Source organism: Lithobates pipiens, unplaced genomic scaffold (genome assembly GCF_037356315.1).
Source record: "Lithobates pipiens isolate NorthernLeopardFrog02 unplaced genomic scaffold, aLitPip1_a1.2 Scaffold_19, whole genome shotgun sequence".
Taxonomy (NCBI): domain Eukaryota; kingdom Metazoa; phylum Chordata; class Amphibia; order Anura; family Ranidae; genus Lithobates; species Lithobates pipiens.
The window spans coordinates 550,337,301-550,481,479 of NW_027507764.1; the positions used below are offsets into that span (position 1 = coordinate 550,337,301).

The 144,179-nt window shown below is 42.7% G+C and overlaps 1 protein-coding gene across 1 annotated transcript; it reads left to right on the plus strand.

Moving 5' to 3' along the window:
- The first annotated feature begins 68,168 nt into the window (after window positions 1-68,168).
- Window positions 68,169-108,277, plus strand: HAS2 (hyaluronan synthase 2). The gene is made up of 4 exons (XM_077493277.1): window positions 68,169-68,680; window positions 89,825-90,451; window positions 102,973-103,074; window positions 106,547-108,277. Exons 2-4 carry the CDS (start codon window positions 89,825-89,827, stop codon window positions 107,474-107,476), a joined length of 1,659 nt encoding a protein of 552 aa, XP_077349403.1. The 5' UTR covers window positions 68,169-68,680; the 3' UTR covers window positions 107,477-108,277.
- The last annotated feature ends 35,902 nt before the right edge of the window (window positions 108,278-144,179 follow it).

Consider the following 144,179-nt stretch of genomic DNA (forward strand, 5'->3'; position numbering starts at 1 on the left):
GCATGCAGCGTCTCTGGACGGAGTGTTCCCCCCCATGAGATCGTGTTAGCATAAGAGGTGAGGCGCGGCAACAGGGTCTCTGCAAAGGTCTTATAGTAAAAGGCCGTCAGGCCATCCGGTCCAGGGGCCTTGCCGCTTGCCATCGCCTTCAGTGCTACTTTGAACTCCTGGACAGAAAACTCTCCGTCCAATGAAGCGAGGGCCTCAGAGTTCAGTTTGGGCAAGTTGGCCTGCTCTAGATACTCTTGGATCAGAGTTCTTCTAACCACCAAGTCCGGCACAGCGTGAGGGACATGGTATAGGCGTTGATAAAAAGCATGAAATTCCTTGGCTATAGTTGAGGTCTCATGAGTGAGTGTCAGAGGCTGTCTTAATTTTATCAATGAAAGCCCTGGTTTTTGCTTGCTGTAGGGAACGAGCCAAAAGCCTTCCCGGTTTATTACCCCATTCATGGAATTTTTGTGAGACCCTACGGGCTTCCCGCTTCCATTGCTCATGGTACATGGCCCTCAACTCCTCCCTCTTCGTTGTTAGGTTATGTAGTGTGGCTTGAGCGAGACTGGCCTTATGTTGTGACTCAAGGGAGCTAATTTCTAACAATAGTTTAGATTGTTGCTGCGCAAATTCCTTTTTCCTTCTGGAGCCCAACTCCATGAATTTACCTCTCATATGGGCCTTATGTGCTTCCCACAGTACTCCTGGGGAAATGTCCGGGTGGGTATTATCTATGAAATATTGATTTAGTTCTTCATGCATGTGTATTTTGTCTGCCTCCTCACTAATAAGGTTCTCATTTAACTTCCAGTTGGCTGGTTTACGGGGCAACGAGGAGATATTAATGGTGAGCAAAATGGGGGCATGATCAGATATAGTTGATGAAGCAATTTCTGAATTTGTTAACAGGGAAAGGTGGTGGTGATCCAGAAAAAAAAAAAATCAATCCTAGAATAGGATTGGTGGGCGCTCGAGTAATGCGTATAGTCTCTTGCTCGCGGATGCATTATCCTCCATACGTCCATTAACTGGGCGTCACACAAGCGTTTACGAATGTACGCAAGACGCTTACGAGGAACCGAAGACCTGCCCATGGACGTATCAAACACTGGTTCCAAAGGGACATTAAAGTCTCCAGCCAGGATAACAGATCCACCAGCAAAGTCCCTCAGCTTCCCAAGCGTAGTGGCAATAAAAGTGGCCTGATCTCTATTAGGAGCATATAGGGTCGCCAACGTGCATGGCATCCCACCCAGGTTGCCCCTGAGGAACAGAAAGCGTCCGTGAGGGTCACTCAACATCTCCACCATATTAAAAGAGGTACCCCTACGGAAACCCAATGGCCACACCCTTAGCCTTATGCACATCAGAGAGACTATAATACCAGGTTGGGTATTGCGGGGAGAATAATTTCACCGAAGTGGTGTGGGTAAGGTGGGTCTCCTGCAAGAAGACAACGTCCCCCCGCAGGCGACCCAGTTCCCGGTATAGGTTATGACGTTTACCAGGGGCATGGAGGCCCCTCACTTTTAACGATAGCAATTCCACCGCGGCCATGGAGATCCGTCAGAGAACTCAAAATACAGCCCGTTGCCAGGGAACAGGACCTGAGGCAGGGGAAGTAGAGGGCAGGGGGATGAAAGAAAGAATATGAAAAGAAGAGGAAAGAGAAGGAGAGCAAGAAGAAGGTAAGTATTACAAGTTATGGCCTGCAATCCCTGCAGCACACACAGCCCAGACCCAATTGGGGATACCGCGGCATGCGCACACAGCAGATCGCAGTGCAAAAAGGGAGCAATTGACCAGGGCCCCCCCCCCCCGGAGCCCCAGCCATCGAAACGGCCGAAGCCCGGGGGCCAAGACCCGCCCAACGCCCCCCGGAGGGAAAACACATGTGGCCAGGCAGCAGCAACCCGCAACCGTCCAAAACAGAAGTCGCAGGTCGCAGCTCCGGCTCCAACCCCAAATTACAAAGTATATAATAACACATAAACGAAAGAAATAGCACAGAGATCATGTACACTTATGCAAACACAAGAACCGAGAACACCAGTCACCAATGTTCACAATAGGGGGTCCAAGCGTCTTGAGGCAGAGACAGTCAGAGGCATGTCCCAAGTGTCCCGGTGCAGGGCCACCCGTAGGCACTACAACATTTCGTTCCCATTAAATCAGGCACCCCGTAGGCAGCTGAGGGAGTATGGCAGTAAACACCAAAACAGAAGTAAAAATGAAAGATAACATAAACAACTCGTTATACTTGCGGGACTGGGAAGTCACGTCAACAGAGTGGAATATTGGACAGAAGAGCATCATCAAACGTGCCATCTATGCTTGCAAATTAGCTGGGCTAGAGGAAGGGACGCGTTGTTTGCGGGACACTCTCTGCCACGGCTCCTCAGGATTATTCGGTAAGGGTGGGATGCCTTCCTGCCAACCTGGTAAATCCGGCGGGGATATGCTCACATCCATGCAGAATTTGTCCAGATCTTCTGGGAACTGGTCACTAACACTTATATTTGACTGGTTCACAAGGAAAGATTCTTGGGGAATTTATTGAAAATTACAGCAAACTCTAAATTAATAGGATTTGACACAATGAAAAGGAAATACTTATTATTGCACTTACTCATGTAAAAATGGAGGTAGTCCGTGCAGTGGACTTTCACATTCTCTGTATCCAACTTGTCAATTCTAAAAGAGCGCTGACCTTTTCCCAGTATTGATTAATATCAGTGACAGGTATCTAGACACATCTGTTCATATGAATTCTGAATGACAGATCTGGAAAGACCCCCTGCCGCTGTATGATGGAGCGAGGAGGCCTACACCAGTCGGAAAAAGACAGAAACGATGTCTATCAGTGTGTCGAGTCCCACAGGAGGGAAACTAATACAAAGTGTCAGCAAGGCTGGCGGGGGTGGTCAGTGCTGTAACTCAACCTCTGAAGGTCATATGTGTATTGATGTCACTTCTCATTACAATGGATAAGGCTTCTCAGGCTGCTGGTCAGTCATAGAACCATTTCACTACATAATACATTTATTCCGGGGTAGAATATGGAACAGGGCAGTTCTTTCAGCAAAGAATAGAGAGAATTTATATTATTTTTATTTTTTATTATTGTTGAAATTATACTTTTTTTTTTCCAGAGAAGAGCATGGCTCTTGCAAAGACATTATTAAAATATGAAATCGAACCTATCATTATAACATCTCTCCCACTTCTGATGGACCATTCCACTTGTTTTCTACCACTGTGCCTGGTCATGTGATTTTACGGCTAGGCATTTGATCACATGATGCCTCAGCATTCAATCACATGATCTCTGCTCAAGAGACTTGAGAAGTGGCCTTTAGGCAAAGCTTGCCTATCTGCTTGTATGCAGAGCACTGATCCTCCCCTTCGGCAGATATTTTTGATTAAATATTTAGGCATGGTGCCTGGAAAATCACTTTATTTAGAGACATCATTATACTAGAGCAGTCTTTCTTAACCTTCTTAATGTGGAGGAACCCTTAAAATAATGTTCAGGTCTCGGGGAACCCTTACTAATAATTACACAAATATCTAAGGCAGTCGTCTAAGTTGAGACCTAAGACTAAATAAAAGAATATGGGATGCCATGTATTTCAGAGAGAGGGTTGCCTTATACAACAAAGTTATTTGCTGTTGGTGGTCAGGGAATTGCTCCATTAGATTGGGGGTCAGTGGGAACAATGCCCTTACAATAGTGGTCAATGGGAAGAATGCTCCTTACATTGGTGGTCAGTGGAAAGAATGTCCTTAGAATAGAGGTCAATGAGAAGAATGTTCTTTATGTTAATGGTCAGTGGGAAGAATGCCCTTAGAATAGTGGTCAGTGGAGAGAAGGCCCCCCTACATTGGTGGTCAGTGGGAAGAATGCCCTTAGAATAGAGATCAATGAAAAGAATGTTTCTTACATTGGTGGTCAATGAGAAAAATGTTCCTTACATTGGTAGTCAGTGGGAAGAATGCTCCTTGCATGGGTGGTCAGTGGGAATAATGTCCTTATAATAGAGGTCAATGAGAAGAATGCTCTTTACCTTGATGGGCAATGGGAAGAATGTTCCTTAAATTGGTGGTCAGTGAGAAAAAAGTTCCTTGCATTGGTGTTCAGTATGAAAAATTCCCTTAGAATAGTGGTCAGTGAGAAGAATGTTCTTTATATTGGTAGTCAATGAGAAGAATATTTTTTATATTGGTGGTCAGTGGCAAGAATGTCCTTAGAATAGAGGTCAGTGAGAAGAATGTTCCTTAAGCCGCGTACACACGTGGCGGACTGTCTGGCCAACTTAGTCCGTCAGACAATCCGACGGACAATCCGTCATACTTTCGAATGAATGGACTTGCCCACACACGGCACTTTTTGAGCGGACTAATACGGCGGACTAAGTCCGCCATACTATCCGCCCTACTTTTGAAATGAACGGACTCGCCCACATACGCGGAGGAAAGTCCGCTCATTTTGAGCGCGTCTCCAGGTAGGCGGGGCCCGCGAAGGAGATGTCGCTGACCCCGCCGTCTGGTATGGACTTAAAGGGGAACCCCAACGCCGAAAAAAATCGGCGTGGGGGTACCCCCAAGTCCACAACAGACCCTTGCCCGAGCACGCTACCCGGCCGGCCAGGAAAGGGGGGCGAGCGAGCGCCCCCCCTCCTGAGCCGTACCAGGCCGCGTGCCCTCAACATGGGGGGGTGCCTTGTCTCCAGGAGATGTTGCCTCGACGATCTCTCCGGCCGGAATGCCAGGGACGCACAGCGCGGCCACTTATATAGGGACAATGGGGCGGTGTCACATGGCTTTATGTCACATGGGTTGGTCACATGGTGACCCCGCCCCCTTACGATGTCATAGACCCCATGTAACATCAACCCATGTGACATAAAGCCATGTGACACCGCCTCATTGTCCCTATATAAGTGGCCGCGCAGTGCGTCCCTTGCATTCCGGCCGGAGAGATCTTCGAGGCAACATCTCCTGGAGAAGAAGAAGAAGAAGAAGAAGAATGGAAGGCGGCGGCGACGGCAGTGACAGAAGACCAGGCCACCGCCTGTAAAAGAGCTATAAGAAGGCGCGGTGGCCCGGCAGATGAACCGAAGAGGGGGACAAGACCACCGAAGTCGGGAGAAGAGGCCGGCGGCGAGGAAGAAAGCCGGACTCCTCCGCTAGCAAAAGAGCTACAAGAAGATAGCGGAGGAGTCCGGCGAGAAGACCCCCGAAGACGGAAGACCCCCGGAGCTGTGCAATAAAATATTTTAACCCTGTGTTGTGTTTTTTTTGTACTTTTTTTCACAGGTGAATGGGTAGGTTGTACCCCATACTCATTCACATAGGGTGGGGGGCCGGTATCCGGGGGCCCCCTTATTAAAGGGGGCTCCCAGATTCCGATAAGCCCCCCGCCCGCAGACCCCGACAACCAACGGCCAGGGTTGTCGGGAAGAGGCCCTTGTCCTCATCAACATGGGGACAAGGTGCTTTGGGGTGGGGGGGGCGCGCGGCCCCCCCTTCCCCAAGGCACCCCCCATGTTGAGGGCACGCGGCCTGGTACGGCTCAGGAGGGGGGCGCTCGCTCGCCCCCCTTTCCTGGCCGGCCGGGTAGCGTGCTCGGACAAGGGTCTGTTGTGTACTTGGGCTGACCCCCACACCGATTTTTTTCGGGCGTTGGGGTTCCCCTTTGAGTCCATACCAGGCGGCGGGGCCAGCGACGTCTCCTTCATGGGCCCCGCCTACCTGGAGACCCGCTCTAAATGAGCGGACTTTTCTCCGGGCGGGAAAAGTCCGCTCATTTCAAAAGTAGGGCGGACTGGCATACACACGGGCGGATTGTCCGCTGAAATGCGAGTCCAGCGGACAGTATTTCCAACATTTCGAAATACTTAGTCCGCCAGACTGCACGCTGAAAAAGTCTGCTGAAGCCCACACACGAGCGGACTGTCAGCTGAAATGTGTTTCGGCGGACTAAGTAGGCCAGACAGTCCGCCCGTGTGTACGCGGCTTTACATTGATGGTCAATGAGAAGAATATTCCTTCCATTGGTGTTCAGTAGGAAGAATGCTCCTTACATTGGTGGTCAGTGTGAAGAATGTCCTTAGAATAGAGATCAATGAAAAGAATGTTTCTTACATTGGTGGTCAATGAGAAAAATGTTCCTTACATTGGTAGTCAGTGGGAAGAATGCTCCTTGCATTGGTGGTCAATGGGAATAATGTCCTTATAATAGAGGTCAATGAGAAGAATGCTCCTTACATTGATGATCAATGGGAAGAATGTTCCTTAAATTGGTGGTCAGTGAGAAAAAAAGTTCCTTGCATATATTGGTGGTCAGTGGCAAGAATGTCCTTAGAATAGAGGTCAATGAGAAGAATGTTCCTTACATTGGTGGTCAATGAGAAGAATATTCCTTCCATTGGTGTTCAGTAGGAAGAATGCTCCTTACATTGGTGGTCAGTGAGAAGAATGTTCCTTACATTGGTGTTCAGTGGGAAGATTGTTCCTTAAATTAGTGATTAGTGGGAAGAATACCCCACTTACACATACTTAAAAAAAACATAATTGGTGTCAGTGGTTACTTATTTCAGAGGCAGAATTTTTTTCTATGCCTAAGGAACCCATAGCAAACTTGGATCTTAGGGTTCCATGGAACCCTGGTCAAGAAAGGCTGTTCTAGTGTTTTCTTTACATCTTTTACTATAGCAAGGAAGTTGACTATATGAAGTGGGTTAAATATAGGTCTACTATCTTACCACTTACATGGCTGTGTTGATTTATCATAGGAGTAGAGCATATGCACTTTGCAAAATGAATTAGGTGAGTTAAGCCTGGTACACGCTTCTATTTTAATTTTTTTGAATCCAGCTGGCCAGGGCAGTCTTTAATTCCGGGCAAATGGGGCACCTGCCCAGGGCCCTGCCATCATTGGGGGCCCAAAGCCGCTGCCTCTGGAGCCCGTGCTGCCCGTTGGCTTTTTTTCAACCGAGTTCTTTCCACTTCCGAGATCTGGCTCTGGCTGTTGAGCTGCCCACTACAGTCACTTGTAAATACCGAAGCGCTGCTTTGGTATCTACAAGTGACAGTGCTCTCCTTCTGGCTAGCGCTACACTATTTGTTACTTTATCTCCTTCTGGCTGCCATTTAGAATCCTCTCTCTGCTCTACAAAACACATCGTCTATGTGAGAGCAAAGGGGGGAGGGGGCGGAGGATGTACACAGGCAGAAACTGCTCCACGGACATGCGGTGAGTTACAGATTCTCTTCTGCAGGCCCTCTCTGATACTCAGTATTGAAAGGGGGGTTGATGCCAGAGGAATGCTCTGTATTAATGGGGTGAGCTCCAAACTGGAATCTAGGGGGAGGAGAGCTCTGTACTTGGGAGGTGGGTGACTTGGATGTACACAGCTCACCCTTCAATCCTGCACCCCGTACACAACACACTCCTAAATTCTGCACCCCATACACAGATCACCCCTCAATCCTGCACCCCATACACAGCTCACCCCTCAATCCTGCACCCCGTACACAGCTCAACCCTCAATCCCGTACCTCGTACACAGCTCAACCCTCAATCCCATACCTCGTACACAGCTCAACCCTCAATCCTGCACCCCATACACACCTCAACCCTCAATCTTGCACCCCGTACACAGCTCATCCCTCAATCCTGCACCTCATACACAGCACACCCCTAAATGCTGCACCCCGTACACAGCTCACCCCTCAATCCTGCACCCCATATACAGCTCACCCCCCAATATTGCTCTCCAAAACACAGCTCACCCTTCAATCCTGCACCCCGTACACAGCTCACCTCTCAATCCTGCACCCCATACACAGCTCACCCCTCAGTCCTGCACCCTGTAAACAGCTCACCCCTCAATCCTGCACCCTATACGCAGCTCAATCCTGCACTCCATACATAGCTCACCCCTCAATCCTGCACCCCGTACACAGCACATCCCTCAATCCTGCACCTGGTACACAGCTCACCCCTCAGGCCTGCACTCCTTACACAGCTCACCCCTCAATCCTGCACCTCGTATGCATTTCACCCATCAATCCTGCACTCCATACACAGCTCACCCCTCAATCCTGCACTCCATAAACAGGTCACCCCTCAATCCTGCATTCCGTACACAGCTCACCCCTCAATCCTGTACCCTGTACACAGCTCACACCTCAATCCTGCACCCTGTGCATAGCTCACCCCTTAATACTGCACTCTGTACACAACTCACCCCTTAATCCTGCACCCCATACACAGCTCACCCCTCAGTCCTGCACTTTATACACAGCTCACCCTTCAATCCTGCGCTTCATACACAGCTCACCCCTCAATCCTGCGGTTCATACACAGCTCATCCCTCAATCCTGCACTCTGTACACATCTCACCTCTCAATCCTGCACCCCGTACACAGATTACCCCTCAATCCTGCACCCCGTACACAGCTCACCCCTAAACCCTGCACTCCATACACAGCTGACCCCTCAATCCTGCACTTCATACACAGCTCACCCCTAAACTGAGCGGTAATAATGTGCAGTAACCTCTAGCAACCAATCAGTGAGCTGTAAGCATGTAACCTCTAGCAACCAGGGAGAGGTAAGCATTTAACCTCTAGCAACCAATGAGTGAGCAGTAAGCATTTAACCTCTAGCAACTGAGGGTGTGCAGTAACCTCTAAAAAAACAACCGGTTAGCAGAAATGGTGTGCTGTAACCTCTAGCAACTAATTGATGAGTCGTAATGTGTGCTGTAACCTCTAGCATCCAGTCAATGAGCAGTAATGATATGCTGTAACCTCTGGCAACCAATGGCAATAGCTGCCTGACCTGATTTTGAGTCTAACTTCTAGAGTGGGGGGGGGGGGGGGCCCAAAGGAAATGTTAACCCAGGGTCCAATCAATATTAAAGATGGCCCTGCAGCTGGCTGAACAAAAAAAAAACTGACCACTCAGAAGGAGCTGCTGTACTAGTGCTCTCAGCTGGATGCCAATTGGCAGACTTTTTTTGGTCCATTTTCGGCCATGCCCTGTTCGGCTTCTTTTGGACTGGCTGCTGTACACACAGGCCGAATGTCGGCTGGTTTCTATTGAACCAGCCGATGCCACCCAACATTCAGCCCATGTGTACTAGGCTTAAGGCGGAGTTGTTCAGAATTCAATCCTGTATTTTTTATTTAAGTTTTCTTTGGATATTGTTTGCAAAGTGTATTTAATTGCACCTTATTCACTAAGTTAAGTCAATTATGTGTATATCAAAACATTTGCATTCAGACTGTTTTACTCTATGGCTAGCATCTCTAACAGTGGCTACTGAAGTACAGAAGTGCTAATGAAGGCCTTTTAATTGGGATCATTGTGCTCCAACTGTGGGACTGAGTTTTTTAACTTGCATAAAACCCTAATCCTATTAACCTACAATTTCTAAAGAGTTACCAAAATATTTGAGGTGAGGCCCTGATTTTCACACCTACACTTTTGACCAGGCTTTTAAAAGGAAACAATATATATGATAACGACTTGGAAGGCTTGGAGGTTCAAGTGATTACCCAATAAACATCCTACAGGACTGATAAACATATACAGTGTGTTCTTAAAAATACATATATGTTTAAATTCATATCTTGTTTTGATTTGTTCTTTTTTTTTGTGTCTAGCATTTAAAGTATAAACTAAAGGGACTTTTTTTATTTATTTTTTTTAGTTTTAGATAGAATGGATTAACACTCTCTATTTGTCCTGTTTACCATTTTCATCGAAAATAAAAGTAAAGACAGTCACAAATTTTGGGTTGTCCCCGAAAAGGTAATAAAGGGGAAATTTTCCAATGTGGACACTAGTTCTGGTGACCTGGGGGTCCCCAAGGGATTCCCTTAATTTTCATGGATCTCCTCTCACTTCCTGTTGGGCTTTGGGACAGGACGAAATAGGACATAGGTGGCAAAAAAAAACATTGCTCTGCTCAAAATGAAATTAAAAAAATGCCTATAGTTCTACTTTAATACACATTCACCATTTGTAGCTGCAGATAAATTTGTGGTATAATGATTATGTAAAATTAGCTACAGAATCACTACTGGGTTCAGAAACATCTGTGGTTATAAGCCAAAGAAAGCAGACATGGAAGTTACTTGATACCAGGGCAAAGAGACACTGGATGAGTTACAACTGGTCCTTTTTACTATGCCGATCCAAATTTTTAACCTCCCTGGCGGTATGAATATGTCGGATTTTAGGTGCTGAAAGCGGTACATTGTTTTGCATGGATATTTCACATTTTATATTGTAGGCCTGTAATTCTTAAGAATAACACACTTGAATCCACCAAGCTCCTTATTCACTCCGTTGTTATCTCCTGCCTTGACTATTGCAACTCCCTTCTCATTGACCTGCCTCTCCATAGGCTATCCCCTCTTCAGCCTATCATGAATGCTGCTGCCAGACTTATCCACCTTACCAACCGCTCAGTGTCTGCCACCCCTCTCCTCCAATCCCTACACTGGCTCCCAATCACTCAGTGAATTAAATGCAAAATACTAACCACAACATACAAAGCCATTCACAACTCTTCCCCGAGCTACATCACCAATCTTGTCTCCAAATATCACCCAAACTGTCCTCTCCGCTCTTCTCAAGACCTCCTACTCTCAAGCTCTCTCGTCTCCTCCTCCCATGCTCGTCTCCAGGATTTCTCCAGAGCCTCTCCCATCCTCTGGAACTCGCTTCCTCAACCTGTCCAGCTATCCCCTACCTTCAGGGGATCACTGAAAACTCATCTCTTCAGGGAAGCCTATCACATCTCCAACTAATCTTTTACTACTTCCATCAGCTCATTCCCCACAGTTACAACCTTTTGTACCACCTGCCCCACCCTATTAGATTGTAAGCTCTTTTGAGCAGGGCCCTCTTAATCCTCTTGTATTTTATTGTATTATAACTGTATTGTCTCCCTTTTAAATTGTAAAGCGCTGTGTAAACTGATGGCGCTATAAATCCTGTATAATAATAATAAATCTGTCCAAACAGGAGTCTAGTAGACATCCCGGGTATGATAAATTTTGAAACACAAAATCAGAAATTATAATATAATAAATAACTATAAATATTTATAAAAAATAATAATAATATATTTTATTTAATAATGTAATCAAATCAAAAACACTGAAATTTGCTCAGTTGCAGAATCGTCACTGTCGCTGTCACTGTGTTTGATGACGAATTTCCCCGCAAATCGCTATCGCTCAATTCTGCAAGTGTTATAATTTACTATCGCGGTTTTCTAGCTGGTCTAAATCCGGTTTTCTAGCTGGTCTAAATCCTCTTTTGACATAAAGTGAAACTTTTTGTTTGCTATGGACAATGTGAAGTTTCCAGGCAGAAAGAACAGTATTTCTAATATAAAACTGTATGCAGGGCACTGGACAAAGCACTAGGGACAAAAGGGAGGTGAAATGATTTGATACAGTAATGTAATCTTACAGATTACATTACTGCATGTGTTATGTTTTTTCATTATTTTGAATTTGTCGTCATGCTCCGTCCCCCGTGTGTCATGACGCTTGCAGGGAACGGAGTCTGACATATCGATGAATCGAGTGGAGTACACAGCCCCTCGCAGGATCCTGGGGACAAAGTGAGTAACTTTCCCTGGATCCTGCAATGCAATCCCAAGTGGGGCTCGGGGGTTACTACTTTTGGTAGTAAAAATTCACCCCGAGCCACACTCCGGATTACCGCCAGGTACAAACCTCTTTTCTACAAACTTTCCTTTTGGTTCCAGTGACCCGCTCCATTCAGGATTAGCCAAATGGCAGTGTTTGAATCTCTAAAATTTAATTCAACAATTGGTGACATTTCAGCAATTTTTGGTGAAATACGCTGTAGCCAATGGGGAGAGTAAATTTAGAATGGTGGTGCTTTTTTCAAGGGAAGCATGGCCAAAGCTTTTATGACCAAGGATGCTACAGCTGACTGTCCGCTGACATCACAGAGCTGCTCCAGGCTCTCAAAGGATCCCAAAAATAATGTCAGCATCAGCAGCTGGCTCAGCCTCTCAGCATGCCGCTGAGACCCTGGAAGGTAATCAAAAGATATCCAATACCTCTCCCCAAAAAGCTCATGAGAATCCATTGTGAATAATAGTGCACAAAAAAGCAAAAGGGGTGCTCTTAAATAATAATACAAAAAAATTGTGCAGAAGTCACCACATGGCTAATGGCCATTACCCTACACTATCTCACAAAAGTGAGTACACCCCTCACATTTTTGTAAATATTTCTATCTTTTCATGTGACAACACTGAAGAAATGACACTTTGCTACAATGTAAAGTAGTAGTGAATATACAGCTTGTATAACAGTGTAAATTTGCTGTCCCCTCAAAATAACTCAACACACAGTCATTAAAGAGGAAGTAAACCCTGATGGGTTTACTTCCTCTTTTTTTCCCTGCAAAGGTAAAGCATAATGGACTACTATGCATCGCATAGTAGCTCATTATGTGTCACTTACCTGACACAGGAGCCAGCGAAGTCGCCGCTGTCCCCTGTAGTCCGCCGCATCCATGTTGCTTGTGGCGTCTCGCAGCTCCGACGAATCACAGCGGCGCAACCGCGATGACGTCACTCCCGCGCATGCGCACGGGAGTCGCGTCTCGCAGCTCCGCCGCTGCCATACGGCGAAGCCGCGATGACGTCACTCCCGCGCATGCGCACGGGAGTCGACAAATTTGGCAAATCCATTCTTGGATTTGCCGCATTTAGTGCGCCTGCGCGCCGCTGTCTACGGCGCATGCGCCGTAGACAGCGGTGCCCATTTTCGGGCAAATATCTCCTAAACCATATAGGTTTAGGAGATATTGCTTGGACCTACAGGTAAGCCTTAATCTAGGCTTACCTATAGGTCCAAGTTGTTTGGAAGGGTTTACTTCCTCTTTAATGTGTTAAAGTGAAGTGTTACAAGGTCTCAGGTGTGACTGTGGAGCAGGTGTGTTAAATTTGTTGTTATTGCTCTCACTCTCTCATAGTGAAAGTTCAACATGGCACCTCATGGGAAAGAATTCTCTGAGGATATAAAAAAAAAATTATTGCTGTATATAAAGATGGCCTAGGCTATAAGAAGATTGCTAAGACCCTGAAACTGAGCTTCAGCACGGTGGACAAGACCAGCAGTTTAACAGGACAGGTTCCACTCAAAATAAGCCCCATCATGGTCCACCAAAGAGGTTAAGTGCACATGCAGAGCGTCATATGCAGAGATTGTCTTTGTGAAATAGACGTATGAGTGCTGCCAGCATTGCTGCAGAGGTTCAAGGGGTGGGGGGTCAGCCTGTCTGTGCTCAGACCATATGCAGCACACTGCATCACATTGATATGCATGGCTGTCATCTCAGAAAGAAGCCTCTTCTAAAGATGACACACAAGAAAGCCTGAAAACTCTTTGCTGAAGACAAGCAGACTAAGGACATGGATTACTGGGACCATGTCCTGTGGTCTGATTACACCAAGATAAACGTATTGTTCAGATGGTGTCAAGCGTGTGTGGGGGCAACCAGGTGAGGAGTACAAAGACAAGTGTGTCTTGTCTACAGTCAGGCATGGTGGTGACACACTGCAGCAGAGCATGATCCCCCTCCTTTCAGAGACTGGGCCTCAGGACAGTATTCCAACATGACAAAAACCCCAAACACACCTCCAAGATGACCACTGCCTTGTTAAAGAAGCTGAGGGTAAAGGTGATGGACTGGCCAAGCATGTCTCCAGACCTAAACCCTATTGAGCATCTGTGGGGCATCCTCAAACAGAAGGTGTGGGGGAGCGCAAGGTCTCTAACATCCACCAGCTCTGTGATGTCATCATGGAGGAGTGGAAGAGGACTCCAGTGGCAACCTGTGAAGCTCTGGTGAACTCCATGCACGAGAGGGTTAAGGCAGCGCTGGAAAATAATGATGGCCACACAAAATATTGACACTTTGGGCCCAATTTGGACATTTTCACTTAGGGGTGTACTCACTTTTGTTGCCAGCGGTTTAGACATTAATAGCTGTGTGTTGAGTTATTTTGAGGGGACAGCAAATTGACACTGTTATACAAGCTGTACACTCACTACTTTACATTGTAGCAAAGTGTCATTTCTTCAGTGTTGTCACATGAAAAGATCTAATAAGACATTTACAAAAATGTGAGGGGTGTACTCACTTTTGTGAGATACTGTATGTGCTTGATTGATATTCCGAGTTATTTTTTTCCTGATCAGTGTTAGGACTGTGAATATGCTTGTTCTTCTTCTGGATGGCTATTAATCACTTCTGTGTGAGGTCTTGGCTGAATGTGGGTATTATATGGGCATGGAGCACCTTTTGTCCCTGAAGATAGAATGTGTGGATGTTACAGGGTTTTAGTGCTCTTTTGACTTCTTAGCCTCTGTAATAAGCCATTTTTGCAAGATTTGCTCATGTATGAATTTGGAGGTTATTTGGGAATTTTGTACCTATAAGCGAAAAGAGTACATACAATAATCACTTTATTTAATAAAGTCCTGACATATTTAGGCCCCGTCCCCTAGGCTTTGATGTGTGGTTATGCCCATCCCCATAAGTAGAGATTTGTTTACTTGCCGGAAGGAGGGACATAAACTTTTGGATTAGATAAAAAAAGGCCATTTTTTCTTCACTTAGCATAGGGATTGGTTAAAAAAATCCTCAGGTTTGTTTTATATATTTTTATTTGTTTTCTATGTTCCATAGGGGAAGTTTCCTTTAGCTTCCTGTCCTGGAGACTTACCAGAAAGTGAAAGTAAAGCTGGCCATATACTAGATTAGTGGATTAGTAGATTAGTGGAGTGAAATCGACAATCGTTTTTGACTGTAGTGATGAGAACATTGAAGATACAGGATGGAAAGTTTTTCTTGAATGAAAATGTTTTTATTTGTTATTGTGCTTTTCATTCTGATAAAAATGTACATATTGAGGGAGATCTACTAAAACTGGTCTAGTGCAGCTGTGCATAGTAACCAATCAGCTTCCAAGTTTTTTTTTGTCATAGTTTAATTGGATAACATTTTAACATTTTAGAAACACAATGAGAGGACTCAATGCTGACAAGATCGAAAGTTCTGACAAAAGATTTTTCTTAATTTCTGTACGAATGTTTGAATGGAATTCTGATGGTGTCCCCTGATAAAGTCACATGTAATGACGTAACGCGTAAGGCGTGGCTGGAAGTTAAAAAAAACGGAAGTGAAGCAAGGACCGTGTTTTACACGTGCTGTACACAGATAAGCCTGTTTTTAACTACTTTTATGTAAGAGGCCATTTCGTATTTTAATAAATTGCATATACCTTTACATATTACACTATGGGAGGGCTGTTTTCTTTTTCCCTTTTTAAAGATGAATGCTGAACGCTAACCACAGCACCACAGAACCTGGAGGCTGATTCAGTTCATAACAGAGAGAAGATTTGCCTAATAGATCGTGACCCATATCCAAAACCCCCTACACGGACATCGCCTGGAAGTACGGACATCATACATCTGGTCCCACCATATGACATCGTTCTGAGGCTTATTTTTCTCCTTTTGGAGGTAAGAGCTTTGTGAGCATTACATGTCTGCCAAGTCACGAAGAGCCCCATTCTATAACATTGATGACAATTTAGAAGATTTACCACTTTTATGGACACTTAAGATTGTTGTCACTAATTGACAGTCTTGCTCTGGACTTGTCATATATATTTATATCTATATATATATATATATATATCTATATATATATCTATATCTATATATATATATATATATATATATATATATATATATATATATATATATATATATATAGATATATATAGATATATCTATATATATATATATATATATATATATATATATATATATATATATGGATATATAGATATATATATCTACATATATATATCTATATATATATCTATATCTATATCTATATATATATATATATATATATATATATATATATATATATATATATATATATATATATATATATATATATATATATCAGATTATATTAATTGTGTTTATATCACATACATATTTGGACTTATTTTTTCACTGTATTATTCACTTGTTAGAGCTCACTCTGAAACCTGCGCTGATCATTACCATTATTATTTATTGTTTTTGTGTTTAGTGTACACTTTAGATCTAGCAGCGGTTTCATTCATTTCACTTGTATTTTTATTTTTGATTGTTCATCACTTATTTAGTAGCGCGAGGGACCACACTTTAACAACTCTTCTGGTGTATGACCAACTTTAATCTCTCCAAAGTAATGGAAAATCCCCTTCCAAGTAGTTGCTGAACAAATGTCCCTATTGGAACCCCCCCCCCCCCCCCCCTTATTCCCATGTCACTAAAAACTGCAAAATTCTCATCATTTACTATTCCAATAACAAAAGTCTACAGGACTAGAAGAGGGAATGAGTCTTCCCAGCAAGGACAAAGACAACGAAAAAAAATCTATGCACTATCCACATACAAAATTGGGGTTATAGGTACACTTTATTGTCAGGGATTAGATGCAATTCTTGCCTATGACATAGAGCAGTGCTCTCCAAACTGAAGCCCATGGGCTAAATGTGGCCCTTTGCTTGCCTTTATCTGGACCTTGGGGCACTATTCCACCAGTTGATACCAATGGGACACCATTGATGGCACCATTCTTCCAATTGATACCAACAATCGTGTCTTCTTCCTCCCAATGATGGGACTATGTTTATGCCCAGGCATGTTACATAGTTACATAGTTAGTCAGGTTGAAAAAAGACACAAATCCATCCAGTTCAACCACAAAAAAATAAATAATAATAATAATATCATACAATCCCATATACCTAATTCTATACCCACAGTTGATCCAGAGAAAGGCAAAAAACCCCAGCAGAGCATGATCCAATTTGCTAAAGCAGGGGAAAGAATTCCTTCCTGATCCCCCGAGAGGCAATCAGATTTTCCCCGGATCAACTTTACCTATAAATGTTAGTACCCAGTTATATTATGTACACTTAGGAAATAATCCAGGCCTTTCTTAAAGCAATCCACTGAGCTGGCCATAACCACCTCTGCAGGGAGTCTATTCCACATTTTCACAGCTCTTACTGTGAAGAAACCTTTCCGTATTTGGAGATGAAATCTCTTTTCCTCTAGACGTAAAGAGTGCCCCCTTGTCCTCTTTGTTCTACTCCCACTGGCAACAGCCCGGCCCCTCAAAGCTTGAAGGACAGTAAATTGACCCTTTGCTTAGAAAGTTTGGAGACCCCTGACAAAGAATATAGATATTGATTCATACTGCACTCTGTTCCCTAAACCTAAGGACACGGACAGTGTAATTGGATAGATCATAAGAGTTCCCTAAGGACTCGTCCACACGGGCAGTCAGGGAGTGATAAAAAGCAGATGGTTGAGCTGCATCCTGTCAAAGCTGAACACATGCCGCGGATGCTTCCCTGTAGCTGCAAAAATTAAACATCAGCCGCATTTGGTGGGCAGTGCTGTCACATATTCACCTGAATGGGTATGAGCTATACCTATATAATATTAAATGGGGATTTAGCGCAGCATCCTCAATTTAAAAAAAAAGTCCAAAAAAGATTCTTTAGTCCATAAATCATGCTTCCAACCACCAATATGTATAGTATAAACATATATCTCATCACATACCACCTGTGCTCTGCATGCTTCACCCAATGTGAAAAGTGAATGTTCCCCTCCAATATTTGACCTTCATGTTTATTTAAGGTTCAAATGTTCTTTTTGTCTCATCCTGGGCTACGTTCAGAGCTATTTCTAGGCCATCTTCATACATCCATCAATAAAAACGCACACTAAGTGCTATGGAAATCGCATTGCTTTACTACCTAATCTGCAATATCCACCTCTCACCATAGACTCGCCTTAGAAGATGACCGCAGTGTGACATCACTGGTGTGGCTCCACCCCTATACGCATTACACCTGTGAACAAGCTTTCTCAGTGGTCTTGCGTTTTACCTGACCTGCAGCCTCATGCATTGCAGCATTTTGGGTTGCTTTTTTGAGGATTAAAACAGATGGTGGGGAGGAAACATTTTGCCTATGTACTTCCTGGCAATCACCTTCCTAAAAGCGATCCACTGCAGATTGCTTTTTAGAGGGGTAGCAATAATTGTTACACGAACTGTAAGTGATAAAGATGTGAACAGACTGCCGCAAATAGCGCCTGTTGACTCGCAGCACAAGGATTTGTGCATTTATCTTGGTGCACTAGGCTAGCATGAATTTGAAATAAGAATTTATTCAGTAAATAGAAAGTATTTTTATTCTAAAACAACTACTGTACGTGATAAAGATATTAATATTTTAGAACCATGAAATCCTTAAGAAGTAAAAGAAATCCATTGAATCTAATTGCTACTTGCCTTCGCCCCCTAGTGGACATTTTCTGCTCCCCTGCACGTCTCAGTCACCAAGCTAGCTATGAATTTACATGACTTGCTAAATGATTGCCGAATAAAAGACACAATCCCAACAATCAGTAAACAAAATTTAAACAACATAGAAAAAAATGCATTTTTTCACTTTCCTACGTTTGATATCAGAGAGCCAAGGCATCAGTGATACGGGAACTGATCACGGTGAGGCTTCAGTTGTAAAAATTGGAATGGATTTCAGCTGTTATTCCGGCTGACAGATAAATATATAAATGAAAACATTTTCTATGCTGCAGCTTCACTTTCACTTTTTAAGAATATCATTGGTTGCTATTGGGTAAGTTTTTATATCAAACATGACTATAGTATAACAGATGCCACATCCCTACTGCTTTACCCAGCCGACCCAACTCCATACCTTTTACCCCCTTTCCCATTAAAGTAGACCACACCATTTTGGAGCAAATTATTGGCCATAGCAGCCCCTTTATTAACAAATCAATTAAATTAACATATTATAAACAACATCTGTTAAAGTGGTTGTAAACCCTTACAACACACTTTGACCTACAGGTAAGCCTGGATTAAGGCTTACCTGTAGGTCCAAGAAATATCTCCTAAACCTACACGGTTTAGGAGATATTTGCCGAAAGACAGGCACTGCTGTCTACGGCGCATGCGCCGTAGACAGCGGCGTGCAGGCGCACTGAGCATGCCGCTGCTAGCAGCAATATGCCGTTAGTGGTGGCTCCCATGTGCATGCGCGGGAGTGATGCCATCCCTGCTCCGGCCACTCTCAGCTCCGGAGCAGAGATACCCAGAAGAAGATGGACGCTCCATGCTACAGGGGACATCGGTGACATCGCTGTCTTCTCTGTCAGGTAAGTGACACATAATGGGCTACTATGCGATGCATAGTAGCCCATTATGCTTTACCTTTGCAGGGAGACAAAGAGGAAGTAAACCCATCAGGGTTTACTTCCTCTTTAAAGCACTGCGTAAAGTGACAGCACTGTATAAATACCTTAAATAATAATATATGTAGCGCTGGTTCCTGATGAGCAGGCGCTATGGTTTTTGAAAAGTGGCGTGGCGGCTCCCGTGCGCATGCGTGGGAGTGACGTCATCGCGGCTTCGCCGAATGACAGCGGCGGAGCAGCGAGACCCAACGAGAAGATGGATGCGCCTGGACTACTATGCGATGCTTTACCTTTGCAGAGAATGAAAGAGGAAGTAAACTCATCAGGGTTTACTTCCTCTTTAAATCTCAACTGGTCACGTTGGTCTTTGCAGGACACCCCCCCCCCCCCCAGCATTAACATAAGGATCCTCACCATGCACTGGGGTACCTTTAACTGAAAATAGGCCTCCAGGTGACATGCTAGCTCGGAGACAACCAAACCACTGACCGCAGTGCACCCTTTCACCAAATTCCAGCTAAACCAACGTTAGCTGGAATACCACCAACGGGCCCATACCACACATTCACCTTATCTGGGGGGGGGGGGGTTTCTTCCTTCACCTGCAACCACCAACACCCGCCAACTGCCAGGACATCCTAGAAACAGACTTCTGTAAAGGAAAAGCAGGTTAGAAATATACAACCCAAACCTATTCCAGGGAGGGAAGATGAAAAACTGTCTCCTCCGTCTCACACTGACGCTGGGGAGGGACCTCTTTCCTTTCCTTCCTGCCGACTCCTCCTATTCCTCCCTTACCACCAATCAGATACCCTCTTAGCCCTTGTACACACGGTCGGACATTCCAACAACAAAATCCGTCAGATTTTTTCAGACGGATTTTGTCCGAAACTGGTGTTGCATACACACGGTTGGACAAAGTTGTCAGAAAATCCGATCATTCGGAACTTGATGACGTTCGTTGCGTACGTCAGGACTATGTTCAGGCTAGTAGCCAATAGCTTTGGTCTCGTAATTTGATCTGAGCATGCGTGGCACTTTGTCCGATCTGAATTCTCTACAAACGATCGGACAAAGTCCGATCGGATCATGTTGTCGGAAAATTTTATATCCAGCTCTCAAACTTTGTTGGTCGGACATTCCGACGGAAAAAGTCCGAAGTAGCCCACACACGGTCGGATTATCCGACAACACGGTCCGATTGGACCTTTTCCGTCAGAATTTCTGACTGTGTGTACAAGGGCTTACACGTATTCCCTGTACCCCTGTTCATCCAGTCAAGTAAGCCCTACGTCTATTTTCCTTTAGGCATTACTCCAGGCTTCTCATTCTGCACAATCCACCTGCCAAATGGTAGCAGCAGCAGACTGATGAGGTCATCCTTCTGCTCAAGTAAATCATTTTATTACAATTGTCAAGAGGTTTAACACAAGATAAAATGTTTTTACACAAACACTGATAAATAGGAGTTCATTTACCAAAGACAAATAGACTTTGCAGGAGCAGTTTTTCCAGAGCTTAGTAAATGAGGGGAAACGCTGCTGATTTCTATCATCCAATCATGTGCAAGCAAAAATTCAGTTTTTTTTTTCTTGCATGTGATTGGCTAGTCTTTGCAAAGCAAAGCTTCATCTCATTTATTAAGATTTGGAGCAACTGAACCTGCAAAGTGCACAGTCTATTCTCTTTTAGTAAATCAAGCCCATAGGGCCTCCATTATACAATTGCCCACAGAAACAACAATCCCCTGTATTATGAACACCTAATGTGGTATTAACCACTTAAGGACCGGACCTATTTTTTAGACTCTCTGTTTACAAGTTAAAACCAACCCCCAAACATTATATTTCTAACACCCTAGAGAATAAAATGGTGGTCAATTGCAATACTTTCTGTCATACCGTATTTGCGCAGCGGACTTACAAGTGCACTTTTTTGGGAAAATTATTATTTTTTTCATTAAAAAATAAAACAACAGTAAAGTTAGCCCATTTTTTTTTTATATTGTGAAAGATAATGTTACGCCAAGTAAATTGATATCCAACAGGTCACACTTCAAAATTGCGCCCGCTCGTGGAATGGCAACAAATTTTTACCCTTAAAAATCTCCATAGGTGACATTTAAAAATTACTACAGGTTACCAGTTTTGAGTTACAGAGGAAGTCTAGGGCTATAATTATTGCTCTCATTCTAACAATCTTGGTGATACCTACATGTGTGGTTTAAACACCGTTTTCATATGCAGGCGCTACTTACATGTGCGTTTGCTTCTCCGCGCGAGCTCGGTGGGATGGGGCAATTTTAAAAAAAGTATCTCTTATTTATTTTACTTTTTATTTATTTTCTTTACACTGTCCTTTTAAAAAAATGTGGGTTACTTTTATTCCTATTACAAGTAATGTAAACATCCCTTGTAATAGAAAAAAAAAAAAAATTACAGGACCTCTTTAATGTGAGATCTGGGGTCAAAAAGACATCAAATCTCATATTTACACTAGAATGCAAAAAAAATGTCATAAAAAATAAAAGAAATTAAAATAAAAATCTCCTTTAAAGTGTAAGTAAACCCCCCCCCTATAGTTTTCAGCGAAGGAAGCCACCATCTTTGCCTAATCTTCAACTGCCATAATGCTGCACATGTGATCCGTTATGAAAACAGCCATTGGATGGTTTGACACTTTGGTTGAGAGCACAACCAATGGGAGTGTTACATTTCCAGCACGTGCCAGAAATGAAACTGTTTTATGGATAGGTTTACTTCCATTTTAAGAGCATTGGGTCAATGCTATGGAGCCGATTGGGGGCCATCTTCCCCTCACTCGGCAGCCAGCCAAGCAGGAGAAAGGATCTGATCGTCTTTGCCACTACCGGCAGCTGTGGTAATTGGCGGAGACTACGGAAGCGCTGTGGGGGGGGGCCTCTCCCGCCCCCAATAAAAGTGATCTTGCTGTGAATCCGCAGCAGAGACCACTTTTATCTGAAAGCGGACCGCAGGCTGCAGAAGAGGATACCGGGGTTATGGCAGCTATCTGCTGCAATACCAGCGGTATTCCTCTTCAAACAGCCGACGTATATCGGCGTGCGCCGGTCCGGAAGTGGTTAAAGCCCGAACTATTTTTTACCTTCATACATTGTATGCATGAAGGTAAAAAACCTTCAATATGCAGCTCCCCCCCAATACTTACCTGAGCCCAGCGTTGGACCCAAGAAGAGGATCTGGGCTGCTCTGTGCAAAACCATTACACAGAGCAGATAGATTCAACATGTTTGGTATTTAACTACTTCCTGCCCGGCCTAGAGCAAAATGACAGCCGGGCGGTGGTTCCTTTATCCCGACTGGATGTCATATGATGTCTTTCAGGATAATAGTTGGCGTTCGCCCGCCGGGGCACACAGCGCAGCGATCATTGGTGCTGCGTGTCAGTCTGACACACCGCAACACCGAACTCGGTAAAGAGTCTCTGACGAAGACTCTTTAACACATGATCAGCTGTGTCCAATCACAGCTGATTACAGTGTAAACAGGAAGAGCAGTGTATCAGCTTTTCCTCGTTCGCGTCTGACAGACTTGCCACCCATATGTACCCATCAGTGCTGCCTTTCAGTACCCATCAGTGTCGCCTATCAGTTCCCATCAATGCCACCTATGAGTGCCCAGTTCATCAGTGCCGCCTATCAGTGCTGCATATCAGTGCCCATCAGTGCTGCATATTAGTGCCCATCAGTGATGCCACTTCATCAGTGCTGATTAGTGCTGCTTTATCAGTACTCGTCAGTGCAGCCCCATCAGTCCCTATCAGTGAAGGAGAAAACATACTTATTTACAAAATTTTACAACAGTAACAAAGAAAAACAACTTTTTTCTAAAAAAATTTAAAAGCTCTATTTGTGAGAACAAAATAATAAAAATTTGGTTTGGGTACAGTGCTGCATGACCACGCAATTGTCTTTTAAATTGCTATATCGCTGAAAGCTTAAAATTGGCTTGGGCAGGAAGTGGGGGAAGGGCCTGGTATTGAAGTGGTTAAATAAAAAACAACAATCTTTAATATCACTTTAAATGTTTCCATTGAGTCAGATGGCTTCCAACATCTGTCTGGGGTGTCTTCAACATGGGTAGAGTCACAACACGTTTCAAGGGGAAACCTCGCTTCTTCAGGTAGTGTGGGGAGCGCGATTACAACTAGAATTCAAGAAACATGCGCGCAGAATTTATTAAAAATTACAAATACGGGTACAGTATATATCAAGCTCACTAGACCATCAGCAGGTCCACAACCACAATGGGGAGATGAGGCGGCCAAGACAAGCAAAAACATCCCCTGGGGCCAGTGTTATGTGGCCTATGGGATATACATGTAGGGTTGCAATACATTAGTTATGTTATTGTTGTTTTTTCAAATAAAGGTACTGCCTTTTTTGCTTTGCTTGAAATGTATATTTTCCATAGTAAAACCTGCACAGCTCTCAGGCCTGCTAGATATCTAATTCAAATCAATGACAGCAAACGAGTTCAAGTGATTTAACCAGCATGAAACAGCCTATTAATTAGTACAGTAGATGGCCACTAATGCAGTGTGAATTACTCAATGAATTTGAAGCAGCCTTGTCAGAAGCCTGTCCCAGGAAACATTTTACTTAACAGCTTTTAATTAACACAACCAATCTTAGCTGCTAACCCCCCTTCAAAGGGTGTTTCTGTCTACTTTTTTTTTAATAGTCTTTTTATTTTATTTTTTATTTGCTATATATGGGAATAGAACCATCTTAGCAATGCATGTTAATGTAAAAAGAAAAACTTTTTTCCTGTATATAATTTCAATTATACATTTATATGAGTGTAGCTGTATTTTCTTGCCACCTATGCATGGTGATAGAACTTCAATGCTCCTTTCTTTCAGTGCAAGTCTATAGCCCCGTACACACGATCAGACTTTCCAAAGGGGAAATGTTCGATGACAGGCTACTGACGGTAAATCCGACCGTGTGTACGCTCCATCGGACAATTGTTGTCGGACTTTCCGGCAACAAATGTTGGCTAGCAGGTCTCAAATTTTCCGCAGACAAATGTCTGTTGCTGGATTTTCTGAGCGTGTGTACACAAGTCCGTCGGGCAAAAGTCCAAAGTACAAACACGCATGCTCGGAAGCAGAAATGGTCGGTCTTGTAATGTTTGTAATGGAGAATTAACATTTGTGACGTGCCAAATTATGCAAATGCAGAAATTCTCTTCTTCTTTAATGGGATAATAATGAAGCTGCTTTTCTGGTGATACTGATGGAGTTATTGCAAACAAATATTCAAAGGCTTTTTTTTTTCTAGTGATATCAAGAATAATATTATTATGCTTTTTTTTTTTATTTGTGCAAGTTACCACAACACCATTATCCCGTAGTTTTTAAGATCAAAGATACAACTATGTTGGTGTCCCTTGTTAATTTTACATTGTATTTTTTAAAATGTAACTGCCTACTCCCAAACTGTCATTTGAAGTAAAACACACAGCCAAGTATTAGTCTACACAATTTTTTTATTGTGCATTAAAAAAAGAAAACAAATAAAATTAGACATGCTATCTGCCAATAGAACTTAACCAAAGCGTGCATTCTATGCATCCAAAAATATAGAAAATATACCAAATCAAATCATTATTCAACCAAAAAAAATTATGTCAAAGCAATAACTCCAAGGCCAGTAATAAATAACACGTTATCTCCTCCGATTCCGCAACATGTCTGGTTGACAAACAGCCGTTCAGAAACAAACTGAAAAGCACAAAATTAAAAGCTCTAAATGAAAAGCGCAAAAAGAAAAGCACGAATAAACACTCACCAAACTTCTACTAGCACAAAATTAGCAGAAGGAGCCCAAAGGTTGGCGCTAAAGAGCTGAAAAACCACGTAGTACGTCTAGTACGCCATTACGTTCGTAATTGTTGACCAACAATTGTGTGACCGTGTGTATGCAAAACAAGTTTGAGCCAACGCCCTCCGGACAAAATTACACGGTTTTGTTGGCCAACAATCTGACGGATTTTGGCCGAAACTTGTGTTGTATACACACAGTCGCACAAAGTTGTAAAAAAATCAGATGGTTCAGAATGAGGTGACGTACAAAACGTACAACGGGACTATGTAGAGGCAAGTAGCCAATAGCTTTCGTCCCCAAATTTATTCTGAACATGCGTGGCACTTTGTGCGGCGGAATTCTATACACATGATCAGAAAAAGTCAGATCGGATTTTGTTGTCGAAAAATTTTAGGTCCTGCTCTCAAATTTTTCCGTCGGAAATTCAGACGGAAAAAGCTTGCTAGAGCCCACACACGATCAGATTTTCCGACAACATAATCCGATCGGACTTTTTACGGCGGAATTTCCGTCAGTGTGTACAAGGCATAAGGGTCAGGAACAACTTGAATGAAAACAACAAAATGCTTCTCTGCTTAAAGTGGTTGTAAGCTTCAGATATGAAATATGAACAAAGCATATCCCTCTATAGCAGCCTTTTTCAACCAGGGTGCCTTGAGGTTTCACTAGGGGTGCCTTAACAAAATGCCGAAAAATTGCCCAAAAATTGTATATAAGGCGACGGGTGGATGAAGCCTACCTTTTAGACACAAAGCCACAGATTTTAATTGTGCACCATTATGACCTTCTAGCTTCCAACCTGTTAACGTAAAATAATACCATCAGTGGATAAGGATGTCAGCCACCTGCATAGTATGCTTGTTTGACCCTCCCCTGCCCCTCTCCATACGTTTTGGGGTCACATTAGCTGAGTGATGAAAAAAAACTGAGGAAGAAGAGAAACATTGGAATACTAACTAGTACCAACTTGCACCTCTAAAGTTGGGTCTCCTACTTGTGTGGATGTTGCTGCATCATGCAAAACTATTAGAATAGATTTTACAATTTAGGATGGGGTGCCCCAAGGCTGTCCATTATTTTTAAAGGGTGCCTCGAGACTGTCCATAATTTGGGAGGGTGCCCCCAGATTGTCCATAATTTTCAGGGTGCCTTGACTGAAAAAATTTTGAGAACAGTGGCACCCCCCACCCCCCGTTTACCCAGTGGAAACCCCCCCCCCACACCCCCTCCGGTGCTCCTGCACGGTCAGGTTACCCGCAACGCAACCCCCTCTACTGTTCAGTTGGGTAAACCGCAGGACCCCCAGGTTCTCGCGGTCGGTCAGTGATCCAGCCCTGCACTTACCCCATCCAGGTTGAGGGCGGGCAGCGCATCACTGTGGCTTCTGCCGTGCGTCTCCTTCCTCCTCCTCCTCCTAGGCATCTTGTCAGCCAATCGAGTGGCGGGTCTCATGAATAGTGTGAAAATTGTAAATATTCCTTCACTATTGTCACACAACTGGGTAGGCACAGAGCGCAGTGCTCTGCGCACCAAGCCCACCCTTTTTGAAAACCTATTATAGCCTCTAATCATGTGCTTAAAAAAAAAACAGGTATGTAGATCAGGGTGCCGGAAACATGGATAGGGAGGCGGCGCCCTTGCGCCCCTAATGGATGGGCTGCCACTGGTTGAGAAACACTGCTCTATAGTGTATACTTGTTTCAATCCAGCGCACTTAGTGTAATTTCTGTCTGCTGCCTCGTTCCTCTGCTATCAGCATGAGTCACTTCTAGTTTTGCTGACATCAACAGATTAAAAGCTAACAGGGGAGTTGGCTGCAGCACACCGCATGTGATTGGTATCCTCAGCTCTGTTCCTGTGTGCTGTGTGAAGGAGGTGTGTCCCTTCCCTCCAATCAGCTCTCTCTGAGCTCTGCAGGATATAACTTCAGATCCCCATCCCCTGCTTTCTCTAAGCTTAGACAAGCTGTATACATTTTGGATTTTGAACAAATGCAAAGGAGAGAGTGAAGTAGATAAACAGGTACAACTTGTGTAGGAGGATTTGTTTCATCTCTGTGTATCATCTGAGGCCAGTCACTTCACTGGGTATATGTGAGAGTCCCGGGCCTGGTATGATTCGGGGGGGCGCTCGCTCATCCCCTCTCTTTCCTGACCTGCCCTGCTCCATGTTCGGATAAGAGTCTGGTATGGACTTTTGGGGGACCCCACAACATATTTTTTTTATTTTGCCGTTCGGGTGCCCACCAAATCCATACCAGACCCAATTTTTGTGCCTGGACTTTTTTTTTTACATTCAGCTGTCAGCAGGGAACCCGACTCATCGGTTGTTAAGGACGCAGTGGCCGGCTTCCCAGCCTGTTCCTTAGCAACCCACTATATACATTGTGTTTACAGTGTGTTTAAAGAGAAAAAAAAAAGCAAAATGCATGAAAACTGCTTGCAAAAACACATAAAAAACAAGGGTTTAAAAAAAAAAACGCACTGGAAAACATGCATGAAACGCACATCAAGCACAGGCCACATAGATGTGAACCTAGACTTAGGAGGTAAAAAATAATAATAGTACAACAATAATAAAAATAAATCAAAAGCACTAGTACGTCGCTGCCTGCTTCCAGGTTTAGGGTGCGTGCATGCGTGCCCCCCCCTCCCCGCTGGCACCCGCTGTGATTGTACCCAGCAGGAGTTTGTCAACAGGTCTCGGCCAATGACTCATGGCTTGGGACCTGCTGATCTGCTGTTTCCAATCACAATTCACACCCAGTGCAAGCTAGTGTCAGATTGTCCGCCACACTATCACAGTCCCACTATAAGTCGCCGATCATCACCATTGTTTTTGTTCAGACGTTTAGTCGTTTAGTCATATCAAACTCTTCGTGACCTCATGGACCATAGCACTCCAGGCTGTTCTGTCCGCCACTGCCTCCCAGAGCGTGCTTAACTTCATGTTCATTGTTTCGATTATGCTATCTATCCATCTTGTTTTCTTTCATCCTCTTCTCCTTTTTTCTTCCATGTTTCCCAGCATCAGGGTCTTTTCCAATCAGTCCTCTCTTTGGATTAGGTGGCCAAAGTATTTGAGTTTCATCTTCAGGATCTGTCCTTCCAGTGAATATTCAGGGTTGATTTCCTTCAAGATTGACTGGTTTGATCTTCTTGCCATCCAAGGGACTTTCAAGAGTCTTCTCCAACTTCATAGTTCAAAAGCATAAATTCTTTGGTATTCAGCCTTTCTTATGGTCAAGCTTTTACAGCCATAGGTTACTACTGAGAATACCATAGCTTTGACTATATGGCACTTTGTCGGTAGGGTGATGTCTCTGCTTTATATAATGTTATCTAGGTTTGCCATTGCTTTCCTCCCAAGAAGCAAGTGTCTCTTAATTTCATGGCTACAGTCACCGTCTGCCTTGATCTTGGAGCCTAGGAAGATAAAATCTGTCACTGTTTCCATTTTTTTTCCTTCTATTTGCCAAGGAGTGATGGGACCAGCTGCCATGATCTTAGTTTTCTTATTGTTCAAATTCAGACTCGCTTTTGTGCTCTCCTCTTTCACCTTCATTAACCTCCCTGGCGGTATGATTATTTCAGATTTTAGGTGCTGAAAGCGGTACAATTATTTTGCATGAAAATTTGGCGTTTTATATTGTAGTCCTACTTAATCGGATTGTAGCCGTATTAGTGCAATTGTGACAGAGAAAATTGAGTACTGTCCGTGATACTTTTTTTATTTGCACTAACATACAATTTTTCAGGACAATATTGTAGTCCTGTAATTCTTAGGAATAACTCACTTAAATCTGTCCAAACCAGAGTCTAGCAGACATCCCAGGTATGATAAAGTTTGAAAAATGAAATCATAAATTATAATATAATAAATAACTATAAATAATTATACCAAATAATAATATAACAATAATAAAAATTATTCAATAATGTAATCAAATCAAAAACACTGAAATTTGCTCAGTTGCAGAATTGTCGCTGTCATTACTTTTCAATATTTGATGACGGATCTCCCCACAAATCGCTGTCGCTCAATTCTGTGAGTGATTCTAATTTATTATCGCAGTTTTTTTCTAGCTGGTCTAAAATAATTTTTGATGTAAAGGGACAGTTTTGGTTGCTATGGACAATCTAGAGTTTCCAGGCATAAAGAACAGTTTTTATAATATAAAACTGCATGCAGGACACTGGGCAGACCACTAGGGACAAAGGGGATGTGAAATAATTACATACAGCAATGTAATCTGTAAGATTACATTATACTGTATGTAATGTGTGTGTTTCACTTTTTGAATTTGGTGCCGTTCTCCGTCTCCGTGCGTCGCAAAGCTCGCAGGGAAAGGAGCACGGCTCAGTGATAGATCGAGCAGAGCACAGCTCGCTCGTACAGCGGGGGGACATCGCAGGATCCATGGGACAAGGTAAGTAAAGTCTCCCTGCATTTTTAGATGCAGTCCTGAGTCTGGCTCGGGGTTACCGCTTTTAGAATAAAATCTCCACCCCGAGCCAGACTCGGGAATACCACCAGGGGGGTTAAGAGACTCTTTAGTTCTTCTTCACTTTCTGCCATTAGTGTGGTATTGTCTGCATATCTCAGGTTGTTGATATTTCCCCCGGCGATCTTAATTCCGACGTATGGTTCATCGCATTGATGTACTTTGCAAATTAAGTTAAGTACCGGTAAGTAGGGTGACAATATACATCCTTGCTGCACTCTTTTCTCGAATTCGAACCAGTCAGTTGTTCCATGTCCTGTTCTAACTGTTGCTTCTTGACTTGCATACAGGTTTTTCAGAAGACAGGTGAGGTTGTCTGGTGTTTCCATTTCTTTCAGAATTTGCCACATCTTGTTGTGATCCACACAATCGAAGGCTTTACTGTAGTCAGGAAAGCAGAAGTAGACATTTTTTTCTGGAACTCCCTTGCTTTCTCCATGATCCAGCAAATGTTGGCAATTTGATCTCTAGTTCCTCTGCCTATTTGCAATCCAGCTTATACTTGTGGTAGCTCTCGGTTGACTAGTAAATGTCTACTTCTGCTGAAGCCTAGCTTGTTTTCAGCATAACCTCGCTAGCATGTGAGATGAGTGCGATCCTACGGAAGTTTGAACATTCTTAGCTTGTTATTAGCAATGCTTTATAAGGCCCACTTGACTTCACTTTCCAGGATATGCGGTTCAAGGTCAGTGACTGCAACATCTGGGTTATATGGGACATTCAGATCTTTTTTGTATAGTTTTTCTGTGGTTTCTTGTCATCACTTCTTTATCTCTTCTGCTTCTGTCAGGTCCTTGCCATTTTTGTCTCTTATCGTGCCCATCTTTGCACAAAACGTTTCCTTGATATCGTCAATTTTTTTTGAAAAGCTCTCTTTCCCATTCTGTTGTTTTCCTCAAATTCTTTGCATTGATTGTTTAAGAATGTATTTTTGTCTCTTCTTGCTATCTTCTGGAAGGCTGCATTCAGTTGGGCATATTTTCCCCTTTCTCCATTGCCTTTTGCCTTCCTTTTTTGTACAGATATTTGTATCGGCCTCATCAGATAGCCACTTTGCTTTCTTGCATTTCTTCTTTTTTGGGATGGTTTTTATTTCTGTGTCTTGTACAATGTTACAAACATCCTCCCATAGTTCCTCGGGCACTCTGTCTATCAGATCTAACCCCTAAATCTGTTTGTCACCTTCATTAGTAGTACAGTGGAACGTTGGATTACTAGCATAATCCGTTCCAGGAGAATGCTTGTAATCCAAAGCACTCGCATATCAAAGTGAGTTTCCCCATAGAAGTCAATGGAAACAAAGATAATTTGTTCCGCATTGACTTCTATTGCATGCAATACCGCATGTGGCCAGAGGTGGGGGGGCTCCGGAGAGAGCTTCATAAATACTCAAGGACAGCTCGGCTGAACTTGGAAACTCTCGGAAAGGCTCAGAAACACTCGGGAACTGAGTATTTCCGAGCGTTTCCAAGTATTTCCGAGTGATTCCCAGTGTCAGCGGCGCCCCCGCACCTCTGGCCAAATGGGATACTGCACACCACATTAGCTTGAATTCTGCTTGTTTTACGAGGCAACACTCACAAACCGTGTTAGGATTTTTTTTTAAAGTTGCTCTTCTTTCAAAATGCTTTTTAACTGCGTAACTTGTTAACCAAGGTTCCACGGTGTACAAAAAAGAAAATTCCAGTATATATATATATATACCATAGTTTGTAGATGGTATAACTTTCACACAAACCAGTCAATAAACACTTATTGCAATTTTTTTTTTTTACCAAAAGCATGTAGCAGAATACATTTTGGACTAAATTGACTAAATTGATGAAGAATTTAGCTTTTTTCATTATTATTGAATATGTTTTATAACAGAAAGTAAAAAAACATTGTTTTTTTTCTAAACATTTTTGTCCTTTTTTCGTTTATATAATAAAAAATTAAAAACCCAGTGGGGATCAAATAGCACCAAAAAAAAATCTATTTGTGTGAAAAACATGATATAAATTTAGTTTGGGTACAGTGTTGCATGACTGCACAATGACCAGTTAAAATAGCGCAGTGTTGAATAGCAAACAAATGGCCTGTCATGAAGGGGGTAAAACCTTCCGGAGCTGAGGTGGTTAAATACAAACTGAATGGAATGTTGATATTTGTCTTTATTATACATAGTTTTGGTAAGGTAAAGATGAACTCTAGGCTTGGACCAATGTACAGTATCTCACAAAAGTGAGTATACCCCTCACATTTTTGTAAATATTTTATTATATCTTTTCATGTGAAAACAGTACACCCCTAAGTGAAAATGTCTAAATTGGGCCCAATTAGCCATTTTACCTCCCCAGTGTCATGTGACTCATTAGTGTTACAAGAAACCCTGGCCCTCCCACACCCAATTCTCAACCCCAAAATTGTCTGTCTACCTCCTCCAACAGTAGTCATAACTCCCACCTTCTCATCCCAATTCCCCTGATTCCACAAATCGGACCCCCTCTTTCATGTGCCCTCTGGAATGCCCTCAGTCTTCGACAAACTAGCTTCTGTCAATGACCTTTTCCTCTCCAAATCCCTTAATCTATTTGCTATCATCTAAAATTCACTCCAGGAATTCAACACTACCACTCCAGCTGCCCTGTCCCACAATGGCCTCCTCTGGACTCACTCCACCACACCCAGTGGACGAAAAAAGGTGGCGTTGGACTTCTCCTCTCCCCTCAATGCACCTTTCAAGTCCTTCCCATACCTCCCTTTCTTTCCCCCGACTCTTTCGAAGTGCTTGTCTGAGGGTTGCAGTCTCCTGGACCAGTGTTGCGCTTTCTGGATGACTTCTCTGCATGGCTACCCTACCTTCTCTCCTCTGAAGTACCTGCCATTATCCTAGGTGACTTTAACATTACAATCAATGTTAATACTGCAACCACTTCTCAACTATTCGACCTAACCTCCTCTTTTAACCTAACACAATGGACACAAACCACCACTCACTCCAAGGGCAATGCTCTTGATCTCGTATTCTCCCATTGCTGCACTCCCTGCAACCTCTCTAATACCCCCTTTTCTCTCTCTGATCGCAAACCTTATCTGTTTCACATTCTCCTTGTCTCCTACCTTCCATGCTGCCAACCCACAAACCACTATCAGCAGAAACCTTCGCAACCTCAACCCTTCCCTTCTTCATTCTGCTACTGATGGCCTTTACGACAAAATCACACCCTTGCCCTGCCCAGACCTAACCACTTCCATCTACAACAACACGCTGTCATCCTCTGTAGATGTACTTGCTCCTCTTTCTACACGCAGAACCAGGCCCCATCTGCCACAACCCTGGCAAACAGACAACACCAAAAATCTCAAGAGACGCAGCCATGCGAGCATGGCTTCAATCTAAATCCCTGCAAGACTTTACCCTCTACAAATCTGTCCTTCTCAAATACAACTCCTGCCTCCACACTGCTAAACAAACCTACTACAACACTCTCATTAAAACCCTCTCATTCAAACCTCATCAACTCTTTTCTACCCTTAATTCCTTACTTCACCCTCCACTGCCCCCACCCACCAACTTGCTTACCGCTCAACAGATTGCCAACCATTTCAAAACCAAAATCGGCACAATTTGCAAGGAGATATCCAGCATTCAACTTCCTCCCCTACACAACACATCAGGTCCAACAACACACTCAATACTCTCCTCCTTCTGCCCAGTTACCACCGATGAAGTTGATAAACACCTCTCCATGACCCACCTCACCACCTGTTCCCTCACAATTACTGTGACCACCTTCCTAAACTTCCTAACCCACATCTTCAACCTCTCCTCCAGCACGTTTCCTCCCCTGCTCAAACATGCACTGGTACATAAAAAACCCTCACTAGAACCCACCTGTTTGAATAACTTAAGACCCATCTCCCTGCCTTGTCCATGAGTCGCTACCTCGTGGACAACAACCTTCTTGACCCCCTACAGTTCAGCTTCCATCCACAACATTCCACTGAAACTGCCCTACTAAAACTCACCAATGGCCTACTAACTACTAAAAACCAATGGCCATTACTCCATATTCATACTCTTAGACCTCTCTGCTGCCTTCGATACAATTGACCACCTGCTCCTCCTCAGCAAACAACACTTCCTTGTCCTCTGAGCTTCTGCTTTATCCTGGTTCTCCTCCTACCTATCTCAGCGCACTTTCAGTGTCTCTTACAACTCTATCTTCTCCGCTCCTCTTCCTCTTTCTGTTGGGGTGCCCCAAGAATCCCTCCTTGGGCCCCTCCTATTCTAGCTCTATACCTCTTCCCTGGACCAGTTGATAACCTCCCATGGCTTCCAATACCACCTCAACGACGATGACACCCAAAGCTATCTCTCCACTTCTCAACTCACCCTCTCGATCTCACGTATCTCAAACTTACTGAATGACATATCGGTATGGATGTCACTCCACTTTCTCAAACTCAATTTTTCTAAAACTAAGCTCGTTATGTTGCCTCCTTCCTGCCCCCCCCCCCCCCCCCCCATGATTTTACCATTATAATCAACAGCACAACAGCACAACCATTGGTCCCTCCACACAGGCCAGGGTCATGGGTGTAATCCTTGACTCCGACCTCTCCTTCAGCTCCCACATCCAATCACTGGCTAAATCCTGCCGCCTTCACCTCTGCAACATCTGCAGAATTTGACCCTTCCTTACTAATGACACCACAAAGCAAATTATTCCCTCCTTGATTATTTCCTGCTTTGACTACTGCAACTCTCTCCTTAATGGTATACCCTTACGCAGGCTATCCCCCCTTAAGTCTATTGTGAATGCTGCTGCTAGATAAATACACCTCACTAACTAATCCGTGACTGCTGCCCCTCTCTGCCAATCCCTTCACTGGTTTCCCCTACCCCACCTTCTTCAATTTTGCCCCCAGCTACATCACCAACCTCATCTACAGATGTCACCCAAATTGCCCCCTCCGCTCCTCCCAGGACCTCCTGCTCTCTAGCTCCCTTGTTACCTCCTCCCATGCTCGCCTTCAGGACTTCTCCAGAGCCTCTCCCATCCTCTGGAACTCCCTGCCCCGGTATGTCTGATCAGCCCTTAACCTGTCCGCCTTTAGGAGATCCCTGAAAACTCACTTATTCAGGGAAGCCTATCCCACACCCACCTAACAACTGTCACCGAGCCATCCCCATCAAATCATTCCCTGCATCTATTACCTTTTGTACCACCACCCCCTCCCTTTAGAATGTAAGCTCTACGAGCAGGGCCCTCCTGTACCTACTATATTGAACTGTACTGTAATTGTGCTGTCCCCCCTCTACATTGTAAAGTGCTGCATAAACTGTTGGCGCTATATGAATCGTGTACAATAATAATAATAATAATAATAATAATCTCAGGTGTGAACGGGGAGCAGATGTGTTATCGTTCTCACTCACTCATACTGGTCACTGAAAGTTCAACATGGCACCTCAAGGCAAATAACTCTCTGAGGATCTGAAAAAAAGAATTGTTGCTCTACATAAAAATGGCCTAGTGTCAGGTCACCTAGAGCCCAGGTGACAGATGCACACCGTAGGGTTAGGGGTGCACCGCAAGGCTGTGGACCCTACGGCTGACTGCTGCAGACGGGGGACAGATCCCACTGGGGTAAGAGCGTAAGATTCCCCGGGGCGCGGAGTCTAAGAGCCAGCTGGTGTTCACCAGAGCCTCGAGTGGTGAGGATGGTCTTGGCTGCAACTGGCTCCAGGTCGCGACCCCCAGGGTCCCCCAGCTCACACCCACAGTAGGCAACAGGAGGATAGGGATGGTGAGGGACAAAGCCAAGGTCGGGGCCACAAGCAGAACAGAATAGTCGGGTACACGCCAAAAGGTAAGGGTCACAGGCAAGCAGGGATAGTCAGAACACGCCAAAGTCGGTAACGGAAATCAGTAGCAGAGCACACGACAGGAAACAGGAAGCTAATACACAAAGGTTGATCAGCAGGATAGGCTAGCAGTGCAAAGGTTAATATAGTGTTGTCTGATAGGGGCTAGGGTGGAGCCATTCCAGAGGAAGGAAATAAAAGCAGTCAGGTGAAGCTCGGCTGGTCTCTAGAAATGAACACATGCAGACAGGTAAGCAGAACAACTCTATTGCATAACCATGACACCTAGGCTATAAGAAGATTGCCAAGGCCCTGAAACTGAGCTAGAGTACAGTGGCCAAGACCATACAACGATTTAACAGGACAGGTTTTACTCAGAACAGGCCTCGCCATGGTCAACCAAAGAAGTTGAGTACACATGCTCAGTGTCAGGTGATGTCACGACGCATACAGTACAAGCACCTGGGACAGACGGGAGGGAAGGCGGGGCCAGCGGGGAGCAGCGCCATAAGCAGTATTATAATCGGCAGGTAATACAGCCGCTTCAAGTGGCCTCTCGTGGTCGAGTCCAGGCCTCTAATGGCCTTGGGCCCTCAGGCAGCATCCGAGTGCCCGACTGCTCAGTCCGCCCCTGTGACAACTGTAGGACTTCTGGCACAGTGTATCTCATAACTTGTGAGAGTGGATGCTACTATGTTGGGAAAACAATAAATTATTTTTGGAAACTTATTTACCAGCGCCTGGCCAGTATACATAAACGTGATCCTGATGTGCCCATTGGCCGACACATGGCATTAGTCCATGCAAAATCTATTCCCAAGTTGCACTTTCTGGCACTGGATCGTATACATTTTAGCCCTAGGGGTGGTGACCACAACAAGCGCCTATTGCAATGTGAACTTAGATGGATCTTTGACCTTCAGGCCACTTCACCACCTGGCCTCAATGAGGCATTACATTTTACGCCTTTTTTCCAGGATTTGCATCAGGGGGATGTGAATTGAACCTGTAACCTCCTATTTAAAATGATTATTTTTGGTGGTATTGGTGATGATAGCTACCATAAGGCCATTATGGTTGCATTTTAACTATTGAACATATGGTTGCTCTTATGTATGTATGGATGTGCACCTTATCATATACTGTTGTCTTTGTTGATTGATTATTCATGTTTCACAGTTCCCCTACACACTTTTATTCCCCTTTTGTTTTTTACTTGGTCCACTACGTGGCATTGCATGTGGTCCGTGGATGGCTCTATGCTTACACAACCCGGTGGGTAGGCTCCACCTGTGCATCGCCAGTGGATGGCAGGGAGCCCTTTCCTGGTGCTCTCATGGCCCTCTTGCAAGGTAGAGCTCCTACCCATCCCCGCTGTGTACCTTGATATGGGCCGGATTTTTTTTTTGCTGGTGACACGCCAGTGCATGACTTCATCCCGAACCCCCCCCCATATGAGAGAACCGTTCTACCTTGGGCTCCAGACGCTTACTATGTGGCGTTTTGGCACCAGAAATCCAGCACCTCCCTCTCTGGGGATTGGCTCCTCCAGATCTTGGATTGAGCACTGCCACTGTGATGAGACTGTCTTCACCAGTTTCTTGAAAGGTATTGCAACTTGCTATTGAAGTACTTTATTGCAATATGTGCTTCTGTTTTGCCAGCACAGAACACTATGGGGTTGATTTACTAAAGGCAACTCCACTTTGCGCTACAAGTACACTGCAAATGCACTTGGAAGTGCAGTCGCTTTAGATCTGAGGGGAAGATCTGAAATTAGGGGAAGCTCTGCTGTTTTTATCATCCAATCATGTATAAGTAAAAATGCTGTTTTTCTATTTTTCTTGAATGTTCTCCTCAGATCTACAGCGACTGCACTTCAAAGTGTACTTGCAGTGCACTTGTAGTGCAAAGTGGATTTGCCTTTAGTAAATAAACCCCAATGTGTTTCTGTGTATTGATCTTATAGCGATATTTACTGATTTACTTTACCTTTTTGGCCTTAGACATTACTATCTTCTTTGCTGGTGCAGCCATCAGAGAACTTCTTATGATAGTCTGCCGGCGGCTCATCCAGGGACTCAAGCTTATCCATCTGTACACTCCATGTGCAATTTCCCAGCCACTAAGGGTTTTTCTATTGCTTTTATCCTTATTCTGCTTTGTGTCTCTATACCGTAGTCTGTCTTTGGTGTGAGAAGTTCGTTCTGTCAGCCGTGTGTTTCTCCTATGCAATCCTGGCTTATTAATTGGCAATAATACACCCACCCAACTCAGTATAAATGTAAGCCTTCTCTATGGGGATACTCGGGCAGGGATTGCATTGGCAACTATCATTTATAAAGTAAAGTATTCATTTTGGATTAAGTATTACACTTTGGCTCAGCACTTCAGCGAATGCACAAAGCGAAAATCTACAACAGACTACTGCAATACACTAAGCAGACTACAGGTGTCCTAATTCCCCATAGAACATCTCTCATCCGGTCTGCTTCTCAATCTCACCACTCTGTATCATGCACTCCCTACTTTTCCTTCTCACAGTTGCATCTTCTCTCCTCCCCCCCTTTCAACCTACAGCTTATATATATCACCATCACTCCTGTCTTCACCGTATTACTGCACTCATCAGCTCCTGCTAATTTTGAACCCACACACCAATAAAACCTCTAGCACACTGAGAAGTATCTCCCCACATAAGTCACTCTCCCATATTACCTCTCTCACTCTTCTGCTTCTTCTAATGTCTAGAGATATTTCTCCAAATCCTGGACCACCAGGACTTTCCTTTTAATGCTGCCCTCTCCCATGGTGGCCTCCTGTGGACTCATTCTCCCAGGCCTAGTGGACAGAAAGGAGGTGGTGTTTGAATCCTCCTGTCCCCTCAAAGCACTTTTCAGGTTCTTCATCCACCCCCCTCTGTCCCTCTCCTCATTTGAAGCTCACTGTATTCGTCTATTTTCTACAGTTTCGTTGCAGTGATCTATCGGCCTCCTGGACAGGTATCAAGCTTCCTTGACCACTTCTCTGGCTACCTTACTTTCTCTCTTCTGAAATCTGAACAATCATTCTTGGTGACTTCAACATCCCTGTTAATCTTAACACTCCCGCTACTTCTAAATTTCTGAACCTAACCTCCTCTTTTGACCTGAAACAATGGGCAAACGGTTCTACTCACTCTGCTGGCAACTGCCTTGACCTCATATTCTCCTACCTATGCACTCTACGCAACCTCTCCAACATTCCTTTTTCCTCTCTATGATCACCACCTTATTAGTTTCACTTTCTCCTTGTCTTCCTCCTCTTTGCCTTCCAACTATCAAACAATTACACATAGAAACCTTCGTCATCATAACTCTTCTCTTCTTGTCTCTATGCACAAATCTCATCCTTACCCTGCCCCAACCTGGCCACTTCTATCTACAACAGTTTAATGTCATCTACCCTGGATACCTTGGCCCTCCTCACAATGCACAGAATCAGGCCCCAACAGCTACAACACTGGCAGACAGACATTACCAAAAGCCTAAAAAAAAACAGAGCCGTGCTCTTGAGTGTGTGTGGCGTAAGACAAAGTCACAGCAAAATTTCAGCCAATATAAATCTGCCCTCCAAAAATACCATTCCTGTCTCCACGCTGCCAAGCAGACCTACTTTATCACTCTCATTAACACCCTCTCAGGCAGTCCTCGTCAACTCTTTTCTACCTTTAACCACTTCCGGACCGCTGCACGCCAATGTACGTCCTAACTTTGAAGAGGAATATCGTTGTTATGGTAGCAGCTAGCCATAACCCCGGTATTCTTTTCTTCAGCGGGGGCGGTCCGGTTTCCGATAATAGTGGTCTCTGCAGCGGATTCGGCACAAGATCACTTTTATCGACGGTGGGAGAGGGCCCCCCCGCCACTCTCCAGTGCACTCCACCACTTTCCGGAGCCGTCGGTAGCTTTTCCTTCCTGGGTATGGAGACGAGTGAGGGGAAGATGGCCTCTACCCATCTCCATACCATTGTAGGGGGGAAGCTACATCAAAATTTCCACCCATAGCTCTAAAAGGGTAATTTTATTCTTCAAATTACAAAAAGAACAGTGTAAAAATAAAAAAAGGTAAAACAAATAAGGAAAAAAAAATGTTAAAATGCCAAGCTTGCATGCAGAAGCAAACGCATACGTGAGTAGCTCCGGCATATGGAAACGGTGTTCAAACCCCACACGTGAGATATCTCCACAGTTAGGAGAGCGAGAGCAATAATTCTCACTTTGACCTAGACCTCCTCTGTAACTCGAAACATGCGACCTGTAGAATTTTTTAAACGTCGCCTATGGTGATTTTTAAGGGTAAACGTTTTTCGCCATTCCACGAGTGGGCGCAATTTTGAAGCGTGACAGGTTGGGTATCAATTTACTTGGCGTAACTTTATCTTTCACAATATAAAAAAAATCTGGCTAACTTTACGGTTTATCTTATATTTTAATTTAAAAATGTGTATTTTTTCCAAAAAAAGTGTGCTTGTAAGACCGCTGCACAAATACAGTGTGACAGAAAGAATTGCAATGACCGACATTTTATTCTCTAGGGTGTTAGAAAAAAAATGTATAATGTTTGGGGGTTCTAAGTAATTTTCTAGCAAAAAAAATGTTTTTAACTTTCTTTAAACAACAAATCTCAAAAAGAGGCTCTGTCCTTAAGTGGTTAATGCTCTACTTTGTCCGCCATTACCTCCACCCACTAATTTACTCAATGCCCAGGAGAATGCTAATCCCTTCAAAAATAAGATTGAGACAATTTGTCTCGAGATCTCCTTCACTCTACAGATATCTCCAATCCTTTACACTCTTTGTCCTCCTGTACAATCAAAACTTTTTTTTTCTTTTTTTAAATCAAATAATTATTTATTTTTTATTTGTAATACATATAATCAAAATATATCAGATTAATCCGTAAGATATTTTTGTTGTAATACCTATAAACAAATAATATATAATTAGTCCATAATATATTCTTATTGTGATACATATAAACAAATACTATATCAAGTTAATCCATAAAGTAACATAAAGTAAGAAAACAAACAAAACAAACAAACCTTGCACCTCTCTGACTATAATAACATAACATATGATAAGGGAAACATAGTAGAAACAGATATATTCTGCACAACATCTTAGACTCCTCCAATATCAATTGTCAGTCTATGGCTACTTCCTCCAAGTGGGTTCAATTTATCTTTTCCCATCATTCTTGTACTCCTCACCCTTCTATCCCAGCTCTCTACTTTCATCTATCTCCTCTATCTTCACTCCTCTCCACTAGATAAAACAACATTTAATACATTACTGGATTCTATCCAACATGACCATATTTTACCAAACTTTTGGGGCATACTTTTATGCTTAAATGTCATTTTTTCTCTTTTAAGTATATAATTAAGTTTCTCAACCCATTGTTTATGGGACGGCGGGGAGGCGGATGGCCATTTTTGTAGAATGACTTTTCGTGCTGAATACAGGGATCTTATCCACATAGTATGTGTATCTGCTGGTAGTGTTCCATCGAGTTATTATACCCAACAGTGCAAGTTTAGGGGTCCCTATTATCTCAGTGGAGCACAGTAAATTCCGGGTTGTAAATACTTTATTGAAGCTTTGGACATCGCCAAAGCATGTGGATAAGAGACCCATTAAACAAAGAGCATCTCGGACATAGAGGTGTTACATATTTTCCCCAAGTATAATGTTTTTGTGGAGTGTAATGAGCCCTGTGTATAATAAAAAGCTGAGATAACCTTTGGGAGGGCGAGAGAGTTGTCCTAGGAAGTATTTCCAAGGCATGTGTCCAATCCTCCTCATCTGAATCCTCAATGTCTCCTTGCCACTGGGCAAAACTATTTTTATGTTTTTCAGCGGTCTCCTTTATTTGTAAATTAGAATAAAGATCTTCTATTAGTCCTCGTTTCATACGATCAACCTAGGACTATAACTATATATGTTGTATCTTAGGTATTATTATTCAATATTCGCTGTGATAACATTTACATCAAGTCACCCCCCCCCCTACGGGGGACCCAACACGGCTACGTTTGACCAGTGCAAAACATGTTTGTCGGATGACATTTTTGGTTGACTCCCTGTAAGTGCTCACCCTGGACCTAAGTTGAGGTATGGAGTGTTGCAATATAGGTGGGGGTTTTTTTTGTAAGGGGAGGGATTTTGGATGGGGATGGGAGATTATGTCCGATATGGACGTCCCCGGTGGGGTTTCATGTGGCCACTTCGGATTGATCTAATGCTGTTTATGTATATTTTATTGATTTGTATTTTCTTTCTTTTCTATACACCAGGTTGAGAATCTCTATCAGAATTTATCTAAAAATTACTTTTGAACAACTTTGTCCATTTTTCCTGATGAAACCGCTTTTGGCGAAACATGTAGAAGTTTTTAGACGCAGTATTTTAAGTATGGAATTGCAGCATTTAACGGTGTCACTAATAGGGATTCTGTGTATATACCTATGACTCTGAATACATGTCTGTATCCATTTTATTGGAGTGTTATGTATAAATAAAGAGACGTTCTTTGTACTTTTATAACACGCTGTAGTGTATATCTGAAATATGTACCTTTAAAATCCCCTATCCAGTACTCTACTATCTTTCAAACAAAATGGGATGTTGGTACCTTTATGCATACAGATTTTTGGGAAATTGATCTCTAGCCACATTTTGCCTATAGTCAACCGATTTTGCCATTGTTATTATTTTTGAGTGTTCATACTGTAATTTAGTTTTTGAGCTTTGGATTTGTAATGCATGACGTATTTGAAGGTATTGGCAAAAAAAATGTATTTGTTAACTGATATCGATCTTTTAATATATTAAAAGGGAGTAAAACATCCCCTTCATATAACTGGTACAGACATATTATACACGCTATAATTATCCCATATGGGCATCTGGTTCATATATCCCTTGTGTTGAGTAATATTTCGTACTGCTTCCCATGTTCTATGAATCAAGTGGAAGGTAGGGAACCTTTTTTTATTATGGAACTGATAAGCTACTATTAGTTGGACTAAAGGGTATTTCTTTTTAAATTGAGATGCTATTATCTTTTGTGTAGGGTTCTCCACGTTCACTGCCTCCCAAACATGCCAATGTTAGAATTGTGATGCAATAAAATATAATCTTGCATTAGGTATCGCAATCCCCCCCATCAATAAACTGCTGTAGTATTTCAAATCTAATTCTAGGTTTTTCTCCCCTCCACACAAAGTCCCTAAAAACTGAATCGATAGTTCTAAATAGTCATAACCTCAGCCCTATGGGGCAATTATGTACTACATATAACATCTGGGGCATCCACATCATCTTCACCAGATTTGCCCTGCCTACCATAGACAGTGGAAGTTTACCCCATGTTTTACCCAATTGTCTAAATTTAACAATAAAAAGGAGTATATTCCTGTCTGTATATTCTAAAACATTTGGTTTAATTACCACTCCCAATTATTTAAATGACGTAACCAGGGCCATCTCATGAGTCTGACCTGGGTGTCCCCTATGCACAGAGTCCACAAGCAGTACCACAGATTTATCCCAGTTAATATTAAATCCCGAGAAGGATCCAGAGCAAAAAGAAGCTGGGATAAAGGACATTGTAAACTCTTATTTAACCCAACTACTACAGAGAAAGTCAATAAACTTTTTTTTTAAAGCCCACCTAACCTCCTGCCCGCTGGCCCCCGTTCCTTCTCAAATACTATGGTCACCCTCTGACTCTATCCTACACACTTTAACTCATATCTTCAACCTCTCTCTCTCTACTGGCATCTTCCCCAACCCTCTGAAACATGCACTAGTCACTCCCATACCAAAAAGGCCTCACTGGACCCCACCAATCTTAACAGCCTAAGACACATCTCCTTAGTCCCTTTTGCCTCCAAACTCCTTGAACGTTTAGTCTACAACTGACTGAGCGACCATCCAATTGAGAATAACCTTCTTGATCCCCTTCAGTCTGGATTTCAGCCACAGCACTCCACAGAAACTGCTCTCCTAAAACTCACAAACGACTTACTAACAGCTAAAACCAATGGTCATTATTCCGTACTCTTACTCTTGGACCTCTCCACTGCCTTTGATACAGTTGATCACCCCCTCCTCCTCAAAAAACGAAATTTGCTTGGTATCCATGGCTGTGCTCTCCGTTGGTTTGAATCTTACCTATCTCTTGCACCTTCAGTGTAACTTACAACACTACTTCCTCTTCTCCAACACCTCTTACCTTTGGGGTCCCAAGGTTCTGTCATTGGACCTCTACTATTCTGGATTTACATCCTCCCTGGGTCAGCTGATAGCCTCCCATGGCTTCCACTACCATTTATATACCGATGACACCCAAATATATCTCTCTACCCCTCAGCTCACCCCATCAGTCTCCTCACACATCACTGATTTACTAACAGACATATCAGCCTGGATGTCACACCACTTTCTCAAACTGAATCTATCTAAAACCAAGCTCATAAATTTCCTCCCCCACGTGCCCCTTCCCCTGACTTCTCTGTTAAGATCAATGGCACAACTATCAGTCTGTCCCCACATGCCAGAGTGCTAGGGGTAACCCTAAAGCCCCGTACACACGAGAGGACTTATGTCCGACAGACTTCCGAAGGAGTTCTGACGGAGTTCCGACGGAGTTCTGACGGACTTTTCGGCGGAGCGGACTTGGCCACACACAATCACACTAAACTCCGACGGATTCGAACGTGATGACGTACGACTGGATTAGAATAAGGACGTTCATAGCCAGTAGCCAATAGCTGCCCTAGCGTCGGTTTTAGTCCGTCGGAATAGCATACACACGAGCGAATTTTTCGAAGGGACCAGGTCCGGCGGAGTTCCTTCGGAAAAATTTGAAGCATGTTCCATATTCTAAAGTCCTTCGGACTTTGGCGAGTCAAAAGTCCGTTGCAGCCCACACACGATCTAATAGTCTGACGGACTCAGTCCGTCGGACTTTGGATGTTGAAAAGTCCGCTCGTGTGTACGGGGCTAAAACCAGCCTTTCTCAACCTTTTCAACACAGAGGAACCCTTGAAATAGTTCTCTGGTCTCAGGGAACCCCTGCAAAAAATGAGAAAGCTACAACTCATGATACATTAGTGTGATGGTCAGTGGGAAGAAAAGTCCTTACACTTGTGGTCATTGGGAAGAATTACCTCCTTACAGATAGTTAAAAAGATCAAAGGTGTCAGTGGGAACTTATCTGAGAGGCAGAAATTGCCCAATGCTGAAGGAACCCCTAGCATCCTCTGGAGGAACCCTAGGGTTCCACAGAACCCAGGTTGAGAAACACAGCCCTAGACTCTGAACGGTCTTTTCAGGCCCACATCCAATCCCTGTCCAAATCATGCCACCTTAGCCTCCGTAACATCTCTAGAACATGCCCCTTTTTAACCAATGTCACCACCAAGCCTATAATTTAATCCCTGCTCATTTCTCGCCTCGACTACTGCAACTCACTCCTCATTGGATTACCTTTACATACACTATCTCCCCTTCAGTCCATAATAAATGCTGCTGCAAGACTCATCCACCTTACCAACCAACAGTGTCCTCCACCCCTCTCTGCCAATCCCTGCACTGGCTTCCACTCACCCAATGAATAAAACTCTAAGTACTAACAATAATTTACAAAGCTGTCCCCAACTGCATCACTAACCTAGTCTCAAAATATCAACCAAGCTGCTCTCTTCGGTCCTCCCAAGACTTCCTGCTCTCTAGCTCACTTATCACCTCCTCCCATGCTTGCTTTCAGGATTTCTCCAGAGCTTCTCCCATCCTTTGGAACTCCCTACCCCAATCTGTCCGACTGTCCCCTAATCTATCCATCCCTGAAAACTCTTCTCTTTAAATAACCTTATCCTGCTTCTAACTATTACACTGTTTTACTTCAGCTCACCCCCCACAGCTATTACTTTTTGTATCAATTGATCCTCCCTCCTAGATTTTAAACTCTAGCGAGCAGGGCCCTCTGATTTCTCTTGTACCAAATTGTAATGTAACTGTAATGTCTGCCTTGATTTTGTTAAGCGCTGCGCAAACTGTTGGTGCTATATAAATCCTGTATAATAATAATTAATAATAATTATCATGCAATTATGTTTACATTTCAGATAAGAATAAAGTCACCCAAAATATAAATCTCACCCGATGAAGGAATAAATACTGATAATTCCGAAATATGTTGGGATTCATGCAAGAAATTTCCATAGACTGACCACAGCCTCACTCTGGCAGTACCTGCATATAATTGATCTCTTGGGTTTGACATTTATATACATGTACTATTTGTTTCATTTGTATATTTTTTTTATATTTTGACACAATTGCCTATATGGCTATGTTTACATTTTCTACTATATTGTGTACCCAATAAAAGTGGCACTGCATTGCCTTTTTTTTTTTCTATCAGATTTTCTGCCACAAAAGTCCAAGGGGGCTGCCCTTATTGCATTTTGATGCATTCCCTTTTCCTGTATACAGTAAAACCTTGGTTTGAGATTAACTCGGTTTGAGAGCGTTTTGCAAGACAAGCAAAATGTTTAAATAAAATTTGACTTGATATACAAGCGATGTCTTGATATAAAAGTAGCGTCACATCACGTCACAACTGAGTATAAAAGATAAGAGAGGCGCCTCTAAGCCCTTGTACACAGGGTCGGATATTCTAAAGGAAAATGTCCGATCGGACCGTGTTGTCGGATAATCCGACTGTGTGTGGGCTCCATCGGACTGTTTCTGTCTGAATATCCGACGGACAAAGTTTTAGAGCTGGGCTATAAAACTTTCCAACAACATGATCCGATTTTGTGTAGAGAATTCCGATCGGACAAAGTGCCATGCATGCTCAGATCAAATTCCTAGAACAAAGCTATTGGCTACTAGCCTGAAAGTAGTCCCGTCGTAACGAAATAACATCGTCACGTTACGTACAATCGGATTTTCCGACAACTTTGTCCGACCGTGTGTATGCAACCCAAGTTTCGGACAAAATCCGTCGGACAAAATCCGACGGATTTTGTTGTCGGAATGTCCGACCGTGTGTACAAGGGCTAAGTGTAGCAATATGGTTACATTTAATGAAGGTACAACATTTAGCAACTCACATGGTTGATGATTAAAAGAGGCACATCTAAGTATGCAGGAATCTGGGATAAAGCTGTCCACATAAACCATCCTCCTCATCGCCATTGATGTAATCCCTTTTACTCTGTGCTCCCTGAGCTGTTTAAGCCTCGTTTTCAGATTGATCTACTGCATCGTAGTCTTCCCGGTCACGATTGCAGACTGACAGCGGTGAGAGCCGGTGGTGCAGAGAATGATCTATGTCATTGATAGCGAAACTTTTCACTCCAGATGTTTTGAAACTACATTTCCCATGAATTCTCATGATGCTCAACTACACTTCAGAGTGCAGGAGCATCATGGGAAATGTAGTTCCAAAACATCTGGGGTGCCAAGGTTTGCCATCCCTGGTCTATGTGAACATCTTTATCCCGGATGCCTGCATACTTATATGGGCCTCTTTTAATAATCAACCATGTGAGTTGCTAAATGGTGTATCTTCATTAAATGGAACCACATTGCTACACTTAGGAGCGCCTCTTCTCTCTTTTATACTCTGTAGCTCCTGATGGATTTTGCTTCTAATCCCCTTGTGGAGGCTTCCATTTGTGGATGGACATTTTATTGTTACACAACCTATGACATTGCTATAATCTTTTTATATGGACTATAAACCCTTTAAATAAATGCTTGTGGAAGGAATCCTCTGAGTTTCCATTATTTCTTATGGGGAAATTTGCTTTGATATACAAGTGCTTTGGATTACAAGCATGTTTCTTGAACTAATTATGCTCGCAATCCAAGGTTTTACTGTATATAGGTTGTTGGCAATGTGATACACTTGGTTCCCCAAAATACTTTCTTCTAAGCCACCAACTGTATGTGGCACTGCAGGGGTGGGGGTTAGTATAGCAGGTGTGGCGGGATCACATATAAATGCATAACTTTTCACAACTTCTACAAGATAAATTATCTTCTATTTGTCTCATGTGTGTGTTTAGCTAATTGGTCAGATGCCCTGTATACAGTAAGCTAAGATTTCTTTACAGAATTGAATATAAAATATGTATTAAGTATAGATTACATGTATGCTATCTGGTTGGAGAGCAGCTGTATAAAGAGCACGTTCTGTACTCTATAACGACTATTTCCTCTATTATAGTGGAAGCCTGGAGACGTAATACAACCTCAGAGCAGCTGCAGCATGCAAGGATGGAAAACAAATCCACATACAGCAGTGTCTCTCCTTTAAATAGTGGAGTATAATTAGCAATGGATGCATCATAGTTTGGCTTCCCTTGTTTTGTCTGGAATCTATCTTAAAAGAGTCTATAAGTCATGAATCAGTGATAGTGGATCTCCCTTTTTTGGCAGAAATTAAATAAAAGTCAGATAATAGAGCCCAGCCAGAATGGATGTCGGTTCCTGAGGCAACCCCGGGTCCACCCAAACTGATTATTGTGCAATGAGTGATCTAGCCCTGGGATGGGGTGGTAATAATAAGGTGCATTTGGGGGGGGGGGGAATGAGAGAGAGAGAGAGAGAGAGAAAGAGATGATTATTTTAGATTTTTGATGCTCAAAGCGGTACAATATTTGCATGGAAATTTGGCATTTTATATTGTAGTCCTGTAATTCTTAGGAATAACACACTTAAATCTGTCCAAACCAGAGTCTAGTAGATAATGTAATCAAATCAAAAACACTGAAATTTGCTCAGTTGCAGAATTGTCGCTGTCATTACTTTCAGTGTTTGATGACGAATTTTCCCACTAATCACTATCGCTCAATTTTGCAAGTGATTCTAATTTATTATTGCTGTTTTCTAGGTGGTCTAAAACCGCTTTTGATGTAAAAGAACGGTTTTGGTTGCTATGGACAATCTCCAGTTTCCAGGCAGAAAGAACAGTATATATAATATAAAACTACATGCAGGGCATTGGATAAACCACTAGGGACAAAAGGGATATGAAATAATTTGATACAGTAATGTAATCTGTAAGATTACAGTGTACTGTATATGTACTGTGTGTGATTTTAACTTTTTGAGTTTGGCGCCGTGTTCCGTCCGTGTGTGTCACAACACTCGCAGGGAACGGAGCCCGGCGCTATGATACATTGAGTGGAGACACGACTCGCACACACAGCGGGAGGACATTGCAGGATCCTGGGGACAAGTTAAGTAACCTTGCCTGGATCCTGCGATGCAATCCCAAGTGTGGCTCGGGGTTACCGATTTTGATACTAAAAATTCACCCCGAGCCAGACTCAGGAATACCACGAAGGAGGTTAAAGGGGTAAAATGTTACTTACCCTTACTCATTCATATAGTTGTCTGGGAAGATAATTGGGGGACCCCCTTATTTAGAGAAAGCTTTCAGATACCAGTAAGTTGCCCCACAGACTCCCACATCCACTGAGCCATGGATATGGGGAAGAATCTCTTGTCCCCATCAACATAAAGATAAGGTGCTTTCTCGGAAGCCCCCTAGTAAGACACTCTCCATATGCTGAAGGTATATGGCCTGCTATGGTTCAGGAGGGGGGAGTGTGCAGTCACTTCAAGCCCCTGTTCTGGCCAGACAGGATGCAAGCTCGAAAAAGAGTTTGGTATGGAATTCGAGGAGTCCCTATAGGTTTTTTTGTTTTTTTTTGCATGGGTCATCCTCCTAAAATTCATGCCAGAGCCAAGGTGTCAGGAAAACATTTTGGGAGTGAAGACCCTAATCCTTTTTTTTGTGGTGTGGTTTGCATTGGGTTCCCTCTTATCATGGATAAGGATCTGGTATAGATGTAGCCCCCAAATGCTTGTTTACAAACAAAATGATGTAACTGGGAGCTGTCATTTAGATGGGGGGGTTAACTAAAATTGGAGCGTGCAAAATCTGTTGCAGCTCTGCATAGAAAACAATCAGCTTCCAGGTTTTAGGTCTCTTTCACATAGGGTGGAATCCGTCCAAGCGGATCCGCCTGCTTAGCGAGGGATCTCTTTGCTGATCCCAGCTTAGCAGACAGGTGACAGGTCTGTGTCCGCTCTACTATGCAGAGGGGACACGGACACAGCTCACAGCTCTCTACAGGGTGGTCAGATGGAATGTCTATCTCCATCCGATTGTCATCTGATCTGCCGGGTGGCCCATACGTCTGTTTTTAGCGGACTGGTTCAGATGCCAGGGAGTGTCAGTGGACACATGTCAGCTGATATCTGCCGCACCATAGAGAACAATTAGTGGTCCAAATTCGTCCGCCTGAAATACAGACAGGCGGACCCGATCCGTCCGCCGGTGTGAAAGGGGCCTTATTGTCAAATCTTAATTGAACAAGCTGAAGTTAGAAGCTGATTGGCTACCATGCACAGCTGCACCATATTCTGTGTGCTCCAGTTTTAGTAAATTTCCCCCTTGCTGTCAATTTGTTGCAGGTTATTTGATGAAATTGTGTATTTTATATGTTGCCTTTAAGCCTTTTTTTTAAGTGTTGCTTTCTGTTAAACAGTTTTTTTTTTTGTTTTTTTTTTACAACATACATGTTGCCAGGGAATGCCCAGCTCCTATGTCCTTTGTTTACCAATCCCTTTCCTATAGACCTTAATAATAGGCCAAAATAATTTGTAGAATAGGATTCACCCCTTCATAGAGTTCAATGCGCATTTTACAAGCTGTAAAACCATTCAGCGAACGCCCCTTGAGCCAATCCCTGGCACATTTGGTTAATCTCTGCTGGAAACATTGTCAAATCACCCCTTACATTAATTACCATGACATATTTGTAACACATCAATCTTTGACTGATTAAATGTTAATTAAATTGAATTATTAACACAAACAAAACTTAGATATGTCAGTACAGGAATGAGCTGGAAGCCCTGAGGACGGTATGAACTAGAATCCCTGAGTAAGTATTGTGGGGAAGCTTTGTGGGCAGAAACGTCTTCAATGTTCAGACATTTTTTGAAGAGGCAAAGCTTAGACTGTCTTTAGCCTCAGTACATTCAACTAAAATTGATACTGTGTTTTGAATTACGTTGAATTTAGACCAGATTGCATGTATTCCAATCGCCAAATCCAAGTTCAAATTTCAGTTTTAATTTTAGTGGTTTGGATTTTAACGAAACTTCTGTGAGAAAGGGACCAAAGACTGTACCCTTAGCTCTACTGCCACTGTCACCACTATCCTCTCTTCTATTGAATTATCCCTGGTAGAATTTTTTTTAAGAAGGTGGCCCCATCATCTTGTCAGGAGCTTCCAAAACCATTCTGAAAATGTAACATCTACAGCTCTGCAATACACTCTTTTTTGCCAGATTTCCATTGACTAAAATAGGGCTTCTGGTTCAGATCTTCCAACTCCATGAATTTAAAAAAAAACGACCATTGCAGTGGGGCCATACCACATTGCAAACATGTAAATTCCCATTATGTCTAGAGGTGCAGGCTCTATAATATACCTTATACCCAACTCCGGCCCTCTCCTCCATTGTCCTAACCCTGTAGTGTACATTGAAGAGGCTGGAGGCAACCAGATCCAGCCTGCTGGAGCAGGGAGTAAGGTAAGTATTTACTCCCTTTCTGGCACCCCTGGATATAATAAGCATTTAACCCTTGAAGTGCATCCCCACTACAAAGGTATAAATAAATAAATCCTTCAGTTGGCTTTAAAAAGTTTAGCTGAAGAGGGTTTATAAAACTGCACAACATGCATATTTTGGTTCCTGCATACATTTTAGGTAATTTCTCATTGCCCCAACATTTCTAAGTGTTGTCCAAAAAATGGTAATTAAAGTTTGCATGGTGGTGCTCTGTCCTACCCCTCCCCCACACACTCCTCCAAAGATGAGTGGAGGGGTGTGGGGAGAACAGGGAGGGGCCAGAGCATAATAGAGAGCTTGGAACCCTTTGTACATGGCATGAGAGGAGCTGACAAAACCAAGGACTGGCATAAACAGTTATAGACCAGCAATGGTCATCATCATTGCTTAAGTTGAGCTATTGTCTGTAGACTAGAGTTCTTCCCTAACAAAATGTCACACAAAAACTTTTTTTTTTTTTTTTAATTCTTGTAATCTTTATTCAAAACTTTTTCATCATTACATCTACATTCAATCTAACATCCCAACATTTAATATGTACAAAAAACACTACAATTTATTTTTCTTGTAATATCGTCCTATTTTTTACTATCCCACTATATTTTCTAAAAAAGAGAGAGAAAGAACAATCCCCAGATTAAGGAAGAAAAAAAAGGAAAATAATGCAACATTAATTTGACTTAACCATATATTGCACTTTACCCTTATCCATCAATCCAGCATTCCCATATTTTTTTTTATACATTTTGGCATTTATTCGTTTTTTATACATAAATTTTTCCTTCCTCATTGCATTTTTAACCTCGTTTTCCCTTCGAGCATAGGTTGGTGGGTTTATTGCCAACCACCTCCTTGCTATTAATTTCCATGCTAAAAAGAGAAATCTAATTATTACTGTTCACCTACAGTAACCCCATATGTTATTATCTTCTTCCATATAACCCAATATACATGTCTTTGGTTCCAGTTCAAGTTCCACTCCGAATACTGCCTGTATTTTACCAATAACTTCTCTCCAGCATCAATTTAATTTTGGACACATCCACATCATATGGATTAGGCCTCCCATTGGATCCCCACATCGTGGGCATTTAGCTTCTGACCTCCACTCATATAGAAATAATTTCTGAGGTGTCCTATATGCCCTATATAGCAGTAGTAGGTGTCACACCGTCTGTGATGGAGATAGGGTACTCAGTGGGCCTGTTTCCAAGATACATTCCACTGTTCATCTGTTATATCCTCTAAATCTTCCACCCATCCCCTCCTACGACAAAAACAATTTAAATACAAAACCAGTAAAGGGATGGTGTATACAGTCAATAAAAACCAGTTGGAGTTCATGTTGTGTTATGTTAATAAGTTTATTCAAGTCTATGCAAATGCTTCACACATCTCAAATGCCTATACAATGTAGCTCAAAGGTAGTTGTTTTGGCCACCGTCTACCTAAAAAAAAAAACACCTGTTTTTGTATGGCTGCCTTAAAGTGGAACTGAACTAAAAAAGTGAAGATTTACTATGTTAGAGGGAACATCTAGAAGTGTTTTCTGTGCCTAAGCAATATCCTAAAAAATAAATATTATTTCTAGAATTCCTTCTGAAAAATAGCAGTGCACCACCTAATCTGTGGGAGTGCCACTGCCTAGGCACTCCTGTACCTAGGGCCAGGGCCAGGGCCGTGGATAAGGGGGTACCACCAGTCTTACTGTATAGGGCCCAGCATGCAGGGGGACCCAGGCAGCTGGGGGGATCAGATGTACACAGGAAGGGTAATTGGTGTGGCAGGGGGGCAATTACTGGAACTGATCCCCTGTATTGCTCTCTCTGCAGCAGCTGAAAGCTGGCTTCTTCTCCTTTCCCTGCCGCTGGCTTTCAGTTGCCGCAGAGAAAACCATACAGGGGATCAGTTTCAGTAATCACCACCACCTCCCCCTAAGGATAGAGAGTGGGGGAAGGGTCTGAGTACATATATATATATATATATATATATATATATATATATATATATATATATATGTGTAACATTTACCAGCCCCTTCCTTTCCTGAATGAACACAATGAGTGATGGGTACTAATCACTTAGAGTGTTTATTCATATCTGAAGCAAAGTAAACTGTGTTTATTTGGGGGGGCTGTCAGGTTGGCTGTGTGGGGCCCCGTGGTTTCTAACAGCAGCACTGTCTTGAATCCTATAGTTGCCTAACTGCAGTGTGAGATCTAAGGCACTGTTGCCTCTAACAGCTAGTAACAGAAGATTTGGAGTGAGATTTGGTGATGCTATTACCGCGCTGTTCACTGTTCTCCTTGCTGGAGACTCTGACATAAGTAAGCAAATGTCTTGCCTCTACCAAAATAGCCTCCTCAATATAGTGACACTGTGCAAAAGTCACTGTAAGTTAGTGATGGGGAAAGATCCGCTGCAGAGATACTACAGGTAATACTGGTGACTTGGCATGGTTAAAACTCCCATGGAGACTGAAGGCAGGAGGCACCTATCCTCTACCTTCCCTATCATTTCAGTCACCAGCACACCTCCCAACTTTTTGAGATGAAAATGAGGGACACCTATCAGCAAAAGTATGCAGGCATAGGACACACCCCATTGCCACACCCCTTTAAAGGAGAATTGTACAAAAAAACAAGATTGGTTAAACCCACGAGTGCTTTTTTTTTTACCACTACTATTCCTTTATATTGGCTTTTGTAATTTACAAATGTAGCAATTTAGAAGTCAGATGAAAGGTTTAGCTCTGGAAAACACTTTTTGATTGATAAATAGTGCATTTTATATACAACTATATAGATTAGACCAAAATGAGGGACAAATGAGGAGGAATAAGGGACAGAGGGACATTGCTCCAAATCAGGGACAGTCCCTCGAAATCAGGGACAGTTGGGAGCTATACACCAGTGTGGGCGCTTCCACTGAGAATTTCATTTGACATTTCAGCCTGGATTGAAGAAAGTGCACAAATAACTTCTGCATTTCAGTCAATATATATGAACTGAAATATGGCTGCCTCAAGTTCCTCCTTAACTCAATTTAGGTTTCTTTAATTCTATTTATTTTTATGTACAATGATGCTTGCAGAATATCTACCTAAATTGAAGCAATATTGCAGTTCATTTCCATATTAAGGTCATAAGGCAGAGTATTATATGCATGTCGTGTCATATGCCGGATCTTTGATGTGCACAGATGAAGTAGGTCAAGGGGATGCTTGGATGTCAAATGTTAATGAGAACTGTGTGGCTACACTCACAGTGGCCTCAAGGAGAGAGATTGAATTGATCTAATAAGATTCATCAAAGGATTTGTTCCTGCTGCTGACGATCATGGTGGCAAGGGCAAGAACTGATTGTGGTAGTGGCAAAGGTAATAAAACTACATGGTTTAGCCCTATGTTTTTGTTTGCTTGCAGGATTGCTTAAGTGAATGCATGAGGTTATCATTGCTATTGGCTGGAATGGACTATAAATTTGGTGGCAGCAGAGGACACCGTCCAGCTTGATGCTGTCAGGGAAAGTATTGATAGAAAGCATTGGAGGGTGTCTCCTCCTTTCTCTCTTTCCTCTCCAGCCTCCATAGCATAGTATGCTCACACATGACCATCAAAATTTTAAAGAGACCCTGTCATCACCGCAGGCTATTTAAGCTGAGTATAGCAGAGAAAAATATTTAAAATGATTTACCACCCATGCTCTTGCTTTGGTCAACTAGTATCGCAAAGTTAGAGACCCCATATGGATTATGCTAAAATCAATATTTCCAGGAGTGTCAGGACATACAGACCACCCTTGGTCATGCCCCAGTCATGACATCACTGCTCTTTGTCTCTCTGGAGTTTGCAACCTCCCCTAAATGTATTTGTTGCTCTTGAGTCCCATGCACAGATTTTCTGCCGATTTTTTTCCTTCAGATTTACCAAAACCATATAATATGAGGTCAAACCTTAGAAGTTTCAATTTGTATGCAATCAGGCAGGCCCTTGCACTACATGGTTTTGGTAAATCTGAAGACAAAAATCAGCAGAAAATCTGATAGTGTGTATGGGCAGCAAGGCTGATAACAGGAAAAAAAACCATGGGAATCCATCTCTCCTTCGCTGAGGAGCTTACATTGGCTAACCGTAAAAAATCGGATCACGTTCAAGACCCTTTGCCTCACCCACAAATGTGTGCATAGAGAAGCTCCGCAATACCTAATGGAGAAAATAAATCATTACACACACCAAACGGCAGTCTTCGATTAGCCAACAAAAACCTCCTCCTCGTGCCCAAAGCCCGGTATAAATCCAAGGGGGATCGGAGATTCACTGTCCAAGGGCCTCGGCTATGGAATGCTCTACCAATCAACATCCGCCTGCAAGAAAATCACCTGGCTTTTAGGAAAAAACTCAAGACCTTCCTCTTTTAGCAGATGATCAAAGCTCGCCACAGCGCCTAGAGGCGATTCAGTTCGCATTGTGCGCTATACAAGTATTTCATTCATTCATTCATTCATTCATGGGGCTTTGGTTGACTACTTTGTATTGATGTCTGCCCACCCATTTTTTATATATTTTTCTGTGGTCCTGTTCTTCCGTACCCTGCATGCCCACTTCCTGACCTAACTGCTCACCTTCCCTTCACACATTTAGCGGTCTATTGCATCGGGGGATCAACACTTGTGTACGCTCAGTGTTGTGTCAGATATTAAACAGGGTTGATGACGTTGTCCTCATTATCAGGTGACAGTGTTCAGGCCTATTGATTGGCCAAGCATACGAGAAAAAACCTAGGTACAGACTACCTGGGTAAGAAAGAGTCTACTAAGGCAACAGAGGGTCATAATCATGGCTAATCATTAAAGTACAAGATTTATTAGGTTCAAAAAGTACCAGCTAAAGAGATACACAGTATGAAAAGCAATATCATTGCAACTTCACATATACGGGATCAAATAATTAAAACACTACAAGACGAAAAAGTGGAAGTAGACAGAAGACAGAAAAAACACACAAAACATTACACAAAAACAAAAAGTCTGGACGCCAAATATCATTCACATACAGGTTGTCATGCCACAAGTGTCACTTGGGTGAGTAAATAAGCGTGTCAATGTTTCCTGACAATCCGTATATGAATGGCCCCCAGGGAATGGACGTCACTCGTTGACCATGCTGATACCATCAAGGCGCAAACTGATTAATGTTACTGGATTCAGTCCTGATGAAAATTAGTGATTGAAAATCATCTGGTGGTAATATTATCCTGGTATAAAAGAATTGGAGTACTGGATCCAGTTTCTGGTCCAATGAATGTAGAATCTATGAGTGAGGGTAATGTCCTGTATCAATGGGGCTCCGTAGAGGACTCAGTCCAAGATGAAGTCATGTGAATGTGATTGGCCAAATGATGGAAAAGGCACATGAGGTAGATGACATGGATAGCCATTTGCAGGGAGTTCAGATGAATTAATACACTGTTGATATCCAGTCTACCAGCACGGTGCTCCTCATTATGTAGACTGTGTATCATGAAGCGGTATAGTAACAACCTAGGTACGAATCATTCAATGCGTTCACACGCTCACTAGCGGAGTAAGCACAGCCTTCTGTGGCCATTCATGCAATGACCAAGGCTGGCTGCTGAGTGAGTGGAAGTACAAAGGAGAACCACTGCAAAGGTTTAAGTTAAGAATCTGAGCATTCATATGGTACTCTTCTGGTCAGCCTCTTAAAGGAAGCAGTTCAAATCAGATGTTCCAGCAAGTGATATGTGAAGTTGTACATCCATACGTTACCACATCCTGATGGGTTCAGATGTTCTATAACTTCCGCTGTTTCAGTACTGGGCCGGTGCTATGAGTCAGTTGCACTTTAGGTCAAAGAGCTTTTTGATAAAGCAGAGTGGTCCACGAGGTGATCCACAGCAAACACAGTTTATGTCAGGTGATGGTATGAATCGCCTTCTCTTTCTAATCCCTTTGTAGCGGGGCATACTGTGAGTGGTGTCACATGACTGTGGTGACGCCAACGCTTTTCGCTAGAGGAGTAGTGTAGCTTTGTCTGGACCGCTATTAAACAGGGTTGATGATGTTGTCAGTGTTCAGGCTTATTGATTGGCCACCCAGGCCCGAGCCCTGCATCCTGGGAGGAGGTATTGTACCCAGCAGCAATCAATAGATGGGGGTGCACAGGGAAGGCAGGAATGTGTATAAAGGGGTGGGTAAGTAAGAGATTCTGTCACTTTACTCTGAGTAGTACCTGCTCCAACAGTAAATAAGGCAAACTTCTTTTTTTTAACTGAGCATCCCCACTGCAATGGATGACTTTTTCGTTTTCTGGAGTTCATCTTCAGAAAAATAAATATATAAATAATTAAATAATGGTGGAAGGGGGGACTTCAGGTGATAGTGCAGTATTGGACCAATAGATCAGCCAATTGTTAAAAAGTAACTCCACTCCGGGTGATCTATGTATCTTACAAGGATTTTTAACAAACTTTGTTGCAGATTCCGACCTTTTGTTATTCTGAAGAAATCCCTGTTTGTTTCTCTGTGTCCATGTGGGAAAGTGGATCTAATGGGAGTGGTTTCATAATCATCAATTGCACTTACAGGGCTCTAATGAGAACATTGCTGGGCCTGCATCCCTTTAGATTTGATTTCCTATTGGGAGTATCTCACCAAAAATAAAAATTTTGTTGCAGTGAATGCCTGAAATCTGACATGTATCTTAGTGCAGACTTCTGGGACAATCAGTGAGCCAATCACACATGTATGAAATTATGTTTAAGGGGGTTGTTCTGTACACTCTCTGTGTACAGAGCGCCTCCAGGTAGCCATATTGCATTTTACAGAAAATTACAGAGTTGCAGATTTAAAAGGAAAGGTCATTTTTAATAACATTCAAAAACAATATGATTTGAGTCATAATCGTATATGCTGTATATTTTTTATTTTTTTTGCTATTTTTTTCCCACGAAAGTGGAGTTACCCTTTAAGTATTGGATTAATAGTTCAGTTGCGAGGTCAGTATTGGGCCAGTATGGTAGGTGATACAGATACTCCTCATTTAATGACTTACCTTTTTAATGACCACTCAGACTTACGACCATCTATCCCCACCCGAACAATGCGCTATACATCATTGTACTGTAGACTGTAACCAGAAAGTTTCATACCTTCCAGTGTTTGCATATTGTTTGCTCTGTGACTATTCAGCAGTCAGTGACCTTATACCTGTGTGCCAGCGGAGTTATGGGGCGTATAGTCCTTCTAGAATCTGCTGCTATACATTCTCGTACCATAAAGACTACAAATCCCAGGGACCCTTGCAGTGGCCTGAAGGTTGCTGGGAGGGATGATAAAAGGAGCTTAGGAGGCCCGGGCATGCTCTCTTCCTCCTGGGCCTGACATGTGACAGAGAGGTTGCAGCCTACCACACGAAACATTACTTCCACCACAAGGCCTGAGAGGCCGGGGCCTGTTGCCCACTAACGGACATCTTGTTACTAGCACCATTTACAGCGGCTACCCATTGGTGTGGACATGTGGGGAAAGTCGCTACAAAAGACTGAGACAGAGGAGCCGTTGCCGGAGTGTCGCCATCCATGTTCCTGTCCAGGAGACGGTGAAACGATTTGGGTCGTTGATGAGAGAGCAACTTGCTCAATCTTTACCTATCCACTACCACCATTACAGAACACAGTACACACATATCTTTACCCAAAAAAAACTTTACTGCATTGCTGAAACACTTTACCCAGAAGCCTTAGGCCGCGTACACACGCGCGGACTGTTCGCCCAACTTTGTCCGTCCAACAGTTTCGGCAAACAGTCCGCTCAAACTTAGCATGGACGGACATGGCCACACACGACGGACGAACAGTTTGCTGAAACCGTGCGCGATGACGTGAATGGCACGTACGACGGGACGAAAAATACGACGTCCTATACACTGCATTATAGCTTTCGGCGTGAAAATCCTTTCTGAGCATGCGCGCAACTTTGTTTAACGAACAAGCCTACACACGGGCGGACTGTTCGCTCAAACAAGGTTTCAGCGGACAGTTTTTCGGAATTTCCGAAAAACCTTGTCCGTCCAACTGTCCGCTGAAACTGTCCGCTGAAAGCCCACACACGAGCGGACTGTCCGCCCAAACACTGTTCAGCGGACAAAGTTGGGCGAACAGTCCGCCCGTGTGTACGCGGCCTTAGGCCTACACTACTTGGAATCTATTGTTTCATCTATCACCACACGGATTACAATTAATGAGCTCCAACTAGATAGCGAAGAATAATAGATCTGCCACATGGAACTCTACTGCCATCACTTCTATGAAGCCTATATATATATATATATATATATATATATATATATATATATATATATATATCTAACCAGCGGGAGATTAGCTCCCCAGGAATATAGCCTAGGCTGTCTAGACTGCATTAATCTCAGTGTGGCCACAAGTGTAACTTAAACATCCACCAAAAAGTGACCAGGGATCTGAATATAGTGTACCTTTGTGTATATAACATTATTCATTGTCCAACCATTGTTGTGTTTAGAGGAGTATGTTTGCTGAGTTGTCACAGCTTGATGGATGTACTCCTTTCTTTGTACAATAACTTTTCTATTTGATTCAAGTAAAACATTTCAGAACCTATTACTATTGAGTTGCTTGATTCTTGCTTTATAGTGTTAACAGGATGTCTGAACCCAGAGTGTCAGGTGGGTTGGAAGGTTCACTTGGTCATGGCCGTGCAGATGAGCAGGTAATCTTTAGCAGTCCTCAAGGGGGCAGTGCTACACAATACAGAATTTTTGTTTGTGTTCTGCACTTATGCAAATTAAAACAACATTATTGAGCTGGGGTTTTGTGTTTAGACCTTTTTTTCACAATACAGTACAGTAGTTAAGAATGCTTAATATATTGATTACTTGTGGCTCCTTGTTTAACGACCAATCCGTTTTTTAATGACCTGGTCCTTGGAACGGAACCTGGTACCTGTAATTCCTTATGGGACCAATCATTTAGTTGATAGTTCAGTATTGGCCAATAATTCAGGTGATAGGTAAGTATTGGACCATTAAATTAGCAGATAGTTCTTCATGAGAACAATAGTTCAGGTGATAGCTCAGTGTTGGACCAACAATTTATTTGATAGTTCAGTGTTGGCCGATAGTTTAGATGGTAGTTTGTCTAATGTGTAGAAACAGAATGAAACTCTGGATAGCCGCACTCTGGATTGTGTAAAAATTAGATGCCTTTATTTCTTCAAAATGCAAGTGCAAAACTCCATTGAACAAAACATCACAGCAAAAAGGGAACAAAAAAGGATTTTTGAATAAAATTTCTAATGCGTTTCACGCTGCAAACAGCGCTTACTCATGAGCTGTTTCTACACATTTGGCTTATGCAGTCAGCCTGCACCTGGAACCCCCATCCATTGGGAGAGCTAGCAGCCTGTCAGTGGTTTTGACTTGGAGCGGTGAAATCTCTGTTTGTTTTGTCGACTTTATGGTAGTTTGTCTGTTAAGGTTAAAGCGGAGGTCCACCCTAAAATGGACCTCCGCTCATCGGAATCCCCCCCCCCTCCGGCGCCACAATCGGCACCTTTCAGGGGGGAGGGGGGTGCAGTTACCTGGATAATCCAGGTAACTGCACCCACTTCCGGGCTAGCTCTCTGCGGAAAGGGGCGTACGTTACGCCCCTTTCCGCAAGCGCCCGCCCCCTTCAGCAAGTGCCCCGCTGCCTGCTGGGAAACACACAGCTCCCAGAGGCAGCGGGGACCGTCTGGATTGCGCCGCGCGGCTCGCGCATGCGCAGTAGGGAACCGGGAAATGAAGCCGAAAGGCTCCATTTCCTGATTCCCATACCCAAGATGGCGGCGGCACGAGCGAGCGATCGGCTTCGGGTGCCGACATCGCGGGCGCGCTGGACAGGTAAGTGTCGCTATTTAAAAGTCAGCAGCTGCAGTATTTGTAGCTGCTGGCTTTTAAAAAAAAAACGCGGAGTCCCGGTGGACTCCCGCTTTAAGGCTTCAGTAAAAGTTGGGCTTTCAGACAGGACTTAGGAGGTTAAAAGTACATTTTAGGGGAGGTGTTAGGCACAACAAAAGAGGTAATGTGCTAGAGATAGCACATGACCCGCCTAACATTGTGTTGGTAAGTGTCACTATAACATTTTCATACACGTTGTATAATAAAAGGTCCCAGACGTCCTACCTGCTAGACGGTGGCTTAATGGGTCCTCATTGTTGCTGTCTCTGAACAGCTTGTGTATTAGTGTTATTAGAATAATGTGCTGGGTGCTTACATGTCACCAGCTCAGACTCTGCACACTGAGAGCTAAAATGTTACAAGAGGAAGGCAGAAGTTTTCCTTATTCTTCTAATCATCAGTTCTAATTGTACTGGCACAGAGCTGACAATCTTTCTTTCAGACTCTTCCCCCCACAGCCCTGCAATGCCTTGCTTGGTTATGATATCTGACTGTCAGTGTGATAGAGATAGAGCTATAGATATAGTAGATAGATAGATAGATAGATAGATAGATAGATAGATAGATAGATAGATAGATAGATAGATAGATAGATAGATAGATAGATAGATAGATAGATAGACAGATAGATAGATAGATAGAGATATAGATATAGTAGATAGATAGATAGATAGATAGATAGATAGATAGATAGATAGATAGATAGATAGATAGATAGATAGATAGATAGATAGATAGATAGATAGATAGATAGACAGATAGATAGATAGATAGAGATATAGATATAGTAGATAGATAGATAGATAGATAGATAGATAGATAGATAGATAGATAGATAGATAGATAGATAGATAGATAGATAGATAGATAGATAGATAGATAGATAGATAGACAGATAGATAGATAGATAGAGATATAGATATAGTAGATAGATAGATAGATAGATAGATAGATAGATAGATAGATAGATAGATAGATAGATAGATAGATAGATAGATAGATAGATAGATAGATAGATAGATAGACAGATAGATAGATAGATAGAGATATAGATATAGTAGATAGATAGATAGATAGATAGATAGATAGATAGATAGATAGATAGATAGATAGATAGATAGATAGAGATATAGTAGATAGTTAGATAGTTAGATAGATAGATAGATAGAGGGCCCCCTCCCTATCCGGAAGATATGTGGCCTACTATGGTTCAAAAGGGAAGTGTGCATTCACTTCAACTCCCTATTATGGCCAGACAGTTTGGTATGGAATTTGAGGGTCCCCATAAATTTTTTAATTAATTAATTAATTAATTGATTGATTCATTTTTTTGCATGGGGCATCCCTTTAAAATTCATACCAGACCCAAGATGTCAGGGATATATTTTGGGAGGGTGGACCCTAATCCTTTTTTTTTTTGTGTGGGGGATTTGCGGTGGGTTCCCCCTTATTTTGGAGCTGTTATTGGATAGATAGATAGATAGATAGATAGATAGACAGACAGGCCTTGTCAGCTAAACAGGGGGGGCAGGGCAGCTTTATTTTTCATTCTTTTGTTGGGGAATTTGCATTGGGTCCTCCTTTATCATGGAGCTGTTATTGAATAGATCAATAGATCGATAGATCGATAGATAGATAGATAGACAGATAGATAGATAGATAGATAGATAGATAGATAGATAGATAGATAGATAGATAGATGGATAGATAGATATAGTAGATAGATATAGTAGATAGATAGAGAGATAGATAGATAGATAGATAGATAGATAGATAGATAGATAGATAGATAGATAGATAGATAGATAGATGGATAGATGGATAGATAGATATAGTAGATAGATAGAGAGATAGATAGATAGATAGATAGATAGATAGATAGATAGATAGATAGATAGATAGATAGATAGATAGATAGATAGATAGATAGATAGATAGACAGGCCTTGTCAGCTAAACAGGGGGGGCAGGGCAGCTTTATTTTTCATTTTTTGTTGCATTGGGTCCTCCTTTATCATGGAGCTGTTATTGGATAGATAGATAGATAGATAGATAGATAGATAGATAGATAGATAGATAGATAGATAGATAGATAGATAGATAGATAGATAGATAAATAGATAGATAGATAGATAGATAGATAGATCGATAGATAGATAGATGTAGAAGTAGTTCGATAGATACGGATAAATAGAGGATAATATAAAGGAATACATAACATAATAGCTGTACATTTCAGCCTGACATCCCCCCTGCTTGCCCCCAGCTGCAGGCAATATGAGACAGCACAGTCCTAATCATTCTCATACTGTACCTAATACAGAGGAGGGGCCTCTCAGCAGCCAGTTCTCTACCCAGCAGCTCGAATGAATGTCAGATAACTAGCGCTGGGAGTGGGACGCCACAACCGGCATAGAGAAATATATTCTGGCACAGGACACAAACTTAGGAAAAAGAAAACAATGGCTGGAAAGGAGAAATCCCAACTCATTAAAATGGAAGAAGAGTGTACAAAGGGAGAGTCTCCTCAGTGTCATAGTAAACCCGGGGACACATTGTCATATGTCATTGTCACGTGTTGTGTTTGTGTATTGCTATGACAATGAAGAGACACGAGGAGAACTGTGTATTTCAGTTTAGGAAACAATGGTTAATCACCCCTATATGCTTATACAGGATCTGCCCTGGCAGACTAGAGCAGCCCATAGATTAGTCTTTTTTTTTGTAAGAATTTGCAATTTAAAACATTTATTATGTAATGTCAAAGGTCAGCATTAGAGTTTATATTTATCATCCTTGGATGGAAGTATACACATGGCACACAGTTGCAATGGTTGGTTTCCCTATCATGCCCAGTGGGAAGTACTGCCACCGACTGCCACCCATTCAAGTCAATGCATGCAGTTGCAGCGTGATGGAGCAGCATTTACAGGGTTAAAACTTTTTTTTTTTGTTCAAATAGCAGGTTTTATGACTTTTGTACAACCAGCCTGCCCATATATGGATCAAAATTCGGCTCGTCTCTGCTAAACCGACCAAACTTTGATCCATGTTTGGCTGGCATAAGGCTACATTTAGACACACGGCAGACCTCGTGGCTCCTCTGAAAAGTGAGATGTGGTGAATCACTTTTCAGAAGCATTTGACAGGTGGTAAGGAGGCGATATGGCTCCTCTTCACCTTCTGTTTTAACCCTGTAAATGCCACACCACCAAGCTGCAGCCACATGCATCGACTTGAATGTGTCACAATTCATGGCAGTACTGCCCGCTGAGCATGGCAGGGAGGCAATCCATTGCCACGGAGGCATGTGTATTTTTCCATCTGGCTGCCTCTGCAATGTAAGGGGGGGGGGGGGGGCTGGTTGATAAAAACAAGCCCTAAAGTTGACCGTTGACAATCCATAATAAATGTTATAGATTGCAAGCTCCCATGAGCAAGCCCCTGAACCCTTGTGTATTAAGGTGTATTGTCACTGTTTCCCTTATTTCTGTAAAACACTTTTGGGTATAGAGCAGTGGTTGTGAGCTAAAAGGGGGGCCTCAGATGTGGCCCCCGTCATCCCCAATGGGCTGCACGTAATTCTCAATATATATATATAATGCTTGGGAGGACTGTCAGAAACTGCAGACCTAATAGAGGAAATGAGGGTCAGAGAGTGTGGGCAGGATACATTTATGGCTGGGGATATGCTACAGAAGGCAATATGAGACTGGGAACATGTTATACAAGAGTAGTAGAGATCAATGCTATTACCAGAATCAATGTACCAGCTACAGATTGCTGAGGTCAGAGGGCCACACATCATATACCACAAGGCCACATCAGGCAATCGTGCTGCAGGTTGGGCACCAGGGGGTATAGAGCGTAAATTGCGGGCGTATTCACGTTCACAGGATTCACAGCTGCTCAGTAGAGCTGACCAATATAATGAATGGTTTATGCGTAAATGTGTATTACTGGAGCCCCCTCCCCCCCTTCAGACACAGACTGTCTTTGCCCAGGGTTGTACTCCGTCTGCCTGCATCTACGCATGTAGCAGCATAATCCGCATACAGTCCTACATTGCTGAACACAGCAACTGTATCCCCCGAGCACCCACATTTTATGTTATATACCCAAAAGTGTCTGTGTCCATCTGGTCTAAGGACTACTAAACTGCATGCTACATCTTTTTATACAATGTGTCTGAATTTTATTTTATTTTTTTTTAAATAAAAAAAACTGTCATAGTGTCATATAAGTGTCAAATACAGGCTGTTATTAGTGATTACAACATTTGCTAAATAAATATGTTCCATTTATATTTATGGGTTCTGATACACTTTAGTCAAATTATTTATTTATATATCTATATATCTTATAACATTTTATAATGTATGAATGTATTTATTTGTTTTTATTTATATTGCATGTGATTGCCATTTCTTGGCAGAAACATGAAAGATTTTTTTTTCTTTTTTTATATTTCCTAACCAGCCTATTATAGTAATATGGCAATAACTATTTGTCTATATATGTATATATTTTAAAACATTTATAATGTAATATATATGTATTTATTTATTTATTTTTATTTATTTATTTACAGTATATTGCATGTGATTGCCATGTGTATGAAGAAACGTTATATATAATAATATATATAAATTATAATAAAATGTTATAAAATATATACATATATAAATAAATAGTCACTACCATATTACCATTATAGGCTGGTTATAAAACATAAAATATATATATGTATATATATATGTATATATATATATATGTATATATATATATATATATATATATATATATATATATATATATATATATATATATATATATTTACATATAGATATATATATATATCTATATATGTAGACATATCTATCTATCTATGTAGACATATCTATCTATCTATCTATCTATCTATCTATATCTATCTATCTATCTATATATCTATATATATATAGATAGATAGATATATATATATATATATATATATATATATATATATATATAAAATGTTTCCTAACCAGCCTATTATGGTAATGATTATTTATTTATATATTTTATAACATTTTATAATTTATTTTATATATGTATTTTTAGTATTTTTTGTTTTTATTTTTTTTATTTTTATTTTTTGTATTTTTTTTTATTTACAGTATATTGCATGTGATCGCATAATATATATATATATATATTTCTTTTCTTTTTCTTCCCTAACCAGCCTATTATGTTAATAACCCCCCTCCTTGTCCTCTCTTCCCCACTGCTTTTTTTCAGAGTGCTATGCTTTGTAACAACCCCATCAAAATCATATTAGCCAGTTCCACGTTTGCAATGAGATCTATGTGCCAGTATGTTTATTCACCTCTGGGGGTGTAAGGGAGGAAGGATTTCCAGTGGCACTATTCAATAATCAGTTGTCCCCCCCCCCCCCACCCCCCAGCCCCCCAGCCATCAGCAGAAATGGGTTGGTAATTTTATAGGGATGATGCTGTGGCACTATCACTTATTTACTGAGACTTACAGTGATTATTGCAAACTCAGCTGGGAGCACACACTACAACTCTTGTTCCAGCAAGCTTGCAGTGTTCACAGCATTTTTTGCAATACAGTGGAGTCTCAGAAGCAATTCAGCAAAAGCAAAAAAATAAATAAATAAATAAATTGCCATGAATTTTCTCCATACTGTATATTTATTATTTTCTCAACAGCGCCATCTACCGACCGTTCCTCAAACTGCAGCCTGGCTCAATGACATTTAACTCTAAAGCATCTTATTTTTTACTCTGGACCGGAGGGGAGCTGGAGGGAAGTCCGATAATATGCTTGTAACTGTAGGAGGGGAAGGGGGGCACCTTTTTTTCTTGGAAATCTGCGATGTTAGAAAAAAAAAAAAAAGAAAAAAACATTTTCCACCAATTAAAATAAAAAAGTGGTATTTTTCACATCCCTGTCTTTTTAACCCTTCCATGGCTATAGAGGTAACGGTCCTGATGGTTTTAGATAAGCAATCTGTGGGGGGGGGTTGATTCAATGGTCCGGTAGGTTGGGTAGTCATGTAACTATAGCAGCTGTCAAACTGCCTAAACTTTTGCAAAAGTTTTCTGATCGTTAAAAAAAAGTAAAATAAATGTAAAAAAATGCATCAGTTCGAAGAACCTGATTTTTTTTTATATTGTACATAGAGATCTGCTAGATGGGGAATTGCTGCTGAAAATCTGAGACTTTTTGGAACTGATGCTATTTTTTTGTTTTATATATATATATATATATATATATATATATATATATATATATATATATATATATATATATATATATATATATATATATAAGAATATAAATATATATATTCCCCTATTTAAATGTATATATATATATATATATATATATATATATATATATATATATATATTTCAATTTAAATATATATATATATATATATATATATATATATATATATTTCTAAATTTAAATAGAGGAATATATATATATATATATATATATATATATATATATATATATATATATATATATATATATATATATATATATATAAAACAAAAAAATAGCATCAGTTCCAAAAAGTCTCAGATTTGCAGCAGCAATTCCCCCTCTAGCAGATCTCTTTGTACAATATAAAAATAAAAAAAAATCAGGTGGTGACAGCCTATGTTGGCTCATGCAATGGTTGCAATTATGGTAATTGTATGCTTTTTTTTTTCTTCTTTAAACTCACCCCTGCCAAGAGAAAAAAAAAAGTGAATGAGTTTTTTTTTTTTTTTGTGAAGTCCCCTCCTCCCTGAGTCCCTCCCCTAATAAAGACAGGATCCCCAGCTCTATTTGCACTGGTTTAAAGACCCCTGTAACTTGGAGGAAGAAAGGCAACAGCATAAAAAAAAAAGAGGAAATGTCAAAGGAGAAGGTCTGGAAAAAATTAATCGCTGATGGTTTGGAGAAGTTCTCTTAAAGAGGGCTCCACACTGGTGTGTCAGCCTCACAACACAGACTGTACACTGATGCTGCACATCTGGACTGCCCACTGCTCAATGCCTTGCACTGTATGTACATTACCAGTCTTGGATAGATAGACAGCATAGGCTTTTTATTTAGTTTTTATATATTTTTTAGTTTAGATAGATTTTTTTTATTTTTATTTTTTAACTTGGAATACAAGTGGATTTTTTTTTTTTTTTTTTAACACAACCACTTTCTTGCTCCAAGTGGTTTTTCACTTTTTTTTATGGTTGCTTTAACATTGCTGAGCATACTTCATCTGTTATATTACCTCAGTGTTGGAAACTGTTTGTTCAAGAAGACCACACAAAGCCTGTGACCACCGGAACCCTGGGAGACTCAAGGTACAGTGATGCTTGAATGCAGAGCAAACTTTCTACTGCTACTTGATTTTACACGTGGTGCAAAAGTTTCTACAGTGCTTATGTTGGGCTGTTGGGCTGGTAGGGTGACCAGCTGGGATTTGTAGTTCTACAATAGCTGTAAGGTGTGGGGGGGGGGTCTGATTCTGTTACCATCATTGGTTTTGGGGTAGGCTGTGGGAACGATGGTCTGCAGGAACTTGTGGTTCTACAGCAGCTAAATGGGCACAAATTGCCTGCTTCTCCTAAAAGTGATATTGATTTTGCTTTATTTTTTTTTCAAATCAGCGATTCTAGGGGTAAGCTGTGGGGATGTCAGGGTGAACTACTGGGACTTTTAGTTCTACAGCAGCTATAGAAGGGTGATGGGGCTGATTCTAATCCCATCAGTGATGCTAGGGCAGACTATGGGACTAGTATGGTGATTTACTAGGGCTTGTAGTTCTACAGCAGCTCTAGAGGGGTGATGGATCTAATTCTGCTCCCGTTAGTTAGGCTGTTGAACTAATAGGGTGACCTATTGGGACTTGTAGTTCTATAGCAGCATAGAGGGGTGGTGGGTCTTATTATGCTCCTATCAGTAGTTCTGGGGCAGGCTGTGGGACTGGTAGGGTGGTCTGCTGGAACTTGTGGTTCTACAGCAGCTAAATAGGCATAATGTGCCTGTGCTTTCCCTAAAAGTGGTCTTGATTCATAGTATTGATTCATAGAATTTTTTTTGCAAAAGGGGATGGACTGTGGATGGTAGGGTGACCTACTGGGATTTTTAGTTATTTGCTAGTTATAGAGGGAGTGATTAGTCTGATTCTGCTCCCATCAGTGATCCAAGGGGCAGGCTGTGGGACTGGTAGGGTGACCTACTGGGACTTGTAGTTCTGCTGCAGCTCTAGGAGGGTGATGGGTCTAATTCTGCTCCCATCACTGAGCCTAGGCACAGGCTGTGGTACTGGTAGGGTGACCTACTGGGACTTGTAGTTCTACAGCAGCTCTAGAGGGGTGAGGGGTGCATTTCTTCTCCCATCAGTGATCTTTTGGGGTAGGCTGTGAGACTGGTAGGGTGACCTACTGGGACTTGTAGTTCTACCGCAGCTATAAAGGGTTTATGGGTCTAATTCTGCTCCCATCAGTGATCATAAAGGGAAGGCTGTTGGACTAGCAGGGTGACCTACTGGCACTTGTAGTTCTACAGCAGCTATAGGTGGCTGATGGGACTGCATTTGCTCCCATCAATGGTTCTGAGGGTGGGCTATGGAACTGATAGGGTGACCTGCTGGGATTTGTAGTTCTACAGAAGTTATAGAGGGGTGATGGGTATGATTCTGCTCCCATTAGTGGTTCTGGGGGCAGGTTGTGGGACTGGTTGGCTAGAACTTGTGGTTCTACAGCAGTTAAATGGGCATAATATGCCTGCTTCCCTAATAGTTGTCTTGATACAGCTTTTTTTAATATAGTAGTTTACATTCAACTGGACTGTGCACTCCAGATTTTTTTTAAATTAAACTTAGATGAATAAAACATTCACAATTACATAAAGATATAAGTAGAATATATATATATATATATATAACATAATTATTACAATAAAAATAAAAAAGGTGGCATTTTTATAATATATTTTAGAATAAATGTAATATATATATATATTTTTTAAACATATGTGCAGTTTACATGCAATACTAACATTTATTATATATATTTATAAACAGATGTGTCACTTACATGTAATAGTAACATTTATTATATATATTTATAAACAGATGTGTCACTTACATGTAATAGTAACATTTATTATATCTATATTTATAAACAGATGTATCGTTTGCATGTAATAGTAACATTTATTATATTCAGGCATGTAAAGGACATCCTCAGGCAGTATATTCTCACAGTTGCTAATAAGTGTTACATGTGTGTATTGTAATAGAATGCATCCATTCATTGTAGTACTCAGCCCCTTCCCTTATAAGTAAGGCAGGCGATGATGTCTGCAGAGGAGGGGAGGGGGATGTGGCTCTGATTATTGCCTCCAGGAATATAGAAATACGTGCCAAGGACTTGTCTAGGTATGGGGGTGGGGGGTGTCAAGTCCAACCTCAGAGGCAATGAAAAAAAGACTTAAAGATGATGTGTCACAGACACCTCTATTGGAATTGTGGATCCAGGGTGGGCTTTGTCCAAGGCTGTGCCCATTGGCAGATCTGTCTTCACACCTCCCCAGCTCTGCATTTGAATGAAAGAAGGATGCTCTGTTCAGCATCCCACCTTGTCCCAAATAACATTTGTGTTGCCGGTCTGGAGGAGTATAAAAAACAGCTCCATTATTCTAATATACAACCTTCTAGTTGCTCCATTGTATCACCAGTCTTTGGGTTGCGAAACTGTTACATTGTATCAACACTTCTGTATCAACACTTATGAATAACCAGGGTGAAGCGAACATAGTGGCATCACCATAGTAACCAATCACACCTTAGCTAATTCTCAGACCTGGTGCCAACTTTTTAAATTGCCCAAGTCAATAAAGACCTTTTTTTGTGGGTGTGGAGGGGAGGGGGTGGGGGATTTGCCATTGAGACCCTCAACAATATTAGCTTCTCTAATGAAAAAAAAAACCCAACTGAGTATGTGATCATCTGTAGAAATAATTCTTGGAGCCTGTTTGGGGGTGGGGTGAGTAAAAGCTGTGTATCCCCGTTGGATCTTGGAGCCCAAGTTAATGAAGACTTTTTTGTGGGGGCGGAGGTGAGGATTTGCCATTGGGACCCTCAAAAATATTAGCTTCTCTCTAAAAAAACAAAACAAAACAACAACAAAAAAAAAGAACAATGGAATATGTGATCATCTGTAGAAATAATTCTTGGAGCCCATTTGGGGTTGGGGGTGAGTCAAAGCTGTGCATCCCTGTTCAATCTTGCAGCCCAAGTCAATGAAGACCTTTTTTGAGAGGGTGAAGGTGGGGCAGATGGCCATTAAGACCCTCAACAATATTATTTTTCTAAAACAAGTGAAGAAATAATTCTTGGAGCCTATTTGTGGGTGGGGCGAGTCAAAGCTGTGAATCCCTGTTCAATCTTGGAGCCCAAGTCAATGAAGACCTTTTTTGAGAGGGTGAAGGTGGGGCAGATGGCCCTTAAGACCCTCAACAATATTAGTTTCTAAAACGACTGAAGAAATAATTCTTGGAGCCCATTGGGGGCGGAGCGACTCACAGCTGTGCATCCCTTTCTGATCTTGTACTATGCACTCTTATTGCTATTAGCAAGAGGTCTTTTCTTCACTGTAGCAGCAGCATTTAGAGTTCCAAATCATTAAGCTGTACCAACAAATTAGGATTTTATAAGATTGGCAATAGTTGACTAAAAAAGAGAAGCAAAGGTAAAAAAATGATTGTTGCCATAGCAACCAATCAGAATGTAACTTACATTCTCTAACATGCACAAGGGATGGATCTATTGAATGTACCGGCTTTTCCCTCCTGCACGTTATCATTGTTATTAGAATTCAAAAGTTGCTACATTGTATCAGTTAAGAGTTAGTAGCTAGCTACAGTTTGTGGCTGCGCTGCATCAGCATCTTAAAATTCCATACCGGTTACATGACATCATCAGTTTAGAATTCTATAATTGTTATATTCTATGAGCCGTTTAGAATTTTATAACTGTTATAATCCAGGAGCCTTTTAGAGTGCTGTAACTGTTACATTGCATGGGTCAGTTAGAGTCCTTTAGATGTTAACTTGTGTAAGCCAGGGCTTCTCAACTCCAGTCCTTAAGGTGCCCCGACAGGTCATGTTTTCAGGCTTTCCATTATTTTTCACAGGTGATTTGATCAGTTTTACTGCCTTAGTAATTACCACAGCCATTTCATTTGAGGGAAATCCTGAAAACATGACCTGTTGGGGCACCCTGAGGACTGGAGTTGAGGAACACTGGTACTTAATGTGATTGTAGCCATTGAAAGTCCTATAGATGTTACATTGTAAGAGTCATTGAGAGTCCTATACAGCAGAATAGATGTTACATTGAGTGAGCCATTGATATTCCTATAGATACATTGTAGGAGTCATTCAAAATTCTATAGATGCTACATTGCCCAACCCATTGAAAGTTCTATGGCTGTTACATTGTAAGAGCCATTGAAAGTTCTATGGATGTTACATTGTAAGAGTCATTGAGAGTCCTATACAGCAGAATAGATGTTACATTGAGTGAGCCATTGATATTCCTATAGATGTTACATTGTAGAAGTCCTTGAGAGTTCTATAGGTGTTACATCGTTTGAGCTATTGAAAGTCCTATGGATGTTACATTGTATGAGCCATTGAGAGTCTTATGGCAGTTAAACTGAGTAAGCCATTGAGCGTCATATAGATCTAACATTGTAGGAGTCATTAAGAGTCTATAGATGCTACATTGTATGAGCCATTGAAGGTTCTACTGATGTTACATTGTAGGAGCCATTTAGAGTTCTTTAACAGTTACAATACAAGAGCCATTTAGAGTTCACTAGAAGTTACTTTGTAAGATCATTCAGAGTTCTACAGCTGTTACATTATATGAGGCTTTTGGAACTCTATATGGTTAAACCATAACAATCCAAGCCCCAGACAGCCTAGGTTCCCCTTGCTTTGATAATTAGACTGAAACGTGGCATGCAGGGTACCTACTTCAATAAAAGCCTGTTTAATGATGTCCAGGGTGAGGCTACTGGCAGCTGAGCAGCCTCCAGATAGCCATGCTGTATTAGAAAACCACATTTGTGATCCCTCCCTGTTTGGGCTCGAACCCAGAGCTCTGCTGGATCCAACAGTCGGGGTTATAACGTTACTTTGGCACATTTCTAGCATAATGAAAAGCTAAGTCATTAAGAGAGGCAGGGCCAGCCGGAAAGGGAGACAGAAACAAGCACGTGGGATTATAACGCGCACATAAGGCTCAGTCCACAAAGCTAACACAGCGGGATAAGTACCCTTATTTACAAAAAAAAAAAGCGTGACAGTTATTTTCAGTCAAGTCCAATGACATTTGACAATTACAGTCACATGAATAACAACAGAGGGGGAGATTTACTAAAACTGGAGAGCTCTCAATCTGTCGCAGCTGTGCATGGTAGCCAATCAGCTTCTAACCTCAGTTTGTTCAATGGGGCTTTGGCAATATAACCTGGGAGCTGATTGGTTTCTCTGCAGAAGTGAGCCTAATTTTGCACTCTCCAGCTTTAGTAAATAAACCCCAGACTGCGTTAGCCTGATGTTAAAGCTTTGTAAATGCGATTTTTAATTTTGTTTGCAAGAGGCACAATTTGCGACATGACTTCTTTTGCGTGAAGTCGGCAGTGAGCTTGTTTGCACAGAAAGTCAGGAGCGAGCAGATTATTTAAATCATAAAACTCGCTGTACTGAGAGAGCAGTGTATGAGGTTTGGCTCAGCTCCTGAGCAGCAAGCTACCAGAGTTATGAAGTTGCCTCTTGTACTCTGTGCTCCACGTGATCCATGTAGGGGGAATACCTTTGACGTCACCGAGGTGTAGACCTCCCAGAGTGACGCAACATCTGCTGTGCCTGGGGTTGGATGGTTGCTGTAGACTAGATGAGTTCCCTGGGTTGGAAGGCTGAGCTAGAGATAAGAAAGAGGGATGGATGGTTTTTAGAGGGGCGATGACAGCCCACAGATAATCTGGCACTTTATTCTGGGAGTCTGAAGCTGTTCCAATGGGGACAGGAAGCTGTTATCTCTACATACATTAAAAGGGTGACTTTCCATTGGATAATAGTGGCACATTTTCCAACGCTTTGGATTCTTCACTGTCACCTTCCACCTTATCTACTATGACCAAATATAGAACCTACGCTTTTTATTCTCCATTTATAGTGAGCAGGGCTATAGTGCTTAGTCCTTGGGTTTCTTTTCAAGGAGGCATAGACTGAAGCTATATGCAGACTGCAATTGCTGAACGTTTGAAGATGCTAGTTGACTAGTTATGATGATCCAAAGGCTTTCATGCTTTCTGAGTTCATGTAAACATGTAGATCAAGAGTTTTGATTTTTCTGACCTCGTGTTCTGGGTGATTGGCTAAAGAAATCATTCTCCAGGATAAGGATAGCAATGGACGCTTTCATATTTCTCCCACTACAGTTTTCCTGTACAGTGCCTCGAAAAAGTATTCATACACCTAGAAATTTTCCACATTTTGCCATGTTACAGCCTAAAGTTTAAATGTATTTTGTTGGGATTTTATGTGATAGACCAACACAAAGTGGCACAAGGAAAATGATAAATGGTTTTCAAAATGTTTTACAAATAAATATGTGAAAAGTGTGGCATGCATTTGTATTCAGCCCCCTTGAATGGGATACCCCAAACTAAAATCGAGTGGAACCAATTGCCTTCAGAAGTCACCTAATTAGTAAATAGAGTCCGCCTGTGTGTAATTTAAAGCGGGAGTCTTCCGTTTAAAAAAAAAAAAAGCCAGCAGCTACAAATACTGCAGCTGCTGACTTTTAAAATAATGACACTTACCCGCCCAGCGCGCCTGCGATTTCGGCACCCGAAGCCGATCTCTCGATCGTCTCTCGGGTGCTGTCGCCGCCATCTTGGGTATGGGAATCAGGAAGTGGAGCCTTGCGGCTGTATTTCCCAGTTCCCTACTGCGCATGCGCGAGTCGCGCTGCGCAATAAGGATGGTCCCCGCTGTCTCCGGGATCCGTGTGTTTCCCAGCAGGCAGCGAGGGACCTTTGGAAAGGGGCGTAGATTCTGTGGAAAGGGGCGTACCTTCTGCAGAATCTACGCCGGAAGTGGGTGCAGATACCTGTACTGTACAGGTACCTGCACCCCCCTCCCCCCTAAAAGGTGCCAATTGTGGCGCCGGAGGGGGGGGGGGTTCCAATGAGCGGAAGCTCCACTTTAGGGTGGACCTCCGCTTTAATCTCTGTATAAATGTTCTGTGAAGCCTGTAGAGGTTTGTTACAGAAGCTTAGTGAACAAACAACATCATGAAGCCCAAGGAACACACCAGACAGGTCAGGGATAAACTTTTGGAGAAGTTTAACCACTTCAGCCCCGGAAGATTTAGCTGCTCAATGAGCAGGCCATTTTTTGTGATACGGCACTGCGTCACTTTAACTGACAATTGCGCGGTCATGCGTCATGGTACCCAAACACCTTTCCCTTTCTTTTGTTGGTATATGATCACCTCTGCGGTTTTGATTTTTTTGCGCTATAAACAAAAGAAGAGTGACAATTTTGAAAAAAAAACACAATATCTTTTACTTTTTGCTATAAGAAATATCCCACATTTAAAGTGGTTGTAAACCCTTACAAACCACTTTGACCTACAGGTAAGCCTAGATTAAGGCTTACCTGTAGGTCCCAGAAATATCTCCTAAACCTACACGGTTTAGGAGATATATGCCAAAATACAGGCACCGCTGTCTACGGCGCATGTGCCGTAGACAGCGGCGCGCAGGCGCACTGAGTGCAACGCTGTCAACGGCGATATGCCGTGAGTGGCGGCTCCCGTGCACATGCGCGGGAGTGACGTCATCGCGGCTTCGTCAAATGACAGCGGCGGAGCAGCGAGACCCACCGAGAAGATGGATGCTTCGGACTACAGGGGACAGCGGTGACTTCGCTGGCTCCTGTGTCAGGTAAGTGACACATAATGGACTATGCGATGCATAGTAGTCCATTATGCTTTACCTTTGCAGGGAATCAAAGAGGAAGTAAACTCATCAGGGTTTACTTCCTCTTTAAGAAAAAAAAAAAATAATTTTTCCTCCGTTTAGGCCGTATTCTTCTACATATTTTTAGTAAAAAAAAATCGCAATAAGCTTATATTGATTGGTTTGAGCAAAAGTTATAGCGTCTACAAAATAGGGGATAGATTTATGGCATTTTTATTATTATATTGTTTTTTTACTAGTAATGGCGGTGATCAGCAATTCTTATTGGGACTGCGATATTGCGGCGGACACATCGGACACTTTTGACACATTTTTTGGACCAGTGATGACTATATGGCGATCAGTGCTATAAAAACGCACTGATTACTGTATAAATGTCACTGGCAGGGAAGAAGTTAACACTATTAACACTAGGGGCGATTAAGGGGTTAACTGTGTTTCCTAGGTGTGTTCTAACTCTGGAGGGAATGGGACTGACTAGGAGGAGAGAGAGATCGGTGTTCATACTTAGTATGAACACACGATCTGTCTCCTCTCCCCTGAGAGAACCCGGATCTGTGGGTTTACACACCCAGGTCCCAGTTCTCACTCTGTCACAAGCGATCCCGGGTGTCCGGCGGTCATCGCACCCGCCGGGTACTCGCATTGCCTCCAGCTGTGGGTGTGCGCGTGCCTCTGGTGGCATGCAATCAGAGAAGCAGCCAAGAGGCCCATGGTGGATCTGGAGGAGCTGCAGAGATCCACAGCTCAGGTAGGAGAATCTGTCCACAGGACAACTATTAGGCCGCGTACACACGCGGGGACTGTTCGGCCAACTTTGTCCGCTGAACAGTGTTTCGGCGGACAGTCCGCCCGTGTGTGGGCGTTCAGCGGACAGTTTCAGCGAACAGTCCGCTGAACAAGGTTTTTCGGAATTTCCGAAAAACTGTCCGCTGAAACCTTGTTTCAGCGAACAGTTCCCTCGTGTGTAGGCTTGTTCGACAAACTAAGTTCCGCGCATGCTCAGAAAGGATTTACACGCCGAAAGTTATAATGCAGTGTATAGGACGTCGTATTTTTCGTCCCGTCGTACGTGCCGTTCACGTCATCGCGCACGGTTTCAGCAAACTGTTCGTACGTCGTGTGTGGCCATGTCCGTCCATGCTAATTTTGAGTGGACTGTTTGCCGAAACTGTTTGACGGACAAAGTTGGCCGAACAGTCCCCGCGTGTGTACGCGGCCTTAGTCGTTCATTCTACAAATCTGGCCATTATGGAAGAGTGGCAAGAAGAAAGCCATTGTTGAAAGAAAGCCATAAGAAGTTACCTTTGTAGTTCACAAGAAACCATGTGGGGGACACAGCAAACATGTGGAAGAAGGTGCTCTGGTCAGATGAGACCAAAATTGAACTTTTTGGCCTATAAGCAAATGCACACTTTTCATTTGTAAAAAAATTGGAAAACCATTCTTCCACTTCACAATTATGTGCCACTTTGTGTTGGTCTATCACATAAAATCCCAATAAAATACATTTACGTTTTTGGTTGTGACACGACAAAATATGGAACATTTCAAGGGATATGAATACTTTTTCAAGGCACTGTATATGGCATAACATTATATAGGTGATATTCCTTCATTGTTATTTTTTCTACCAGCACTCTAGAATGCCTATGTTAAATGTCACAAAGCTCTTGCACCCAAAAACAATATAAAAACCTCATAGGCTTGAATTTTGATTCCTTTCTCCTGTTTTGCCAAACTTTGAGCCACGAGTGGCCCTGCAAGTACCACCCTATTCAATAAAAGTCCATTTCAAAATCAACTGAGACTAAGAGAACATTTTTGGCTAAATGTTTGGCAATGCCATTGTCAGCCAGGGGTGCCACGGATACCTAAATACAATAGCTGGCAGTGGAGATGCCTTCAGTCACGCAGTTATCATGCTAACTAACATGCAAACAAATCAGTTACCTGGTTGATTGATTATTTCAAGTTTTTTTCAACTATATTGCATATGTTCCACTGCCATTTGTTTTCTTCTTTTGACACGTTAAAATAACCAGGCTTTGATTTTTGCTTTTTCTGGAGCCATTCAATTATTTATAGGCTTGGTTTTAATTAGAATAAAGCTAGCAATAACCAAAATGAAAAAGAAATATAGAAAAAAATGGTGACCTACAGAGACCATATTAATAGCAGTAAGGATATATAAAGCATAATACAATAGAACCGTTAATTTTAATGTTATTAATTGCCTTTTGTATCTCATACAGTAGTAGTGCCATCCCACTGGAGCCCCCTACTGGCCTTTTGCTGCCTTACAGTCTTGAGGGTGGTCTATTTCTATCCATGGGACCAGTAGCACTTCATTCTTCTTAAGATTTCAATTTATATTTTTTACTCATACTGGAGGAAGAGGAAATGTTTTGAATGTTTTAGCATGGGAAACTTATTAAATAACCCACAATGAAATTTCCATAATCTTCCCTTGTGGCAGTCCTCTAATAATTCTTTCAGAGTGGAACATTACATCCAGAGAAATAGAAATTCTCAGCAAAGTGGCCCACTTACATCCCTTATAATCTGATAAACTGACAGTCCAAATAATTCACCATAAGCCCTTGTACACACGGTCGGACATTCTGACAACCAAATCCGTTGAATTTTGTCCGAAGGATTTTGTCCGACGGATTTTGTCCGAAACTGTTGCATACACACGGTCGGACAAAGTTGGCGGAAAATCCGATTGTACATAACGTGATGTCGTTATTTCGTTACGACCGGACTACGTTCAGGCTAGTAGCCAATAGCTTTGGTCTAGGAATTTGATCTGAGCATGCGTGGCACTTTGTCCGTCGAAGTAGGCTACATATGATCGGAGTATGTCCGATCGGAGCATTTTGTCGGAAAATTTTACGAACAAGTTGGAAAACTTGGTCCGTCGGATACTCCAAAGGAAACAGTCCGATGGAGACCACACACAACCGGATTATCCGACAAACCGGTCTGATAGGACACATTCCGTCGGAATCTCCGACCGTGTGTACATGGGCTAAGTCTGAGTTTGACTTGAAAGCAGGAGAGTTGAGAAATATCATTGGCCTTAACCAAGATTTGACTCCAAGTCAAACTCATAGGTACATGGATATTGGTAAATACCGCAACCAGTGAATCCCTACTCATCACTGAAGTAAAATGGAAGAGCAGTCTTTGGGACCATCTCTACGAACAGTCCTTATCCGATGTCTAGGAGTGCAGTCTCTCTTCCCCCACTCTCATGCCCTTCAAAATCCAACAGCAGTGTGTGTTTTAGATAAATGACCCAAAATTTAATAGAAGAACAGTACCGAAAAAATTGACTTTGTAGTCACCAATTATAAAAAATGACCCAAAATGACTTATAGCGACTTTCTTGCTACATTATGTATTTATTTCTTTTTTTAACGCCATTAAAGAAATTCATACTTACCTATCTGCTGTCTGTGCCACTCAACTCTGCTGGATTAAAGACCCAAGCTTGCCGAGGAGTGCTCAGCATTGGACACTTATGGAATTGTCGGTTGCTTGCATTCCCCTTCTGTGCTAAGGCCTCCTATGACAGTCCCTATGCTGTAGTGTCGGTGAAAGGAACCACAGGGTACAACTAGTGGACCAGACATTGGACACACCCAGAAGCATGGGGGCAGCATAGTGACTTATTCATAGTTCCCAATTGTTCCTGATTTCGAGGGACTGTCCCTGATTTGGAGCAATGCACCTCTATCCCCCATTCCTCCTCATTTGTCCCTCATTTTGGTCTGATCAATATAATTGTATATAAAATCAACTGAGATGACTCCTGAGACTACTGCCTATAACTGACTGCCCTGCCATGGTTCTGGGACCTTCTATAATGTCCTATCTGGGTCAACTAATGAGCGTAAGCACACATGTACAGGGAAGTACTTATTTCCACAAAAGGGACCTATCTTCATCTGTTTGGAACTTATTTTCACCACTGAGGGTTAATGTGTCTCAAGATAACACTTTCCATCCCTCTTGCTATCTCACCTAACAGTTATGCAAAGAGGCTGCTGTAAGAGCTTTATTTCACCTTATCCACAATCAAGCTCCATAGAAATCCCCAGATAGCAACTGTGCAAAAATCTACAAGAAGTTAATGGAATCCCCTTCGTTCACTAGCATGGACCCAGAAAGGGTTGATAGTTAGCTGTCAGCTATGCAGCATCATTGGTTGCTAAGACATTGTTGGCTACACAACCTCTTTGGTTGCTAAGACATTGTTGACTACACAGTTCCACTGGTTGCTAGGACACTGCCAGCTACACAGCATCACTGGTTGCTGGGATGTTGTTGGCTACACAATGTCACTAGTTACTAGGATTCTTCTTTGACTACACAGTCCCACTGGTTGCTAGGACACTGCCAACTACACAGTATCAGTGGTTGCTAGTACGCTGTTGGCTACACAATATCACTAGTTGCTAGGATGCTGTTGGTTACACAGCAGCACAAGTTGCTAGGATGTTGTTGGCGACACGTTACTGGCTGATAGGATATTGCTGGCTACACAACATGACAGGTTGCTAGGACGTTGTTGCTATGCAGCATCACAAGGTTGATAGGATGTTGTTTGCTACACGGTACAATTGGCTGATAGGATGTTGTTGGCTACACAGTATCACTGGTTTCTAGAACATTTTTGACAACACAGCCGACAGTGTCCTGGCAAACAGTGATGCTATGCACCCCCATGTCTCCATGTGAAAAATTCACATAGCTGTTTCCAGCAGAGACATGAACATGTTGCAGGGATCAACATTTGTTGCACAGAGACACAACACAATCCTAAACTTTGTCTGAAACTTGAAAGGTAAAGGCAATTTCTGAATTTCTGCAATGCTTTTTGTGCTCCACCATTACTGGCCTCAAAAGTGACGAAGGTGTGTTGGCGGTGCGTGACGCTCTGTTTTCCTGCCTACAGCTGTGCCAGGCAAATAGGAAAGCAGACACAGAACAAATACAGACTTTTCAGCCTAGTGTTTTCATTATATTAGGGCATTGTACACTAATTGGAAAACGTGGCTGGCCTAATGATCACAATCTGGTCCATTTACTATGTATGAAATAATGTGCTACCAAAAAGCAGTCAATTAACATTTTACAAATAGTCCATGTGGAATGTTTTTCAAACAAAGCATGTACGGGATGATTATTAGACTGACTCCAACACAGAAATAATTGCTGAAAATTATTTTATGAATTGGAGTATGACTAACACTTTAAAACCTTCAGTCATTCAATGTTGGTGGTAATATCATAAGAGCATTCCTTCACTGGAACTATCTATAGCTAGTGAACGTGCCATAAGATAAATATGGGGGGCTGCCATTACTTATCTCATTCTGAAAATGCTTCTTTTTTGGCTGTTATGCTGATCCTCTGGATTTAGTTTTTTTCTAAATCACTTACCTGGAGCAAGTACACAGATCAGACAGTTAGAGGAAAGTAAGAAATCCATATTTGCATGTTTGTTCTAGGTCAGCCTTTCTCAACCTTTTTACCCTAGAGGAACCCTTGAAATAATTTTCTGGGCCCAGGGAACCCCTGTTAGGATTAGTTCATTGGGGAAAATGCTGCAGATTGATGGTGATATAGCCAACGCTCAAGGAACCCCTAGCAACCTCTGGAGGAACCCTAGGGTTCCACAGAACCCTGGTTGAGAATGGTTGTTCTAGGTTATAGGCTTAAAGCCATTCTAAGGCTAAAATGCAACTGTGATTAAAGAAGATAGTTAATATCTCTTTCGCTGCCCGTACCACTGCAGTACAGAGAAGTTGCTGCGCCAAGACTCTTAAGAAACCAACACTTTAGGGAGTTTTGATCGCCTGATCCCCCACTGTGCCCAGTGTTGCCTCCCGCCAACTCCTATGTCACTTAAAGTAAAACTAAAGAGGTGAATACTTACCTGTCTAACCATCCCTCACCAGCGCCAGCATCTTCTTCTGAGTGTCGGTCTTCAGACATCTTCATTGGCTAGCGGGGGATGACGTCACTCCTGTGCGAGTGCAGAAGCTAGTCATCTCAACACTCAGAGACTGCACCAGCACTCTAAACTAAATTGTGTGTGTGCAGCTCAGTTTACAGTGCAAGAGAAGACAGTGAGCAGGCAGGTAGGGGCATTTAATGCAGAATAGACAGTGCTTCTGGGCCCAATGCCAAGTGACTGCCTTGCCACATTTAGTAAATACAGAGGGTCACTCACTTGGCATGGGCATCATTCAAAGTATAATTTGCATTTTCTTAATGAATGCAAATCAATCTCTGATTGGATGAGGTAGCGATTGTGACATCACTGCCCCACCTCACAAGAGCTTCTACGGTGATCCCCCAGGTATGGCACGTACATGCTTACATTGGTCCAAGCTGTACTGGAACTATGTTAAAAATGCCATGCCTAACAGCGGCCCTAAGATCCATGTTTGAAATGTCTAAGAAGAGCAACCAAAATTCTAGAAATCCAAATAATTGTAATATTAGTGTTTGCTCATTACAAGACAACATGGTGCAGCCATCATGTTTTGGGGGTTTAGACGCTCTTCCTTCATTAGGCTTATAAATGCTGTAACTGGACCCAATGGGGTGCTTTTAGTAGTTGTTTGCATAACAAAGAGCAGTATTGGCAGTATACTCCTCTGGAATGCAACTTGCTAATACTGACAATACTTCTCTTTGTTATGCAAACAAGCACTCCCATTGAGGCCAATTATAGCATTTATAAGCCTGATGAAGGAGGAGTGTCTGGAGCCCTGAAACACGTTGGCTGCTCCATGTTGTTTTGTTATGAGCAAACACTAAGATTAAAAGATTGTGGACTCCCTTTTTTCAAAATAAATAAATAAATACTCCTAGATACTTGGTCTGGCAATCTCATTAGACTTTTTACACATAGATTTTAATTTCTGTCTGTCACCCAACTAGTGAGATTTTTCTTCACTTACTATAAAGCCTCTACAAGAAATGGGGAGAAGACAGAAAGGCATAGATAAGAGAAAAAATAAAACACAGTGAAGAGTTCTAACCCTTTCCCACACTTCAAAAGTAATGTTTTGTGTGGGTCTTTGTTGTAAAGATTTCCCCTTCTGTCCTGACAGGAAGTAAGGAAAAATCACCTCAACAGAGACACCAATGGCAGTAAAATCCACAACAGAAGCCCTAAGCCTTCTCTTCTCTTTTCAAATGAAGTATTTGTAAAGTTTTTCTGGACTTTAACATATGTAGGCCAGAAGGCCCGAAAGACAGCTGAGTAAACATACATTTAGAAAGGGTAACAATGGCAGCCATGTCTCCCTCATGACAGGGCTACTTTAATGTAGAGCTAAAGGCAAAACATTTTTGTTTTCATTTTGGATATAGTAAGGGAGAGTTATAACCTCTGTCAGTTGTTTTGTTTGCCATCTGTGTGCAATTATGGGAAATGTCCTTTTATTTCCTGTTCCATAACCACAACAGGAAGTGAGAGGAAATCCCTCCAAAGTGAGAGAATCCCTGTTTGTTAGCAGAGTCACCAGAACTAGTGTCCCAATTTCAATATGCCCCCCTCTATTCCTGATCTGGAAACATTCCAGAAAAACATTCCATATTTACTTCCATTTTCACTCTCAGTGATAATGGTCGCCATGAGTAAATCTTCCAAATGGGGGCAAAGGCAATGAAGAAAGGTGTTAAATTCCCTCTCTGCTTTGTCCAAAACTAAAAAAGGTTTTGCCTTTCATTATATATTAAAGTTAAAACATCACAGAAGGGGTAGTTAGGAGGACTAATTTACCCTAATGCATCACACTTCCTGTCAGCCATTTTGGAAACCATGGAAACCAGCAGACTAACTCATAGCGTGCTCAGTTTACCATCTGTGTTTGCTTATTTTTTTTCTTCAGGAAACATAGTATGACTAGTCAGTGTGTTTTCTAATCAAAGTCACCAGCCCCAGAGTTAATTGCATTATATTAGCTCATTTACCGCAGCCTTTGATGAACAGCCCCTATATTACTTTCACCCGCCGATAAACAACAACCATGACTTTGATATACATTGAGTACTTTCCAAAACTGTGGACTCACTTGTTGCTTTTTTTTCTGCCCCTTTAAATGTACCCTGAAAGGTGATTCTGTCACATTCGGTGAAAGTACCGACTTTTGTGCTATTAAAAATAACATGTGCTATTTGAGGTAAATTCACAACATTCCAGCACCACAGAGAGGCCTTTAAATATCCTGGCGTTCAGCCTCGCAGCATAATGAAGTGCACGCCGGCTCTTCGATAGAGAGGCCGAGCTTCCATACCACCGAGCCTAGGAATGTGCAATGTGTTTTTGAAACGTTGGTAAAGAAAACCTGTCATGAGAGAAACGTGCCATTTCTTTTGAAAATCTTAGTTTCCGAGCCCTCTAGATTAAATAGCCAGTCAGTGACATGGAACACATATGCAAATAAGGACTTCTGACTTTTTCCTGACTTTCCTGCATACTTATTCCAGTCAGTGAATCAAGAAGCATAGGAGAGGCTCAGCATCAGTGGCGTTGCTAGGGCGTGGCTTTTGGGGCTATAGCCCCGAATCTGGGGCCCATAGCCCGAGTGTGTGCAGAGGTCCCCAAGGGAAGGGGAGACTCAGTCGGGACCCTGATTTTAAGGGGGAGGCTCTCTGAGGACCCTGATGTAAGTGGGCAGCTCTCTGAGGACCCTGATGTAAGTGGGGGCTTTCTGGGGACCCTGATGTAAGTGGGGGCTCTCTGGGGACCCTGATGTAAGTGGAGGGGCTCTCTGGGGACCCTGATGTAAGTGGGGGGGTCTCTGGGGATATATACACACATGTATATTACATGTGTATGCCCACCCAAGTGTATGACTTTCTTTACTACGCTACTATGGGCTCTAGCCCCAGATCTTTTGTAGACCTACCAATGCCCCCTATTGCATTAGGGTGTGCACCACAAATCTCAAACACACACTGCAGTCTCAGCGGCACGGGACAGTGAATGAATGGGAAGTGCTATGTGTTGAACGACTTCCCGTTCATTCACAAACTGAAGCCTAGTAAACATATTTTACTATGCTTCAGTTATAAATGGACACAGTGAGTGAGTATGTTCACTGTGATCATTTAGAAAAGAAAGGGGCCAGTAAATGACATATTGACTAGCCCTTTTCTCCACTCTCCATCCTGAAACATCCCCTGCAGCATCCGAGGGAAGAGCAGGGAAGCCAGCAGCACTGCGGGGGTGGGAGGGCCAACATGGAGGGAAGACTAGGCAGTAGGGGAAGTCGGCACTGCATAGAGGGATTAGGGTGTGCCTGGGCACACCCGACCACACCCTTCCTGCTTCATGCACCCCCCTAGTGATGGCTTGGTAAAGAATAACTAAACCTAAGAACAAAAATCCAATACATTCTCCATTATACAGTCCTTAGATGTGGTGGCTGCACTAGTTTCAGTATATACAGAAAATACCTGTTGATCATGCCAGAAATACTGTGTCCTTATCACTTGCTGTGAATTGCAGAGAAGAAAATCGTCTTTCCTAGCTATCTTCTGCAAACGAGCAATTGTCTGGTCCCCCATGTAATGGAGATGAAGATATATGGGCATGTTTGTAGTGCATATCAGAAGAGCAGGCTAGAGTAACAACCTTGGCTCCCTCCATAGATACAGTGGAGGAGTGATGTTGCCACCTGGAGACAGGAAGTAAGTTATTTGAATTATCAGGGGGAAAATAATACAAAAGTCAATAGAAAGAAGGTAATCAAATGCAGCCACCACACCAAGGACAAGTAGGTGACAATATATTACATTTTTAGCTTTGGGTATAAATACACTTTAACCCATTTTCCCTCCCTACTGGGCCTATTGTACATTCTCAGGGGTAGTTTCAAAACCCTAATTCCAGCTTTTTGGCTCCATGCTCCCTGAGCTAATGGAAGCTTTGAGCTTTGACGCACCAATATCTAACAAAAAAAGTTGATATATAAAGCAGCAGTGTCATCTAACCACAGACATACCACTACTTTTTTTTTTAATTCTCTGGCACATATAAAGCATAGCATTGTATATTACAAATCTGATTCCTGTTTTGCTTGCTCAGGCATCTAAAGCAAGCAAACCCTCACTGATGCTAATAAATCAATTACATGAAAGGGAAACACATCCCGTGACTTTGAATGGAGATGTAACAAGGATCTCCTATCCTGAAGTGTCCTTTGCCACTGTAGTCAGAAAACTCTTCCAAGGATGCCACAGGCTCAAAACCATTCTACGCATGGTTTAAAGCAGGGGTTTCAAACCGATGACCCTCCAGCTGTTGCAAAACTACAAGTCCCATCATGTCTCTGCCTGTGGGAGTCATGCTTATAACTGTCAGCCTTGTAAAGCCTCATGGGACTTGTAGTTTTGCAACAGCTGGAGGGCTGTCAGTTTGAGACCCCTGATTTAAACAAAACACAAAGGGGTGGAGCATGCAAAATCTGGTGCAGCTCCGGATAGAAACCAATCAGATTTCAGGTTTTATTGTCAAAGCTTAATTTTAAGCTTTAATTTTAGGGTCCTTCCGCACCATATACATAACCATATCAGGTCTAGTGTAAAAGGGACTCTATGTAGCAAGTTTTTAGTGATCAATGAAGTGTACCCCAAGGTGTGTCTTTGATACATTATATAGAAAATATTGAAAATGACCAGATTTAGGCAGGCACTGCAAAACCTCCCATTTTATAGCCAGCAAATAGCACAATTTTGGAATATCTAACAGTGGACTTTTGTGGAGAATAGTCCATGGCTGCTTTCACACAGCTCCACTGCAAAAATGTGGTAAATACGCATATACGTTTTTGCTGTGTTTCCAGTGCGTTTTCTGGTTGCTTGATATCAGCATGCACCTGTGAAACATTAAAAAAACGCACAATAAAATGAAACTGCGGGTAAATTTTTGTGCGTTTTCAATGCATTTAAATTGGTAGATGTGTTTTTGGTGTGGCTTTAAACATGCACCAAAAATGCAGCAAGCAGGACTTTTAAAACCACAACTGACTCTGTGAAGAGTTCCATAGGAGTTAAAGGAATGAACTTTTTATGGATTTTTCTTTTACGTTTTTTCAACTGAAAAACTGTGTAGGGCCTCAAAAGTTGATTTTTTTATTTGGGAATTGCTGTTAGCTGAAACATTATACTAAGACGATCAGCCTTCGTTCTTCTTCAACTTCTCCTAGCAGTCTGAGAAAAGTTGATCCTACTGTGTAGACTGTAACATTTTAAGTCGGGCTGTGTTTGTACTGTTTTAGACAGCACAGGAAAAGCAACATTTGCTGTTGCATGATGTAAGAGGGTGTTGTTCCAAGAGGCGGCTGAAGCCAAGGCATGATGTGAGATGAGCCTAATCAGAGCAAGCTCCGCTGGCTGATAAAATACAAAGGGAAGAAAGGCCAGCAGCAAGCTTATCATGCTGTTCCCAGGACCCAAATCTATTCCCTGAATAAAAACGAGCTACCACCTAAGCTTATAATCTGGGTTGTCCTGGGGTTCTGGAGGAGGCTGGAAAAATTGACTAAAAGCATCTGTGCCATTAAATCAGATCCTACTTAACCTCTGTACGCAGGGGCTCCACCCAACATACCTAGTTTTAAAAAAACAAAAAGGGACATCTAAACAGAGCATTATACTCATCATTGTGGAGTTAACTTTACAATTAGAGCTCCGGGAAAGACACAAATCGCCCCTTGTAGTGGAGCTGCCCCCACACTGCGTTGGTTAAATGCTTGTTTAGGGTACTGGAAAAAGAACTTTTATATATTTGATTCCCTGCTCATGCAGGCTCCTTTCATTCTGCTAGACAAGTCTCCACAGCCGCTTCTCCTCTATGGCCTTGCACTGGATGGGAGGACGCCAAGGAACATTCTCTGCCAGAGCATAGAGGAGAAGGGTAGTGTGCCAACTGCAAGGGCAGTGGGGGAACAGGTAAAAAAAAAGTGACCTAAACATGCACCTAACCCTTTGAAGGAAGTTTTTTTATTCCATAGAGATAGGTTCTAAAGAGGACCTAGTATCTGTTTGTTCATGCAACATGTCAGGTAAAGCAAAACACTTCCAGGTATTACTAAGTATCGCAGAGATCACAGTACGCAATAATCATGCCATTATCTACTTTTCCCCAAGAGGAGAGAGACAATTTTGTGTAGACATCACCCAGGGTTAGAATCCATGTCCTGCACTGAGATGTTGGCTCAGAGATGCTACAATCATGTAAATCTTTGTGTCTTGTAGTCCTTGGCTGTGTTCACAAATGTCTGATACAGATCAGTCTCTTTTGCCACCATTTGCCTTCTGACTTGTACAAAGTTGCAATATTGCATTCTAAATACTTCCTCTTGCTTGCATCAGACTGCTAACATCATCTCAGCCTAGGCCAAGGAAATGGACTGGAGCTTTAGGAAGGGTTTTTAACAACAAACTTCCCACAGGCCACCAATGTAAGGTGCCTTCTGTCCACTGGGGCTTACTCAGACCTGAAAATTATTTCAAAGGTTCCTCAGGGTTAAAAAAGCTGCTTTAGGCCTTCATATGCAGGCTGCTTATTTATTTATATATCTGTATTTATATAATACCCCACACTTTACATATTGTACATTCATATTGGTCACTGCCCCCAAGGAGCTTACCATCTAATATCCCTGTCTTACATGTATGCCTATTAGAACCACTCACAACCAGGGTTCTGTGGGACCCTAAGGTTCCACCAGCTATTGCTCGGTGTTACTTGAGCTTGACACCAATAATCCTTTTAGATGCCTGTATGAGTGGAATTCTGACCAACACTAAGGGGGTTCAAACCTCCTACTTATCACCACTGCAATTAGCATTTTTCCTATTAACCCCTGACGAGTTGGTTTTAGTAAGGTTCCTGTGAGTTATGAAAACTATTTTAGGGGTTCCTCTGGAGTAAAAAGGTTGATAAAGACTGTATTAGAATGTCCTTAGAGTATGTAAGGAAACTGGAGTAAAACCCAACAAACAGGGAGAAAATGTAAACTCCATGCAGGTAGCCCTGGTTGGGATTTAAACCATTTAATTTAAAATACTTCTACTATATATCTTCCCACACTCCCCCGCATAGCAGAAATTAAATTGGAGATGAATTAGAGACTTATGAAAACTCTTGGTTTATGAATTGGATGTGGAAATGTGCTGGTAGTGTAAGGGATAGCATCATTCACACCAGAAACCTTTGGCAGAGCTAAGTCCGGGGAGAATCTACTGGTCACGTTGGAGTCTATTGACCAAAACACAGTTATTCTTCCAAGACAGTGGCACCAAGGGAAAATTGGCTCATCGTTTTGGCTACCTACAAACATATGATCCCATCATTTTTTTTCCCCAAACATGTAATTAACGTATTTTGTGTCTCTTTTGTTGCAGATGCATTGTGAACGATTTATTTGCATCTTAAGAATAATTGGAACAACCCTCTTCGGAGTGTCCCTCCTACTAGGAATTACGGCTGCTTATATCGTAGGGTATCAGTTTATCCAAACGGACAATTACTACTTCTCTTTTGGACTGTACGGTGCAATCTTAGCCCTCCACCTCCTCATCCAAAGCCTCTTTGCTTACTTAGAGCACAGAAAAATGAAGCGTTCCCTGGAGACCCCTATAAAACTGAACAAGTCCGTCGCCCTTTGTATTGCTGCATATCAAGAGGATCCTGACTACTTACGAAAATGTTTACTCTCCGTCAAACGGTTGACCTACCCCGGGATGAAAATCATCATGGTCATCGACGGCAACTCCGATGACGACATCTACATGATGGACACCTTTCGTGAAATCATGGGCAACGAACTAAGTGCCACTTACATCTGGAAAAATAACTTCCACGAAAAGGACCCCGGGGAGACCGAGCAATCGCACAAAGAGAGCATGCAACACGTGACTCAGTTGGTGCTCAGCAACCGATACATTTGCATCATGCAGAAGTGGGGTGGGAAGAGAGAAGTGATGTACACGGCATTCAATGCACTGGGGAGAAGCGTGGATTATGTGCAGGTAGGTCATAAGTTGCTGCATGTTCAGACAGAAGGGCCTTTGTACAAGGCCAGCAGAAAGTTACAGGATACAGCAGGCTCTTTTGAACATAGTGGCCCATTCACGATGTTTAAAACACTCTGCTACATGAAAGTGTTTTTTTTTATTAACCTTGTACAAACTGTAAACTGTATTGAAAGTGCATAACGTCACTCTTGAGAAGTGAAGGGTCCCAAATCTAGCCTTAGACCCCCCCCCCCCATTCCCCAACACTCACATATGTTCCTAGAAAGGCGCGACCCTTCAAGGCGACGGGAAAATGAAACTCATTCATCGAATGCCAAAACAACACACACATACACTGTCAGCTGTAACTTGTTTAGGTTAAAATAATACATGCAATGGGCGGTACAGTACATTAACATTCTGAAAGTAAGAAGCCTGCAGCTTGTTTGCCTAGCACTTAGCTATACACAACTTTTAAACTGAACTTCGGCCTTATGTTTAGTCTTGTACAGTTATACAGATTCCTCTCCTTTGCTGAAATGTCTTACTCTGATGTCACTGCACACTGTGAGCTTCTCACAATGTGCATTAAAAGCTGCAGCAAGATAGAGCCGGAATTTTTTCCTGGTACCATCTAAGCCTTTCCTCTCCAGCTTTACTGTTCTCAGGCCACCTCTTTCATTCATTGGATTGCAGTTGTTTCAATCATGGAGGCTCAGCATCACATAACCTAGGAATGGCCTCTTCTCCAGACTGATATCAGGTGTGTTTTTTTTACCTCCCCAACTGCAAATGTAAATAAGGCCTTGATCTTGTGATTATCATTAATGTTTATTACATTATAGTGAATTTAAACCAATAACCGCCCATGCTTAATCGCTTTAAAGCAAGCCTTCTTCAAGTTGACAACAAAAATTCAGTCATGGTGTATGACAAGATACTGTGAACTTCAACATAAATTACTGCAAATATGTATCTATATAGAGCAGTGGTCTCCAAACTGTGACCTGTGTGCCAGATGTGGACCTTGCCTTTATACGGCTCTTGGGGCACCATTCCTTCCAATGATACAAAGCACTATTTCTCCCACTGACACTAAAGCCTCATACACACGATCGGACTTTGTACAAACTTTCCGGTGGATTTTTGTACAAAGGGCGTCGGCCCTGAACTTGTATTGCATACACACGGCAGGAGTTTTTCAGCCAACTTTCACCAAATCATGTGGTTTTTCTGCTCTTTACTGCCACCTTTGGTCAACTTCTGTATTGTTGTCTGATCTTTTGTATTGGTTCTGAGCATGTGTGTTTGTCCTTTGTACAAAAGTCCTGTGGTTTTCTGTACACACTATCAGACTTTGCTCCATCGGACTTTTGTTGCCAGAAAGTTGGTCCGTTCGCACAGCCAACAAAAGTCCGATGAAAACCGAAAAAGTTTGTCCGATGGAGCGTACACATGGTCGGATGTTGCTCCAAAACAGCTAATTTGCATGTTTGTTTTCAAAAAATCTGATCGTGTGTATGGGCCTTAACAATGAAGCGCCATTCCTTCCACTAACACCAACAGTGGCACATAATTCCTCCCACTTCCACTGACACCAACAATGGGGCATAATTTCAATGATATGGTGCAGTTCCCCCCACTGATACCAACGATGGGGCACTATTCCTTCAATTGACACCAAATTCCTCCAATTTATCACCAATGATGTGGCACTATCTCTCCATCAAGAGTGCTATTTCTTCAACTAATGTCAATGTTGGGGTACTACTCCTCCTCCTACTGACTACTGCTATGCAATTTTCTTTCTCCCAAGAATGAGGCTTTGCTGCTTCCACTGACAATAGGGCATTTTCTACCTGCCAAGTAGTTCTGTGCAGCTAATGTAATCCAGGCACCCCTGCTAGACATCTCAACTAAGTCATGGACATCTACTGTAGCAGCCGCACATCTAAAGGAGAAGCAGCATAGTGATAAGGTGCGCTCTCTGTTAATTATGCCTTATATCAGGGGTCTCCAAACTTTCTAAAGAAGGGGCCAGTTTATTGGTTAGGTAGGATCAGGAGTGAGGGTCTCTTGATCTAAAGGGCTGAAACCATTAAGAGCACCAGCCCGATATATAGTTTAAAAAAAAAAAACTGAAAATTGTTCCCTATGGTTTAAGCCCTTTAGATCAAGAGACCCTCACTCCTGATCCTATCCAACCAATAAACTGGCCCTTTGTTTAGAGAGTTTGGAGACCCCTGATATAAGGCATAATTGACAGAGAGCTCACCTTATCACTATGCTGCTTCTCTTTTAGATGTGCTGCTGCTACAGTAGATGTCCATGACTTGGTTGAGATGACTAGCAGGGGTGCCTCGATCACATTAGGTGCACAGAAATACTTGGCAGGTAGCACAATTCACAGATATGTATTTCAGCTGTGTCTTTAGATGCTTTCCTAGAATTCAGAAGCACTGAAGATTAGGAAACACATTGCATACATGGATTTATTGTTTTTTCACCCAGGCAAAGCTGTGGTGCACCACCATCCTGCATACAAAATGCCTTCCCATTATCTAATGCCATTATAATGGGTTTGATTGTCACTTTTCTTGACTTGATCACTTAGTTCCCTTGGTCATTGCTGTCAGTTCTGTATCCTCACACCTTAATGACAGCTGCAAAATTTCCACTCAGATACCACTATCAGGAAAAATGTCAGAGGGGCTGAAGTGAGGGAAGGTCTATTCTAACAAATGGTTTTAGCTTAACATAACATAATGATTTAGCAGCAAAGTGACAAACCAATAAAACTGAGTAAACCCTTCTACCCCCTGTGATCACTCTGCTGGGGGTAAAAGGAAGTATTTTCTCTGTCTTCTCTCTCATTGATCAGACCGCGGCATGCATGACTTTGAGGGACAAGTAAATATAAAGTGGAATTAAACCTGGGGAAAAAATGGTCCCCGGGAGCTTTATGCCGTAACGTAGTAATATCCCAAAATAGCAAGCAATTGTGCTGCAAGTTTTAAAATGACTCGCTAAACTATTGCTAGACTTGCCAGGCGTTTTGCCGCGTACATGTGACTGGACTTTCCGGCAGAATAGGTCTGACGGAATCATTCCGTTGGATATTTCCCAATTGCGTGTGGGATAATCCGATAATTTTTCTTTAAAAAATTCAGATGGACCTAGAAATAGAACCTGTTTCAAATCTGTCCGAGGGACTCAATTCCTATCGGGAAAACCATTCGTCTGTATGCTGGTCCGATGGACCAGATACGACGCAAGGGCAGCTATTGGCTACTGGCTATTGAACTTCCTTTTCTAGTCCCATCGTACGTCATCACCTTCAAAATGAACGGACTTTCGAGCAGACTTTAGTCCGTTCGAGTGTGGGCAAGTCCGTTCGTTCAGAAGTCCGTCGCAACTCCGTCGGGAAGACCGTCGGACCTTTTCTGCCGGAAAGTCCGGTCGTGTGTATGCGGCATCAGTTGCACAATTGCAGCAAGTCTGCATTGCATGACTCCAAATCAACTTTTTTTTGCAAAATTTCTGCACGTCTGCTGCAAGTTTTGGTTCAGTAATGCTGTGTAATAGTCACCCCACCGCAGGGGTCACTGTGGCTTAATTTTCATGCTGTAGACTTGCAGAGCTCTTGCTATAGACTCACCACTGCAACTTTGCTCTAGCTAGAGACTTGCCATACAAATTTGCTACAAATTGAAAAGGTGTCAACTAGAACGTGTGCTTCAAGTGCTCTGCAAGTGTACAATTTGCCAGTGAAAATGTGCAGCAAGTTAACGGACGTACAGTTCAACACTGTCACAAATTTGTGACAAGTTATCCTTGCTTTTTTGGGATGCACAGCATAGCAGCACGTTATGGCAGACTTACCTGCCAATTGATCCCCTCCAGCACTTGGTTGTCAGCTCACTCTGCTGTCGCAGGTGCTTTCACCTTCTTCCTGTCTTCCTTCTGGGTTCAGATTCTTCAGACGCTTGATTGGCCATGCTGCAATGACATCACTCCTGGACGTGTGCACGGGAGTCATATTATGACGGGATAGAGGGGGGTGCCATAAATATACAATGAGCTGCATATGCACGGCTCATAATAGACATAATAGACTAACAGGGTTTCCTCTGTCATAACTGATTCTCACTGCTATTGTACACAGCATGCAACTCTGTGTACAATTTTGGCCTCCGCCAAGAAGAATGAACTTCCTTGCATGCGTAAGCGTTATATTATACAAGTCTGTCAAAATGGTTGAATATCAGAACCTGAAAGGAGACCGAATGAATGTCAGCAAGGGACTTCATGGCTGTAGTGGAGGTGAGTTTAGTTCCACTTTAAAGAGACCCTGTAAGGTCCCATCTAGCACCGAAGCCTCAGAAAGCATCTTGGCATTTGACACTTCCAGAAGTGTCAAATGTCCATGTCCACCACTGAGTGCTGGTTCCTTCTTCTGATCTTTACACCACTGCTTGGTCCTGTTGTCCTGTCTGGGTTGAAGGAAGGTACCACAGCACAAAACAGGAGAACAAAAGGGAATTGTACACTGAGCGACACATTTCAGTGTTGTTCAGCAACAACATTTCAGTGTTTATAACATTGCTGGTAGACAGGCAAGAACTTTTTTTTGAGAAGAGACAGAACCTCCTCTGCACTATAAACCTGCCTGACAGCAGTATTAAACCCAAAAACAAACATTTATTATATTGCTGCTTACCAATTCTTAGATGTGATGACTGCATTCATTTTCTTTCTTAAAGTGGTTGTATAGTCAAATTGGGAACTTTTACCTACAGGAAAGCCTAAAATAAGGCTTACTTGTAGGTAAAAAAAATATCTCCTAAACCTGTACGCAATGCGCCGCTGACTGCAGCGGCGCATGCGCACAGGGGTTTCCCGGCTTGAAGCCCGGCAGACGCCGGACCCTGCCGGAGAGAAATCTCCCACGCGCATGTGCGGGAGTGGCGATATTGCGGCTCCGGCCACTCACAGCGCCGGAGCCACGATACCCAGAAGAAACGCAGAGGGAACATGTCAGCTCCCTCGGCGTGGATCGGGACAGATGTTGGGGTCTCGTTCTAAGGTAAGTATTTCATAATGAGCTAGTATGCAGTGCATACCAACTCATTATGCCTTTTCCTTTGCAGGTGAGCAAAAAAAAATAAAAAATTCAGCGGGTATACAACCGCTTTAAGCTTTCTTCTGTTTTCATCTGGTGATCCAGCCAGTAAGTCTATTGTTTTTCAAAAGCGCAAGCTCTCTTGAAGTTACAGGGATGATACACTGACAGGTGTGCTTGCAAAAATCAGCTTTTATTTATTCAAATAAAACCTTTATCCCAAAAGGAACAAAGCTGTTTGCTGATTATGCTGTAAACTGATTATGGAGTCTGGCCTCAGTTTGTTATTGTATTTAAATTTGCTAGCACATCTTACACTCCCGTCCTTCCCAGATTAACAATGCCGCTGTCAGAAATGTGACCCCTGTGCTCCTTCGTCCAGAGTGGGGGCACTCTAATACAGGAGGTGTGTTAGTGGCCTGATCACCAGGGGGGAAACGAAAGAAACTTTAAAAAAAAGAAAAAAAAATGCACATCTTATGGTCGGTAAGCTGCAATATATTCAATTTTTGGTTTTAATACCACTTTAAACAAGAGTTTAGTTAAACTTTAAGTTCCCATGCTTCTACTAATATCCCATTTAAATTTTTACAAAAACATATTTTTTACTTTTATAACAAAGCTGCCTTTTCATTTCATAAGATCCTGAAGATGAAACACATGTCAGATTTAAGCCGCGTGTTCCTGACGTACATATGGTCTCCACACGTTCCTTCAGTTCTCATGCTGCACAACACCTGAAGGTTGGCAATGGTCTTTAATGTTAGCTGAGGTCAAGCCAGCCTAATCCTGTGAGTTTTAGGAGTTTACGCTGTCTCCAGGCATGCGTTAGGAAGGCAGTAGATTTGTAAGTGGAAACGTAGCTCGTTGGCAAGGTGAAACAAAGCAATGTTTTCTCCAGAGAAAGCCATTTAATTTTTCTACGATTCCCCGGATGGGTATCACCTTTCAGAACCATTTGACTGTCTCCTAGCTATGAGTCAGACAGGTCTCTTATCCCTCAGGACTCTCCGTAGGGAGGGTCTCCTCACCCCAGTACATCTGGTGAAAGTTGTTTCAGCGGTTGACGTTAAATATGTGAATTTTCTAATCCCTGAACAGTCTAGTGGCATTTTTCCAGGAAACTCAGTTCTCATTTTAAGGAAATCGTTTTTTTTTTCTATTCTATTATCCTTTGTGTTCTATTACTTTTTCTCAGGACAGCTGATCGACTTTTTAGTTATGTTTGAAGGATCATCTAAGCCAATATTAAAATGGGGTTTATGAAAAGGATCATTAAAATATCCATTTTCTTTGTACATATGTAAAGGTTTTTTATGGCTGTAGTGCTTACCCCCTAAGGAGCTACTGGATTTTTCAGCCTGTAGGTAAATTACAGCGTGGTGCTGTGGCAATATTTCACACAGACAGGTTTAGTAAAGAACTTGGAGTAACGGTTCACAACAGTACCTGGGGGAAGAATCCACTCAGCCGAGTACATTCACGTATTGCAGGAATGAGGATGAGGCGATGCTCTGCTGGACTGACAGCATCTGTAAAGAGAACAGAATACGGCCTGTCCGTCTCATGCCCAATTGGGAAGATGTCCAAAGGAATCACCGTTCCCATGATTTCCCTCCTTGTCAGGAACCTTTCCCTACTGCTAATACTGTCCCTGACAGCCAGGGTGCCTCTCCCTACACTGCCCACTCACATGAAGCGCTCCAAACCCAGGTGCCAGGACCTTAAATAGACCCAAGATGGCTGATGGACACACGGGGCGTCAGCAGCCAATTGTATAGTGCCCCAGGGAAACCATAGAGGAACTCTGTTACTCTTGACTCTTGAGTGCCACCTGTCATGGAGAAAGTAGACAGCACCTGCCTACAAGCACCTACTGGTGGCCTGGCATACAGCACATCCTAACCTGCCCACAGCGACAAAATTACTATTTTCCATTCTGTTAATCTTTACTTGCAGTTTGATTGGCTCAGTATCTAGCAGAGAGAATGACAGGGTTTACAGCAGTGGACTCCAAACTGTGGCCTGGGGGCAGGGTGTGGCCCTGTGCTTGTTTTTATGTGGCCTTTGGGGCACTATTTAATTCACTAACTCGAACGATGGGGCAGAATTCCTCCCAATTACACCAAAGAAGGGGCCCAATGTCTCCAACCATGTGACACAGTTCCTCTCAATGACACCAGTGATGGGACACAATTCCTACCAATGAAACCAATGATGGGGCATTGTTAATTCCAACTGATACTGGGACATTTTCTATTTTCTACTCCCAATGGCCACAGTCCAGCCTCCCTAAAGTCTGAAGGACAGCAAACCGGCCTTTTGTTTAGAAAGTTTGGAGAAGCTTGGTTTACAGAATACCTATAAATGCACTTCCCTACAAACAAAAAACTTCAGCCCCTCTAATGAGTGAATGTGCCTTTAGGCTGAGACGGGCAATGAACTAATTAAACTTGTCTGGAGGTGCTCCCCTTAGTAGCTATCTTCCTGTCTTCTTGGTCAGTTGTCTTCAAACTGCAGCCTGTGGGCCTTATGTGGCCCATTGCTTGCCTTCATCAGGCCCTTAGGGCGCTGATCCTCCCACTGACAAAGATGGAGAACTATTCATCCCATTGATGCCATAGATGGGGAACTATTCCCCCCACTAACACTTAGGATGGGGATTGTTCTTTCCACTTTTACCAATGATGGGGCACTATTCTTCCCAGTGACACCAATGATAAGGCACCATTCCTCCAACTGAACCCAATGATGAAGATTATTCTTCCCACTAAACCAATACCTCCTACTGCCCACAGGCATTATATAATTATTTTACCTCCACTGACCACCAAGTCTGAGGCATTTTCTACTCCCACTGGCCTGAGGCTAAAGAGTTCTGACAGCTGACTGTCAAAATACCCAAACAGCTACTGGATCTGATTGGCTACAGCTGCTGTTTGACTGAAAATTTGGTGACAAATATCTAAAAAAGGAATTCCCCACATCAGATTTAGGTGCTGTGCTACTCCCATAGTGAAGGGTTATGTAAATCTGACGGTGTAATTGTACCGGGATGGCCTGTCTCGGTAGGGGCCACATTAAGGCGCTCTTAAGCTATAGAGGCCAATGATGGTTATATCCAAGCAGGCTTGAAGGGTGCTCCTGGTGAGGATGGGTGGTACATTTGGTCTAGTCGAAGGGCTGGGTTTTCCCGGCCTTCTGGCTAGGATTGGTGTGGTCACTGTTCCTGTCAGCATCCGGTGGAGGAGCTGGCGTCACCCTGGAATGGCACGGGGTGGTGCTATGCAAATCCACCAGGTTGATGGGGGCCTGGGAAGGCTAGTACCAGTGGAGGCTGCTTTGCTGTCGGCGGCTCTCCCTGAGAAAACCTGCAAGGGCTCTCTGGCAGAGACGGACGGCTACACTAGTCTGGCTGAGGATCAGGCCCGTAAAGAAGCCGATGGTGTATGTGCTCCTGGAGTGGCAGACCAGGGGTGCCATACAATCACTGTGAGTGAGGGTCACTGCACCATATCACATTTTTTTTCCACCTGCCTTCTGGGCCGGGCCTTTTGGCTGGGACTGCAGGAATTTTTGATTCCTGGCCGGATGGCTTGGTCAGTGTTTTACATAATTTCTCCCTTCTCCTCTCTTTGGTACCAGGTGAAGTTTTTGAGTGTGTTTCACACGCCATGGGCTTTTCAAAAAAAAAAAAGTAATGGTCACTAGGAGAAATAGAGACAGAATCTCCATAAAGGGGACACAGATAGCAATAAAAACCTGAATGAGGTTCTAAAAAGTCTTGGCTTTAGATATACTTGTAGCTGATCATTGCGGTTCCCGCAATATTGATGGGGAATATGCATTTTGTTATGGCATTGCCCTTATATCGCATCAACTTGTCATTCAGGGCTTTACATAACACATAACATTAGTCCCTGTCCCCAAAGGACCTCACAAGTTAATGTCCCTACAAAGCATACATTAACCTACCCGCATATTGTGGATTGTGTGGGAAGCACCCAGAAGCAATTCCTAAAATCATGAGGACAGCATACAAACATCATACAAAAAGGGTCAGAATAGAATACTAACAATTTGAGAAGGAAGTTGCACTCTGTAAGGTTATTTTACCTAGCTTAGTGAATGTTGAAAAATTTTACTTTGCAAAGAATACCCAATCACAAACAAGGAAAATGAAAACAGCATTTTTGTTTGCACATTATCAAATGATAGACATCAGCAGAGCTTAACCTTATCCACTAAGCTCTGGGAAAATGCAAAGTAAACAATCTATTTGCATTTAGCAAATCAGCCCCCCCCCTGTGGCTTTCAATTCATTGACATCTGCTCCTCTAATTTACCAAAGTTGCTTCAACTCTAGTTAATTTTCCATTTATTTATTTTTTATTTATAGTTTTAGATGGACTTAGGAAGAGTAAATACTTTGGTTAAGTAAATACTGGTCAAGCAGGGAATGGTTATAACTTGTGTTCAGATTTTTAATGCTGTCTGTGACCCATGTGGGTGGATTCGTCCTTAAAATCTCTCTCAGATTGTCCTGAAAATCATTGTCCCCAAGACAGAAAATTAAATTGAATATCTTGGGGTCCAATGTGTTACACTAACGTCACCAGGACAGGAGATGAGGAGGAATCTTCCAATGAGGACAGCTGTTCTGTTGATAATAGTGATGGAGGGGATTTCCCCCCACTTTGAAGAGGTTTCCCCTCATTTCTTTTTTTAACTTTGTAATGGGAAGTGAAGCTCCCTAAGAAAACCACTTGGAGTTTTATCCATCCCTCCTTACTTTGTTCCAAACAAAAAGAAGACTTACTGTATAGGCTAGATATACACCATAATATTCTGTTATAGTTGCAAAGTATATAGTTTGGGCCCCAGCTGCCATTCACTTGGTAGTGCACTGTGATGCCCAGGTCTTCATTGTAGGTTACACCAGTGGTTCTCCACCTTATTGAGACCAGGGCCTGGTAAATTCCTCCAAAATCTTCCATGCCCCAATATTAAAAAAAACTTTATACTCACACAGTAAAAGATATGGATGGGGCTAGGGAACATTGTGGGGGGGGGGGGGGGTGTTCTTGAGGAAAGTAGGGGACTCTGAAGCAGACTTGGTGCTCCCCCCAAGTAATGAGGTTTCTGGATCAAGCTGGGGTAAACTGTGGGGGACAAGGTCTCTCCAGGAGGCTTGGAGCTTTGCAGGGGGGTGAAGGGGGGGCTAGAGGTTCGGAAGCAAGCTAGGGGGTACTGCAGGGTGCTGGGTGGCATTGTGGGAGGTTAGGGAGCACTGCAAGCCACTGTGGGAGGTTGGGAGGCACTATGGGAGCTTAACGCCACTGTTGGAGGTTGGGGGGTCTCCAACTGATACAAGACCTGGAAGGAGGAGGGCCATGGCCTGGCGGTTCAGAACAATTAGACAATAATCATCAGAAAGTAACACACATAATGTTAGAATACTGATCTTTAATGTTGCATTAGCTGAGATGTAAAGCAGCCTGAAAATATTATATTAGGACTTCATTAATGAGACACAAGGAATAGAGGAAGGCTAAAGTTTTTTGTGTTGGGATCATCTTTCTCTACAACTCGATGATGTTTCCACAATACGAGACACCTGCAGCGTGTCTGTTATAGCTATACAGCCTGGAGCTTTGCCTCTGCTACATTCATCTAATCAGAGACGGCTTTCACAATTGACATCGAAGTGGGAAATGATTACTGATGAAGCCAGAATCATTTAAAGATCATCTTGAGGAAACCCTGCCAAAAGCTGAGATCTATTTTTTTGGTTCAGGGGAAAACCGAAACCTCAGTTTTGTCTGTGTTCTTAACACTTAGGAAAGAATTTGAATTTTCTCACAGTTAATTCTGCCAACCAGGAATTTCAAGAGCTCCAGAGAAATAAATAAAACCGGAGATTAGTTTACTTGTGTATTCCTCCCAAAAAACCCAAATCATTTTTATTAGTTCAGTTGGTGTTGTTATTCACAATCTTTTTTTATACTGAAACTTTCTGCACACCTATGTACTGCGGTAATGGGTGGTATAATACTTATGGCATGTTACCGTGAAACACATGGCACGCTGTGTGGTGCCATTAGTTGATGACAGGACTGCACTACAGCACATGGTAAGCACATTGTGGTATGGCTGTGGGTAGGGCTATCCAGGTGGTAAAGATTTAAAATACATGAGCGGTTTAACTCCTTCTTTAAAAAGGAACTATGGTCATTTTAAAACTATTATAAAACAGCAGCTAAAACATTCTATAGCTGCTGACTTTTAAGACACTCACCAGCCTAGGAGTACAGCACTGTCTTCACTTGGGTAAGTTCTTGGCCAGCCTTTGAATCCCCAGTGCCACCATCTTGGCTGTGAGGAGCCAGCTGTGACTTCCTGCTGGTTTACAGCCGGCTCCTCATTGTGCATGCACAAGATAGTGCTGCGCTTTCAGGCTGGCCTGGAGCTTACGGGGACATATGGATATATATTATACATTCACATCAGTCCCTGCCCTCAAGGAGCTTACAATCTAAGGTCCCCAACTCACATTCATAGATACACATACCAGGGTCAATTTGACCTTCCAGCATGTCTTTGGTGTGTGGGAGGAATACTGGAGTACTTGGCGGAACATCTAAACTGTGCAGATTGGCCGTGGTTGGGATCTGAACCAATGACCTGCTACTAAACTGACATAAATCCATACTGAAAATAACACTAAAAACACATTTAAATTTAAAAAATATGGGGCAAACTCAATGGACCACTTGGTCTTTTTTTTCTGCCATTACTCTTCTGTTTCTATGTTTCTAGAATTTATTATTTTAATGAAAGCGGCAATTTAAAACATTTTGAAAATTGTTTTTTTGAAGTTCCATAATGAGGTACAACTTGAATGAGAATTTAGTGACTGGGTTTACGTCTACGTTAGGAAGCCTATTGTATCTAACTCAAGGATTAGTTAAAAAAAAGAAAACATTGGGGGTTATTTACTTAAGGAAAATCCACTTTGAAGTGCAAGTGCACTTGGAAGTAAAGTCGCTGTAGATCCGAGGGGGACATGCGAGGAAAAAAAAAACAGTATCTTAGCTTGCACATGATTGGATGATAAAATCAGCAGAGCTTTCACTCATTTCAGATCTTCCCCTTAGATTTAGAGCAACTGCACTTCCAAGTGCACTTTCACTGCAATTTCAAGTGCACTTGTAGTGCAAAGTGGATTTGCCTTTCGTAAATGACCCCCATTGTATTATTGGTAAAGTAATGGTAATAGTTCTAAGTATTCTGTTTAGTAACAAATGCCTATTTTCAGAGATTGTATATTTCACATACAAATACATTATTGATTTATCAAATTTTTGATATATATTATGATTCATCTAATGTCCATTATGTCTCTGTTTCTTAGGTCTGTGACTCGGACACTGTGCTTGATCCGGCATCATCTGTGGAGATGGTGAAGGTTTTGGAGGAAGATATCATGGTTGGCGGTGTCGGAGGAGATGTACAGGTAAACACTTCAACTTAAATATTTTTTTTTTTATTGGTTTCCTATAGTATAGCTAAAAATCCCATCCAACTGCTGATAATTGAACTTGCATATTGCCCTTTCATACTATAGGGGTCAATTTACCAAAGGAAAATACACTGTGCACTTTGCAAAGTGCAGTTGCACTCTCCAAGAGCATTTGCTCCAGAGCTTAGTAAATGAGTAAAAGTGCACAGTCTTTTTGCCTTTAGTAAATCAACCCCATAGTCTGGTTTGTTTAAAATGCATGTCTAGTGCAGTTTTAGGCCTCTTGCATGCAGATTCCTAAAAAAAAGCCACATTTTTAGGCATATGGACATCTACCACATACCCCAAGAAAAGCTAGAAGAATTGTATGCATCTATGAGTATGCACAAAAACATGCAATAACTATATAGCCCATCCTTGTGTTTCTTTAGGCAGCATACTTCTGCCAAGAATCTGATGTTCATACATCAGTGCTCTGTGCAAATACCCTTTGTTTTTATTAGAGTAGGAAAGAATTAGAGCCCCTGGCAGGTGTTTCCTGCTCTTTAGGGCTCTGGTAGAGAGATATCCCCTCCTTCACTGTCCTGGTGGTTTTAACCGTTTTAACAGCCAGGAAATGATTACAAATCTTTTTATTGCTGTCTATGTCCCTCATGAATCTTTTCTCTCATTTTACTCACTGCATTCTCAACAAATCCCATATATCCTTAGTGCATTGTATTAATAAAACTATCTGTAGTTTTTGTTTACTTAAAGCTGAACCTCGCCAGCCTTGCGCAGTTGTATTATCATTTTTATATAAAAATTGATAAGGAGATTAGCGTATTGACGATGGAGAAATGAGAAACCAGGGAAGGCAACATATAAGCAGAATAAAAGTAAACTCTAAAGTGTATGACAATCATAGGTGTGTGCAGCCTATTGCATTAGGGTGTGCACCCTAAAGCTCAAACAGGTGTGTGTCTACATACATATATATATATATATATATATATATGACCCGGGCACATTGATCTCCCTTTCAGCACAGTGAAAGAGAAGAGCATAAACACTTCTCTTATGGCATAACCAGCAAGAGGGAGATCTTTCCCATCTTCCTGCCAACACATATTGCGATAATACTAACGAACATGGGGTGATTAGGGTGTGCGCAGGCACACCCGGCACACCCTGTGCGCATGCCCATGATGATAATCTAAAACTTAAAAAACTCTAAAACTTTTTTTTCGTTTTGGATCGAGAAGGATTAAAACCTTTCAGCTAATTTTTTGGAAAGGTTTCTACTCCTTCCGTTTCTGTTCCAACGATGCAAAGGAAAGTATGAGAGCATTTCTCCAAAATTAGGGGAGAACAAAGATTAACATTGGGAACATATCCTCACTTCCTGTTTTGAAGACAAATTTTGAATTTCTTTTTTTTTTTCTGTATCTGTGGTCACCAGGACAAATAAGGAGAATGTTACCTCCCAGTGGGGACACAAGCAGCAATAAAAAAAATGGCAGTAGTTATTTACGCTATCCAAATAAAGTTGCCTATAAATTATTTAGTAAAGCACTATAAAGAGAAGATATCATTTACAAATACATTAACCCTCAAGCAGCCAAGCAAAATCATTTTATTGTAAATCAGACAAGTGAAATCTGGATGCTGCATCTGGTTTTTGCACCGTATGCCCCTTTGTACTTTGCACTTTACCACACTAAATGAACCCGAGCTTGACCGAATACAGTTGCCTAATTTTAGTATTATGTCGTTTTATTTACATGACCTGGCAGACATCTTTCTCTTATAGGGACGTCTGCCTGTAACCCAGCCAGACAGCGCTGCTTGTCCCTTCCCAAAAGTTTCTTGCTGGTTTAGGCTAATTCCATCCCTTTGAAAGTAATACCTCCTTGTAGTCACTTGGATGACATGGGGCTCGTCGAAATACAAATTTATGACTTTCCTGAGGACTGGCAGGAAGTGCAGCTCTGCTATAGCAGCAGTTGTGCTTTTACAATTAAAGTAAAATATGAGCAATGGAGGAGAAAGACTTAAGATCTTCCTTTTGATGTTCAACTCACTGCCCTATTGTTCCTCGTCCCCATACATATAATTTAACTTCCTCATGATGTTTTCAACCGAGAGTAATTATTCCTGTGTTAAATCTCCTCCATTTAAGTTGGCACCATACGCTTCCTTTGAGTATCTTCTGTATATTTTAATTATTGTTATTAGTATGATTGTATCAGGAATGCAGAAAGGGTTTGCAACAAAACTGATAAATATAAAATCAAATAAAATGTCTTTCCTTCTTTCTTTCTTTCTTTCCTGCTTTCTTTCTTCTTTTTTTTTAATTTTCTATGTATTTCTCTTCTGTTCACTGCCTTTTTTTTTACTTTTTTTCCTTCTTTCCTTTTCAGTTTCTTTCCATACCACTTTCTTTTATTTTATCCTTCTTTCCTTTTTTTTCTTTCTTATTCTTTCTTCCCACGTAAGTAACTACAAGCATACCCCACTTTTAAGTACACAATGGGGTTTATTTACTAAAGCTGGAAAGTGCAAAATCAGGCTTTTGCATAGAAACCAATGAGCTTCCAGGTTTTATTACCAAAGCTTAATTGAACAAGCTGGGGTTAGAAGCCTATTGGTTTCTATGCAGAAGTGAGCCTGATTTTGCACTTTCCAGGTTTAGTAAATAAACCCCATTGTGTACTTAAAAGTGGGGTATGCCTGTATTCTCTTTTGCTACAATAGAAGTGACCATCAATTAAAATTCTCTAGTCACTTGAGCTCAGCTACCTTACAAGGTTAAAAAAAGCATACACAGGTAAAATTATTGCCCTCCTCAACCACTACCAGCTGAATGGCCAGTATTGGCATACTATTGGACCATCCCCTTGAAATTCTTGCCAATTGAAAAATTTTTGGGGGCTTATTCCACCTAACACCATACCAACACCTAAATATTTGGTGGCCTCTACAACCTATGCTGGGAGCTTCACCCAATGCCAGCAATGAGGTTTGTCTTATACAATCCCTTGTCTGTTTCTCATACCAAAAGTGAATTGACACTTTGTTTAATAGACCTGACTACCTAATCTGGTTTAAAGCCAAAAAACCTAGTGTTGGCTGCTATGACTGGCATCTCCAACAAGGTGATATCTCCCCTGCTTCATCAAGTCTTTTTATATCATAGGTTTTATATCATCTATGTAGGATTTTTTTTTTATTTTGCTGGATAACGTAAAGCTTAACCCAGCTGTCTGCACATTGAACATAAGTTCTGTCAAATTAAAGTACAGGACACAGAAAAAAGAAAAATAGCATAATTTTAAAGTTTACTAAAATAATTTAGATGAATGTACCAAAGTCCGGCAGATTTAAGTTTGATTTAAGTTTGGTTTACGAAGCAGAATTCAGCAATGTCTCCTTAACTTAGTATTTATTGTATCAATAACTAATGTAATGTATTTTTTTCTGACAGATTTTAAACAAATATGACTCATGGATCTCCTTCTTGAGTAGTGTGAGATACTGGATGGCCTTCAACATCGAGAGAGCTTGTCAGTCCTACTTTGGGTGTGTTCAATGCATCAGTGGACCTCTGGGAATGTACAGAAATTCACTACTACATGAATTCATAGAAGATTGGTACAATCAAGAATTTATGGGCTCCCAGTGTAGCTTTGGAGATGACAGGCATCTAACTAACCGGGTCTTGAGCCTTGGCTATGCAACCAAATATACAGCACGGTCTAAGTGCCTTACAGAAACACCTACTGAATATCTAAGGTGGCTTAACCAGCAAACTCGTTGGAGCAAGTCTTACTTCAGGGAGTGGCTGTACAATTCTATGTGGTTCCACAAGCATCATCTATGGATGACCTACGAAGCTGTGATTACCGGATTCTTCCCTTTCTTCTTAATTGCAACAGTCATTCAGTTGTTCTACAGGGGACGTATATGGAACATTCTACTCTTCTTGTTAACCGTGCAGTTTGTTGGCCTTATCAAGTCTTCCTTTGCCAGTGCACTCCGAGGCAATATAGTAATGGTTTTCATGTCTCTTTACTCTGTCTTGTACATGTCCAGTTTACTACCAGCAAAGATGTTTGCTATCGCCACCATTAACAAGGCTGGGTGGGGCACTTCAGGTAGAAAAACTATCGTCGTCAATTTTATAGGGTTAATTCCTATAACCGTTTGGTTTACAATCCTCTTGGGTGGAGTCTTCTACACTATATGGAGGGAAACAAGAAAGCCATTTGCAGAATCTGAACAGACGGTTCTGATCATTGGTGCAATACTTTACGCGTGCTACTGGGTGATGTTGTTGACTTTGTACGTGGCGATGATAACAAAGTGTGGCAGGAGGAAGAAAGAACAGCAATATGACATGGTACTTGACGTATGATGATTACTTACCTACAACGTTTGCAAAACTATTAGACATTCTGAAAAAAAATCTTTAATAGACTTAGAATTCCTAGAAGTATTAGGGACATGAAGTCATGTCTTGAAGGGAAACGCAACACTGCTGCTGGGACTTAAACAAACACTATTGTGACTTGTCATGCATCCAAAGCAAAAAAATTGTAGAAAACTTTCGAGAAAATGAACACAACTTTAAACCAGGCCTTGCCTTGTTTTGGTGAAGCCATTTTATTATGCACTTTTTTTGATTGTGCATATGCCTGACAGTGTTATGTTCTGAATACCTCACTGGTCATGCTTATGTCGTGGTGAACAAAGCCTTCTGAAATATTTTTAGGCCTACAGGATCTTTTCTAAGTGTGTATTTTTCCTCTGGAAAAGTTCCTTAAAAGTGGGCCAATCGGCTCTAGCAATAAAGGACAACCTTATTTATAAACTTTGTTTTTTAAAGTTCTTTTTCTAATTTTATTTTATTTTTTTTGTTTTAGGGATGGCCCCGTGGCCATCAATTTATAAATGTCATACGTGCTTTAAATACAAGCACGGTGGAATGCTGTATTTTTATATTATTGAATTAATTATGTTTTTTATTTGTATGCCAATGTTTAAAAAAATGCATATTTTATATTTTACTTATCCGATAAATAATTTGGTTCTCTATTCTTTTTAAAATGTGTTTTAAATTTTTTTTATTTTTAACTGATACTGGTCAAAATGTGAAGCTTTATAACAGTTCATATTGTTCACCAACAAATGAATAAAATAATTATTTGTACTTTAACCTCTGAATCTCTTTATTCCATCATGAAGTGATAACATGAATACACTCTATCTAGGGTGCCTTTATGTGCAAAATGATTGGTTCCCTGTCTGTCACTTCCCATTAAAGCTTGTTCATATGGCTAGCATAAGAGCTCAATATTAAAAGCTATAGGGAAGCATTTGTAATGGTTTTGGCAAGCTTATATCATCTTTGATGAGGCACATTTCACCTCCATTTCATGGAGGTCCAAAGTGTGTAGGGACTGTAGGGACCTTAATGAGAGTCCTGGCTGTTACTTTAAACAAGCAGCTAGCAGACTTCAGTAGGTTTTTAAAAAGCATTAAGTAGTGCTGAAGCATAGCAAAGTGAAAACCATCACTCCTATTTACATCTATTTAAACTCACTATACTGGAGCCAGGTGGTACTTTAACCACTTTCAGACCGGACCAATTTGCTGGTCAAAGACCAGACCACTTTTTGCGATTCGGCAATGCGTCGCTTTAACTGACAATTGCGCGGTCGTGCGACGTGGCTCCCAAACAAAATTGACGTCCTTTTTTTCCCACAAATAGAGCTTTCTTTTGGTGGTATTTGATCACCCCTGCGGTTTTTATTTTTTGCGCTATAAACAAAAATAGAGCGACAATTTTGAAAAAAACTCATTATTTTTTACTTTTTGTTATAATAAATATCCCCCAAAAATATATAAAAAAACATTTTTTTCCCTCAGTTTAGGCCGATACATATTCTTCTACATATTTTTGGTAAAAAAAATCGCAATAAGCGATTATTGATTGGTTTGCGCAAAAGTTATAGCGTTTACAAAATAGGGATAATTTTATAGCATTTTTATTAATAATTTTTTATTATTTTTTTTTTTACTAGTAATGGCGGCGATCAGCGATTTTTATTGTGACTGCGACATTGTGGGGGACCCATCAGACATTTTTGACACATTTTTGGGACCATTGTCATTTATACAATAATCACTGCTATATAAATGCAGTGATTCCTGTGTAAATGACACTGGCAGTGAAGGGGTTAACCAGTGGGTGGCAGTGTAGGGGTTAAGTGTTCCTAGGGGTGTGTTACTAACTGTGGGGGGGTTGGGCTTTCATTTAGTGAACACTGATCTCTGCTCCAATCACATGAAGCAGAGATCAGCGTCACTAGTTGCTAGGCAGAATGGATAAATGTTGTTTACAACGGACTCACGGAGGTCCCGACCAGCGCGGGAGCGCGCCGCCGGCTGCGCGCTCCCGATGGCAGGGCGGCAAATTTAAAGGGACGTACATGTACGCCCATTTGCCTGCCCGTGCCATTCTGACGACGTACATCGTCGTGCGCTGGTCGGCAAGTGGTTAAAGGGTTTAACCACTTGCCACCTGCCATATAGAAAAATTACGTCAGCAAAGTGGTTGTGATATCCTGACCGGACGTCATATGACGTAGTCAGGATAACAAGCCACTGCAGCCCCCCGGGGGTGTGCATTGCGGCGATAGTTGTTGCAGCGTCTCAGTCTTACACACCGCAACTCTGATCTAGGTAAAGAGTCTCTGACGGAGACTCTTTACCACGTGATCAGCCATGTCCAATCACGGCTGATCACGATGTAAACAGAAGAGCCTTTTATCGGCATTTCCCTCACTCGCGTCTGACAGGTACTAGTAGAGGAGAGCTGACCGGCTGCTCCTCTGACAGGGGGGTCTGCGCTGATTGTTTATCAGCGCAGTCCCCCCTCGGATGGACCACCAGGGATGCCACCAGGACCACCCTGATGGCAATGTGTGCCCACACATGATGCCAATCAGTGCCTTCCAGCAATACCTGACGGTGCCTCCTAATCAGTGCCATCTAGCAGTGTCAATCAGTGCCACTCAGTGTCCATTAGTTCCACCTATCAGTGCCCATCCATGCTCATCAGTGTCCACCTATCAGTACCCATCAGTGCCGCCTATCAGTTCCCATCAGTGCCACCCATAAGTACCCATCAGTGCAGCCTTTCAGTGCCCATCTGTGCTGCCTATGAGTGCCCATCTGTGCCACCTATGACTGCCCATCAGTCCTGCATATCAGTGCCACCTGGAAGAGACTGAGGGCGCACCGACCTAGTGCATTCCCACTTAAAAGTTTTATTAGAATTGTATAAAAGCAATGGTACTACTCACAAACTGAGAGTAACTACAAGCTTATCTTATCGGTCAAACTGCATCTCATGGCAACTGCAGACAGGACATGATGTCAGAAAGATCGGATGTCATCCGATCTTTCTGACATCATGTCCTGTCCGCAGTTGCCATGAGATGACCGATAAGATAAGCTTGTCTTTATGCTCAGTTTGTGAGTAGCACCATTGCTTTTATACAATTCTAATAAAACTTTTAAGTGGTAATGTACTAGGTTGGTGCGCCCTCCTTCTCTTCTTTTTTCTTCTAGCTTTATGAACACCCATTGTTCTGAGGAGGGCTGCAAGATCGGAGACTTTACCATAAACCAAAGAGTGGATTACACTATTTGCACATAGCAAAAGCACCATAGCGCAGGAGATTATTGTTTTGTTATCAGTGCCACCTATCAGTGCCACCTATCAGTGCCCATCAGTGCCACCTATCAGTGCCCATCAGTGTCGCATATCAGTGCCCATCATCAGTGCCACCTCATTGATGCTCATCAGTGCCACCTTATCAGTGCTCCGGCAGTGCAGCCTCATCAGTGCCCATCAGTGTACTTATTTAGAAAATTTGATAACAGAAACGAAGAAAAAACTTTTTTTTTTTTTTTTTTTACAATTTTTGTTGTTTAGCAAAAAATAAAAACTGCAGAGGTGATCAAATACCACCAAAAGAAAGCTCTATTTGTGGGAAGAAATTTATAAAATTCTGTTTGGGTACAGTGTAGCATGAACGCGCAATTGTCATTTAAACAGCAACAGCGCTGAAAGCTGAAAATTGGTTTGTGCAGGAAGGGGGGGGGGGGGGGAAGTGCCCTGTATTGAAGTGGTTGACAAAGCCGCTCAAAGCTAGCTAAAAGCTTTTTAAAGTTTGGTGCACATACCAATCTTTTACAAGCTAAAGCTCATTTGAACAAACCTGAAAACCTAAGTGAAGCTAAAATAAAAAACACAAATTTCAGCTCAAGGGATAAAACTTAGCGTCAATAGGATGTGTCTCTTGTGCTGATGCCTCATCTGTTAGGTGAAATCTTCCTCCCCCACACCTGCAACCGCAATCCTCAGGTGTGGCAGGGGCTATTAGAACTAAGGGACTGTCTTGGCCTCTTGTCAAGAGTGCCTGACCATGCCTACCCCTCTCCGCCAATCTCCTCCATTCATAGAAACCATACTACAGCTTCTATGAATGAAAAATAATCTACAAATGGAGGATGGGAGGATGAACAATAGGTCTGCCCCCTCCATTCATGGATCCTGTTTCATTTATAAAGGCTGTAGTACGGCTTCTATGAATGACAGGAAGAGTCGGCATGGTCAGTCTCCCTTAATGAGAGCCTGCGACAGGCGCTTAAAGGGTAAGTTCACCTTTGCAGAAAACTCTGTAAGGTGAACTTACACAGGTCCCCCTCCTTGCCCCCCCCCCCCCGTCCAGCTGGGGATGTTTTAGAGCATTCTAATTGGTCAGCGCCGTCACATGGGTGGCGCCGACCAATCAGCAGCCGCATAGCCCGTCTAAACCCTGGGTTCCTGATGCTGATATACTGGGGCTTGAAACCAGAGTTTTCGGTGATCTAGGTCAGCAGGATCGGAGGGGAGGGAGGGCGAGGAGGGGGACCTGTGTAAGTTCACTTTAAAGATTTTTCTCTAAAAGTGAATTTACACTTACACTAATGCTGATTTTTGTGTTTTTTATTTTGGCTGCACTTAGGGCCTACTACTCACAGGCCGGCTGACATTCATCCCATGTGTACGGCAGCAAGTTCAGCCACCTTCTCCTGACCAAAGAAGGTCTGCTGACCGGAGGGCTCTGGTGGCCGAGCTGTCCCCCTGTCAGAACACAATAGCTCAGCAGGGGAGGTCGCTGTACTAACATCGGATTTTGAAAAAAAAAAAAAAAACTAATAGTGTGTACGAGGCTTTAGGCCTTAAAGTATAAGATAAAATTAGAAAAAATAATAAATAAGAAAATTTTTTACTTTTCTTATACTTTTTATTAGACTAAGTTTTCTGCAAATACATAAAATGCACAAAAAAAAAAAACCTGTTGATCCTGCATACTGAAGCAAAATCATAAACAATGCTATGAACTTTCCCTATTATCATCGGTGAACTTCAAAACACCTCCACATATGTAATGGAAATGAGAGGAGGTGTTTGTAGTCCAAATCATGAGAGCAGCCTAGCGTGAAAACACTGCTTCCTCCATAGATACAGTCTACTATAGGACAGGAAAGATGTTATTGGCAAGATCAACAGGTGTATATAAAGAAAAAATTGTCTGAGTATTAGGCCCCATTCACACCTGAGCATAGCGTTTTCAGGCAGAAAATCGTGCAATTTTGCTGCATTTTTACCGCGTTTTTCCGCAGGGCAAAAGGTCACCAAGGTAAAAAGAAGAAAAACAACCAAATCTGCCCGATTCAAGCGTTCAGCTTCAGATGACTTGGAGTGGAGATGTGAACCATCTCCATTGAGAATAATAGATTTTTTTCCCCTCCAGCGTTTTGTAGCTTCAGGCTTCAAATCGCTCAGTGTGAATGGGGCCTAATGCCACGTACACACGATCGGAATTCCGGCCAGAAAAAGACAGAGGAGAGCTTTTCATCAGAAAATGTGACCGTGTGTATGCTCCATCAGAATTTAGCTGTCCGAATTTCCGCCAGCCAAAAATTGATAGCATGTTCTCAATTTTCCAGACGGAAAAACTTTCTATCGGAAATTCAGATCATTTGTATGCAATTCCGACACGCCAAAAATCATGCATGCTCAGATTCAACTACGAGACGGAAACTAGTGGCTACTGGCTATTGAACTTCCTTTTTCTAGTCCCGTCGTACGTGTTGTATGTCACCGCATTCTAAACGATCGGAATTTGGCGTGACCGCGTGTAGGCAAGACAGCTTGAGCAGAATTCCGTTGAGAAAACCATCACAGCTTTTTCCGACGAGAATTCAGATCGTGTGTACGCGGCATTAGAGTTAAGTTTTGAGGTTAGATAGACTTTAAAGTTAAATTGGCTTTTTCCATGTTTTCAACCCCCCATTCTTGCCCCACATCAACATGCTAAGGACATTTTTCAATAAAAACCTTTTAAACCTTTCCATTTTTATTACATACCTTAACTTAGACACAGCAAGGGCTATTTACTAAAACGATAGCGTGCAAAATCTGGTGCAATTCTGCATAAAAACCAATCAGCTTCCAGATTTTATTGCCAAAGCTTAAATGAACAAGCTGAAGGTAGAGGCTGATTGGCTACCATGCACAAGTTTTAGTAAATCCGCCGGCAGATCATGGCAGGTGGGAGCGACCAGAAGGGTGCTAAACATAGCGTCATGAAAATGTCAAAGCATTCTGTCATTCCTAGGTAGACTACCTACCTATGTTTTGGATTCCTAAGTCTACTTTCACACTGGGGCAGGGGGGTTTCAGTAAAGCGCTGCTAGTTTTAGCAACGATTTACCATCGTTTTAGCGGTGCTTGTTGTCCGCTAGTGGGGTGCTTTTAACCCCGTTAGCGGCCAAAAAAGGGTAAAAAAAAAAAGCCCCCAAAGCGCCGCTGTCGAAGTGATTTGGAGGCACTTCCACAGCGCTGCCCAATGATTTCAATGGCAGGGGCGGTTTAGGAGCGGTATATTCACTGCCACCCCAGTGTGAAAGTACTCGGGCTTTCTCACTGGGGCTGCAGAAAAAGCAGTTTTCAGGTGCTTTTCAGGTGTTTTTTTTAGCGCAAAAACGCCTGTAAAACACGTCAGTGTGAAAGTGTCCAAAATCTTTTTGTTAGATAATTTTTTTTTAGACATGCAAAGTTACAGGTTACAGGTTAGAAGCAGAAAAAAACATTATAGTGAAAGGCAATAGTGATGGTACAAATTAATGCAGGACAATACATATTTAACTTACACGGACAGTAGAACTCAAATGACTGACATAAAACATAACCAGCTATAAGTCATTGTAGTCATAATTTTCTCACGTGCGTCACAGAGAAATTATCTTAATAGGAGAAGACTCGCGTTAGAATCTTCAAGTTACAAACACATACAGAAGAGACATGTGCAGAGTAAAATATTTCATTTTCGGAATTTCGTTTTCGTCCGAAAAATTATTTATTTAGTTACTCCCGAAATTCGTTTTTATTTATTTTGTTTTTTGTTCAAAAATTTTATTTGTCCGAAAATCCACATGAATTACGGTCAAATCTGTCTTTAAAGGTATCTGTCGAATTTATTAAGAAGATTCGACGGAGCTAGTATATAGCATACTTTGTGTGAACTTTAGAACCCTATTAAAGTCTATGGGACTCCAACGTTCAAAATCTAAAGTGCTAATTTTAAAGGCTAATATGCAATTAAGCCGACAATTCATAATAGCTGCGAGTGATTTTAAAGGACTTTTTTTCCTGCATAAATGACACTTTGTGCAGGGACAGTTCTAAGCACCAGAAACATGCGCCCCTTCACAGGCATACTATAGACACCCCCCAGGTATGAAATTTAAAGGAATATTACACTTTTATTGTTTCACTTTAATCATTATTAAAATCACTGCTCCCGAAAAAACGGCAGTTTTTAAAACGTTTTTTTGCATTGATCCATGTCCCCTGGGGCAGGACCCGGGTCCCCAAACACTTTTTAGGACAGTAACTTGCAGAATCTTTTCTCTCTGTCAAATCTTTTTTCTCTGTCGAATATTTTCTCTATATAATCTTGGACTAATAGAGCTAAGGTTAGGCACATTCGACCACAGGTTCAATAGACACAGATTGTTATTGTCAGAGTCACGTCGAATCTCCTATTCTATATCGAACTGTTGTAACAACGAAAACGAAAATAAAGCATTTATTTGTGTCGGATCTTTTGTTTTTCGTATTCTGTGCTTTCGTTATAGTTTGACGAAAATACCTGAAATTCAGACGAAAATGCATTGGGACTAAAACAAATGCACATGTCTAATACAGAACAATAACGCTTCAAAGGGGTCCAAGAAGGGTTTGAAACCATCGCTAGTGCTCTCTTCCTAATGCACGCCTACACCAAAGCATCCAGAACATCTGCATATGATATGAGAACTAAAGTCACTAAAAGTCGTGCACAGAAATGTTAACTTTTTAAAGGATGTGTAAAGAAGCAGAGCATCACTCATATTACATAACTTCTTGTCCTATGAAGCGCAAAAAAAATCAAAACATTTGAACCCTCATCGAATAGACTGTCTCAGCACTGGCACGAGGAAGGTGGCACCATTGTCAACGACTAGAGGGATTAAGAAAGAGGGAAGGTGGAGGATTAAAATAAAGAAAAAGGGGGATCAGGGAAAGGTGGATAGGCAAAGGGATAGATCACGAAAGAAACAACCTTCTATTGAAAAAACACTTAAAATACAGAGGTGATATAGTTTAGTATGAGGTTGCTTGAAAGCCTTCCGAAAAATATTTTCATATGCTTATTGCTTTATATGGGGGAGACAGGGAGTCACCGGATCGATCTAGGGGTAATTACATCCATATAGGTCATTGTGGATTTGAAATGGATCTAACAGACCCAAGTTTTATCGAACGCTAACAGTCTATCTTGGGAGATATGTATACGTTCCTCCATCCTGTTTAGTCTGGTAAACCAGTCCTTGAGTGAGGGGATGTGAGTTTGCCTACAGAAGCGAGGAATGCACATATGTGCTGCGCTGATCATGTGCATTGCTAATGATTTGAAATATGCATGTCCCATAGATTTGGAATGGTCAATCAGTCAATTCCAGCTGGTAGGAGGTAGCTTGTGAGGTAATGTCATGTATATCTGTCCAATAAGGTTGTAAGAGCTTGCACTCCCCCCATGTATGAAGAATTGTGACTGTGGCCGGTCTACAGCGACAGCATTGGTTAGAGACGGTTGGGTATATTTTGTGCAAAAGGGAGGTGTTCTATATCACCTAGAGTAAAGTTTGAAGTTATGTTCTTTTATGCTGACATTGATGGAACCTTTATGGATGGTGGTATGGATCTTATCCCAGTCTTCATCTGTTATTCCCAAATCCTCCTCTCATTTGGAAGCGAAGCGACATGAGATATGGGAGCGGTTGTAAATTACCAAAGTGTAAATAGATTAAATTGGATGTCTATGAGGGGATTTGGAGGAGCACAAGGTTTTTTGAATGGCGTAAGAGATCTGCTAAATGTGGGGCTATTGAGAAGGTGGGACAAATAAGGATGGACCTGAAGATAGGGCCCCTATGGGAATGAAATTTGAGAGTCATATAGTACTGATTCAGATCTTGGGCAAAAAATTGTAGCATGGCAAATTTTTTGAAAGGAGGGTTGCAGACCCAGGGGAAAGGCCAGATATACCACAGAAGAGAAGGGTCCAGGAACTGTAGAAAATCTATTATCTTTGCACGTTGAGCGATAGCAAAGGAGGGATGGGCCTATCCAAGGATATGGTTTGTTTTTTTTGGAGCCAGGGAATAACCGGTAAAAGAACATCATTCATGCATTGTTCTAGGCCCACCCATGCCTTTACTGTAGCATAGATATGGCAATCCATCATCTTAGTTAGGCCAGCTTTATGGTAAAATTTGAGGCCCAGCAGACCAATTCCTCCTGCATTCTTTGGAGGAGATAATTGAGAAAGGCTTAATCTCTGAGTCTTTCCTTTCCAGATAAAGGTGGAAAAGAGTTTTCACAGCTCAGAAAAGAAGGTTTGGGAGATTAATCAGTATGGCCTCCATTAAATAAAGACATCTGGGAAGAAAGGTACATTTTTAAAGCCAAACCACAGTAGTCCTTATTGTTCCAATTCTCAGCATCCTGTTTTATGCTACGAAGTAACGTGAGGAGGTTGCGTGGATACAAGTCCATGAGGCTGGATGCCTAAGTAGGGGATCCCGTTGTTTTTCCATGGGGATTCTCTTTGGCAATGGGTGACTAGATCTTGCAGAAGAGTGAAATTTAGGGTGTAAGATTTTGTCAGATTACAGTGGAACTTTAGTCAGGATATTAAGTCCTGCTAGATCAATTCAGGCTGGTCCCTTTTGCAGGTATAGCTATGGTAAAGCAATAAAAATAAGTGCCTATACTGTTTAAAATCCAGTAAACAGAGTCTCTGACCCTGTTCTGCACATGCTCAGTTGCTCTCTATTTTTAGGCACTGTGCAAAATTTCTAAAGGCCGATCTGCTGACAGCCTAAAGATTTACTTTTGCTCAGGGACTTTGGGCTTTAGCAAAATGGCAGCCTCTGACAAGAAGAAACAGGAACAAAGCTGGAGGCAAATTACAGCACACACTCATATTGGTAGTATAATTATTAATGTGGAATGTATGTTCCTTGCTAGGGAACAATATTTTTATCAAGTTGTTATGGGCAAAGTTCCACTTTAAGTTTAAAATTGGAGAGGAATTTGTACGTGTGGATTTCTTTTAACAGGGAGGTCAAGAGGCGGGAAAGCAATGAAAGGATGTCGTTGTCAAAAGCCAATTAAAAGTTGTATTTGTGAACATGGATTGGCTTGAATGTGGTAGTAATATTTTGCCAGGAGTTTTGCAAATATCCATGTTTAAGGGGATAAATGTCTATAATTTTAGTCCTGAATTGCCATAGTAAATATAATATGTGCAAAGCCAATATACAGTACATCAAAGTACATCAAATAAATAATTATAATTGCACCAAAGGAGTAATATCATAAAAAGCACACGCAAAATAATACCGTGTACACACGATCAAACAATCCGGTGGAAAAGTCCGGCGGACTAAGATTGGAGTTTTGCACACCAATCTGTCCACCGGACTCGCATTTCGGCGGACAGTACGGCCGTGTGTGTGCCAGTCTGCCGTACTTTTGAAATGAACGGACTTTTCCCACCCGGAGAAAAGTCCGCTCATTTTGAGTGCATCTCCAGGTAGCCAGGACCAGCGAAGGAGGCGTCACTGGCCCCGTCACCTGGTATGGACTTAAAGGGGAATGCCTACGCCAAAAAAACGGCATGGGGTCCCCCCCCCAGGTCCATATCAGACCCTTATCCGAGCACGCTTATTAAAGGGGGCTCACATCAACATGGGGACAAGGTGCTTTGAGGTGGGGGGGCGCACGGCCCCCCCTTCCCCAAGGCACCCCTCATGTTGAGGGCACGCGGCCTAGTACGGCTCAGGAGGGGGGGAGCTCGCTCGTCCTCACCCCCTTTCCTGGCCGGTCGGGTAGCGTGCTCGGATAAGGGTCTGATATGGACCTAGGGGGGACCCCCACGCCGTTTTTTCGGCGTAAGGGTTCCCCTTTAAGTCCATACCAGGTGACAGGGCCAGCGACGCTTCCTTCGCTGGTCCCAGGTACCTGGAGCCGCTCTCAAAATGAGCGGACTTTCCTCCGTGTGTGTGGGCGAGTCCGTTCCGTGTGTGTGGGCGAGGCCAGCTTCATCTCTAACCCCATTTGCAGAAAAGCAAGGATTCTCCCTATGACATACTTTCTGGGATGCCAACCCCTGGATTCACACCAGGAGACATATGCCTTCCAGACTCTATAATAAAAGCACCAACTTCTTTTCCTGCAAAGAAGTCGTGGTAGCAGCAGAATAGGAGGGAATGCATAAATCAGTGAGAACTGATGCCACTGAGTCACCAATGCATCTGTCCTGCATGCAAGTGGATCCCTTGTTCTTGATACAAAGTTTTAGATCTTGTTGTTGAACCTGGACGCAAACAGATTTACATCCAGGATCCCCCATCTTTGGCATATAGCCAGGAAGATGTCGGGGTGAAAAGACCATTCCCCTGGGAACAACAGCTAGCGACTTAAGTAGTCGGCCTGCCAGTTCTCTACCCCTGGAATGAAGATTGCCAATATGCAAGGCGCATGCTTTTCTGCCCAGATTAGAACCTGGTTTACCTCTCCCTTGACTGCACAACCCCTGGTGCCCCCTTGGTGATTGATATAAGCCACTGCTGTGGCATTGTCGGATTGGATCCTGACAGGCTAACCCTGTAACCTGAATGTCCAGGCCTTCACGGCTAGGTATGCCACATGATTCTTTAGAATGTTGATGGGTAAGGTCCTCTTGGTTTTGGACCATTTCCCTTGGACAGTCGTCTCTTCCAGAGCTGCTCCCCAACCCGAAAAGGCTGGCATCTGTTGTTGCCACCTTCCAGGTAACTGGTAAAAAGGATTTCACTTTCCGCAGATTCTTGGGTACCAAGCACTAACTGAGGCTCTGATGCACTATTACTGACAAGTGCATCGGAAAATCTAGCGCCTGGACTTTCTTGTTCTAGGCAGACAGGATACTGTTTTGTAGCAGTCTCAAATGAAACTGAGTATAGGGAACCGCTTAGAATGAAGCCACCATCTTTCCCAACAACCTCATACAAAGGGAAATAGAAGGACTCTTCTTTGCCCTGACTACCTGAACCAGCTCCTTTATGGCACTGATTTTTGCCTGGGGTAAAAACACCCTCTTCTGGGTTGTATCTATGACCAGACCCAGGTACTCTAGTTTTCTTAATCGTTTTAAAGAAGTTCTCTAGGTTGAGGACCCAACCTAGGTATTCCAGGTAGTTGATTGTGGTGACCGAGCTTTGGTCTAAGCCGGCTACTGACCGGTCTATTAAGAGCTAGGTACGCTATACCCGTTATATCCTGGGCCCTTAATCTGGCCAGGGGAGGAGCCAGGACCCGAGGTGCAGTAGCTAGACCGAAAGGCAGAGCTACAAGCTGAAAATTAAGTTTTTTTCACTTCGAAACGCAGATATTTCTGATGAGCGGGGAAAATAGGTACATGCAGGTATGCATCCTTAATGTCTATTGATGCCCGAAGTTCGCCTCCTTGTAGGATGGAGACTACTGATTAGATTGATTCTATGCAAAAAGATCGAATTTTTAGGAACCGGTTTAGATTTTTGAGATCTAGGATGGGTCTGACATCTCCATTTGGCTTTGGCACCATGAAAAGGTTTAAATAAAACCCCAATCCCTGCTCTTGCATGGGAACCACCATGATTACTTTTTGTGAAAAAAGTCGCTCCAAAAATGGAAAGAGAGACTTCTTTTTCTCTGGGTCTTTGGGAACATTTGATCTGAGGAGACGGGAATTCTCGGTACTCTAGTTTGTAACCTAGAGTTATTGTGGAGGCCACCCATCTGTCCTGAAAAAAACTCCTGCCAGACCCTTGAGAACTGTAGCAGATGCTAGATGCTTTAGAATTCTGTCTTGTAGATTTCCTCCCCGGACTTCTTTTGTCCCTGGGGGTGACTCTGAGTTTTACCTCTTGAACCTGAAGGTGGAGGCCATCACGAACGCCTGAAGGCCGATGCCCCTGGCACTGGAGAAAGAGCCAGTTTAAATGAGGGACGTTTATTCCTTTTATTAACTGACAAAAGGGTACTTTTCCCACTTGAGATTTTATGTATATAATTGTCCAAATCCTCCCCAAACAGCCTTACACCACGGAAGGGAAAACCAGCCAAGAGCATTTTGCATGGCGTTTCGGGTGACCAATTTTTCAACCATAAGATTTTACGCATATGTCGCTGGCAGGTTGGCTAACTCCTGGGCCTGCTGTTCAGGGAAAACCTGCTTCAAGTGGTCACCCATGCGCCAAAATGCATGGACTGAACAAAATCTTAGAGCGCACACAAGCAAAAAAGACATTTACCTCCTGCAAGGCTTGTTTAAAACACCTAGATATTTTCAAAAAACATTATCAAAAAATATGGGGATTTGCTATATGGTGCTTAAGCTCACTTACTGTGATAATCATGGGGTACTTTGTCGCAGTAAGTGCGCTTAAGCACCATATAGCAATATGGTGTGACCAAATCCCCATATTTGTTGATAATGTTTTTTGAAAATATCTAGGTGTTTTAAACAAGCCTTGCAGGAGGTAAATGTATTTTTTGCATGTGTGCCTTGTAATATTTTGTTCTGTTGTATGGTCTTATAGCTGCACATCTTTAATGTATCTTTTAGGGTGTGCCCCTCAAATATCTTGTCACTGGTCAGAGTGCGTATCTTCATCATACGCTGCCCTGCTCTTGGCTCTCCTCTCTCCCCCCTCACCCCCTCCTTCCCGCCTGTCATCTCCCTCTCTGTTTACCTCCGGCCTGGCCCCACCCCCCTTTTGCTATTATTCTAAAATAAAAACTTAAATTTGTCACTGCCAGCCCTTCTATAAGAGGCTGGCATAGGACACTGTGTAAGTTGTTTTTAAAAACAAGTGTTGTAAATACTGAATTTGAGCTGTCTTCAGGCCGGTCACGTGACTCGCGGTCACTTTACAGCTCAGATGGAAGGATTCTGCAGAGAAGACAAGCGGCCATGTGATCTCCCCATCTGACATCATCAGGGCCCCTCCCACAGAAGGCATCCATCAGAGCTGGAAGTCACACGATCGGCCTGAAGATAGCTCAAATTTGGTATTTACAACACTCGTTTTTTAAAAACAACATACACGGTGTGCTATGCCAGCCTCTAATAGAGGCGCTTGCATAGTCTTATATAAGTGCATTAAGAAACACTTTAGTTATTATTATTAATTTTTTTCAAAATGTATTGCTGGGCTCCTGAAGAGCACGCGCTATGTTTTTGTAAATTTCGTTTTTCCTAAGACCATAGTTGGGTCATAGGGTTAATTTCAGTAAATTATGATCTTGGCATTAGTTTAGCTGGACTGTACTATGTTCTGCCTGGTCATAGGTGTAGGTATCATCTTTGACAGGCATTGGAACGCAGTCTGGTTGGACGCATTGGGTACCAATCTCTCTCTCGGAGCCAATCAGCGGGTGCGTTATCTCGCTGTGTATTCCGGGAGAGGGTACTTAAGGTGCTGAGAACACGTGGTTCTGGGTTCCGGTCCAGAAGTATGTTCTGACTCCGTGGTCCTGGTCCTCCTTACCAGCCGTCAGAGGCCCTCATGGCCTGGGGTGCGGATCCATCTGTTTCCGAGTCTCAGGGCTGGCTAGCCAAGGCACAGTAACTGGAAGGAGAGTTCCAAGGTGGTCCGGTGCCGTTTCGGGTTTGGAAAGGCCCAGCAACTGAAAACACAACCAGGGGAGGACACTTCAGAAGAGGGCCACGCATGCGGCTAGCTGCTCGGTAAGAGCCTGGAAGCTAAGCTGAAAGGTCACCAAGTGAATCTGAATTCTTACGGTATCGCCGGACTGGCTGCAAGATACTGGTATCGTAAGAGAGTTCCTAATTTCATCCTTCAGTTACAACTAAGTTCTGTGAGAGACTTTTCTTGTTCTATTCTAAAGTTCTTCATCCAAGTCTGTGGCAGAGACTTTGCTAAGTTTAAATCACCCTTCGGCTGCTAAATTCACTAAAGGGGATTTATCCGATAGTTGAAATATCCAGGTGCGAATGGCTATTCCCTGGATTACTTAGAGAGAGACATTTCGAGTGTCAGCAGTTCCAAGAGTACCTGAGCTTTACTACCCATACCCTCTATTCCCTACTGAGAGAATGTGTTCTGTTCAACGTTTTTTTGCAAATAAAAATTCCCAAAGGGATTCAAGTGTTGGTCTCTGCAGTTTATTGGGCCATCAACCTCGGGAACCCCTAGACAAGCAACGAGGTGGAGACGGTAACGGTAAGCCCAAACAAAACCCCTGCGGGGGTCAGGGCTACAAAAAAAAAAAAAAAAATATATATATATATATATATATATATATATATATATATTTTTTTTTTTTTTATTTAGGACACAGATTATAGCTCTGCTTTTAAGTTATCTAATTTTATTCTTCAGTTTTCTTCCTTTTAACACGTACCATAACTAGGACCAGGGTTTGTACTACCTCAAAGTTGTACAAGAGCATTTGTTAAAACATTGCAAAAAGTCTCCCCAAGACCACCAGTAACTTCTTCTCATGAGACAGCTGGAGCCATCAGGCAATTTAGGAAGCTGACATCTCAACCTCTGGAGGCAGCTGACATCATTTACATAGTCAGGAAAAGCAAAGAACCATTTCACAGCCTGAAAATTGATCAGTGATTTCCTCCGTTTACTTCGTAACCTCCTACATGGCCAGTGGGGAGACGTGACAACTGGGAACTGCTGAATGGTAGATCTGTACAATGCCACTGTGATGTGTTGTTTGTTTTTTAAAGCTATTCTTCAAATTAAACATCCAAAATTGGGCTACAAAAGTGGAATTGGATATATAAAATACAGTATAGAAGATAATAAAATATCAAAGATAATATAAAGTACTAAAAAATAATCACACATTCCCTGGAATTAAAAAAAAGTGTCCCGGATACTCTTGTTAGAATGAATAGCCAGTATACCAAAAATAAACTTTAACCACTTAAGGACCGACCCTCTTTCTGAGATTTGTTGTTTATAAAACTGTTAAAAACATTTTTTTTTTGCTAGAAAATTACTTAGAACCCCCAAACATTGTAAAAAAAAAATTCTAACACCCTATAGAATAAAACGGTCATTGCAATACTTTCTGTCACACTGTATTTGCACAGCGATCTTACAACTGCACTTTTTTTTGGAAAAAATACACTTTTATTGAATTAAAAAATAAGACAACAGTAAAGTTAGCCCATTTTTTTTTTATATTGTGAAAGATAATGTTACGCCAAGTAAATTGATACCCAACATGTCACGCTTCAAAATTCATCGTGGAATGGCGACAAACTTTTACTTTTAAAAATCTCCATATGCGACGTTTAAAAATTTCTACAGGTTGCATTTGAGTAGGAGGTCTAGAGCTAGAATTATTGCTCTCGATCTACTGATCGCGGCGATACCTCACATGTGGTTGTGGTTTGAACACCGTCGCGTATGTGTTCGCTTCTACACGCAAGCTCATCGGGACGGGGCGCGTTTAAAATTAAAAAAAAAATTTCTTAGTTATTTTACCTTTTATTTTTTATTTTTACATATTTAAAAAAAAAATGCCACTATTATTCCTATTACAAGGAATGTAAACATCCCTTGTAATAGAAAAAAACCATGACAGGTCCCCTTAAATATGAGATCTGGGGTCAAAAAGACCTCAGATCTCATACTTACACTAAATTGCAATAAAAAAAAAATGTCATTTAAAAAAATGGCCATTTAAGAGCTGTGGGCGGAAGCGACGTTTTGACGTTGCTTCCACCCTGCATTGTTATGGAGACGGGTGGGCCATCTTCCCCTCACTCATCTCCATACCTAACAGGAGACAGGACACGGTAGCCTCCGCCCCTTCCAACGGCTCCGGTAAGCGGGTTGCCCCTCTCCCGCGGTAAATCTGCCGCAGAGACCACTTTTATCTGGTAGTGGGCCACACGCTGAAGAAGAGGATACCGGGGTAATGGCAGCTAGCTGCTGCCATAACAATGATATCATTCTTCAAACAGCCGACGTAAAACTGCGGCGGGCGGTTCATAAGTGGTTAAAGGGTTTGTAAACCCTTGTTTTCTTTATTTTATTAAAATAACAAACATGTCATACTTACCTCCACTGTGTAGTTGGTTTTGCACAGAGTGGCCCCAATCCTCCTCTTCTGGGGTCCCTCAGGTGCACTGGTGGCTCCTCCCCGCATTGAGTGTCCATATTGGAGAAGCGCCCTCCTTGGTGGACACCCGTACACCTGCACACTCCTGAGTCCTGCCCCCTGCTGCAGCGTCACTGCATTTGATTGACAGCAGTGGGAGCCAATGGCTGTGCTGCTATCAATCTATTAAAATCAGGACACGAGACACCAGCTAGATCTGGTGTGCTCGTTCCCGGCCAGAGGATGACCGCATTCCGGTAAGTAAAACGGGGGGGGGTTGAGGGGCTGCAGCACCACAGCACCAAAGAATGTTTTTCATCTTAATGCACATAATGTATTAAGGTGAAAAACCACGAGGATTTGCAACCCCTTTAAAATTTAAATCAGCCAATCTTGGTTCCATGAGTTCCTCCAGAGGTTGCTATGGTTTCCTTGAGTTGTGGCCAATTGGCCTCCCTCTGATGGTGCCTTCATAGGTACAGTACATCGCCAACTGGCAGAGCTGGTGGAATGATGCCAATATTTTTTTAAACTGATCATAATGGTTAGTTTACACTATGGTTAGCCATAGAGGAGGCATAGGTGTTGATTTACTATAAACAATTACACTGTGCACTTTGCAAAGTCTATTTGCACACGACAAGCCCTATTGCTCCAGAGCTTAGCAAATGGGCAGAAGCTCTGCTGACTTCCATCATCCAATCACGTGCAAGCAAAAATGCAGTTTTTTTTTTCATTTTCCTTGCCCGTGATTGGTCTAAGCTCTGTAGCAACTGCAAAGTGCACAGCCTTCTTTAACTCCTAAAAGCCCACACCATCGTGCTGCAACTATGCTACAGCCCCATCCACTTGACTGGGTTGCTCTCGGTGGGCAGCACTGCCTGTCAGTTTACGTGAAGGGTTTTAATTCTTGCCCTGGCTGCAAAGCAAAGCATCATGGCTGTGGCATATGCACACCCCTATCTGCTGCCTTTCCAGCTGGGGGGGGGGGGGGCAGTAAAAATGAAGCTCAACCACAGGTTTTTGCAATCTTTGAGTGTAGATGAGCCCTAAGGGTTGTAGAAAGGGATATGCTACCCACTGACCACCAATGTAAGGATCATTTTTCCTATGACCCCCAATAGACCATTGTTAGCAGGGGTTCCATGAGACCTGAACATTTTTTCACTTTCAATAGATGTTTTTTGAAGTATCTCTATACAGATAATGTGGCACTAGTCACTAGGACTATAACCACCAAAAAACATCATTACAATCATGGACATAACAAGAGTCCGTAAATAGTCAGAACAGCAAGCTATTAATATAAAAGTGAGTGTTACTGACTGATACACTGACTGATAAGTATTGCCAGATCCAGGTGGATAATGAGGTCTCTTTCTAGACAGAAACAAAATGTTTTTTGTCAGAAGGAATAAAGGTAAGATGGGGGGGGGGGGGGGGGTCATCAAAGATGCCCAAGTCAAGGATTTGAAGCTTAGAGCCTAGGCATAACCCTATGGGCATTGAGGGATAAGCATACTGTATCCACAAAGTCCATCGGTTAAGGAATTTCTTACATGGGTACTGTACACGTATATGTGTGAGTCATGCATGTGTACATTTAAGGCATGACTCTAAGCTGTGATGATGTTACTCCTCTGCGCATGAGCAGCGGTGATTAGACATGTGCAGGATGAAAAAATTTGTTTTGTTTCGATTCGTTACTTACCGTAACTAAATTCGTTTAGTTAAATTCATTGCATTTGTTACATTCATTATTGGGACTTGTTTCGTTTCATAATCAAATTAGAAAAAATTTGCAATAGAATCGAAAATACTAGAAAAGAATAGCATAGAAAAACAATAGCACAGAACAGAAAAAAATATTATACATGCATATATATATATATATATATATATATATATATATATATATATATAAAACTTCTTCTGAAATTCAAATTTCATATAGAATGAAATCGAATTCCAATAGAAAAGCTTAGAATATAATATACAATAATATAAAAGAATAGCATAGAAAAACAATACAACAGAGTAGAAAAAAATATAATATATTTTCTATTCGAATTCTGTACCAAATTCCAATTTCAGAAGATGGTTTTATATATATATATATATATATATATATATATATATATATATATATATATATATATTAGGGCTGTGAAAATTAAAGATTAATTCCTTGATTAATCATTAATTTTTTGATCTATCAATTTTTTTTTTGATCGATCAAAATTCTTTTGACCGGTACTCACCTCTCCGCCGACTTCCCGGTCTCCTCCCCCTTCCCCAAGTGCCTCTGTCTGCTAACGAAGGGAAGGGGGGAGGAGTCTGGTGACGTTGAAGTTTCTGATTGAACGTAACGTGTACGGGGGAGGAGCTACACATGACGCCACCCGCTGCTGCCCTACGGAACTAACACGATTATCAGCTTTACATGCTGTGTTTTTATCATCCTTATATGAGTAGTTTGTGTTTGAACACAAAAATGTAATCTTATACTTGCGGTGAGCACTTCGATAATTTTCTTTCTACCCATGAGCTGAGATTGTGAGTTTATGGCCCCTGTTAACCCTTTTGATACCCGCATGCATGACCACCTGTTTGCACAGGAGTCCATACCATAAGGTGAGAGTGATTAGTTAGACCCGAGGTGGAGGGATTGTCACGCTACTGTGGAAAGTTTGAATTTGAATTTAAAACGTATTTGTGTGAACTGTGAAGTTAAGTCATGGATTGTGGAAACTAACTAGTGTCAGGTGATTGTATATAGTGTATACCACATTTACCACTGACTTATGCAGAGTTGCAATGCAAGGAGATCAGCTAAAAGTAGTTGGATCTGTATGTGCATTATAATTAATCGAAATTAGTCGATTAAAAAAAAATCGATTAATCGAACACGAAATTTTTAATCAGTAACAGCCCTAATATATATATAATATTTTATATTTATATATATATTATATTTTTTTCTATTCTGTTCTATTGTTTTTTCTATTCTAGTCTTTTCTATTAGAATTCGATTTATTCTATTTCTATATAACCATTTTTCGAAATTTTAATTTCGTATAGAATGAATTCACATTCAAATAGAAAAGATTAGAATAACATAGAAAATAATAGAAAAGAATAGCATAGAAAAACAATAGAACAGAATAAAAAAAAAAAAATATATATATATATATATATATATATATATATATATATATATATATATATATATATGGTGTAGAGCCCTCTGACCGATACGGATAAGGATGACAGACAAGGATAACATAAACTCGCTTACTTGAAATGCCAGAGAAAAGCCCTGATAAAGGGGCGGGTGGGCGGGTATCGCGCACCGGAACCGACGAGGAAGATGGGGGAACGGCGGGTTATATACACGACCGGGCTCCTCCCATATTTTCAGGCCACCATACTGGCCTTTCTATTTATGGTGTAGAGCCCTCTGACCGATATGGATAAGGATGACAGACAAGGATAACATAAACTCGCTTACTTGAAATGGACCTGAAAGTGTGCCCTGGTCTAACGTACGGTATACCAAAATAAGGGGGCAAAACACTCAGGTAGGGAATGCATTTTATTGAATCAAGACTGTTACTGGGTGAGTTTTGACGAAGGCCTGGGCCATCTCAACTTGCGGATTGGGTATGTAACGGGCAAAACAGGAGGACTTCCATCTACCCAACTTTTTGATAATATGGACCGGGACCCCTTGGCGGGAGGCCGTCGAAGCTGCCCCGATACGAAATGAATGTCCAGAGTAGTGGGCTGGATTGAGGTGAAGGATGCCCAGGAGTATCCTGACATGTTCCATGAACTGGGCTGCGTTGAGAGGTTTCGTGTGAAAGGGCAGGAGCGGGCCAGTCCCTGGTTGATCGGCCAAAAGGGTCAACAAGCGGGTGAGAACAGTGACCGGGTACCAGCGGTTGTAGGTCTTATAAAAGTGTATGTCCGTGCCTGAGCCAAGCTGCTGTGTCTTGGAAACCGCTAAATGTAGGGTGAAATGGTCCTCGAACCTGACTAGATGGTGCTTGCACAGCATGCGTGCCGAGGGGCTATTGCAGGTAAACTCGCCTGGTCGCAAGAAGCCGTAGAAGGCCAGATGTATGGCTGCTTGCAGGACGACACTAACGTGGAGACCGAAAGGTGAAGAGGCCAAAATATCTGACATGTCCCTGAACACTTCACCTGTGATAGGCAGCCGTTTGGTGCTGGACACCGGCCGACGCTTCTGAATGCCGCGCATGAGAGCCCGGACGGCGTGGTAGGTGAACAAGGAGGGCTTAGTAGGGTCCTGGAGGGACGTGAAATGTTGTACCCCGGCCAAGTACAACCGGATCGTGTTAAAGGACAACACCAAGTCCGAATGGCAGTAAGAAATGAAGGCAAGGACTTGTACGACCCGGGAGGACTCCGTGCTGTGAGACGACGTGAAGCGGCTAAAGGCCCTCCAGGCCGATTGATAGGCCTTGCGGGTATTGTCTGAGAGGGAGAGATCAATGAGTTGAGTTGCTGCTGAGAGGTGTGGGGCTAATCCAAGGTCAGTTGAGACCAGTCCGGGATAGCTGCTGATGTTGGTCCGGCTGCGGGCACCTGGTCAAAAAATGAAACAAAGTTAAAGCGGGAGAGGGCATCCGCCGCCTGATTAAATTTACCGGGGACAAAAGAACAATGAAGGTTGAACTGAAACAATAATGAGAGCTGGGTCAGTCGCCGCAGGAAGGACATAATCTGTAGAGACCTGGACCTGCCTTTGTTAATGATCTCCGCAGTGGCCAGGTTATCTGTAGAAAAAACCACCGTCTGGCCCGACCAGCTGCGGCCCCACGTGTGTGCAGCGGCTACAATGGGATATAACTCGAACAGGGAGGACGTCTCAGTGAAGCCAGGAATAGCCAGTATCTGGGGAGGCCAGGGGGCTGCGAGCCAGAGGTTGCCAAAGATCGGCGCAAAGCCCGTGGAGGCCGCTGCGTCGGTCACCACCCGAGGTGAAAGAGAGGACACGGAGGGGACGAACAGGGACACTCCATTCCAGGAAGATAGGAATTCCTCCCACATGGCAAGGTCTGCTATAGCTGCGGAATCCAGGCTGAGTACTTGCTCCGAGTCCTGAGAGTGGGACAATAAGGCTAACAGGCGTGACACGAACGAGCGCCCCTGAGGGATGATGCGCACGGCGAAATTAAGCATACCAAGCAGGGATTGAAGCTGTCTCTTGGTACAAGTCCTGGCACGGGTGAAGTCCCTCAGGACCGTCCTGATGCGGACCAGTTTATCCGGGGGAAGGCTGGCCTGCATATTGTTAGTGTCTAGGCTGACCCCGAGAAAGGTGATGGCCTGCGATGGACCCTCCACCTTATGCTCGGCAATGGGGACGTTAAGATTGTTGAAGACTGCCCTCAACTTACCCAGATCTTGTAGAGGAGAGCCGGGTGGCTCTATCAGCAGGAAGTCATCCAGATAATGAATGACTTCCCGACACTGGGCTACGTGCAGCAAGATCCATGCGAGAGCCTGCGCAAAAGTGTCGAAGAGCCAGGGACTACTCTTGGATCCGAACGTGAGTTTAGTGGCGAAGTAGTACAGCTGCCTCCACTTGATGCCATGCCAGCACCAGAGGGACGGATGGATGGGAAGAAGCTTGAAGGCGTTTGAGATGTCGGCCTTGGAAAGCCAGGTACCTGTGCCTGTTTTAAGAATGGCCTGGATGGCCATGTCTACAGAAGCATACTTGAGGGAGAACTCCTCAGAGGGGATAAGGGAATTGAGGCTGGGGACCGTAGAGGAATGAGGCGCTGACAAATCATAAACCAATCTGAGTTTATTAGAGAACTTGCCCTTGACAAGCCCAATAGGGCTGACTCGCCAGGTGTTAAATGGGGGCTGTACGAAAGGGCCGATGACAAAGTCCTGGTCTAGCTCAGATTGCAGCAGTTGGTCAATGGCATGTTCATCCGTGGCTGCTGACCGTAAGTTCTGGCATTCGTGCGTGAGGTGAGGGAGAGAGACAAGTCCAGTATGAAAGCCTTGCGTGAAGCCCTGGACGAGGTAGGCGGATAGTGAGGGGGTAGGATGACTAGTGAGGTAGACACTAAGCCACGAAATGTTGAGCCGGCTTAGTCAGGACCTCTTGAGCTGCTTGATCTCGCACATAAGCCGGGGGTGAGCTCTATGACACTGGATGCACACATGGAGTAGCCTACACTGACTAAAATTGCACGACCCACTGTTGTAATTGTTGCAGATTGCTGCACCGCCCATGGTTTTGACTGGGCGCCCAAGCTTATCGGTCTGTGGCAGGCGTGCCGGTGCCTGCAGGCCCTGAGTGGCACCCGAGGTAGATGGACCGTCTAATGGCGGGGCTGCCACTGAGTTGGCGCACCAAGCTGCAGTATGAGTTGCTGACTGGCAGATCGCACACAGAGGGGACCGTAGCCCCGCAAAGTGGCGGCAGAACAGCTCCGTATCCATGGTGCTCCAGTCCGTAGGTGTCTGGAACTGGGAGAGCCTGGCTGCTGCTTTAGCGGAGAAGGAGCGGTGGTAATCATAGAATGAAAAACCGCCGTACTTGTAACCCAGGTCAACTACCACATGGAGGTACCGATCCAGCTCCTCCCTCCTGCCAGGGGAGGCTGAGCAAATGATGTCCCTCATCATGCCGAAAGCCAAGGTGAACTCGGTGATTGAGAGTTTCCTGTCCAGTCTGGAATCCTTGGCTTTGAGGACCACTGATACGTCCCCCCAAGTATGCGCCTTGTTCTCTGCCAGCTCATGAATAGAGATGAGAAGAGAAGCCAAATTGACGTCTTTGCCCTCTAAGATGTCCTTCCTGATGTTAGCTGACACCAGATGGGACGGGTACACTACTGGTGCACATCCGGAGATACCTGCGGGAGGATTAACAACTGGCTCGGGTGCTGGTACTGGCAGAGGAACTGAGGGGTGGGTCTCGAGGAGGGCCACTCTACTCTGCAGATCTGACATTGAGGTTGTGAGGGACGACACCAGGGTGTGAAGCTGTGAGATTGAGGATGCGATGGAGCCCAGGGAGGCCTGCTGGGCAGAAGCCTCAACCGCCGCAGGGGGAGGAAACAGGAGCCCGAAAAGCTCGGCCTTTCTGGCTGTCGCTGGAAAGGGCACGCCCCTGCGTCTTAGCTCGGCCGTTAGCCTGGGAATGGTCCATGCTCTGAAGGCCCTTTGGCTGCCATTCTCTGAGACAACAGATGGAGACAATGGAGCCGTGAGGTCCTCGCTGCCAGCCTGGGACATGGTGGCAGAATGCGGGTCTGGCGAGGCTACTAGCCCTCTGATCCGGGTTTTCTCCTGATATGGACCTATAGGGGTGACATGGATTACAACTGGTTGGAGACTCCTAAGAAAAAACATTTTCTTCTTTTTTTTATTTTTTATTTTTATTTTTTAAGCAGGATGCTGTGCTGAAGAGCGCTTCCTACCGGATGATAATGCTTACCTAAGGAGGCACCGTCCGACCAGGTGCAGGCTGGACCTACAGAAACTCGACTGACCTGAGGAGATAAAGGTGATTTTTTGTTTGAGACTCCCACCTGACGAACGGCTAGCTAACCGTGGAGGTGAGATCTTTAGACATGAGATAAAACGACACAATGAAAGAAACAAATGAAATCTTCTCTTCTTTTCCCTTTCTCTTACCCCCTTCTTCTCCCCTTTTATTTATATATATATTCTTTTTCCCCTTTTCTTTTGTGTTTTTTTTTTTTTATTTTTTTTTTTTTTTTTTCGTCAACTCAAATAGCGAATGAGGCTGACGAGCAAGGGCCCCCCGATAAAATCCAACATTGAAAAATCAACTGGACTAGAAGCGGGAAGCGATGAGTGACCGTGAAATGAGTGAAACTGCCATGACAGAGATCCGGATCGCCATGCCACAGACTTGCGACCGAGCACGAAACGGATTCTGGAGCATGTACTGAAATGAGGCCATTCCTGGGGCACGCCGGGACGAATTTGGTCCACGAATGTGACTATTCGACCCGGAACGTGATAGGTGAAATGAAATGAAACCCATGACAAAGACTGGAATCAGAAAACAAGCCCATGAACCTAACAGATGAATCCCGTCTTTGGAGCATGTACTGAAATGAGGCGTAGCAGCTGGGCACACCGGGACGAATCGGTGCATAAATAAATGCAACAGGATTCGAATCGGAGCGTAATAAGTGACAGAAATGATATCCCATGACAGAGACAAGATTCAACAACTGGACTGACGGTAACAACAAAGAATCCGACTCTGGAGCATGTACTGAAATGAGGCGTAGCAGCTGGGCACACCAGAACGAATCGGTGCATAAAATGCGACAGGATTTGAACTGGAGTGTAATAAGTGACAGAAATGATATCCCATGACGGAGACAGGACTCAACGACTGGACTGTAGGTTACAAAGAATCCGTCTCCGGAGCATGTACCGAAATGAGGTGTAGCAGCTGGGCACACCAGGACGAATCGGTGCATAGAAACATGCGACAGGATTCGAATTGGAGCGTAATAAGTGACAGAAATGGTATACCATGACAAAGACAAGAATCAGGGACCATGCGTGAACCTGCGAGTGACTCAGTCTCTGGAGCATGTACAGAAATGAGGCCGAACCCTGGGGCACTTCAAAGCGAATCGGTGCACCACAGGTGCGACAAGATTCGCGCCGGAGCACGGCTAGTGACAGAAATGATTTGAAACGGTAGAAATGAGTGGGACTGAAATGATTTGAAATGAGATGAAATGAGGTACATAACACAATTGCATGAATGATGAGATATTCGAACTGGGGCAGACCAACCGATACGTGCGGGCTGCTTGCTTAGTCGTAACAAGCAGTCGGCTGTGAGTCGAACGATTCGACCGATACTAATAGAAACGCTCGAGGAGACGAATGGTTTTGAATGTCGTACCTGCGCACGAACGCCTGACGTGGCGTGATCGACCGAAGGTGATAACGACTACATTGAAAGTAGAAACAGTGACATGAGTGCGAGAGCCACAGTAAACATTCGAGCGGTTCGTGAGTTCAGGGAATATTGATGGGACATTGTAATACATGAACTGAAAAAAGGGTGCCGAAGCCCTACCTGCGACAGCCGGCCCAACGTGTAACGACAAATTCGACGGGTAAGACGACACTCCGACGGCGAAAACCCACGGACGCTGATGAGCGGGAAGATGGTCGAGACGGAGACGAACAACGCGGGAACTCACGAACGGGCTCACTGCGTGTGGTCTAGGATAGTCGGCCCTTGATATCTGACGTATCAGGTATCGCGCACCGGAACCGACGAGGAAGATGGGCGAACGGCGGGTTATATACACGACCGGGCTCCTCCCATAATTTCAGGCCACCATACTGGCCTTTCTATATATATATATATATATATATATATATATATATATATATATATATATAAATTTGTTTTCAATTTGATTTTGTTTTCAAATTCATTCACTTTCTTTTCAGATTCGTTTAAATTTGTTACTTTTGTAATATATATCTGTTAAATGGTGGTATGTTATGTTATGGTCTTTGAACAGACTATGTTTGCGTAGTTTCTATTTATTTACTTTGCCTTAATTCCTTCTCTTTAGTTTCATTCTCAAATACATCCATATGTAGTTATGCCATAGAGGAACAACGACAAGGTACCATTCGACGATGGGCGAGTTCTCCGTCATCTTATGTACGTAAAGGGGGTGGGTGCCCCTCCCGTGGGCACAGTTTGTTCCCAGTTGGGGTGCCTGGTGGCGGGGGGGGGGGGCCTCCGTTCACCGCCCTGCACCCGACATTTGACGTTTGGTAATAATTACACTAGTCACCAAGGTATAATCGAAAGCTATGCCATGCAATTTTCTCTCAATGTAACTTGGAAACCACGATATATTGTATAACAATTGAATCTGGATGTATTTATTCTTTGTTAATGTGAAACCCTCAATAAAAACGAATGAAACGAAAAATTTGTTTCGGAACAAAACTAAATGCACATGTCTAGCAGTGATGTCATAGCTGCCTTGCCAATAGGGTTGCTACTTCATCCCTTTAAACCCGAACACATATTAATTACACAGGTTCTGTGGCTGAGTTAGGTGGTAATTAAGCTCACCTAGTGCCTTATCTGCATTAAATTAGCCTCAGCACCTGTGTAATTCATATGTGTTCAGGTTTAAAGGAATGAGGTAGCAACCCTACTTGCCAACCAAGCGGCCAAAGAGTGGAGTCCTGGAAGCAAAACCAGAAGATGGTTGATCCTGTGACTTGCAGGAGCACTTATAGTGCCGCACAGGAGGGGAAGACTAGCAAGGTAAGTCTGCCCTAATGTGCTAGTATTCCGTGCATACTAACATATTATGCCAAAATGCTTATGGGGTCCAATTTACTTTTTTTTTTAAAGAGGTTTACTTCTTCTTTAGGGACCCATCTGCATGCCACGTGAATGTGTGGTTTTTGCTAGTGTGCTTTTTTTTTGTGTTTTAGCGTGACACGCATAGGGCAGCTCATTTATATGGGCTCCCCTACCCACGACAAACGTGCTAAAGAAGCTCCTGCAACTTTTCGAGAGTTGAGCTTCTTGCGTTTTTTGCTGTGTGTTTAGGCGCATCTGTTGCACATTTTGCTGTGCGCTTAAACACGCGTCTTCTGGCCATGTTTGGGGTGCCTTTAACAATGAATGAAATGTGAAGAAATTAATGAAGCTTTAGAGGCACAACACATCCTCTTAACAGCTACTCATTACTGTGATAGTGGTGCAGTGAATGGGTTCATTATCTAGTTTTTTAACCAATATCAAATACACTGTAAAATCTCTTGCACCAACTTTTTTCCATGAGAAAGGAGAAGGATCCTGTCCAGGGCTGGTGCTACCACTAGGCGGACTAGGCAGCTGCCTAGGGCGTACTTCTGCCTAGGAAGCCCGACCACTGGTGACTCCCTTCCCTTTCTCTGCAGCCAGCAACTATGTCAGTCTTAACACAACAGGGAGCCGCTCCCGAGGCACTCCAGAGGAGCAGCAGGGGCAGGCAGAGGACTGTGCCGCCTGTGACAGTGTCCCGACTAAATCAAATGGAGGGAGATATGGAGGCGGGTGGCACAGTGGTGTAGTGGGCAGCACTCTCACTGGTTAAAATCCTAACCACAGACACCGCTTGCCTGGAGCTTGCATGTTCTCCCTGTGCCTGCGTGGGCTTCCTCCGGGCACCCCCGCTTCCTCCCACACTCCAAAGACATGCTCAGAGGCCAATTGGCTTCTGTCCAAAAAATAATTGGCCCTAGTAGATGAATGTGAGCTGGGGACCTTGGATTGTGGGCTCCTTGAGGGCAGGGACCAATGATACTCAGGTTGAACTGGATGGACTGGTGTCTTTATTCAACCTTACTAACTGTGCCGCTGCGTGCCTCTAATCATCAGTGCCAGTCTGCCAGACTGCCAATGATCTGTCTAATCACCAGCCAGCTCTGCCTCTGTTGGTGGTGATCGTGCTGGTGAGGCTGCATTTGATTGGTGCTGGTGAGGCTGCATTTGATCGGTGCTGGTGAGGCCGCAATTGATCGGTGCTGATGAGGCTGCATTTGATCATGCTGGTGAGGTTGCATTTGATCGGTGCTGGTGGGGCTGTTTTTGATCGGTGCTGGTGAGGTTGCATTTGATCGGTGCTGGTGAGACTGCATTTGATTGGTGCTGGTGAGGTTGCATTTGATCCTTGCTAGTGAGGCTTCATTTGATTGGTGCTGGTCAGGCTGCATTTGATTGGTGCTGATCAGGCTGCATTTGATCGGTGCTGGTGAGGTTGCATTTGATTGGTGCTGGTGAGGCTGCTTTTGATTGTGCTGGTGAGGGTGCATTTGATCGGTGCTGGTGAGGTTGCATTTGATCGGTGCTGGTGAGGCTGCATTTGATCGGTGCTGGTGAGGCTGCATTTGATCGGTGCTGGTGAGGCTGCATTTGATCGTGCTGGTGAGGCTGCATTTGATCGGTGCTGGTGAGGTTGCATTTGATCGGTGCTGGTGAGGCTGCATTTGATCGGTGCTGGTGAGGCTGCATTTGATCGTGCTGGTGAGGCTGCATTTGATCGGTGCTGGTGAGGTTGCATTTGATCGGTGCTGGGGAGGCTGCATTTGATGGGCACTGGTAGGCTGCATTAGATGGACGCTGTTATTAGGAGTCAGGGGTGGAGCTGATGGGGGGGGGGGGGGGCGTCAAAATGAAGTTTTGCCTAGGGTGTCAAAAATCCTTGCACCAGTCCTGATCCTGTCTTAGTGCATAGGTCTGCAGTGATTGCTGCAGCTGGTATTCAGCAGCCGCTTTCAGGATGGGAAAATCTTCAGGACACCTAGAAATCCAGTCCTCTGTGGCTAGTTTTCTCCTTTCACTTCCACTGTTAGTTCAATTTGTTGTGTTTATTTGTAATGAGCAAGAGGGGTCTCAGAGAGCACAGTGGGTGATGAGTGAGATGTTTTAAGTTTATTTGACTTCTGCCTTTGTGCCGTGTTGGACTGGTTTTCAATGACACAACTAATGACTTGAGCAGAGACTAGTATAAGTGTGCTTTAACATTCTGACCGGGACTTTCTGTCACCAAAATAGTACAATGCAGGCCTGTTACTTCATCACATCAAGACCAACCGCTCCATAAATGGCTCTATATGAAAACAATTACAGGCAGGAACAGAGAAGGCAAAGAGAAAAATTAGATCTAGAGAGCTACTACTAGGAGACTTTAATAAGGAGCTCTACAAATGACTTTGTTGTTAGGGCCCCCAGCTATTCTGACTTTGGGATACGGCTCTTCTCATCCACCATCCTTCTGTCCAAATAATTTAGACAATTATTATTATTATTATAATTATTATACAGGATTTATATAGCGCCAACAGTTTGCACAGCGCTTTACAACACAAGGGCAGACAGTACAGTTACAGGAGGGATCAGAGGGCCTTGCTCATTAGAGCTTACAATCTAGAAGGGAGGGTCGAGTGGAAACAAAAGGTAATAACTATGGGGGGTGAGCTGATGGAGAAAATGAAAATACATTGTTAGGTGTGGGTAGGGTAGGCTTGTCTGAAGAGAAGGGTTTACAGGGATCGTCTAAAATCTAATAGAGTAGGAGATAGTCGGACAGATTGGGGTAGGGCATTCCATAGGATTGGAGAGGCTTTGGAAAAGTCCTGGAGGCGAGCATGGGAGGAGGTGACGAGGGAGCTAGAGAGCAGGAAGTCTTGAAAGGAACAAAGAGAACGAGTAGGTTGGTATTTAGAGACTAGGCTAGTGATGTAGCTGGGGGCGAAATTGTGGATGGCTTTGTAACAATATTTTTGGAAAAGGTGACTGGTTGGAAGGAGTTAGCTCCAAAAGGCATAGTTTTTGCTGATGTGTGCTGTGTCCACTGTGTTGGCTATAGTGTGTGCTGTGTACCATGTCCTGTGTGTTGAATAAGGTGTGCCCTGCTGTGAACCATGTCCACGGTGCTGGCCTTGGTGTGTGCTGCTGTGTGCTGTGTCTACTGTTCTAACTATGGTGTGTGCTAACGTGTGTGTACCACGTCCACTGTGCTGGCTATATTATGTGCTGCTGTGTTCTCTGTGCTTGCTTGGTATGGGACATGACGCTGTATTTGCTGTGCTTATTTATTACGATGTGTGCTGTTGTGTGCTGTGCCCACTTTGTTGCATGTTAAGATGTGTGCTGTGCCTGCTAGGGTGTGGGTGCAGCTATGTGTTGTGTTAACTGTGAGTATGTGCACTTTGTTGCATGGTATGGCATTATGATAGATATTATAGATTATGGTGTATGTCTCTGAGCGGAACTTACTGCGCTCAAGTGGAGGACCCTGAGAGAGGGCTTGCTAGTGCCACCAAAAGGCAGGCTGAGGCTGCACTCCAATGCAAAAGTGATGCTTCTCCACACATATACATAATTAACTCCTTGTAATCCCTGGCGCAACTTCTGTACTTTTTACATTGTTTACTCTAAAGCCTTGTACACGCGATCGGACTTTCCGCCAACAAAACCGTGGATTTTTGTTCGAAGGTTCTTGGCTCAAACTTGTCTTGCTTACACACGGTTACACAAATGTTGGCCAACAATTCCGAACATGAGAACGCGGTGACGTACAAGATGTACGACGAGCTGAGAAAAAGGAAGTTCAATAGCCCAGTGTGGCTCCTTCTGCTTGATTCCAAGCATGCGTGAACTTTTGTGTGCCGGACTTGTGTACACACGATCGGACTTTCCGACAACAAAGTTTTGTTGGTAGAAAATTTGAGAACCTGCTAGCCAACATTTGTAGGCGGAAAGTCTGACAGCAAATGTTCGATGGAGCGTACACACACGGTCGGACTTTCCGACAACAAGCTCACATCCAACATTTCCTGTCGGAACATCCGACCGTGTGTACGCGGCATAAGTATTAGTTCCTCATTACACTCTATGCACTCCGGATAACAGTTCTTTAATACACTTCATAACTCCTCTCTCACTTTAGTTGTGCAGCAATTCTGAGCCGGTACCACTGAGCCTGTACTGCTCTCCACCAGCCCAGTAACCATTCACCACACTCCCAGTGACATTGATTCGTATGTATACTAGAAAGCTGAACTCTTGTATATAACCCATGCTTATTCTTCTTCCAAAGCTTCACTCCAAGTTCTGTGACTCCCACACTAGGTCCCCATGGTGCCCCATGCCACAATGTGGAACCCAGCATTGCTGCTGGGAAAGGAGTATAACAGGCATATTCAATTAGCGGACCTCCAGCTGTTGCAAAACTACAAGTCCCATCATGCCTCTGCCACTGACTGTCATGCTTGTGGCTGTCAGAGTCTTGCTATGCCTCATGGAACTTGTAGTTCTGCAACAGCTGGAGGTCCGCTAATTGCATATCACTGGAGTATAAGAACACAAGCTCCTTCGCACATAGACACAAGTGTGGTAGTCATTGGCACTGACACTGGCAATATAGCCTTCTCCGAACGGCTCCACTACACGTTAAACATTTGTACTGTATCTCCTCTGTCTTGTCTTGTCCCCTATTCAAACCTTGTTCTTTGTGATTGGACCTAATTAAGTTGTCCTCAAGTAACTTTAGACCAGGCCAAGTTGGATATCTGTAAACATTCTTTACTGAAGTTATTTCTGTGTAAAAAATAAACAGTCGACACAAGATGTCTTCATTATACATTCCTGTACATGATCTTCTAAGTGTCCCTTATGCCGCGTACACACGGGCGGACTGTATGGCCTACTTAGTCCGTCATACAATCCGACGGACAGTCCGTCATACTTTCGACTGAACGGACTTGACCACACATGGATGCACAAACAGTCCGTCGAAAGCTTGCGCGATGACGTGTACAGCACGTACGACGGGACAAGAAATAGGAAGTCCAATACACAGCAAAGCACCCTTCCGCCGTGTAAATCCTTTCTGAGCATGCGCCATTCTTAGTCCGTCGAACTAGCCTACTGACGAGCGGATTGTCGGCTGAAACCAAAGTACGACGAACAGAATTTCGAAAAATCCGAAATACTTAGTACGCCAGACTGCACGCTGAAAAAAGTCCGCTGAAGCCCACACACGAGCGGACTGTCTGCTGAAATGTGTTTCAACGGACTAAGTACGCCATACAGTCCGCCCGTGTGTACGCGGCATTAGTAATTATACTGGTGTGCCTAGTGACCACTTTGAGGTGGCCTTACCTTCAATAGGTGAGCGAGTCAATTATTCCTTGGTAGAGTCTATGGGGGTTATTTACGAAAGGCAAATCCACTTGGAAGTAAAGTCGCTGTAGATCCGAGGGGGACATGCAAGGAAAATAAAAAACAGCATTTTAGCTTGTACATGATTGGATGATAAAATCAGCGGAACTTCCACTCATTTCAGATCTACCCCTTAGATTTACAGCGACTGCACTTCCAAGTGCACTTTCAGTGCAAAGTGGATTTGCCTTTCGTAAATAACCCCCGTAAATAACCTTTTCTGCTGTAAGTGGGACATTTCTCTTTGCTGCCAAGTAAAGGAAGTCCTAAGGAAGCCTGTAGTTGTGAAATGCGTCGGCCTCTTGGACCACATCGAAGAGATAATTTGTGATAGTTTATTTGATATTTTTCTATATCGCATATAGGCATATGTTGTCTATGGTTTTAATATAGTATTTTTTAAAATGTATAAAAATGCTGCGCACCTACTATGTGACTTGTTGTAACAACCACCATTTTATTCCCTAGGGTTTCTGCTAAAAAAAATATATATATATAGTGTTTGGGGGTTCTGAGTAATTTTCTAGCAAAAAAAAGATGATTTTTACATGTAGGAGCGGAGTGCCCGAATTGGCCCGAATGGCAAGTGGTTAATCAGCCACAGAACCTGTGTAATTAATATGTGTTAGGTTTTAAAGGGATGAGGCGGCAACCCTAGTTGTGTTGCATGTTATACTGTGTGCTGTGTCTGTTGTGTTCCAGGTTATGCTGTGTGCTGTGTCTTTTGTGTTGTATGTTATACTGTGTGCTGTGTCTGTTGTGCTTAGGGTTGCCGCCTTTTCTTCAAGTCTAACCCAAACACTTTAGCAACACACAGAAATAATTTTTATAGTAAAAACTATACATATATTTTGCAATAAAAAAAACATTTCTAATCATATGAGATTAATCACAAGAGTCCCCTTTTACATCTGAATCCGCTGTGTCTGTTGTGTTGCATGTTACACTGTGTGTGCGGTGTCTGTTGTGCTGCATGTTATGCTGTGTCTATTGTGCTGCATGTTATGCTGTGTCTATTGTGCTGCATGTTATGCTGTGTCTGTTGGGCTGCATGTTATACTGAGTGTTGTGTGCGTTGTGTTGCATGTTATACTGTGCACATTATGTTGCATGTTATTCCCTGTACACACGGTCAGACTTTCCGACAGAAAATGTGCGATCGTATCTTTTTGTCGACGGAATTTCCGACACACAAAGTTTGAGAGCAGGATCTAAAATTTTCCGACAACAAAATCGATCGTGTGTAGACAATTCCGACTGACAAAGTGCCCCAAATGCTCAGAATAAATTACGAGGCGAAAGCTATGGGCTACTGCCCACTTTATAGTCCTGTCATACGTGTTCTATGTCATCATGTTCTGAACGATCTGATTTTTTCGGACAACTTTGTGTGACCGTGTGTATGGGAGACAAGTTTGGGCCAAAATCCGTTGGGAAAAATCAGACGGATTTTGTCGTCGGAATGTCCGACCGTGTGTACAGGGTATTATACTGTGTGCTGTGCCAGCTGTATTGCATGTTATACTGAGTGCTGTGTCTGTTGTATTGCATGTTATACTGAGTGCTGTGTCTGTTGTATTGCATGTTATACTGAGTGTTGTGTCTGTTGTATTGCATGTTATACTGAGTCCTGTGTCTGTTGTATTGCATGTTATACTGAGTGCTGTGTCTGTTGTATTGCATGTTATACTGAGTGTTGTGTCTGTTGTATTGCATGTTATACTGAGTCCTGTGTCTGTTGTATTGCATGTTATACTGAGTGTTGTGTCTGTTGTATTGCATGTTATACTGAGTGCTGTGTCTGTTGTGTTGCATGTTATACTGAGTGCTGTGCCTGTTGTGTTGCATGTTATATGGAGTGCTGTGTCTGTTGTGTTGCATGTTATACTGAGTGCTGTGTCTGTTGTGTTGCATGTTATACTGAGTGCTGTGTCTGTTGTATTGCAGATTATACTGAGTGCTGTGTCTGTTGCGTTGCATGTTATACTGAGGCCGCGTACACACGCGGGGACTGTTCGCCCAACTTTGTCCGTCAAACAGTTTCAGCGAACAGTCCGCTCAAAATTAGCATGGACGGACTTGCCCACACACGACGAACGAACAGTCCGCTGAAACCGTGCGCGATGACGTGAATGGCACGTACGACGGGACGAAAAATACGACGTCCTATACACTGCAATACAACTTTCGGCGTGTAAATCCTTTCTGAGCATGCGCGGAACTTAGTTTGACGAACAAGCCTACACACGAGGGGACTGTCCGCCGAAACACTGTTCAGCGGACAAAGTTGGGCGAACAGTCCCCGCGTGTGTACGCGGCCTGAGTGTTGTGTCTGTTGTATTGCATGTTATACTGAGTGTTGTGTCTGTTGTATTGCATGTTATACTGAGTGCTGTGTCTGTTGTGTTGCATGTTATACTGAGTGCTGTGCCTGTTGTGTTGCATGTTATACTGAGTGCTGTGCCTGTTGTGTTGCATGTTATACTGAGTCCTGTGTCTGTTGTGTTGCATGTTATACTGTGTCCTGTGTCTGTTGTATTGCAGATTATGGTATGTGCTGCTGTGTGCTGTGTCAGTTATGTTTGGTATAATTTATGCTTCTGCACCTACTACCTTTATTCAATCCCCCCAGAGTGAGTGGACTCTACTGGGGTAACAGAAAGTGACACCAGCTTATCCTTAAATAACATCAGACATTTGCAAACTTTTCACAAAAGCAAGGTCTTTAATACCTTAATACTCAGCAATGAAATGATTTACAATAAGCTGATTACATTCACATACAATCAGCTATAGGCTGCCATACAAAATCCTTTCAAATGCAAACAGTATTATCAATATGCAGTAATTACATAAATATCATTTCCATAATTATTATGCGATTATTCTCCCCATTTGTGATGAGAATTCCACCCACTCCATGCTTACATAATTACGCGTACATTGACAACGTGCCACAGTCACTGGAGAAGTTGGCAAAACTCGGGGCCGTGCCTTCCCATCCTCTGCGTCATGGCTTATGTGGAGCGCAGACTAACAGAAAAGAGAACAGACAGAACGGTTTAGTGAAAATCCCAAGGCTTAGGAAAATTAAAGAACTGCTCAAGATCACTAAGGTAGAGGCCACATTGTTAATGGCACTTAGGAATTTCAAGCTAACAAGAGGAGAGCCAGAGCAGTGTGTGAAATGGTCAACGCCACATCCTTGTAGAATCCTTTGGGTGTCTTTCAGCTGGTGGATTTATTTTTCTTTCGGGGGTTCTTAGTGACTACGGTATGTCCCTGCTCGTTGGGTATCTATACTCAAGAGTTTACCACATTTATTCCTGGACTCTGTCCGTCAGGACACACAAGAGGGGTCCATGGGAAAGGTGTAGGCCGAACGTAGGAAGTGATCTTTGCTGCACCTCCTGTTTATGTTTTAGACATGAGAGGAACGGCTGTGTACAGAGAAGACATTGTACCGGT

Excerpts from the sequence above, each read along its gene's own strand:
- HAS2 (XM_077493277.1), top strand. The coding sequence starts at position 89,825 with ATGCATTGTGAACGATTTATTTGCATCTTAAGAATAATTGGAACAACC. Across the intron at positions 90,452-102,972 it reads GAAGCGTGGATTATGTGCAG|GTCTGTGACTCGGACACTGT; the intron begins GTAGGTCATAAG and ends TCTGTTTCTTAG. Across the intron at positions 103,075-106,546 it reads GTGTCGGAGGAGATGTACAG|ATTTTAAACAAATATGACTC; the intron begins GTAAACACTTCA and ends TTTTTCTGACAG.